The sequence below is a fragment of the Patagioenas fasciata genome, chromosome 8 (assembly GCF_037038585.1).
Source record: "Patagioenas fasciata isolate bPatFas1 chromosome 8, bPatFas1.hap1, whole genome shotgun sequence".
In the NCBI taxonomy this organism is placed as follows: domain Eukaryota; kingdom Metazoa; phylum Chordata; class Aves; order Columbiformes; family Columbidae; genus Patagioenas; species Patagioenas fasciata.
The window spans coordinates 37,602,362-37,746,540 of record NC_092527.1 but is presented as its reverse complement, the minus strand read 5'-3'; the positions used below and the strand labels follow the sequence as shown (position 1 = coordinate 37,746,540).

General features: G+C 38.7%; 1 protein-coding gene and 1 long non-coding RNA gene across 6 annotated transcripts; one reads left to right on the top strand and one right to left on the bottom strand.

Annotated features, from left to right (window-relative positions):
* The first annotated feature begins 31,911 nt into the window (after positions 1–31,911).
* Positions 31,912–51,806, top strand: LOC139828576 (uncharacterized). 2 transcript variants are annotated; one of them, XR_011740354.1, is made up of 2 exons: positions 31,912–31,991; positions 51,299–51,806. It is a non-coding gene; the product is annotated as an uncharacterized lncRNA (long non-coding RNA). The 2 variants fall into 2 exon arrangements; XR_011740355.1 differs by lacking the exon at positions 31,912–31,991 and adding an exon at positions 37,223–37,569.
* Positions 51,807–59,167: 7,361 nt separating this feature from the next.
* On the bottom strand, positions 59,168–103,510 carry WDR11 (WD repeat domain 11). 4 transcript variants are annotated; one of them, XM_065843576.2, is made up of 29 exons: positions 103,323–103,510; positions 101,602–101,713; positions 99,036–99,189; positions 95,566–95,739; positions 94,329–94,515; positions 92,283–92,448; positions 91,464–91,578; positions 90,319–90,514; positions 88,510–88,613; positions 87,706–87,885; positions 85,848–85,932; positions 80,315–80,421; positions 78,198–78,273; positions 76,626–76,734; positions 76,181–76,305; positions 75,631–75,778; positions 74,697–74,803; positions 74,086–74,200; positions 72,278–72,449; positions 69,990–70,098; positions 69,186–69,248; positions 67,891–67,956; positions 66,935–67,106; positions 66,574–66,669; positions 65,124–65,289; positions 64,470–64,567; positions 63,354–63,499; positions 62,333–62,412; positions 59,168–61,337 (listed from the first exon to the last, which is right to left on the bottom strand). In XM_065843576.2, exons 1-29 carry the CDS (start codon positions 103,406–103,408, stop codon positions 61,180–61,182), a joined length of 3,672 nt encoding a protein of 1,223 aa, XP_065699648.1. In that variant the 5' UTR covers positions 103,409–103,510; the 3' UTR covers positions 59,168–61,179. The 4 variants fall into 4 exon arrangements, with proteins under 4 accessions (XP_065699648.1, XP_065699649.1, XP_065699650.1 ...); XM_065843577.2 differs by having other exon boundaries at positions 87,706–87,882; XM_065843578.2 differs by having other exon boundaries at positions 88,510–88,610.
* Between the last annotated feature and the right edge of the window lie 40,669 nt (positions 103,511–144,179).

Genomic DNA, 144,179 nt, shown 5'->3' with positions numbered 1-144,179 from the left:
ACTGTCTACTCTAAATCGTAGTGAATAGCACATCATTGTGCCTGAAAATCAAGGCTCAATATAAAACTCATTTTTTTATTGTGCCGGTAGTAAGAGCTATGAACTGTTCAACATATACTACTCTTTATGAAAGACATGGTGCTTTATTTTTTTTATAACTTCTTTTAAATAGACCCGATTTTTGCTTGTACAAGGTGCCTTTTCAATCTACTTCTCTGTGATGCAATTCATTAAAATAATATTAAGAGGCAAATCTAAATGCTTTTTTCTTTGACTATAGAACCTGTAACCACAATGAGGGCATGCAGATAGGTTACTGGTGTGAAAACTGAGGTGTGAGTTTGTGCTATAAAAGTGGCAGGTGCTTTGCATGACTACAAAGTGAAACTGCTCTGTTTGGGAAGACTGCCATAAACACAACGGCCTAAGTGGCAAGGGTTACAGTGAGCTCATATTTATTTTAATATTGTTTGCCTCTTTGCTCAAACAGCTCCCTGGATTATTTTGACCTCAAGTGTTCATTCCAAAAAGGAGCTTATGTGTAAACACCACCTGCATGGTAGAGCACATCATGAGCTGCCACTGTATTGCTTTCTTATCATTCATAATGTGAAAATTTGATTGCCCGTACAGCCAGCCCGTGGGCGGCCAGGCCTACAGATGGCAGACACATGTGTGCACAACATTTGCATTTTATAGCCAATAAAATGAAGGGTTTTTTCTGCCTCTGTCACTATCTTGGTACAAATTGTGTCTTTTTAGTTGTTTTATCTCTGTCCCCGCAATTTCTAGATTATACCGGTTATAAATATCTGCACTTAATTTTGGCTTTGTTAAGCTGTTGGCCCACCCATTAGATTTTTCTTGAGCCAACATTTTCTTAGTGTTATCTAGTGTTTTAATTCATTAACTTCCCTCCCTAGTGAAGGATTAACTTTCATCTTGTCTTATCTGCTATTATCTTTGTAGCGAATAATTTCTCCAATGTGATTCCTTATCAGCTGGGCTTGTGTGGGTAGATGGTCGAGTCAGAGGTTAAAAATCAGTTACCTCACCCTTGTCAAGGCATTTGCACAGTGACAGTGATGTGCACCTTTGATGGTGGAGATATCACCCATCACAGTGAGAGCAGGAGCAAACCTGCATTTTGTACCATGCGACTCCATCTGCTTTGTCAACAACTTTGCGTTGCCATAGTAAACGCAACGCGATAGTTCTAGCATCCCCCAGAATAGCATCACATTTGCTGCTGACAGTCCGATCACTCATTTTTATGGGAGAAAACCAGGAACTTTTCCCTATGTCAAGTTCTTATTTTCCTAATCTCATTTGCTGGTTGGTACCAGACTTCACAAATTGGACATTTTTCTTTGCATGGATGTACATTCTGATTCTACCATCAAACTTAATGGAAAAAAAAAAAAATTGACCCTACCATGTCAGCACATTTTTATAAGTAAAACCCCAGAGCATCCTATTCAAACTCTTGGTAGCTCATAAGTTTATATGCAGCTTTGGTAAGGGCTTTTAAATAAGCGAATGTATTTTAAAAAGGCATTTGTCAGAATTCTATATTATTATATTTCTCCAATTCTGTTGATTTATATATAATCTCACTTCCTCCCCCTGGCCTGTAAAAAATGATCTTCACTGCTATTCTGCTCATATAGCAAAAACTGACTTTAGTTCAAATCAGCTATTTGACTGACTCTGTTCTGAGAGTGACCACATGCCAAAAATTCATTCGATAGTTATTTGTGTCTCCTAAATCTTCTTCCCCTCACTTTTCCACTCCATTGAAACCCTTTCTTGACATAAGTATTTGCCCCAATTTAGCAGTTTCCTTGTATACTGTACTTGCCTTCAACGTTGTATACATTTTCTCCTCTTCTCTATAACATGTGGACAGTGTATACACAGCACGCTAAGAAGGATCCTCCTGGCTTGTCTTCCTACAAAATAAGCACAGATTACAACACAAGCCCCTGCTTACCCTGTTTCCCCGAAAATAAGACAGAGTTTTATATTAATTTTTGCTCCAAACGATGCTTACTTTTTTTACATGTATAGCTGCCTGGACGCTATTTAAATTGACTCTTTTTATGAACTGTAATTAGGGCTTATTTTTGGAGTAGGGCTTATATTTCGAGCATCCTGAAAAATCATGTTAGGGCTTGGTTTTGGGGTAGGTCTTTTTTCGGGGGAAACAGGGTAAGTCCCATAGCAAAAAAAAGCCCTCAGGTATCATCTGGAGTTCTTTGCCTTGTGCTTTTCTAGGGGTGGATAAAGACTATAGCTCAAAGTGGAGCTCATCAGTGGTTAGCATCATCTCTCTGGCTCATAAATGCAGACTAACATCGTTCAAACACTTTTGGGCTTTGAGTAGTCTTCCCTAAAAGTGAAAATTTAAAAGAAAACGAAAAAGTAAGCCCTCTGAGAACTTGTAAGTAACAAATACAGAGAGTGGTTAAATTTGCTCAATTGCTAAGAACCCTCATTCAGTTTTTCTACTTCTCCCAGCCTGAGTCAAGCCCTATTAATATTATTTACAAATAGTAAAGTCAGAGTGGATACAGATTCTTTTTTATTGAAAAAACTCTAAAATACAGTTTTCTGATCCTTCAGCATCCTCAGTAGGAAAATTCGAATGGACATCTCAGTCCCCTAGGAAATACTTGCCTATCATATTTCCCTGTATTTATTGCATAGGTTGAACCTACGAAACCAAGTTACTGCAATAATTTAACAGCTTAAATGAACTTACATATGGTATACATGTTATTAATAATTTTTTTCATGTTCAGGTTAAAATGAAAAATTTGCAGATTTTTTAAACCCAGTGTTTCAAAGCTACTTTTGTTTCCAAAGTTTAGCCTGAAAAGTTACAAATTCTTTGGGTGATAAATATATTTATTTAAATTTATTTATTTATTTTTGTAAAGATTTTTAGTTTCATTGCATCTTCTAGTTTGTGTATTTCAAATACTCATTGAAGCAGTTCCCCAAAAAATAGTAGTGAGGTAGGTAACAAAACTCCTCTAAGCCTGTTAAAACATCAAGATGAATTTTTTAAAGTATTTTTTTTGTTTTTATGCAGCTTTGTTTATTACCATAAATTACATTTATTGTATCTTCGTACATTTCCAGTTTCCATATTTAGTTGGAAATGTTGCCTCTGTTTCTTTTCCAGGAGCAGATTCCTACAGTCCCCAGAGAGCATGTGGGCCCCATAAGTAATAAGTATTCACTATGTAAGTTCTTAGGTCACTGTGGCCCTTGCCCCAAAGTGCTCAAAGTGAATAATAGTACAATATTAAACAGTGGCAACCCAGTGCTGTAAATCTGTGTGCCTCGCAGGATCCTAAACGAGTGACCCCATGGCCTTAGGTGACTTCCATTAGCCAAGGGACATCTTCCAAGAAGCAGATGACTCCTTGTTCCCCAAACAGTAGCTTGGCAGCTCTACCTATGGACAATGTCTTCATATTTTCGTTTAGCTTCCTCTGGGTCCATGGAGAACACAGCTTTATTCACACAGCTGCAAGACTCTCTGACTTTCAATCTACTCCTGCAAGATAAGCTCTTCTTAACTGGGTGTGCTGTGGGCTTTTCTTCGGCTGATGACTCTGGTTATCACTTTGCAGCCTGTTTGAAAAGCGCCTAGAACCTCTTAATGAACACTTTGTCTAGGCTTCCTGTCTCCTCTGTCACTGAATGACTAATTACTGGTTTCCAGCTATGAATAATTTACATTACACCCTGATACTTAACCTCAAGGGTATTTCCTTAAATTTATGTGCTTTAGATTTCTGTAGACATCTTCATGCTCCTGCAAAGGCATCACTGAACACCTGCCTGCAGTAAGCAGCAATTTCCCAAACAAGTATTTTTAAATAATTGACATTCAGTTGTAGATGTTAAGAAATTTATCTCTGAGTGCTCTGCTAAATCTGATGTGTCAGATTTTTTTTTTCTTATATAGGTTTATTTCAAAATTTCTAGTTTCCCAAATATCTAAGTACCTGCACTTTCCCACACACCAGTTCTTCATTAATCCTCTGGTCTTCCCCCAAAATCTCTCTGCAGAGCTTAAATTGTGATTATTGCAATAAGTGTTCTTGCTGCTACCAACCAACCTGGCTATTCCATTATGCTTTTTATCACAATCATTTCTAGTGATCTGGGCTGACTATGAATGCCCAAGGGGATGTTTTTCCAAACATATAATTATTCTCAGTTTGCCACTTCAATTGCCAGGACTAAACCCCTGGCCGATCTCTTTATTAGTTAGAATTAAAGCCTGTAGATCTGTGCTGTTGATCTCTCTTGCCTGCCTGACCTAAATTCCAGTGTACACCTGCCATTATGTCTTTGCTTAAATCTGGAACAAATTCGGGTACTTGATGTACTGCCAGTCTCAGTTTTTAATTTGGGGAGCCGACTGGGTAAGGTAATTTGTCTTTGCATCAACTTGCGGACCCACCACAGAACTACCGTTCGCGTGTTTCTGAGCCAACAAAGCTCCCCAGGTTGGAGGGTGTTTTTTGGGGTGTTCAGCCTTTGCCCAGCACCCCTCACAACTGCAACAGCACATTGGATACGGCTGCTTGCGATGCTGCTCCTGCTCTTGGCTGCACTCTGTGTGCAGGAAAATCCGAACGCAAAAAAATGAGCACAATGTGGATTAAAAAAAACCCACCATGGAACAAACGCCTCTTATAGAAGTCATATTTAAAAAAGCCCAGTGTAATTCAAAGCAAGAAGAAGTTTCTTGGAGAAATATGCTCACCGGCTCTACATAATTGTGCTTAGCTAGAAGGGGTTTGTAGCCTCGTTATGATTTTTTTCTAATACATTCTATAATCAGTGTTTCAATCTTGCAAATAATAACAGAAATATTATCCAGCCAAAGCCTTGGAAGAAACTGTGCCTCAGAGGCAGGAGGCAGCTAATGCACTTTCAACAGCTCTGGGGCTATGAAATAGGGAGCCACAGTTCTTGCCACCTTCAAGTGAACCTGCAGACTTATTTTTTTCCTTCTGTAACTCAGACTGGTAGATCCTGAGGGCAGTTGGTCAGAAATCTGACATACGCAAAACTTGGTGAACACTAGAACATTTTATTCTGAAGAACTTGGTCAGAACCATAACTGGAGTTAGACTGGGAAAGTTCACAGCATAGACCAGTCCTATCCAGGACGGCGTTTGACAGTGCCGCCCCCTAAAACAGGATCTTTTGGGTTGTCCTTGTAGTTCTACCACAGCTGATCATGCATCTCTGCTCCCAGGCCGGGCAGAGATCTGCTCTTCATTTTCACAAAACAACAACAGGACCAAAATAATGGGCCAGTTGCCAGTGTGTGATTAATTCTGGACACCTGGTAGCCCATGCAAAAAGTAGAGAATTATATTATTGGAATTAGACACCTGAATTCTGCCAAAATCCCATCTGAGTGTCTGAATCCCTGAGTGGACCTCATCAAGGTGATATGACCATCTGAAATGTCTAGAATATAAGACAAGTACTATTCTTAGAATAACTAAAAAACATCAGGTTCTACCCTCCTGATAAGGAATGTCTCCAGTATGAGATTTTATTTCAATAAAATCTACTGAAATGTCCAAAGTGAAATAGTCTAATTAAAATCAGGACAATGGGAAGAGTTTCCAAGTAGCCAGAAATTTTCATGGCTCAAACTTTATTAAATACATATCAATTATCATTGCAACATATAATTTCAAAGAATGCTGCAACCAGAAAGAAAACTATTGAGAGCAAGGTTATTAGGACAGATAGTAATTATTTGTGTCAGTGCATCATCAGTAGTTTTTCATATAACTATAAATCTGTTTCCTTCTGTTTTATGGAGGTGGAATTATACTGAAAAGTAAAGTACATCTCGATATTGTAGGGAGCACGTGAGACTGAAATTAAACCTTCAGTATCTCTATTTGAAATGTTCACTGTTGTCAAAAATAAAGAGACAAGGAAATAAATTCTTTTCAGCTGTTTGCTCTTAGGGCAGGAAATTTGTCTTTCTATATGCATACACAGTGCAAAGCTCATTTTGGGTGTGACTGTGCTTTTAAAGCTACCATTAATAAGAGTGCAAATAAGCTGTTGGCTAAATTCTTTAGTAATTCTGCTTTAAATTCTAGTTTTGGTCTCTTTACACTTCAAAGGCAATACATTGGTAACACATTTTAAATGTTGTCTTCCTTTAGCTGTTTTCATCTGACCTATTAGGATGTGAAGAAAAGTGTCTGGGTCCCGTCTCTGCTGTGCTCAGTTTAAACTTTCCATGACGACACTATCATTGAGTTAATGTCCATCTGCAGGAACAGAGGAGCTTCTGGGATTAAACCAAGATGGTTGAATCATTGGAATTAGGAAATGGGGTGATGATTGCTCCATTGTTAGATTTACTCTTGTAAATAGTGTGGGTTTGAGTGCTTTGAGTACTATTTTGATACTCAGCCACTAGGTTGTTTGGACTGACACCTTCTTTTTGGATCTGTTCTACTTTCTGTAAGTAATTACTTACAAAATCTGGGTCCCTCTCCCAGTCTGGTTTCTTTTACCAACAGCAAAATCTCTACCCTGAACTGAACACCTTTTTCTCAGAAGAATGTTCTCAAAAATTTCTTTTTCATCTTCAAAATTTTGACGTAAACCTAGCAATGAGAGAATTTCAAAACAACTTGAAAATCCAGAAAGAATCACCGGCTTAATTGCTATAATATTTGTAAACTATGCCTATGGCACAAAGAGTCTAGACTGGATAAATGATCTGGCCCATTTATTTCGCTAATTCTAGTCTAATTTTAATAATAACAGTTCCTCCATTTAAGACTGCATTTCCCAGAGCAACACTGCACATTCCTGCTGGTGGTTGTTAGCAGAGATCATCAATGGCCAAGTGTCCCTGTTCCCAGAGCTCATGAGCACAGCAGGACCAGTGAGCTGCACCACATCTTACGAGAAAATCTCTAGCTCAAGCTGTCTTTTAAACCTTTACAATTTGTCATGAAATGCTTATGGTTAATCTACATGAGGTGAATGCATATGAAAGGATTAGAGACAGCTCGTAGGAAGCTGTCGCCTACAGCCCTGTAGTTTCCTTTGAAAATCACAGCAAAATGTATTTCTGCTAAGTCTGTAATGAAGAGGAGTAGGGCCTCCACATTGCTGGTGTCTTTCCAGTCAAGTACCCAACTCCTCTGTGGCCTTTTTGCATTGTAGCCTTGGAGACAACCGAAAAAATATTACTGAATCCATGCCAAGTGGGAAAACAGGACAAACAGCCTTCCAAGAGCACAGAAAACAAAGCTGGGACAGGAAAATAAACAAGGAGAACGACAGTCCTATTTCATTCTGAAGTGGGGCTTACATAAAATCAATGGTGATAAGATCGCTTTCCAAGTGGAACATGAGAGGGAGAGGAAGAGACTGCGAAAGAAAGAGCATTTATACATTAAATATCTGAATTTGGCTCTTACAGTTATGCTGGAAGCTCCGAAGTTTCCAAGGCATCTTGCAGTGGAGTATACAAATGCCTAAGAAAGAGTAAAGGTGTCTTGGATCAGGCAGCACCCAATATGTTTATACAGCCTTGATGCAAAGGGATGTGTTTATTCAAGCTGCTGGCCAAAATTATATGTGATAGAGTCTGTTAAGGAAAGCAAAGAATGTATTATTTGTAACAGTGGATGTTATATATATATGTATAGAAAAAAATAAGGGATGCTCCCATGGAGGTTGCATCGCAGCCTCACCCTCCCACTCTTCCCAGCACCACGGGTGCCTCCATCCTTGCACATCTGTGGTCATGCTGTGCAACAGGAATCAGAGAGTCAACCTAGCTAAATACCAAATATTTCTTCTTATGAGTTAGATTTCAGCCAGGTGAATTCCCTGAATCACTGGGTGGGAAATACTTTGGAAAATAATAGATTCTTCTAAGAATGTGGCATCTCATTAACTCAAAAAATATATAACTGAAAATTCCATGATCTTATGTGTTTTAAAAGTTGCAGAGTAATATTTCTGGATTCTACAGTGGCTGAGAAAGGCACATTTTTCTAGGCAGAGCCTTCTGGCTCTAAACATTGGAGCTACGTCCCCTTGCTAGATTGAGTTGCATTTCACTATTGAAGTGTAAGTCACGTAAGGGGCTCATTAATCTGCCTCAAGGAATTATTACTGTAATTAAAGTACATTGTTTTGCAGACATTATTCTGAGGTTTTTGTTTTGTAATAAATCTAGAGTTTCTTTGTCTTGCTTTATTTTGTTTCAGTGCATAACAACAACTCACTGTTTTTAATTCCCCAGATCTTTGACGACTTAACACTTTCAAAGCGAAAGTTTTTGTTTGCATAAGTATAAATATTATATGTATACATTTACATACCTCAGAACACACACAAAGAGATGAAAGAGAGTAAAAGGAGAAAATGAGGGGAGCAGAATAAAGGAGAAAAAAAATCAGAAAATACAAGCTTTCCCTGTTTGAGTCACTGCTGCTCTTTGACTCACATTTGTAATGTCTTTAAGGGAGCTTGAGATCGTGGTTCTCAAACAGTACTTGGGAAGATCCAGCTATCTGGCAGATGATTTTGTGGACATTGTGATCCAGTCCCACAGCCAGTGGCCAAGCACCATGGCAGGGTCTTGCAGAACATAGGTTGCCTGAGTCTGGCTCCAAAGGTTGTTTGATTTCTTTTACATTAAGTAAGTGTGGAAATTACCTTTCAACATAAAGGAAAAATAAGGTCTTTAACAAGAACATTTCTGTCACTTTCTTGTCAAACCAAAAAAGGAAGTAGGCGGTATGATTTTCTATTGCCATTTTTCTAGAAATTCTCTTGCAGGTTGGTCCTAAACTGTTTGCATAAATCCCAGGGACTGGATGGATCCTCACCAGCCCCATGGGAAAGAGTTTTGGTTGATCTCGATGGAAGCTATGGGTATAATAAGAAACTAAATGGCTACTCAGCAGATATCAACAATGTGAAGGAGAAAGGATTTTGATGCGGGCTGTATGTAGACATTCAGCTGTGGTGTGGGGAGAATGCTGCTTCACACAGCAGTTCATACTTTATCATGTGGAAACTGAATTATTTTCTTAGGCAAACAAAATCTTGCTGTACTGTCCCTAAGACAGCAGTTTCTCCCACTGGAAAAGTCCACATGCCTCAGCTTTCATTCTTGTGATCTGACCATTTGGCTTTCCTGCTCACGCAATTTGTTTGTTTGATGCTATAACTCAGTAAAAACAGAAATTTCAATAAAGATTCGCAGACTGTGGTCTTGGGAGCCTATTACCCTGCAGTTGCACCAAAGCACTTTGCATCTGAACAAATTTAAAAACAAATATATGAAATAATTTTGTTTTCCGTGATTTAAGCATAGTTTTAAAGAACACTTAGGACCTACTAGCTTTGTGGAAATGTATCAGCTGTTACCCATATTGTTTAGTCTCTATCTGTATTACCCTCTATTTACCATCTGTTCCTTGAATTGAACCTCTGTAATAGATTATGTTTAACATTAATTTAATGAAGAAAAATGGACCTGTAATCATGTTTTTCTAGTAAACTGTTGTCTCAGCTCTATCTTTAGTGTCATTTACAGCAGGTGGGAAATGGCAAGGGATTTTGTGATGGTGCCTCAGCAGCTAAAGTGGGTCATGGTTGGGCCCTCTGGAAGGTCATTTTCTGAACCTGTCAGGATTATCTAGTTCACTGCTGGAGTAACCTGGTCCAATTTGCAACCCAAGGAAAAAATCAGTAGACTACAGCATGTTGGAATTTCTGAATGATGCCATAAAATAATGAATTGCTTGTAGAATTAGTAAGTTAAAAAGGATACACTTATAATGAACGTATCTATAATTTGAAGGTTTCTCTTGGATAAATTCAAAGTTGCATATGAGCGAGTTTAAACGTGTTCACAGCCCAGTGAATATGCAGAAACTGAGTCTATGTTCATCAAGCCAGATCAGATGGTGAGCTGAGACTGATTTCACTCGTGTCTAACTCAACCGTGCTATTATACACACCTTAAAAAGCTGCTCAATCCTATTGACTTCACAGATAGCAATATCAGGGCAAACAGGAGGTCGCATTATACCTGGAACCAAATATCACAAACCAGAATGCTGTACCTGTGGTCCACCACGGTGATTTCGTCTTCCTAACCACCTGTAGACTCCAACAACACGCTCACTTCCATTCCTCTGGCACACACTTGCAGTCATCCTCTGTTCAGTGTCCTTTCCTCAGAGACCTCATTCTGATGTTTGTAGGACTTCAAGACTGGGGAGAGAAAAAAAGAATAACTAAAGCCAAGATGCCGCTGTTATATCGAAGCATCTTCTCCCATATTTCTACCTATTGGGTTCTGCTGTTTAACAGCTCTAGTTAAGCCCTTCAGAGACACCAACCATGGGAATGCTCCACAGCCAATTGCTTCTACTTACATCAGCATTAGGGATATACAGATATAGCAAAATGGTAGCACAATTAAGCTACTTCTACCCAGATTTCTCTTTTACTTTAGGCTTGTGTCCTTCCAGGATCCGTTTTCTTCAGTACCTTTCAGTGTACAGTACCATCCCATTTTACCACCTAAGAGTCACACCTAACAGGACATCAACACCCCATTTTTTCACAAACAATTTCTGGTTTCCATTGTCAGCTTAACACCTTTAATTGGCAGGTCAGTGTGGAATAAAATGGAACAGAAATCCCTGTTACACCACCGTAATGACATCGGTCCTAAATACAGCACTGGGCCACTGACTAAGACCAACCATTTTTCTAGACTGAATACAATTTTTCCTATTCTGTTGTTACTTCTGCGACAAATCCAGACTGAATTCAGTCTCTGAAACCTAGAAGAAGTTTTACTTTATACTCTGATTTCTGGCTGATAATATTTCCAAGAATTAATGAGACCCATCCATGCTCTGCAGTTGAGAAGTCTGCAGCAAGGTAATCCTCACACGAGACACGAAGCCTTAGACCCCAACTTAAAGGAGTTATCTGACTGGTATTTATGCATCAAAATCTCTGGCTCTGAGTTGCTAAATCACATCTCTTTGCATGGGGATACATGATGGGATACAAAGCTAGAGCCGGGTCTCCTGATATATATGCCAGTTTGCTCACAAATCAGGATTCATAATTGCTAGAACCTCCTTCCTCAGGCCCTGGAGGATCATCAGTCACACTAATGGATGATTCCATTACACACAGGCATAATGCTGGAAAAGCTGAATTTACTGTTATTTCATAAAAGCAGAATCCTGTTTCAAAAAATTAAACTGGGTTAAATGTCATGGATCTTAATAGGTTTCCAAAGTTTTAATATGTTACATTCTACTTAGTATGGCATATGTTATAACTTATAAGGATTAGCTCATGTAACTTCTGTCCAAAAAAATCTTCATTTTAAAAAAGAATTTTGTCCGTAGTCAAAGTTGAACTACTTCACCAAACCCTGCAGCGGTTTATGTGATAAAGGATCCCAATCCCTTCCATGTTGCTGTGATCATAGACTGAGCTGGGAGCCTCAGGAAGAACTTTCTTATCTCATGCATATCCCATGCACTGCTAGGAAATGCTGTATTTGTATCATCATCTTCAAGAGAAATAGAGCAATCACTAAGAACTTCCTTCCAGGCTTTTTTTCTGAATGTATAGGAAAGCTTCTGTTAGTTTTACACTGTAAGCCCTTGCCAGAGTACAAAAATACGGAACTGTCATGAGAATATGTCAAAACAACTAATGAATCATTCACTTTTGAGACAATATAGCATATTGCAGCTGCGAAAGATGGAACTATACTGGTCAATCAGTATTTTCAAGTGATGCGTTAAGATTATTCAATTTGAAATAGGTATCTTTGGGTTTTAGCAAAGCAAATGGCAACACATGGATAGTTAACCTATTTGTATCAAATGAAACACCCCAAAACATGGAAACCCTGAATCTATGACCACTTCTATAGAATTCCAGCAAAACACTGCAGCCCCAAGTGCACACACACAGGAGTCTTTTGGAGACTTGAGTGTCATTGAGCCTGGTTTGTACATTGTTTTGGAACAACTTCTGTGCCTCACAGAGAACATACAAACAAAAAAAAAGTAAAAATATACAAATGAATCTCCCAAGAAAATGTCACAATTAAAAATATGACAAAGAATTTCCTTTGTTTGGAAAAGTAAATACAAAGAAAATCTCTGCAAACAAACTTCTTTTAGTGATGATATGAGTTGAGTTAAGTTCACAGAGTCGGTCGTGAGATTCTGAACCATTGCTTCCATTTCAGGAGGAATTATTGGAAGAAATTGCTCATAAACCTGGTGAAGTCTGTTATATTTGACAGGACAACAAGGTCTACAGCTGACTATAGGGTTAAAACACACCACCACCATATCTGCTTATTGCAGTTTCTTCAAGAGAAAACAAGCGCAGCATAGAAAGCTGTAACTATTTACAGATAAATAGGAAGTTCCTGTTATTTCAGATATCGGTCATGCACCCATGGAAGCCACTCTTCCAGGTCACCAGTTAAACTATAACACAAGAGCATCAGCTGGATCTGATGGACGCTGTGAACTCAATTGAGTTCCTTAAGTGTCCAACTTAAGCAGGAGGTTCAGGACACAGCTGTGAAGGTCAAGTCCATCTGGAAGCTTGCTTTCTGCCCAGGGTATTTTTTTCCTATGCTTAATATCCTCTAGTTCCCTGATTTAATCTTGGTACTTTTTTCCAAGAGTACATAATTATTAAACACTGTACGCTTGAATATATCCTAGGAGGATCTAGCAAAAAAAAAAACTAGAGTTTTCTATCAACTTTTTATCTGTGACCAGTAAAGCTGATCTCTAGATGAGTGATGTATGTGGAAAGGAGCTCCTAGAAGATGCCAGTCGCTGCCGCAGTGCCAGCATTTGGGCTGCATGCTGTGCGAATGCAGAACATCTGTTAAAATGCAGAGGAGGTTTTTACCTTGAAATACCTGCAGGGAATGTCTTCACTTTTATTCTGTATTCCTTGCTTTAGCTGAAAAATTTAAAAAAAAAAAAAAAAGACATTTAAAACCTGAATGTAATATAAGGACAGGGGCTTTCCCTGTAAACCTCTGGACTTTTTATATACAAAGGTGTCTGAAAAATTATTTTTTCCTTCACATATTTAATTGGAAATGCTTTGCTTTTTCCAGCCATTTCTTCAAGTCACGTAGCTGTGACCACACTAATGTCCCATTTCTTCTGTATAGCTTGTATTTCAGTACAGCACTGTGAAACAGTAGACTGTAAATCCGGGGAGTACACAGCAAATGTCAAAAGAAGGGATTAAATTGTTAAAACGCACAGAACTGTCTCCTTTATTTTTCTTTCTCTTGGCTTCATTTGTTTGTTCATTTGTTTTTGTTGTTGCTGTTTGTTGTTTTGGTTTGTTTTTTTAATTTAGAGTCAATGAGGGAAGATCCAAAAAGTGGCCAGAGCTAGCAAGAAACCCCAACGCTATTAAAGGGAACATACATAAAGGGCCATTTAAACATGGAGCTTTTAAAATCCTCATGGTTTATATAATAAAATCGAAATGTTTGACTGTTTACTTTCTTACCTGTTTTTCTTTTTCTTCATTTAAAACCACAGCCACTGCGTTCTTTCCCTTGTCTTTCCCTTGATTTCCCATATGGGGGCCTGGTGCCACAGGTACTGTGAATCCTTGCTCCTGAAGACATGCAAATAATAAACTGCATTAAAAGTTGCTTTGGAAAGAGTTCCTAGCAGTTAGCTTCAAATTCTGGGCCTGCTAGCCAAGAACATGGATGCTTTTTGAGTACAGTGGAAATATTTAATTTTAACAGATGAAATAAATGGAACTAAGCATGTAATAAGGATACTATTCAGTACAAACACAGAAGAGATGGTCCAATAAAGATTACCTAATGAGCATTAGATTGCCTCCTCTAGTTACGAAGTGAAAACAAATAGCTCCTAGCAGTATGTGTTAGTAACAGGCCCTCAGGAAATGCCCAAACCCAAACCTTAAGACATCAATCTCCAGTGTAGAAAATTTAATCTTTTATTTACTAGCAATGATGCTACTAGGCACTCCTTGTATGAATATCAAGAAATCATACAGCCTAGTTTTTCACTGTCTTGAAAGAAGTGAAGACAGCCAGGAGAGTACTTCCAGATGTTAAATGAACCCGCCACATTTCACGGATTCAGGGTTTTCTTTTCAAGATCATTTATAGAACTTTGGAAAGAGCACTGGGTATCATGTTAATAAAAGGTAGGGAGGAGCGGTTTATTTTTACAACAAATTAAAGACATGACTTGGGTTTTTTCAATCACTATTAACATCTTTAGTCCAAAAAGGAAATAGCTCTAGGTACCTATAACTAAATAAGTTCCTACCACTATATTAATGGATTTGCACATGTCCTAAACTTGGATGTAGCAAGTTATAAGGCATCCAAACATGCAACTAGGTCTGATGTTATTGTGAAGTTCACAGAATTTATAACTATTTAGGCTACCATGTTCACTGCAATTAACTTTGTGATCCTTTAAGTATTAATTCCCAAACAATAAAAACAATTAGAAAATAGCTGATCAGAAGTATTGTACAAAAGGGATGCCTCTGTGCAGTTGCAGGGAAACACACTAAGGTCACACAACCAGTCTAGCACAAAGCAGGAGCACTAGCCACTGTGTTCTGTTATGATGCTTCATACAGCATTTATCATCTCAAGAAGAACGGAAGATTAAACACAAATGATTGATAATAAGAGAGAGAGGAAGACTAGGAATACCCACATATTAGAATAAGAATATCATAATTTAAGACAAAGTTGAATCAATTCCTTTACTCTGAAGTTGAATTTAGTTTAATGTGAATTGGAAAGAACTATCAACATATTTTATATTTAGCATGGTCTGCATTTTACATCAACAGGCTGTTAATAAGCCAAGTAATTTTGGTTGACTTGATCTTACCTAGTTCTGATTAACTTATATCTTTTATTCAAACATTAACTCACCCAAGGCATGTACTGTTCTTCAAAGATTAATCATGGCATAGATTAGATGAACATGGAATGGATTTAGGATATCAAGTTCTACTAAAGATTATAGGTGTACATTCAACAGCAATGCACCTGCCAAAGGGAACAAAACAGGGAAAATAATACAGAAAACAAACCCTTGCCTGCTTAGTTACACAGCACCATAGTTCTACTGGGTGACAAAGAACTTTTATGACAACTGGCAAGCGACCAGGAATTTTAATGATCACTCTGTGAGATGTCTCCATGGGACAACCATGGTGATTCAAAGCAGGTTCTGCTTCATGAAGTCGGTGGCTGTATAATAAAGTCATCTTCAGGTCCTAATATATAACTTATTCTTGTTAGATAGTGAAAGCAGCTGCATTGTTTATGCACATATTAGTTCTGCTGTACAGGAGCAAAAGTTAGTGCAGGTTCTCACAATGAGAACAGTGAATCATGCTTTTCAAAGCCTCATACACAGCAGGTCAAAGATGCATCTGAAGCTGAGCTTGAATTCTTTTCCTTTCTCCCCTTTTCCCCATGATAACTTTCTTAAAAAATAGCCATCTGGCATCCCATCTGGCTACAAGTCCAATGTCATAGTTTCTGGCCTTGCTTTTCTCTCCAGTACTGTGTTTGTGGAAGAGACAAGAGTCCCTCCTGAAACTTTGAATAACTAACTTGGGCTCTTTTGGAAGTGCTGAAAAAAAACCTAGAACACAAGGATACAAATCAACCTTTTTAGTTATTAATAACTCTGAAAAAAAAAAAAAATTGTGCTGAAGAAAAATGACACCACCTGTTCTTCCCTTCCAGGTGCTTGAACTAATGTAGTTGCTGAGCTTCAGGGATTAAGGGAAGATATGGTATTTGCCTGCTGCTGCTAAATACAGGGTCTTTAGGGATTCCAGAGACCACAAGAAAACATGGAGGAGAGAGGAAACAAATAATTTCTACAGAAAGAAAATCAGTCAGACCATCTTCATAGTTTTCCACTCAAGCAAGAGTGTAATACATGTAAGCCCAGTTGGCTTTTTTTACAAAGAATATTGTTAATATTTCAGCCAAATATTAAGCTTAGTTTAGGAGACAGAAATCAACATAATTTACAAGATAGAGCCCATGCACCTTTATTATATAGCTTCTGACATATAGAAGGGCAGCTGGTGCTGGGCAGGGCACTACAGGACTCCAAGAAATCTATCATTCCTTCTCAAAAGTCAAGCCATTCCTTACACATTGATTTTAATGAAAGGAATTTTATCACCCATTTTCACCTTCTTCACCTGTGAGAGCAGCACCTGATCATCAGCCATTGCCTGTAAATATGTTGATGGTCTCTGTACTGGAAAGATTTTAGCTGAGTGAAATCCTTCAGCTGAGATACAAGAACCCTGTTTGAATGAGACAGGTTATTTTCTCAGCAGTCTGGTGGGAATTTGGCATCCTGCTCTCTTAAACAATAAGAAAAAATCTCAACTCAGATATAAATCTAACAGCACCCAAATATATCACATGCTGGAAAGCCTTTAAGATCACAGCATGAACAGAAGCAGATGAACCAACAGCATCACCAGTCAGGGACACAGTTACAAAAGTCTTGCATTTATACAGCGCTTTAATCAAGAGAGGTTTTACACCACAAAGTGGTGCACAAAGAAAGGTTGTGTGCTTTTGTGAAAAGGGAAAATAGCTCTAGAACTAAATCGATGAGTTTAGGCTGGTTACCACAGTCAATCTCTCCTAAATCCTTTCACCCCACTCCAAGGGTGGGAGTGGGAGGCACAGGACACAGTAGGGTTAGCCAAGATTTCCATTTCTCCCAAGAGGACTGAGATTGCTTCAGCTACAATGACATGGTGTATAGATTTATGCAGCATGTTTGGAATAGCACTTGTGTTAAGTAATATATACTGCTTAATTTATTTTTTTTTTCCTAGCTATACCTATTTAGAGTAAGGAAAAAAAAAACAGCAACAACAAAAATCAAACAACAACCCACAGCACACACTTCAAGTTGTTTGAGATACATTTGCATGAAATTTCTGCATGGTATGTATTAGTCGTGTCTGAGGATCCTGGCTGATCTCTTGTTGTTTAACCTTTTTTAATGTTGCCGTGCACTTCCTAAAGTTACACTGCACCAAGTAAGGAATCAATGGAAATTTGCTGATTTACACCAGCTGTGGATTCATGCAGGCATGTAGTGGAAATATCTTGGTTTTCTTGCAGTGGAGAAAATAAACCCAGCATTTAAATTGATCTCTGTATTATTCATGTTGTCTGTGTGTCTATAGAGCAACATGATGTCCTGTTGCTCTTTCCAGCTTTAAGAAATCAAGAGGTGACTTCAAGGACAAAAAGTCCCTTCTGTCCCTCCAAGAAAAATCATGAGTAGTCAGCTAGTATGGTTTCCCCAGAAATGTTTTTAGAATAATGGATGAAGTGATACAGAATCTGTAGGTAAATTTAAGTTACAAAGTTATAGTTGTATTTATGTAAGTCGAGTTATTTATATCAAGTTTAATACAGCCACAGTTTCAATCACTGTTATTTTAACTTATATATTTAAAAATTAAAGAATTCCTTAGGTTGCCTGCCAGCTGTATCACAGCCACACAGGCTATCGTGCAAGAGATCAGTCATTTAAAATCAGTGCATGACAATGTGTAGGAAAAAGAAATATTCCCACAAATGCAAACATTATGAGGGAAGTGCTTTATATGTTGCAAGCCACATAGTCAGCTGGCTGTTTTAACTGAGACATTCACTTCTCTCTCCATGGTTATAAATAGCTTCATGAAGGGTGCTCTAAACTACCCTAAGAACATCATTTTAATATTCCACAATTCAAATGTTAATTTACACATGGTGAGAGAATATAATGCTAACATTCAGATTTGGAAGCCTCTAAAACCCATATTGTCCTGATGGAAATAATTATGATGAAAGCAAAGCGACAGCAAAACTGACTTCCAAAATCTTGGGTGACACCAGAGGTCACTTATCTCCACCATGCACCAAAGCACAAACTTTCACCTCATTTGCTTAACTTGTTCAGGAAGGCCTCTAGTGTAAAAAATGAACTCCTGCCTTGGTTTCTATGACAGGTCAATTTAGTCTTAGTTTAATACTGCTGAGGAGTTACCTTTCAGACTGATCAGAAGAGCCAGAAAACAGTAGTGAGAGAAAATGTCTGACACAATCCAATTAGTCAGGAGATGCTGTTAAAGGCAAATTTCAATTACGGCTCAATTATTAACTGTGGTCATGTTATCCTAAGATAAATACACTCAGTCTAACACTAGCTGTACTAATTTAGCCTTTACTGAAGAGTCACGATAACAAAGTGTTTAGGCACAAAATGCCCAGAGGAAGCAATGAGAGCCCTTCGCGGCGGCTGAGATGCTCATGGTGAAGACCACAGTGAAGCCAGCATGGTTGCGAACTCTTTCAGCAGCCCTGAGGGCATCACACCAGGGATGAGCCAGGAGTTGACCAGCCCCTTTGGCCCTGGCAATGGTCCCTGTGCATAAAACAGGGGAGAAGTGGACACAAGGCTGTGGTCTGCCTAGAAATATTGTTGTACCAAGATGACCAAGTCTGGGGACACCAGCTCAGTAGGAGTTTCTGGAGCCAACCAACAGAAGAGCCTTGCTTTTCAGGCCCTGATGGGATTTTTCCATCCCTAGGATAAATTTCTGCTCCAAAGCACAGGGACCTGTTCCTCTTGCAAAAGACAGCAGCACGGTGCCCAGGCAAGAGGTCCCAAGCTTTGAGCAAATTTAAGTGCAGAGGCAAGTTTACAGATGGGTTTGAGAAAACATTAATGAAGTGGGAAAGGTTTGAGAATGACAGCTCATTTTTAGTGTTAGGAGAGGAAAGAAGGTCCTACTGTGCTCTGACTGTTGAATATAAGAAAGCTGATAATGAGGAGGCAAAAGAAAAATCTACTGGGATCATAGAAAAGGGAAAACTCTTCCAGAACTACAAACCTGGGTTAACGGGCAGTGTGGCTTATACTACAGACCTGAGCTTTTGTCTTCCAAAGGAGTGACCAGAGAGCAAAGCCAGGCATGAGGAATTTAACATGTAAATAACTGAAAAATGTAGTGGATTTCAGAACAGCTGAGGATTTACATCTCCAAGTGAGTGAATGGGATCACAGATGCTCAGCACTTGGACAGCCAGGCGCTGTGTCTGCCGTGATCTGAGTAGCTCCAGCCGGGGAGGAATCTGGTACCGCTCTGAGAGGATCTAAAACAGGCTGATTACTGCTAATTGTTCCACTTCCCACCATATTATCTCCATATGTTTTTGACAGAAGGCTGCACAAGGCTTATTCCACTTGGGGTGTGTAATGGACCTGAAACAGCTGAATCACAGTCCTGGATTATTTAAATGTGACTTAGAACATAGGGAATTTTTAAATTATTTCCTTGGAAAGTTCAAGGTAACTGAGTATCCAAAGAAACTTCAGTATCTGCTCTCATGTGTAATCAGTCACACAAAAATACATGCAAAGTTTGGATCAGATAACTCCAGAATGCTGAAAACGCCGGCCAGCTAAACTGCACCGAGACAAACAATGGGCATCTCTTTTTCTATTTGCTCCTTGGAACTTATTTCTCCTCTATTTGACAAAATTACATAATCTCAGTAAATCATCATCAACCAAGCATCTAATTACTTTCTGAAGACCCCATGATTCTGCCTTTTTGCTGATCTCTAAGAATTCTATTTCTGTTGCAAAGGACTTGAACCTGGAAATCTCTAATTCTTGGTGTTTTCCAGAACTAATTATTACAAATAAGAATGGTTATTTGAGAAATACATAGCATTGGAGAAATGCTGAGTATTTGAGAGTTATCCTGCTACTGTTTTACAAAATCTAATCTAAAATGCATCTAATGCATTTACAAAACCAGCTTTGGTAAACTGGTGTTGAAAAGGACATTTGTGATGCTGAGATACACAAAACATTCTGACATCATTCAACTGAAATATGTCACTTACATTCTGTCTCAAACCTGAAAGGTTTGCTGGCATAATGTTATTGGTTAGGAAGACAGAAGAGAAATCCCTGCCTAACCAGCACAGCTCAGCTAACGAACAACCTAAAATCAATGTGTTCATTGCACTAAACCCCACACTTTTGGCAGTTTAATTTATTTCCTTTGAGGGTCATGTATACAGGGATATTATTTTGCCATTTTAAGTTCCATCTCGCTGAGCAATACTGCTGATAAGCTTAATTGATATACCCTTTGTCATTTATTGTGATGTGAAGGCACAACAGCAAAGAATGCTTCCAATCAAAAAAAACCCTCATGTGCTGTTAAATAACAACTCCTTAATCTGAACAGTTACAATAAATTTAGTTTAGTTTAGCCTGAGATTTTTAGCTATTCAAATGAGAAGCCCAGCTGAGAAATGGCAAATGATAAATCTTACCCACAGTTTCTCCACCAGACTGACTGTAAACTCAAAAAAACCCAAATAATGGTAAGTAGGTGACAAAATGGCTCCTTTGGTTTCATTAAATGACCAAAGGTGTATAAACAAACATTGATTTAGCAAAAAAAAAAAAAGAAAAATAAATTCAGGAGTGCAGACATATTCCTATATAATGACCACACAGGGATAGCAAGACCAACAACAACAATAGCAACCAACAAGAAATTCTACGTGGTAGAGAAGATAACTTGAATCAGAAGACTAAGATGGAAGTTCCTACACAGCAGCAGAAATCCATTTCATGGTCACGGTCAACCCTCTTACAGCATTTTCTTCCACTGTCGCTATTCTGTGACATTATACTTAAACTTGGTTCTAGAGAAGTCCTGTTGGGTCTGTCATAAATTTGGATTACAGTACCTGCTATGCAGACAAGTTTTCTAGTTCGATCAGCCATGGGAGTCAACGGGATCAATTGTTGTCAATGCACCTTCTGTCACCAGCTTCTCAGAAATGGATACGGCTCCACGTCCTAAAGTTCGTCAGGTAGCAAGAAAATTAAATTATTTTGAAGTGGCATCTTTAGTTCAGTTAAAGTTTTTATGGGTTGGAGAGTTAAAATTGATAGATGATTTTGTCTTGTGTGGTCAATTAATAATGCAGCATTTGCTTCTGAAAACACAGTATTTTTCATTTTAAAAATAATTAATTCTAATAGTACAGAGGTGTTCTAGATCATGTCATCCCTTTGTATGAAATCTGATGCGTTGTATTTGCGAAGTAATATCAAACAAAGATATCAAAAAATCGGTTCCTGGGTTCTATTTTCTGTTTAAAAAACAATCTAACACAAAGTAAAGACTTTCTTTGCACAGTTTCTCTTAATTAATGTGATCTCTTTAGAGGAGACAGAAATATTACTTTACAGTTCTTGTTAACAGAGGTTCTCTTTGTTTCAGTGATGTCTCCATTTTATTATTTATATATATTTTAGAGTTCTAAACAAGTATCAGCACATCACATAAATTAAGAAGATTAAATAGGGACAGCACTAAAAAAAAGTAAGCCAGGCTTAACCCTGGTGTAAAGGATGAATTAAACACAATGACATCAAACAGGAACAGGAAACTTTGAAAAAGCAGTAGGTGATTATTGTCTCTTAATTTATGAGAAGGATTAGAGAGTAAATGCTTGAAGAGAGCACACAGAATAGAATACGTGCTTTTCACTACAGAATAATTATGCCATGTAAGACAAGGACACCCTCTGCCTACTCATCTTAGCGCAAAGCACTCACCTCTGGCCACAGGAAGCCTAAAAACTTCTGATCATTACATAGTAATGAGAAATTCAGCACTCCCAATAAATCACTTCAACTTGCCTCTTTTGTTCAAAATTGTGTTCCCTTGTCCTTCTCTTTATTATTAACTTCAACTCCACGGTGCATTACCATATTTAACATCAAGGACTTACAACCTGTACTCCATCACCCTCAGAGCTGACAAAGGTGGGATGAAAGCTGCCCATTGCCCATGTTCTGCCTTGGTGATTTCCATCTATATGGTTAAAGCTGTAACTAGAGATTGATGTGATCCAGCCTGACCTCTTTCCAACCTGTCTCAGCAGCTCCTGTCTTCATATGGCCCCTTCTGACATTTCTTGACTTATATATGTAATGTACAGCTAGACTGTCTTCTTTTTCCACTTCCAAAAAGATTAAAATGAGAATGAGGCGAGCGTGATAGCTTAAAGACAATATCTGTGATATTTTGAAACACGTCAGAACATTAGAAAATCACCAGGAATTTGAGATTATCATTCTAGAACTTGCTATATTCAAGAATTTGAAAAGAACCCATCACAAGAAACAGCCACAGCTGTATCACTGGGAAGACACACATATATATTTTTTCATTTTTTAATAAATAAATAAGTTAAAATAATAATGATAATGATAATTAATTAATTATTATCCACCTTTGAGACACAAGCCATCTCCTGAAACAGCCCAAAAGATCTTGTAGATCCTGAACTAAGCTTTCTTGTAACTACTAGCAGAAAATTTTAATGGCAGAAGGTACCACGTCTTGGCATCTCTGTGGCTGTAGTTGGCTTCAAACTAAATATCTCATATAAGAAAATGAAAAGCATCACAGAAATTCCATGCCTTGATCAAAAATGAAGATGATAGCTGCTTTCTTTTATTCTGGCAATGTATTAGATAGTATTAAAAACACATTTCTATCTATTAATTGCAAAGTGACATTCTTGTTTTCTTTTTTCATTTTTTGATTAATTGAGGCTTCTGGGATTATTTCAAGAAACAAAGGAAAATTGATTTTTCCATTTATTTATATCATCCTTCAGTTTTCAACAACACATTCAGACCACTAACTGAAATGTTTTGCATGACCACATCAAATCCATGCATTTTCAAAAACTACTGCAAATATCTTACTCTTGTCTCAGCATGCCTGAAACAGTATATGTAAAAAATCTCCTTGAAAGAGGGGAAAATCACAGCAAGGAAAGAAAAAAAAAAAAAGGGAGAGATAGAAATGACATATTACCAATGAAAAATGCTACTAAGAAGAAATATGTTTTTGCTTGGCACAAATAAGAGGCTTCTTTTTCATTGCCAAAGTAAAGTCAGATTACTTTTCAGAGTTATGCAAACCTCAAAGTTTTGCCTGGAGGAGATCCTGAAAGAGAATTTGAGGAAGGTTCATTCCAACTCCTGCTGTTTGATCCACAAAGGAGAAATGCTGCTGGCATTAGCTCAGCACGCCCGGGGCTGCTCTTGGCCTGTCAGCCCTGAAAGAAGAGAAGTGTTGCTGGTAGGGAAAAAGGCAAGTGGTCTCCATGCGTGACTTCCAGTGAGCCCCAGACACAGGTTGTTAGAAAACTGAACCTCCACCAAACAGGATCCAAAATCCACTATGAAGTTAGTTGGCTATATCAATGCCACTGTCATCTTTACTATTGATTTTGTATTTCAGCTCCAGTTACAGATCAGAATCCTTTCGTGCATTTGATAAACGTAACAAAAACATCAGTTTCTGTGCAAAGAGATAGAAATTACCTTTCCTTTTACAGTTCCAGTTTTTATTACCAGCATGACATGCTTTTGAACAGCAACAGGACATGTTTTGTTTGCTTGGCATTCCAGTACTTCACTGTGTGACACCAGGCAAGGTGGAAAAGATGCTTCTGGCACTTGCAGAACTTGTACCGTGCTATAACTTGTCTGCAGGAAAGGAGCAGGACCTGAGCCTGCAGGGACGTCCTGTATTAATGGTCCATCAATCCAAAAAGAGCAATCACTTATCTGTCAGACAAGATGAATTTCAAAAACATTTTAAGTAGCTTCTCTGCTTACCGATAGCACAATGAGCACAAAGTCGCCATTTTCTGCAGTCTTCTAAACCAAAGTAAGTCCACTGCACTTAAAGGAGGAGAGCGGCCATTAAAGTTTCAGGATTATGTTAATACAACATTAGTGTTCCTTAAGCAAAACTACATTTTCCCAGAGCACTGTCTGCTGTAACTCTTTCTTCTCCCTGACAGAGTGGATCTCTATCTCATAACTGACTACAATTTGAGAACAATATCCTGAATGTAAGAAGACAAAGAAATTGTTTAATCCTCTTATTTCCTTTTCATCATGCTTTTAGAATTACTACTCTTTTCTGATTTGCCTTTGTTGTGGGGTATAGCACCAACTGTAACATCGCCTACAGTCACATCATCCCAGGAGTGAGGGTAAAAAGAGATCCATTACTGCTGGTGTATTTAATGCACCTCTGCCATCTGAGACATTAGTCTCTGGACTGAAAAATCAGTAGCATTTTACTGGACACAGATCCATAGCACTGCACACCTTTCTGCAATACAACAGAAGTGGGAACATAGAATAGAATATAACAATATTACAATATTGCAATATAACAGAAGTCTACCTGAGAGGGCAAGCTTTGAGAAGAAAAATTCTCTCTCTCCTGTAGGACAGTAAAATGATTTGAACAAATCATAATATGTGACTTGGACCCATGTCTTAGAATGGGAGACAGACACACACCCTGTCTTCTCTCTTCTTGCTTACAATAAAATATCCATGTAGAACCATATGTGAGTTTTCCCTATGAAAACAACCTGTGGAAGAAAACTTCAAATAGTTAGACATTTGATCTCTTTTCTTAAACCCCCCTAAAATCCCAGAGTTTGTAAATGTCCCCTTAGCCTCAGATGGTCTCATTAGGCTTTTCAATTTTGTAGTTTTCATATTATTCCAACAAAAGGAGATCTTTTGCTGAGGAAAAAGATGTAAAATAGCAGAAGCTTAATGATGTAACCGCGCTTTCGTGAAAAGCAAACCTGCAAAAATTGCATCCTGGGGTTCTCTATTTCTTACCTTACAGTTATTTCTAGATTAAACCTATCCAATTTAGCACTGAAAGGATGGGTTTGCTACTGCCTGTCACTGAGAGCTCAACAAAGGTAAAGCCTAATATTTTCTGGGTCACATTCTATGAAAAGATCTTAAATGAGAACATTGTAAAAGCTCGCTCACAGTATGTGAGTCAAAACCCCAGTTACCTTCCACTTGTACGAGACTGAGAAAATGCCCTAAGGAGTAGCAATAGATTAGTTCAAGACCAAAATAAATAGATCTAAGTAGATGCAGGAAACAGATCAGTGTCTTATGATGACAAAATCTGTACAGTAAGTTCTTGAGAAGCCCCCCAAGCTGTGTTTCAGCCAACAAGAGTCTTTTCACCAGGTGTTTGGTTAAGCCTAAAAAGATGCACATTAGCTTTAGCAATCACAGGGAAGTGATGTATTTTTATATATCCTAGAATCTTCTAGTTTTGCAGGGCCATGACTATATAGTCAATATAACTCAATTCCACCCCATCACAGTCTTTCTGCACTTATTTTTCCTGTTATAATCACTCAATATAACTCAATTCCACCCCTATCACAGTCTTTCTGCACTTATTTTTCCTGTTAGAATCACTCCCATACCAATCATGGCTATGTGACCTCCAGTTTGCTTGGATCAGGGAAAGAGAGAGAGGCCATGTATGCTAGAAAAATATGACACAAATACATGCTAGAACCTGCACCTAGAGTCCAGGAAAAGGCTTTTGACAAAACAAACACACTATGTGGTTCAAAACCTCTACAGCTCCAAGCTGTATTACTGTCATGACTTCAGACTGCTGCTGTGATGGGTTTTGTAGGGATGCAATGACATTAATTAGGGTTGTATGTAACCGTGGTACTTTCCTAAGCTGTTACAGATGTAGATAAGTCAAAACTTATAGCACTGGACACGCTTTGTCAGTCTCTGGAAAACTGCGAACAGTTTTAGAAGCTAGATCTATTTAAACTTCCAAAGGTGACCTGCCACTCTCCAGACCCTGATCTAGAGTGGAATGCTTAAAAATTTGGATATTAGAAGAAGTTTTTAAAACACATCAGACAAAGTCATACCAAGATTGACAGACTGGAAGCTGAAGCTGCATATATTCAAACTGGAAAATAGGTGATGACTTTTACTCAATACCAGTCCATCACTTCAAGAACTTCTCATGCGTGGTTTCTCCATCACTCAAACTTTTTTTTTTTTGTGGACTAACGCAGTCTGCCCTGCACTACATAGGAAGTCAAATATTCCCTTCTGACCTTACTCTACAAATGATTAGGAAGTTATTATATGCCATTACTTGTTCCTATAGAACAAGTTTGTCTCCTCCTCGCTCAAGGTGATGATATTTTCAAGACATCAAACTTAACTAGCCAAGTCGAGGTGTGTTTGACAAAAATGTGCTGTTAGCTTGACATCTGTGAATCCCAGCTGTATCTGTGGGGATGTTCCTAAGTAAATCTTGAGACTGAGATCTTAAAACACACTGTAGGTAAACAGTCAGTGCTGTGTCACAGAACTGGGTGCACATGTCCCATTCTGGGCTGCTCTGGAGGGGACAACCACCCCCTTTGGCCCTTTCTATACCATTCCCTCCCTCTGTAATAATAGGGAGGCAATTTGCATTCACATTTACAGTTAATATTGTGTGCACCCATGCTCAATTTCACACACAAAACGTGCCTGATCAATCGCTGTATTTTTTTTCCTAACTTGCACAGGTCGCAAGAGCTTTGCAGCGAAGTTCTTGGTGGGCTTTGCACTCCTACGGGGTCCCTCTGTAGAGAGCCCCCACACAACAAACACTCACAGGTGTTTCCCATATCTTTGTGGTTATTCCTTTCGAAACGCATTCGTTGAAATGCATCTTGCCTACTGCTTAAAAAAAATATTGCTTGGCAATGTGGGTTGTTTACCTTAGCTTTAACTGCCCACCCACACCGAACTGGAGTGAGTTTTATGTTATTTAGAAAGGCCATGGGTACAATGCAAGCCTTTGAACAACGAGGCTTCCCTCCGAGGGGAAAGGAGACCCAGAGACATGGTAACATTTTTCACCTCCACTTCACTTTCCAGAAGGGCAGCGCTGTAATAGTTGGCACCGACTTGCTTCACCACCTGCTGCCTCCTCAACGTCCCAGCAGAAAATTGCACAAAACCCGGCTTGTCTTTAGGTAATTGCACTTGTAAAGTAGAAGCAGGTCACTTCAGCATTACACATGGCATCTTATTAAGCACCTCATGATACATAAAATTAAGACAAATGAAAGAAAATTTCCTAAAACACTTCAGTGGTCACAGGCTGTATAGTTGACTTGACTCTGGTAAGGTTCCCTTTAGCTATGAGTCCATACTTCCTATAACCTTTTGGAAAAACTTTGATTTAATTTCATTTTGCTCCTGTAATAATTACTGATATCCTGTGAAGCAATCAAAACAACAGATCAAAGCAAGGCATAAGAAAACAGACCCAAAATACATCTAGCCTAATGTAGATGGAGACTCTACGCAATTTTCTTCTGAATTCTTAACATGAGCTAATAACTAAGTCAGACTTGCAAAGGGTTCTGGGAGAAAACTGGAACTCAGATGGCTATATCAGACAGTACTAATCTACTTTTCTCTATTAATTTTATTATGGAGCAGCAGAATATTGGTTTGGCTTGTTTTTTTTTTCTCAAGATATGGTTTAGAAACCACTCGGATTTATTTGGATACTGCCATCCAAATGCAATGCTTTTATTTCTTAATATCATCATTCATTGGATAGGCCATCACTTGCCAACTTCTAGCTAGTTCCTTTAGAAGCAGTGCCCAAAACAGGCAGGATCTCAGTAACACCTAATTTATTTTGGAAAATAAACATTTTACTTCATATTTCCAATTTTCTGCCTAACAACATGGTAGGTCCTCTGCTTCTCATGCGTGAAGAGAGATTAACGAGGACTTGAGTACTCACCCCCTCTTCAGCCAGCCATCTACGAATAGGTAAGAAGAGTTGCTACCTAGTGTCTACCCCTTTCCTTTCCCTAAATGAGACAGTTTGGCACAGGATCCTGACTTTTTAACAGTTAATGGTTAGTGCAATAAAACCTATCTCTACTGTGAAGTTTAAAAAGTTTTTGCACAGAAAACTTTTGCACAGAAAACAGCACTGGTGACTGTAGAAGTCTACCAGCATGCTCCTGACCTTGAAGAGCAATTCTCTGAAGTTTCCATAGGACAGTAATCTACTCTTCCTTTTTTTTTTCCTCCTTACCTGCTAAAAAAGGAATCTCTTTATATTGTTGGCACAATAGATTCCTTGAAGTGCACATCTTTGTAGCCAAATGCTCTGCAGAGCACATTCCTGTTATTCTGTGCAAAAATTATATCTCATTCACTACTTCTTTGGTTAATTCTAAGCAGCGGCGAGATCTAAGAATGGTGACTTTCAATGCACTGGTATGTTATGCATAGGAGTCCTAAATTTCCTACACCTTTTGTGATTTCTGGTATTGTAATGGTAATAGTTCTGAAATTCTTCCAATTGTGCTAAATTGGCGTAGGCAGCTACCAGAGACTAGTGGGTCTAGTCCATATTCCTGAAACCAGGCTACTAATTAAATTTATTTACTTAATTACATTATGTACCCAAAAGGTAAACTTTCTTATGTATTTCGGTATTTTTTTGTATCCTCAGATAATATCCTATATAATTTATTTCAAGAATTTCCAAAACGGTTTATGGTGATATATTAATGAATGACACCCTACTTTTCCAATCTGTCTTATTCATCTTTTCCCTTTAGGTACCTTGGTCTTCATACCACAGGTACCCAAGTAGTTTTCATCTTTCTTCTATATTTTTTACCTCAGGCATAACACGCATTTTAATGATAAGATACACTGTCATAGTCCCTTATTTATAAGCTTTTAAAAATATATTTTTACCCACAAAATACAGGTCAGCTGCATTTGAAATAGTTGCCCTTAAACAAATCCAGTATGTTCTACTTCCTTAACATGGTTATTCTTTGTCATTGTTAAAGACATTTTGGATGGGCAGAGAGAAATAATGTACTGCACAAAATTTTGGGCTACAGAACCATACACTTGACACGTTACCTCATTTCTAACAACTGGTGACACAAGGCTATACCAGAAGTTATGCAGGGCTGTGTGGTTACCTATTAAAGCAAATGAGAGGTAGTGTTCATAACCAAAGATTCTTGACCTGGTGATGACCCACTCGCTCACCTTCTTAAGAAACTTCTATAAGGAAAAAAGAAAACCACACTAGAGTGCTTGTTTGGGTTTTCTGACGAGAGGCAGGGGGAATCTCGTTAATCTTGAAAGACATTTTCCTGAATCTAAGAAAGGTGACTTTGTATTTTTCAGATTAATTTTATTGCTGTAGTTAAATTAACCAGAATATCTTTCAGATGCCTGTGCAGTCATTTATGAACAATACTGGTTATTCTGTCCTAAGATGCATTAAAAATGTGGAACGGCTCTTTCTATAGCATTAAAACTTGATGACTGGGGAGACGTGGAACCATATTAATATAACCTAGGTGTTACCTCAGTTACCCTGAATACTGCAAAATCTCCTTCAGCTGTCTGTAATTGGAAAACAAACAGAAGACAAAGAAACTGAAGATCTATCAGTGGGAAGGCTAATCCAGGTAAAAACAAATCTAATAAGAGAAGATGGAACTGACTTCATTCTAAAGCCCAGTGATTGAAATCTTCTGCTCTGAACTCCACAGATCTCACCGGCAGAACAACAAATGAAACACACAAAAAAAGCTGAATGGGAAATATGTAAGTTAATGCTGTTTGAATACAGAGGGAAATCAGGCATCCAAAGGCAATGATGTCATTGAAAAGGGCATTTTTACATGTGTCACCTCAGAGGAAATCCTGTTGTTATTTCCGAGTGAGGGAACCAGCACCTGTTTCACAGAAAGAGCATGTACCTTACAGAAACCCTTCTTAATGAAACGCAATGAGAACAGAGCAAAGCGCTCCACCGAAGAAGCACCGATGGACACCAACTGCGGTCCACCCTACACAAGGCAGCTTCAGCTCCAGGTTCCTGCCACCCAGCTCCATCTGCACCCAGGAGCCACCCACACTCATTATTTACAGTTTGATTGATGAGCACTAGGAACAGGAGTCCTGTATTAAGGAAAGTGTGAGAGAGAAAAGGAAGGAAACGAAAATGCAAGAACATTAGAGACTCACAATACAGATTTAGTAGATAAGGAGCGGGGGGGGGGGAATAACACATAAAGACAAAAACTTCCTTAAAATGTTAAAAGATATCAAAGGATCTATGTAAAAAATATATAGATCCATTAGATGGTTCATAAGTCAATACTTCTGTTCAAACTTTGGTAAAAATTGTATTAGTTAAATAATATAGAATAGAGAATATAGAAAATAGAATAGAATAGAATAGAATAGAATAGAATAGAATAGAATAGAATAGAATAGAATAGAATAGAATAGAATAGAATAGAATAGAATGGAATAATAGTAATATAGAATGTATAATAATAATATGTATAATAATATAGAAAATATATTGACTGAGGTTTTTTAAACCAGTCCAGCTGAAACTTCATGCTCAGGTTTGAGACACTGTGAATATAGATTTTGACAAGAAAGAACAACAAAACTAAGATTTGCATTCATGTTTATCACTACTAGAGAGTAATGTCATTTGGAGGTCATCAGCCTGAAACAAAAATATTCCACATAATGTCACCTCAAACAAACTTGAAATTTTTTAATTGGTTTAAATTACACCTAAGTCTTTGGCATTGACTTTTCTCTCCCCAAATTCCGAAAACATAAGTGGACTACCTTAAAAAAAAAAAAAAAAAATTAAAGAGTTGGCATGGAAAAAGGTGACCTGTAATCAGATAGCACAAAACCAAATAGAATTGTTTTCCCAGGTAGCATCACCTCCTTTTTCCCAAAGAGTTTTTAATTTGTGCTCACTATAGAATTACTGCCCAGTCACCCAACCAATGTCAGCCTTGAAAACCAAATAATTAATAAACCAAAGTCCATTGGCCTTTGAAAGCCCTTCAACTTTACGAAGAATACATTTCACATTAAGTCAGATGTTACACATTAAGTCAGAACGATATTACATTTATGTTGCATTGGAACTAGAGCAATAATTTGCATTTTCCCCATTTCTGACCTTTACGAAAATAATGGCTGCATCTGCAGCCTCTTTACCCTCCCACAAGCTCTGGCCTCTTCAGCAAATTCTTGTTACTGTCTTGTCTGCAGGGAAAGCCTTAGATGTACCAGCTTATCTTAGTGATTTAAACACAGCTACCTAAGGACATGATGGATTTGCTTTATTTGCAGTCTTCCAGTCAACACTAGATGGATATCTTAGAGACATGTTATAGCTCAAACAGAGAGAGAGGTGCCTGATGCAGAAATTACAGGGTCAGATTCAAAGGCCTGTTTTATGTGGGAGGTCAGGCAAGGTGAGCTTCTGCTTCAAACCTGCGCATCTACACTATAAATTTCAAAGATGTCTGTAAAAGTATGAAGTGCACAAGGAATTTAATGCAAAGCGTTTACCTTTTCTTTCTGTCTAAGCTGTGACCCAAGGCTTTGCCTTTCCACCGCGTCATTTTAGAAGGAAATTAATTTCCCTGCTCACTTGTTGTACTGAAATTATTTAAAGTAACTTCTCAGCTATCACTTACTTGAGCATAGAAACTTTCCTAACCCTAAAGCTCTCTCATTTCAACACTTCCCTCCAACAAGACCTCCACCTGAAACAAGAATAATTTTTCTCTCTAACCTTTCAACCCAGAACTCCCTACTCAGCTTTAAATGTAACCCTGGGGAAGAGGATTTCCCCTCTCCTTTTTCTTCATATTAGATAGTTACTCACCTGTTTTCACTTAGTCTTTCCTCAGACCCTGATCCTGAAGGGAGCTGGTTCACAGGACAGTCATGGAGCACCACTGAAAGCCAGGAGGCTCTACTTGCATGGAAACTCCTTGAAGGGTAGGTCTGCGTTTAGGAGATCTTCAAAGAAAGGACAGAGAGGATGCACATGTATATAACACACTGGAGTTATGGAGCTTCTGTCTGTCTAGTACCTCTTGGGTTAAATATAAAATTTAAAACTCATTACATGGTGTTCTCTATGTGGCTGTGGCGCAGAAGTCCTCAGTAACTGCTCAGGCTGCCCTTAACTTCCCAATTGTCTATAACTTTGTGGCTTTTTCTGCCTCTTTGGGGAGGGGTTGGAGGGAAGGGGACAATAGCAAGTGGCTCCACTCCTTTAGATTGGATATATTCAAAGGTGATAACCAATGACTGAATTAACTTGGCTGTTATTGTCCCAACCTAGAGCCAAAAGGTGCATTTGGTTCCTACTTACCTCACCTAGAACCAGACTTTGCTCTATAGGCAAGAGTGTCAGCTCAGGGGAAACACTGACAGTGTCCTCTTAGTACTTGAGTTTCTTAGGTCCTAACATGATAGAACAAGGGGTAATGGGTACAAACTGGAACACGAAAGGTTCCACTTAAATTTGAGAAGAAACTTCTTCACAGTGAGGGTGGCAGAGCCTGGCCCAGGCTGCCCAGGGAGGCTGTGGAGTCTCCTTCTCTGCAGACATTCAAACCCACCTGGACACCTTCCTGTGGAACCTCAGCTGGGTGTTCCTGCTCCATGGGGGATTGCACTGGATGAGCTTTCCAGGGCCCTTCCAACCCCTGACATTCTGGAATTCTGTGATCTTCTGAAGATCAGGCAAGAGGAGCAGGTGCCACTTGTAACTTCTGTACAGGTGTGGAGGAGGAGTGGGCAGGCAGCATGCTGGGTCTCATTGTAGGGTCGTTTCTGAAACCTGAGGAAACTCAAAAAAAGAAGGGAACAAGACTAAAAACTAAAAAACAAAAACCAAGTCTCCTACTTTGTAACAAAACAAGCCAAGGAAGTGCCACATTATCGTAGAAACGGAAGCAGCTGAAAAATAGTAAAAGAGCTGATACTCAGAGTATTTAAAAAAGAGCTCATTCAAAATGCAGTGTTTTGGGGAAACTGGAAACTGAAGTCATGTAACTCTGAACAGAAATGCAATCGTGTTGGCTACCTGCAAAAACTACGGCTGTAACGCAGATCTAGGAAAGCGAGAGCTGTGAGCTGAGCGAAGCTCAGCGGGGGTGGCAGCGCCTGCCCAGATTTCTGAGCGCTGGGCCTTTACGAGCTGAGCACTTCGCCGAGCATGTTTTCTTTAATATTTATTTTCACAGAATCATACTGATCTCATGTTCCAAGAATGAAACCCTGGCATGGAAGTGGCATATCTGCTAGTTAATGTCAACGTTTGATGTGCAATCAGAGAGCAAACAGGATTTTGTATTGTGGTAGAAACTGAATTACTATTTGCTTTAATTTCATTTTCTTTGTGTCAGATACATTAAAAGTCTCATAAAATAGTAAAAGAATTTCATTCTTACTCAGGAAATAATAAAAAAAGAAAAAATAGCTACTTCTACAAGTTCAAGAAAAATGCTGTAATATCTAGCTAGTAAGGAATAGTTTATAACATCATTTGCAGAAAATATCATAATGAAAGACCTCAGTGATTTGCACAATACTACACTATTAAGGAGAGAAAGGGCACACTCAAGTGTGAGTTAACTACCGTGCAGCAAAAGGAAATTCCTCCGTGACTTAAAGATGGGCAAGGCCAGCCTAAGCTATTATCCCGAGTGGGTACAGTTAGCTGTCTAAATCTCACCAGCTCTAGAAACTACACCCTGTGTGAATAACCCAGTTCATCCACGTGCTGGATTGGCCTCTACTCTCCTGGACCAAAGGAGATCCTGTTTCAAACTCTGATGTCCCAAGTCTGGGAGGAATGGAGCTGTTTAGACTCCCATAGGCTGGTGCTCAGAACCACCAGGATTTATTCTTAGGCTCACAAATACAGTAATTAATAACAACCAGCACCAGCACAGCACTCCTGTGAGTCTTAAGAGCAGAAACACCTGTGGCATATCCCACCCTGGCAGGGAAACGAGCTGGTGACCTAACCGTCTTTTCCACCTCTAACTCCTGGGTTTTTATGAATTGTCAGTCGCACCTAAGTGTGATATCGCTATAAAATCCCAGCCACGTAGGAAAGCTGGCAGAAGGCTTCGGCTGTGCAATTCTGTGGTTTTATGCTTAGCTGTGGCCAAAAGACTGAAAGGACTTTTAAGGATCAGTGTTGACAGTTGCCTTCAGATTATTCAAAGACACAAAATCCAGTTACATAAACAGCAAACTCACCTGAAGTTTGGGCTGCAGAACACATGCAGCTCTGAAAAACTGGTAGAGCTCTCTTCTCTGCGTTTTTCTGTATAGTATGCTGCAGTAGGAAGGTTTCCTTGTTTCAAGCACAATAACAGTTTAATTAAGCAATGAAAATATGTATGAAACAAAGAGCCAGAGTTGTTTTCTTCTCCCCCTCAAAAATCCTATAATGGGAAAAGAAAACTCTGGAAACCAAGTCTTCACATCGTACACCCATACTCTAAGCCTGGGACTGTTCTTTATCTCACTGCATGATCATCAGACAGATTTGGTTGTATATCGTATATATGTACATGGCATCTGTATTTTTCCAAGAATTTGCAAGTGGTTGTTGTGATTTAAATCATCGTGCTATAGAAAAGGGCCATTCAAAATGTAGACTTGGAAAGCAGAACTTCTGAACCATGTGAAGTATTTTAAATGAGATTTTGGTCCAGGTCCCTCTCCACCATGTCCTCATGTTGGGAAAGTCTATTCAGAGCTGACATGGCTTTCCCAGGTGTTTTCTACTGGGACAGGGTGCAGAGTGTGCAGTTAATCATGAGTGTGTTCAAGTGTCCTAAGGTCTTTGGGTGAAAGCTGTTACAGACATTGAAAAAGTATTTAATAATCTGAGCCCCATGCCCTGAGCACGGGCTGGGTTCATGAAAGTTCAGATGCCTCTTAAGAAGTTGAGGCCAAAATGGAAAGCAGGCCAGAGCCAAGCTGTGATTTCTAATGGCAGCAAGGACCGCACATTGCCGGAACTCCCTCCCAGGAAAATCATGGCAAAAAGGTCCAAACAGCCCTTTCGGGTGATTCATGCGATGCACTTGAGACACGAACGGATCTCAGAAGGTGCACAATTCCATCCACCCAGAGAAACACCCTTTCAAATCACCGCTAAGTGATCTCTACCCCCGGGCTTGAAATTTTTGATTTGTTTTGGCACAACAGTGCATACTGAATTTCCAGGATCATGGCTACATTGAAAGGTGTATGCTGAATGCCGCTGATACTGTAAACTGCAGGCACAAAGTTACTGCGTGCAGTTGCTTACAGTTGGCAAATAAAACTACTTTTTATCACAACTACCTCAATTTTAAATAATTTCAGTTGAAAATACATATGATAACCACCCTCATGAGAAATAAGAAGTCTTTCAGCTACCTGCAAATTCATTGGCAAGTCAAAACATCTTGTTTTAACTCATTTGCAGTATGCTCTTATAAAAAGAAACTGGACATACGAAGGTGTTTTTCCTTTGGAGGAGGAGCAGAGGGAATGAAGACTTTGCTGCTCTCTCTCTTTTAAGCCAATATTTGAACAGCTTCAGCAGGTTCTTCTCACAAATACAGGCAAATGCAGTGCCCTAGTCATTGGTATAGTAAAGAAATAGCCACTGTACTCCACACTATTACACTCTATGGACTATTATGGCATAGCAATCAAGCTGTGAAATTCACTGGAAAAATGAAAAAAAAAAAAAAAGGGAGAGAAAGCATTTGTGCCAAATAAAGGAAAATATTATTGCTATTTGTATTTTATGTAAATAGAGGCAATGGGAAAGCTGTCTTGTGTAAGCTTATTCTCAGAAGAAGAAAAAGAGATAATCACCATAAATGAAAGTCACACCCACTGTAACAAGGTCCTAGAGTTTTTTTCCCTAGTTTTGCCTGATGTACTTTAAGACTATATTTGCAAAATGTTGTGGGTTTTTTTGGTTTTTTTTGTTTGTTCTTTTTTTCATATGTAAAAACCCTGGACAGGATTTTTTTTCCTCTTATGAGATGGGAATTACCCAAACCCACCTTAGAAGGCTGAATATGGAATTATCTGCAACTTCTGCAGCAGTTAGAGAGAAAATAAATAAACTTTTCAATTCTCCAGGAAGTAGGTGTAGAAAGGAAAGAGGCTATTACCCTATATAAATCGGCATATGTGCAAGGATATATCTGCAATAAGGCTGGCTTAGAGAGTCATGCTAAAATAAGTATGAAATTCCCATTGTATTCTAAGTTCCCACACAGGCAGCACCTCATGCCACCACGGCAGGGGTAGAAGCAGTCCTTCTTCTCCCAAGCTACAAGGGATAGGATGACAGGAAATGTCCTCAAGTTCAACCAGGGGAGGTTCAGATCGGATATTAGGAAAAATTCCTTCACAGAAAGGGTTGTCAGACATCGGAACAGGCTGCCCGGGGAAGTGGTGGAGTCACCATCCCTGGAGGGGTTTAAAAGACACGTAGATATTGTTCTTAGGGACATGGGTTAGTGCCAATGTTGGGTAACGGTTGGAATCGATGATCTTGATGGTCCCTTCCAACCAAAATGATTCTACAATTCCATAGTTCTTTTCCTTTCACAGCCTGGTGGCAGCTGCCGGACTGTCCTACCCTGCTGAGCAGCAGCTCTCCCACCAGTCTGCAGGGAGACTGGGACAAGCGGGACGCTGGTCTTGGGACTGGGGGGCTGGGAAGGTGGCACGGCCTGGTGCAATCATCTTAGGTGCACAAGGACATTATGGTCCACATCCACTGCTCTCTCCTGCAGGGTGGAGCCTTGGTGTCACCCTCCTCATCCTCCTCTTTTAAATGCTTTTGAACATGGGTTGCACGTATTCTTTTGAAATTAATCATGTACTACTGTACACCAGCTGTATATGTTTTCTGTATCATTTTAGACAGTACAGCAAACTCCTTAACACAACACCGAACAGTTCCATAGCACTGTTGTTTCTCTTCCCTACCATAAACTGATTAAGTATTAGGAGAAGTTAATCATTAGACGGCTAGTTATACATTAAGACAGACTCCCTTCTTTGTCTTTCAGTGTTATTAAATGCCTTCTTCTTTGAAATGCCACATAAAAGTGATAGATGCCCTTTCTTTAAAAGTCAGGCATCCAGTCAAGTTATGTTTTATATTAGTTCAGCAACAAAGAGCCCTCCTTGTTTAAATATAGAAGCATAAAGCAGATAAGGTTAAGTAAGCTGGCTGCTGCAAACACGCCAGGTCTGCTCCAGGTTCCGATAAGCAGCTGGAGGGGCAGGGGAGTATTCGCTGTGCCAGATTGCACCGTATGAGTTACAGCCTGGAGACAAGGGTACGAGGTGAAAACAAATTAAGCCGAAGCCAAAGATGCAAATGGTCAAGTATATTTGTGATAGCGCGATGGAAACTGTTGGTATTTCCTAAGGACATTTAATGGAGTTTTGGAAGATTGTTCGGCATGGAAGCTACTTCTTAAAACAACTTCAGAAATGGAGCAAACGCTCCCTGTGTACACTGAAAAAGGTGTGTACGTGTGTGTACGTGTGCCTGAGCATGCTTGCTTGCATGTGCCGGGAGGTTTATCCTTCTCGTTAACATTTGTGTTTAGAGAGCTTCAGGAGCGCTTTCAGAAGTGATGCCATCTCCTCAGAAATACACACACAGTCCTACACAAGAGATGAGCAAACAGGGAGGCAGAAAAGCAGGACTGAGCGAGAGAACAAGCAATTCCCCCTCCCAAATCACTAGAAATGAAGTTCTTCCCTAGAGGAATGCTAAACTGTATTTTTGCTTACCCGCTTTTACAAGGCAAAACTCTTGCTCAGAATAATAAATGTCTACTTCGTGCGTCCCCTATGGAACCAGGAGGCAGCAAGTCAGGGCTCAGCTAATGCATAATCTATATTTACATGTCAAAAAAAACCACCCCTTATTTAGGTTCTTGATTTACAGGCCCTAGTTTTCATAAAAGTCACTCATTCCTGGTGAAAGAATGCAGAGTAGATTTATAGGATCTACATTATGCCTTAAATCTTAATAGCATTTTTAAAGCACTTTCATGAGTCACCCTAGGGAATATTTACCCCCCTCTATTTTCAAGATGTTACTGTGTAAAAACATCCAAATCTTTACCTTAAAAACAAGATCATCTTAACCAACCATGCTGGCATCAAATCTACTGCAACCCTAAAAATTGCCAGCAATGTCCTTATAAGCCTCTGTTTTCAAGGGTTCATAACTTGAATATAAAATGTGCTTTGTAATGAGGTTTGTCTGATAATACCTCAACCTGTATAAGCAGTGAATTTGCTTTCGCCATCACAGTTAAAATAGAATAAATCTCTGGAGGCTTCTACAAGTTAGGTGAAGGTAAAGGATCTGATTCTGTGCCTTTTCCACCACACCAGGCCCTTCTTTCCTGTCCAGTTAAGAGCAGAAATATCCTAAGTATATTGATCACATGCATACCTACAAAAATGCTGGCTGGGCACACGTTTTTTTTGTAACCGTGCATGGACACAACAATGCACTGCTGGTCGTTAAGTGGCTCTCTCAAGAACTGATGTGCTTTAGACAGAAATTTAAATATTATTGAAGAAGTAAATAGGTGAAGTGTTCTAAAATGGATTTGTAGATAATGACTTTCTTGAACTTTATGTAGGAAACCAACCAGCGAGTAAATCGTGCTAATAATCTACTAGAAAATATGTATACATATACTATAGTCACTAGTAAGATCTTTCAGTGGGACTACAGACAGCAAACGCAATATGAAGGAGATATATCTGCAGAAATCAGGTCCTTTGTTAATGATGGATTGCACAGCGCAAAGATCTCTGTATCTTATCTAAACCACGTTGCAAAATCGCATAACTCACAATGGTTGAAGCTTTTGGAAAATTCCTAAGAGAGCCAACTCCACCTGACAGAAACAACAGTGATGGGGTCCAAACAAGTAACCCCAAAACCTCCTTGGCACAAGCCCAACTGCCTCCGCCTTCCCCTTCGGCTCTCTGAGGCTTGTGTCCCTGGCTGCACAGTAATTCAGCTTTGACATGAGAGATGGACCATATCTGGGCATAAAATGTCAAAAGCCTGGAGTGATCTGCTCAGTTTTTGGAGAACTGGGAGCTGTGGAGGCAAGAAAGAGCAGCTCACCCACCTCTCAGCTGAGGTCACGAATCAGTCCTGGAAAAGGCGAGTGTTGGAGACACCGTCCATGGCTACAGCAGATCTGGTGCCATCTCAGAAGGAGGCAAGAGCTCCATGGGGACAGCCTGGCCAGGTGCCAGACACTGAATTTTCAAAGCCTGAGCAAAACACAAACTATCTGGATCACTTTCTTGGTATAGGTGTCTAAATTCCAGCCATATGCCATTTTAAGTATGTAGATTTTCCCCTAGATTTCACCATAAGGGTCTTCAAAATGACTTATTGGAAATAAAAACATAAACGTCAGAATCTATTTTGAGAGTCAGACTAAACCTCAGGTTTCTTATTTTTCATGTTCTACCTATGGTTATTTAACCTAAAAGGGTTCAAAACAAGTGGAAAATATCTGTTATAGACTGGGTTAGAATAAGTATATATCAAGTACTACAAATAGAAAAAGAAAAATAAGTTGGAAATAGCAAACATTTCCAGTAAATTATAAATATGCTTTAGACTATCCTGGATAACATTCAAAGTACTCAGAATAGTATTCCATTAAATCAAGTATTTACTCTCAATCCCGTCTTGCAACCTTCAGTTGTATGAGTAGTCTCATCCACAACAATAGGATTGCAAAGGTAAAGACCACTCACCTGGGTACATACTTTTGCAGCCTGCTCTAATTCCCTTACATGCTTTAAAATTAAAACTTTCCACTTGCAATAGCATTTTGATATGAAAAACAATTTTAAAACATCAATCGCCTTTCCAAGCTGGCCAAACTTTACCGATAAAAATCAATCATAAACACAACTATTACCTTGGTAGATATTTAGACTTTTCAGCAGTCTTTCTTCGAGTATCACAAAACAAATACACTAATTTAATTTTTATGTAAACAATAATAAAAATTGGTAGCTACTATGAATAGAAAAGAGCATCAAAATATACCATCCCATTGTGACATTTTATATTAAAAAGCCATTATTAATCAAGAGCCATAAAGCCTAATGCCTGCTAGTTGTTAAAAAGAAGATTGTATTTTGGGTGGATACGTGCTACACCTAAAGCCACAAAAGAGGTCAGTATAAACAAAAAATTAACTCAAAATTCCTACCTCCTACATTTCCAGTAACAAACATTGATATTTGGATACAATCTATTAAGCTAAATTCTAAAATAAGAATAAATAAATAAATAGAAAGAAAGGAAAAATAAAATCCTGGGGACATATCAACAGATCTCAAAGTATTTCCAGAAACCCAGTATCAATAATACATACATACTTTAACAAGCACCAACATGAGATGTGATTATACAATATTCAGAGTTCTTGGCTTTGGTCAGCCAAACAGTTAAACAGATGCTTCAGCTGGAATGTGTGAGGATCCTACTGAAACATCACCTCACTGTGTGCCAATGTTTAAGGTCTATAGACCACTGCTCAGGACCATGTTTTTGCTGCTCCTCAGCTATTTTCAGCCTTTGAAGTTGAAACTTGAGTGCAGTTTCTGTCCTTTGCTGCATCGTTGCAGCATGGGAGGTGAAACAAATAGCAGAACTCTCCTCTGGTGTCCTTTGTGCAGACCAGGCAGTGAGGTCCACGACCTAGCTGGTAGTCACAGAAAGGTCAGGCTTAAAGCCTCTGAAACCCTGATCAGCTGTTTTGCAATGGTGAAGGCACCTGAAGCCCCCAGGAAGGCTCTTTGAGTCTAGACAGGGACTAGACTGCACAAACTCAATCTGGCACTATGAATCCGCTTTTCTCTTTCTCTTACCCTACCTGATGGACTCCACTCCTGCCAGCTAAGACCCCACATGAAATACTGCAAAGCAAAACACCAGCAAGAATTCCTGTCTGATGTCATCCAACAAGGGTCTGACCAATAGAGTCCTGCTCATGTTACCTCTCAGAAAAATTTTCTATTATTTGGAATAGCTCCATCAGGACAGATTGGGTAAATACTCTCCTAATACAGATGGTGGTCTAGTGACAAAGCTCTGCCTCCCAATTGTGTACATCCCTGTCTTCTCACAGAAAATGTCTCAAAGGCCACGAGTGGTCACTTTCATCTCATGGTTTCAAATATCTGGAGTCGAGTGGCTTAACATGTTGCTAGACAATCTTTCCCCAGGTTGCCCAAAGAGGCTGTGAGGTCTCCACCATAAGAGGTTTCCAAGACCAGGCAGCAGGATGCCCCAAACAACCCTATGTGGTCCTAGAGCTGACTACTCAGAGCAGAAGGTTGGACTAGAGCTCTCCCCAGGTCCCTTCCAGCCTGAATTACCCTGGAGTGCTCAGAATTCTTTTTCTCTCCCCTCTTCGTCCTCCCTCTGTCTCAATATAAAGCTTTCTTTAGGAATATTTTCATTGGTGCCTTAACATTTTCTTCAGCAAGGCTGCTGAAACCAAATGGAAACTCAGTTTAATAAAGAATTACACCTTTATGAACCTCATACATGCACTGTTACTTTGCTGCTGTCAAAGCCACAACCATTTTTCCCCCAAAAGTGATAGCTGCCAGCTGCAGCTTCCAAATGACTGTTGTAATGAAATGCTTTATTTTTCAAACATGCTATTTATAGAAGCAGGAAATGTTGTTCACCTCCTGAACCTTCTGATAGCTCAGGAGCACACTTTTTCCCTTCTTAACAAAAGCTTTTAATAATTCAGATGTATAATCTGTGTGGAGGAGTTTATGGCTGAACACACTGGAATATCTGGATGCCAACTGGAACTCAAAAGGCAACACTTTTTAAGCTAAACTAGACAATGTATTTTATACAGACAGCAAAAATATTTTATATAGACAGGAAACTAGGGTGTAAGAGATCATGAGAAGCCAGTTGTTTAATCGTCTGGCCTTGGACAATTAACCTGTGCTGTTCCTAGCAAAGATGTACCTTGCTTTCCTTAAAAACAAACCTTCCTCGGTGTCGATTCCGAAACCTCCATTAGCAATTTTCACTTCAAGACACTATGTGTCAACAATACTATTACATGCTCTGATGATTTGGCTCTCATTGTTATTTGAAATGTGTCTTGTTTTCAATCCATTTTTTTAATATTTTCTGTCATGCCTATACCATCCACCTGGAGCTTGTACATCAACTGACCTTGTGCTAAACAGACATGTTCACATGCTACCTCACTAACCCACACATGTGAGGAAACTTATGGTCTGACAGCTTAGGAGGATTAATTGAAGTGCTGAATCTCTTGACCACTAAGAGCTGAACATTCATTTAGCAGGAGATAATTCGCATTGGCAAGTAGGGGCAAGTTATCAGCCACAGACACAAAAATGCACATAACCTGTTGAAGCATGAGTTGCTCTTGCTCTAGGATTGCATTAGCTCACACATTCCTCTCTTGAAAGCTTCCTTTTATTAAGTACACACTGTGTATGCCTCCAAGCTAGCTCTCCCCTTTTGGCTTCATCCCGTTTGAGTACGGATAAACCACTTCAGAGAAAGACATTTCTGGAGATGATGAGAATGGTATTGGCTAATGCCTTGTACTCCCTATCGTAACTTCATGGCCCAGTGCTGGCTCAGAGTCTCTTGGTCTGGTTATCTTATTGCATCATCATCTGCAGACATTGCAAAGGTCTCCTATGAGATGCTGAGTCAGGGAAGATGTAACAGGGTTGAAGCCTGAATCTCCATCCCAGCTACACAGGGGGTGTTGAATAAAACGGTAGCAGGAGAGAGAGGTCAGGGAGGGCATTTTGAATTAGGATAAGACACCAGGAATTCATTCTGCAATAGTCTGGAAAAAATCACACGGTTATATCTGGGGTTTTGCCCTAAAAAATGCTGTGGGAAAGCAAATACTTACAGAGATTTAAAGCTCTGTGGCCAACTACTTGTTTGGTATTCAGATGTTCACAGGTAGGTGTGACCTCTGGGCTGATGATGACTCTACTGTCCTCATTTGACCAAGTTCCATCCTGGCCATGACAATCTCAGCCATAAGCAATTTGCTGCCTCATAGAAGGGAAGCAGTGAAGATTGCCTGTTTCTGAACATCATGCTAGGAGAAATGAAGAGCAAAATTATAGACATGAATTAAGCTTGTGTTTTAACCACTGATCCCAAGAAAGAAAGAAAGAAAAGGAAGAGGAAGGAAGGAAGGAAGGAAGGAAGGAAGGAAGGAAGGAAGGAAGGAAGGAAGGAAGGAAGGAAGGAAGGAAGGAAGGAAGGAAGGAAGGAAGGAAGGAAGGAAGGAAGGAAGGAAGGAAGGAAGGAAGGAAGGAAGGAAGGAAGGAAGGAAGGAAGGAAGGAAGGAAGGAAGGAAGGAAGGAAGGTATTATTTATGCATAGAATTGTCACCAGAATGTGTCACTAAGGATGTACTAGAGCAACCACTTTCTGTCAGTTAGCAGCATGGGAAATACGTTTTGTGTATCCATGTCTGGATTTTTCTGCTTTGGGTTAATAACTTGCCTGATGTTACAAAAGACTGCTTGATGAAAGCCTTTGCTGAAGGAATCACTACTGCTGGGAGGTTCGGAACTGATTTTCAGAAACTGAAATCTGATCGCAATAAAATCTGCATTCAGCTCTCAGACAGACAGTGGTAAAATGACGCCTTCGTGAAAGTGCCTCTAAGTGGGAAGGAGCTCAGCAAGCCATTTGGCAAAACTCACATACAGTGTTTCAGCAGGGGTCTTAAAAAAAATAGAATAACTCCATTACACAAAGGCACCAGAAATGCTGCATTTCAGTGCATGCATTGTCTTAGAAAACAGCCCTTTGTGCTTTGAAAAGAACTGTAGAAGACAATGATTAAACTGTGTAACCAGGGGGAGAGAGCAGTGAAAACCCTGGGGTGCGTCTACATCCCGCTGTGCCCCAAAAAGCAGGTGGGGACCTGGGTGACCCCGATGGTCCAACCCCACGTCTGGAGCCAACAACCTTGCCAAGAGGGTCGGACCAGCTGCATCCAGGAACTCTGCAGCCTTGACATACAGAAACATTCTCTGTTTGGCTTCGTGATGAACAGTTAAAAGTTGAAACTGGACTAATTCAACCTGGAAATACAGTACACAGAAGTTTCAATTTTAAATGAGACATGAATCTAGAGTGGGCTTCTAAGATGACCTCCTGCCTAACCAGTGATGCAGATGCAGAATCACGGGGCATCTTGGGAAACAAGCTGGCTCTTCTACCTTAAGAAGTCATCTTTCTATTCATGCCTTTCAAATATGAACTTCATTTTTATCCTTTCCCACTGTCCAGAGATGTCAGAAATCAGTTTAATTGCATAAGCTGTCAAGACTCCCTGGGAATTATGTGCATTTTCTGTCTCTCTTTCTCTCATACAGAATACATCTTTGCTCTGAATAATTACTGCCAGAGCTGTATTGGAACCTGCCAAAGCTGCAGAAAAGCATCCAACCCTTTTCTACAAACTTTGAAAGCAAATATTCATTTGCTTTGCTCATATTTCTATTTTTTTTTCTTTACATTCACTGTTATTTCGTTCTCTTTGAATACTTTACCGTGAATGAATTTAGTGAAGATGTGGTACATCATAAGAAATCTTTGGGTAGATCCTCAGCTGATGTACAATTGGTTTCAGAAAAGCTACACTCAGTTACACTCTGAAGATGCATCACAGGGAATTTGAAAAGCTATCTTGGAGATTATTCACCTCATGTGAATACAACAGTTCCCATCATCTATCTCATTTTAAGGATTTTTAGCTATTGAGTCAGAGGGCAAACAATAGTATGGGACAGAGCCCAAGCAGTTAATTCTTCACCCAGTTTTATTACTGAATCCTGAACTGGACTCCCACAGAGAAACTGTAACACTGTTACTCAAAGAAAACAGAAAAAAAAATTTAATTATTAAAAGTTTGGAAGACAAAATTAAACAGCAGCCCATGATTTGCACATAGCAAATAAAAAACAAACAAACAAACAAACAAAAACCCATTAATTGAAACCTTTAATCCTAACAAAGTATCCATTCTGACATTGCTGTCATAAAATCCTCTGCCACAGAGACACTGACAAGAAAACTGTCTTCAAAAGTTACATATGTCAGCAGCATGGAACTCGAGGAAAGATTTGTTGAGGATGAAACCCTACAGAGACGTGAAAAGAAGGAAGGATTCTGAAGGGAATCGAGCCTTTCAGCTTATGTCATTTCTCTGTGAAAACATGTTATCATTTAGAAGAGTCTGCAGCAGGAGAAGGATGGTTAAGATTTACTAGCAGAAAGCCAGTTCCTCTTATAAATACAAAATCAGTGGCTTAAAAGAAAGAAAGGAAAAAAAGAAAAGAATAGTGAATAGCAATAAACTGGATCTTGAGAAACAGCTGAGTCAACAGTCAGCAAACTGAAATTATATCGTTGCTTGCTCATGGTGAAGTGCTATTATCTAAAAAAAGGAAAGGTCTTCTGCTATTGGGATTCCTCCATTCTTCCCAGCCACAATAGTTTCTGAGACGCACAGTGTTAAAGCTGTCACTGTCCTTTGCTCCAGTCGTGCTTATTTTGGCACGTACCCAAGGATGACAGCAACTCTTGGAGCAGAGTGATGTTCAGTCCCTGCCACAGTCGTGCTTCATAAATGTTGAGACTGGTTTGTATTAGTGGGAGAATGACACGTGCTTTTTAATATACACAAGGCTGGCCAAAATCTTAAGTCACTTGCTCAGTCTATATAGCGGCTAAGAAGCTTTAGACTGACCAATAAATACACTTGCAAAGTGCTTTTTTCCTCAACAGCAATATTGCTACATGCCTCTGGTACCCTATGTTGTGCCAACAGCTGCCCCAGGAAGATGCTCCAGTCCATTCCCTCTAGTTCTTTCCTACTGGTGACTTATTCCTATATAGATTCAGATAAAGATGGCTTTGAGATAAGTTTTTACTGAAAAGTCCATATGCCAAAGAGCTATACTCATCACGGATAATTTTGTCAACAATTTAGAAGATGTTTTTAACAGTTGCATATCTAGTCAAACATCTCTATAAACAAACGCCATTGATAAAATTCTCAAACAAAATAATTTTGGCTTTTTTCCCTTTCTTGTCTAATTTCATACTTTGGAAGACAAATATTTACTTGACAGACAGAGAGGTAACCCTCTAAAAGTTACTTTTAGTTACTGAGAAAAATATTCTTACTCTAGCAAGGCCAAAAATACATGCAATATATAAAATATTAGCAGATGATTATTTTTTGTTGTTGTTTGGTTGTTTTGTTTGTTTCTTTTCTCTCACTTTCTGTATTCTGAATACTCTGCCAGTTTAGGTGGGTGGGTCCAGAATTTGGTAGCCATTCCCATGAATTCAATGCAAAGCATCACATCATTGCACTGCTAAATATAGCAAAAAATTGCATGTATCTTACCTACACAGACCCTTTCAGAAGCCCACCGAGATGTTCAACTACCAGCATTGCTCTGAATACCCATCATGATCAGAGCTGGAGAACAAAGACAAAAGGTACTTCAAGCCCTAGAGAAAAATCGCTTCAGCCTCTTCTACCACAGGCTTAAAGATGCAGAGACCGAGCTGGTAAAATCAGGAAGCAAAACCATTCCCTAACTTGCATTTTTACCTCCTACTGATGCTGGGAACTGCCCTCATTCCCACTCATGGGCAGTTCTGCTCTTGCTCCCCACAGTCCCTCAAGTGTTTCACTGTCCGGGATGTTCTGCAGAGACAAAAGTCACAGCCCCATTCAACATGTGCGTGTATCAGACACGGTGTTCAAGCCATGTTCAAGTGTCCACGTATCAAGCACTAGATATGGCGTTCAAGTTTGGTTTAATTAGTTTTGTGGCAGTCTCAGCAAAGTGTTTTTTAAACAGGCTGTTTGTCTTCATCGGCCTTCTGGCCTTTCCAGCAGTCAAGGATGAATGGTGACATTTTACTTTTATACTGTGAATTAATCTGCTGAAAGGCCTCTTTGGAAGACCTCACCAACAGAGCAAGAAGCCATCAGAATTATATATTTTTAAGAGAAACAAATGTATATATTTAAGAGAAAATGAAACGGACTCTTTCAGAGCAGATATTCCTGATTCATATAAGGCTAAATGACAAAACCCCAGAAAGAACCAGGCCTGTACACACAGATCAGGGGAACTGATGTCACCCTGATGGCAGAGCCCCAACTTCGCTGCTGGGCTGAGAGAGGGAAATCCACTTCTCAGATCCCTATAAGCAGGAGAGCTGAGCACAGACTGCATCAGTGAACCCAGAAGTGCTTTTGGGAGGCAGTTCCCTTACATCGCCAGTGTTCACATCATCTTTATTAATGTGAGCAATTTATCACTTTCCTGGGGTGCAACTGCTGTCAGTCTGAGCTGGCTTCCAACTACACCTGCAAGACTTGGTAACACTCATTACTGAGAGCATCTTACTACCTCCTCAAGCTCCTGCGTGAGCACAGCTCCAAAGAGCCAAGGTGAAGCAGTCCCCAAACCCAGAGGACAAGGGGACATCTTTCCCCCCTCCCCACACTGCGATGGGGCAGCTCCAGCCCAGAAACCAGCCTCTCATTGACAATTGATGCTCTAATACGCTGCCAGCCCCTGCTCCCTTGAGCAGACACCAAACAGGACCCCAGAGTGAATTAAAAGCTGGGAGGAGGCCGATTCAATAATGACTATGAGCTCCGTGTATATAATCATGTCTTAAATCCCTCAGTTCAGGGTGTGAGTATGAGCAGGTCTGTGCTTTAAAATAGATTTGCAAAGAAAGCGTTAGCCAGTACTTACCTTCACGTTCATCACAAACCCTTCTTCTGTAAAGACATCACGCAGTTCATGTCTTCAGGTTTTTGGGTGCGTTTTCGTCCTGGTAAGTTATACTTTTTTTTCCCGAGAAATGGTGTGAATGACATGCAAGGTACAAATACACCTTCCTTGGTTCCCAACCCATATAATTCATGAGCCTGCAACACAACAAGTGCAAGGAAATGAAGAGGTTCTGGAGAGGACAGGGGATGGGACAAGCTCCTCAAAGATGCTGTCAGGCAAAGGTGAGAATCCTTTTAATACCAAATTCATCCCTACCCTTGCTTTCCCACCACTTGTGACTGTGTTAACTGAAAAACCATATCCAGCAAGTGAGATGCTTTGCTTGAAGCACAAGAGCAACCTCCCCATACCTGTGATCTGCCAAAAGCTCCACGGGGATACACACAGTTCAAAAGAGATCATGTCCTTTGTGGAGATGGGTCTCAATAATCAGCACCACCATGGACTCTCATCACTAGTTATGAATATTAGATACTTCTACCAAATAATAAAGCTGCTCCTGTGTTAGTTTCCAGCTGGAAATGCAGGGATTGCTTCCTGCTGAACTGAAACTGCTCTGGGCTCAGCATCATCTCATGCAGGGCTTTAAGCACCATAACAAGTCTGCAGGATGAAAGATAAATATTTCAGTTTGGTTTCCCTTCAACAGGGATGCCATGAAGCTGATAGGAGTGTTGGCTATGTGATGCAAGAGTTAATAATCTTTAATAACAATAATAAAAGATTATTTCAGCATATCTGTTGTCCAAAACACACTGGTGCCTCTGGTCAGTTATGCACCCAGTACATTCTAGTTTACTTAAAAATGGTAAAATCATACTAAAATTCATAGATAACAATTTGCTGCTCAGCCAAAACACCCATGTGAGCAAGTGCTGAGGTATATGTCTTTGAAAACCATCAGAAAGAACTTTTCCTGTCATAAATCATCTCTGCTCCTTTCTTCTTCCTATACGTACACACAAAAAATGAGCTATTGGGATCTCTGCTTGGTACACAGCAATGCTGCCAGCAATTTACGGTGGATTATTGGCACAAGCATCTTCTCATTCTCCAGGTGAACGCAGAAAGAGTTTCCTTTTGTCACTTGAGCACAGGATACACTTGCTGCAATTTCTGTGCGCATCAGATCTGCTCTCAGTATTTTCTAGAAAGCGAATCTCCCCTTTATTGTAAATAATGCAGAGGCAAGCCTTCAGCAGGGAAATAAACTGAACTAGACTTGGCCACAACTAAGTTTTAAAGCAAACCATGGCCTGCCTGCATTATAATGTTTTAAATTGTACTTATTAATGCATTTTCTTACTTGCCAAATCAAAACAGATTTCAAGTGAGGTCTGGCCTTGTGTTTAAAAACAACTCGAGCTCCTACTTCTTACCCCTTTATAAGAAAACAGGATACTCTTGATGTCCTTCTTTCCCTTCCAAACAGTCTGCAGTGATTTCTGAATGGCAATAAAACCCATAACTGAGATTGCTCCTCTTGGCTGGTGCCTTGGAGCTGCCACTCTTTAGGGACCGAACACAAGGAAAGGAAAATCCCAGCCCTTTGGGCCAGTTATTTCACTGTGTAATTGCTCCCCAGCCTCTTCATTTGCTGATCTCTGCTGCCCTCTCCTGCAGGAGCTGGAAACTCTCCTTGGAGGATTTTAATGAAATTACACGTTACTGAGTCTATTAATGATGGATGTTTAAAACTCGAGGGGCTGGGGCAGGAGTTTTAGGATTAGGGAAAACTGGAGGTGAAAAGGGAAAGTGCTCATGAGAACTTGTTGAATGGAGTACGAGGCAAAACAAAGAAAAAAAAACATAAAATAATAATAATAATACTAATAAATGAGCAAGTGCTCAGAAACAAAGCAGCCCAGCCTTCAGGTTGCCTTCAAGAAGTAAAAAGGAGCTCTGCCCATTTTATTCTGTATACAGAATCTGCATACAACTCTCTTCTCTCCCACAGCGTCTGATCTTTATTTCTCCCCCTCCCCCGTGTCTCAGCATTTCACCATACACTGACTTTTACTCTATGTACTGGATGTGGTTTCTTTTTTAATTCTATCTTTTCTGTTTGTTATTATTTAACACAATTTCTTTGAATAAAAGCTGAGGAATACTAAGAATTAGATTGCTTGGGATAGCAGTTTTTAAGCCCCTGATTTCACACGACTTCTTAGGTTTCAAAGCTGAAGTCGCGTAAGGTATCACAAAGCACCGGAATTCCACAGAAACACAAACATTTTTAAAAGTTCATCAAAACCAAAAATGCGGTGGAACGGGGAAAAGAATTATGTACTTTGCAAATAATTTTGCGGCTGAGGAATTTGCCTGCAAAGCAGTCAGAAAGGACAAACAGATGATTTCAGTTCAGTTCAAAGAACACGGCTTGGCTGTTTGATGATGGTTGTGGTATAAAATGATACTAAAATCCCTACACATTGGCTTAGTCCTACTGGGAGAAAAAGCTGCTACCAGAAAACATCATATCCAGGACCAGGCGACCACTGACAAATTACCTGCCCGCTCTCCTTTCATATTAGGGAGGCTGCTTTTTCTTGCAATGCATTAATCTGCTTTTCGGCTTGCTTTTAATCAAAAACAGCCTTAACTTTGGAGAGTGGAAAAAGAAAGCAGATGCTGAGCTAAACCACAGAATAGAACTGGAAGAAAGAGTCAGAAAGAAAAACCTCTTTGGCTTGATAAGTATTTAAGAATTATTTTACTCTATTTTGTTCCAGTTTGGAAAAAATTAGTTATGCCTGCCCTGCCTTCTTTTCGCAAATGTAGCAAGAATGAGCTGGTTTGTACTGTACTCTGCATGTGGCAACTGCTATTTAGTTGTGTAACATCCAACCAGCAAAAAAACAACGTGGATAATTTGCAAAACAGTCCTGTCAGGTTGTGGAAATAAAATTAACAATCAAGCAAACAAGTACTCCAAAATAATTAGTTGTTCTGTGTGCCAAAGAGGGATTGTATGCCAGCAAACCAAAGTCCAGACACAATACTTCAGTTACTGTAGATAGCAGTTAAAACTTTAGATTCAAGAAACGACTGAAATAACAACATGATGAGGTAAAAGAAGGTAAAAGAGACTCAAATATTTGTAGCTTCATACTTTTTTTTTCCCTTTGTTTGTTTGTTTTTCCTTTTAATGATTTCCAGCTGCTGATGGTACACACCGTAACATCTGATGTATGCTCTCTCCAGTGCAAGTGATTGTGGTGGTATCTTCAGATATAGATGTTGCAAGTCAAATTTTGTAATTCACAATTAAAAACCAACAAAACCTCTCTCACGTATTTCTCTCTCCCCAGAGGTTTCAATCAAGAGCGTGGTTTTATGTCTGCACAGGGAACCTGAAGCCCAACTACCCCAAACCCTCACATCTGCATTTGCCTCAGTGTTCTGTAAGCATCCGCTGAACCAGGCCAGGGAACTGACCCAGCAAAATGTTAATCTAAAATAAACCCACAAAGACCTTAAAACAACCAAACCCCCACAATTTTCCAGCCAGTTCATCCTCAAGGCATCTCTCGTGACTCTGCCACACAACATAAGCAAGAACACATGGAGTGTGGGTGCCAGGGATGTGAACACGGGCACGAGAGCTCAGCATCTGCTGACCCAGCTCACAGGGATTGACATGGTGGATGGACAGTCCATGCTCCTTTATTTCCGACAAAAAGACACTAGACACGGCCAAAGTGCTCTAAAGATATGTCAGATCACCCAAAGAATGAAGAGCAGAACAGAAAAACCATTTGGGGGAATTCTATCAGTCAAGGGGAAAGAGTAATTAATATTATTTATATTCAAGAGAACTGGCTTATCTCAGCTTGCTCAGGAGAAACTGCAGAGGAATGACAGGGTGTTCTTGGCTCAGCAGAGATGTGGATCCTCAGAGAAACCTTTCTTCAGCACGTGGCTCTGGCTTTAGGTTTCCAACGAGGATGATTCTGCCAAGTCTCCTCTGTCCAGCCAAACCCACGTGCTAACAGCAGAGCTCACAGCTCAGCACTGTTTGTCTTCAGTCCCAAACCAACCAGCAGAGCAACAGATACATAACAAGAGAGGTGCCAAAAGCCACTCACCTCTTTAATTAGAAAAAGCTTGACTCGTCGTCCTGAGAAGCCAAGGAAAGCCTTTCTGATTTCATCTTCCATCATCAAAGGCCAGAAAGTTGTAAGGGTGCTTCTCATCACAGGGAAAGATGATTCTTAAAATATGAACTTATGTTCATTTGACTCCCAACATACATAATTATCTGGTTTCAAAGATAATTCCCCTGGCAGGACAAGGAGTGGAAATCCTGTGCAAAAGGACATGTAAAGCTCCCCTATTGATGACTGCGTACCAGTGCCCAGGATGCCCTGATCACCCAAAAGGGAATTTGAAACGCCTTCCTCACAAGTATTTCCTCAGGCAAGTGGAATTCTGTTAAAGCCAACAAATAACTTATTATTTAATAAAACATACATTCCATCCCTAGTTCTCCAAATGTTATGACCATCACTTTGATGCATGTCCTGTCATTCCCAGGGCCATTTTCTTCTACAACAGATAGGTGGCTGGTCACCAAACCTGTAAGTAGAACACACGGAAAAAGTTCACCTAGGAGCCACACGGGAAGAAATTTGATCGAGGTTGTATAAAATCTGTTCTGACAAAATAAAAGGATGAAAATAGCTGGTTTTAGCCAAGATTATGAGTTTTAGAAAACTTGCAAACCTACAGCACAACGGACAGTGAGGAACTTACTGATGGAGTAAGTCAGTGTCTTTTGAGAAGCCTTATATTTTATAGCTGAAGTCCTGAGCCACCCCCAATTGGATGTACAAAATTAAACACTGTGATAACAGTGGAGCAGCTTCCTCAGCAGAAACAGCGTGTCGAGGTGGGGAGAACGACAAAGCAGCCAGTGGTGCTCCTGGGCACAGCCAGGTTTGTATCTCCTCCTCTTCTCCCTCATTGCCCAGCATAAGACTGGAGCTTTTATTGTCACAGCACTGTGCCAGAGATCCAACTTGACTGGTTTCATTTACTGCTGCCATCTCTGTGCATCTGTAGCAGGAAAGAAAGCAAAAATGGGAGGGTAGCATAGAAGTGGAGTTGAGACAGAACAGTCTGTTCACAGGGTCATCTCGCTGCCATTCATCTGTCCATAAATTCATACTCTGCGCTTCATCTGAAAAACAGATGCTTTGTAAAAAAAGGGGAGGAAACAAAAAGAAAGGAAACAAAAGAAAAAAAGAAGGAAAAAAAGCTTTCTCCCAAACATAAGAAAATAACATCAAACCCCACAAGAATCAAAACAAGTGTTCAGAGGTGGAGTCCTGAGAACTGAGGCTGGAAGGTAAGACCAACATTTGGACACGGTGAATAAGGACTACATGAGCTCGGTGATGTGATCAAAGATGTGGTGTTGGAAAACGACACCTGCAGCAGTTATCTGCAGAAAATGCTACAGAAAAGGAATTACACAGTAAATCCAGACAAGAGATACAGAGCCTGGAGAAGATTATGTGGAAACCACCAACAAAACTTTCTGACATAACTTGGATGTAAGGAGAAGATACTATTCCTGCAAGTAACATAAAATATCAGATGAATTTACTGCTTATATAAAGCATTACTAGAGACAGAAACCAAAAAGTGGCAGATGTAGAAACTCAGACAAAAGAACATGGGTACTTGACAATTGCTGTTATCTGGAATACAAGAAAAAAATCTGTCTCTGTAGTAGAATACGCTGAGTATTTGGAAATGTGCTGCAATGAGTTAATATTTCATTTGTATTTAAGAAGTATGCCTCCAAACCTGCATGTGTTGTACTGCACTTTGCAGTAAAAACATGTCTGAAAACTTAATAACTCAGCGTACTGGAACAACCATGAAGACAATAACAAAAATATAGTCGGAAAAGACGCGTATGTAGATATATGGTAAACTTTCTGTTAGTGAGCCTCTAGATCCTGCAGTCAGCAGTGATGTGAAAGCATCGCTGTGCAAATGCTGGCAGCTTCACCAAGAGGGGACTGTGAATATTATATATTATATTAACTGTGATCTATGAAGACATACGTTGTGCTTTTTTCTTCTTATTTTTTTGAGTGAAGATCTGTGACTGCTTGTTACAAGCTACTGTAAAATTTGATTCACAAGCAGTGCTGGAAAAATGCTTTCCAAGGGTCACCAAAATTCAGTATTCTTCAGTCTCTGGCTGGATTAAAAACGCAGGCTTTACAGCAACGAAAGATTGATTCACTAGGGCCATAACTATGAACAAGTGTTTGAAACGAAATGACCGCTCACCAAAAAAGCACAAAGACGACCTTCTTTTAGCAACTGAAATATGTTGCCTATAGCTTTTTATTAGTTGCAGCAGGTGAAATAGGAGCCAGAGACGTCTAATATAACTCCATTATCTCCTGCTACTGTAGGGTGAAAAGTAATGACAAAACACTGTCCTTTTTTTTAAGGCACCTGTTGGCATCTGGTTTGAACACTATATAATAGTGTCACTCACTAACCCACTGGAAAGCAGCCATTGAAACGGAGTTTGCCGGTGGGAACCGCACTGAATGACGGGCAGTATTTGCTAAATGAAATAGTGGTGACAATGACGTGGAAAAAGGTATTTTAAACTGATGGACCTGAATCCCAGGAAGAAAAGCACTAGGTTGGGCCAATAAAGTCGATCTGAAGAAGTGTTATTAATATTATAATTACTATTATATTCTTATTATATTCAATGTCAATAAATATATTAATATGGTGTTTGTTAATAAAATTGACATTATATTATTAATATTATAATTATTAGTAGTATCTACACACTCATGCTTTTGCCACCTGCTGAGTTCGGAGTCCCACAGCCAGCCCTCACTTCACCCCCAGCGTCTGACCATAAGCTGCTCCACAACATTGGCGATTGCAATTGGGGGAATTTTAACCCGTGAAAAGGGACCATTTCAACAAACACCGTGGAAATAAACCCAGTGTCATGCAATTGATTATCTCAGGTTTCCAAGTCTGAAATCAAACCCCAGCTTCCCTTCCTCTGGCAGGCATAAGGGGTCACCACTTACCTTCTGTAATTGCATTTGGAATATCTTAGTTGGTTCCCTTCTCTCCGTAAATATGTTTTTTCTTTTCTTCCAGAATTATTGCGTCCAAGCTGGAAAACCATCTAGCATAAACAAAGCAAATAATAACAAGTTAAACAGAAACAAATCTAGAATATGTAAAGAATTAAATATATAGAGAGATGCTCTAATTCTTATATACTTACAGGTTTTCTATTGTGATTCTGCCAGAGCAGATGAAATCAGGTGGATGAGCCATAATCCCTTACACGGTGTACCTACAACCTACACATGACATTTTACCCTTTTCAGTATTCCACATTCTGGCTGTCTGGTCATTCCATTCCCAACTCATTACAAGTTCATTTGTTCAGATGGAATGAGGAGACAGCAAAATAATAGAGAGCTCTGAAAAGGTCAGTGTTCTCTATTAGAGGAGCTTGGAAGATTTCTGGTAATTGATTCTTTAACACAGGCCGTATCTATGCAACTCCGGTCTCTCTTCGTTGTTTCTTATCATTAAAATTTACAGGAAGTAAATTAGTGTTTTCCATTTGAATTGTCAGTGTGCACTTTCACAGGATCACTTAATTCACTACACATAATAAATACTTGTCAGAAACAAGGTGTTTTGAAAAAGGTAGACCTTGTCTTTTGATCAAAGGACAAAAATACAATACTTTGCACATGGACAGCAAAGTTTAATTGTATGTATTGTCAACAGCTGCCCATCCTTTAGGGAAGGTTTCAGACTTGCAAAGAATGTTTGTAGACTGGTTCCATGGAAAATAAATTCAGTATGTCCAAATCCACCAGTGTTCAGGTCTTATAACGATCCCTCTTCTCCCATTGAATCAATACATGTGGACAACATACATCTTGCATGTGGGATAGCTTAAAACTTCGATGAGATCCCACGTACACCAAGCAACATAGGACATGCCAGCAACTCATGCACATAGGTATGAGTTTGGAAAAGGCTTTGAATTATTTTTGTAGCTTCTTTTTCGGAAATGAACACATACTGTCTTGGCTATTTAATTTTTATGACTACAGCCTTTGGAGAGGTGAGAACACAGTTCTGCTGAATCTCTTCATGAATATTAGATCTGTCACTTTCAAGCAAAATTCTTATGCTTTGAGTATCTCCAAATATATCAGCAGCATCCATCCCCCAAGCGTGTTTTGCCATTTTCCCACTCCTGCGTTTAACAGGAGCCTTTTAAAACCCTCTTTTCCCCAGCCATTAACAAAAAGGATTTTCAAAAAGATCTTACCTCTCCCATTCAATTTAAGAATTGCCAAGTTCTCTTCCCTTCCCAAATTCTGTTGGTTTTTCCTCATTTGTCTTGAAAACTTCTGTCGAGCTTTGATACCATCACCACCTGCCTTAACTGAACAAGAAGGAAGAGACTGTTCTTCCATCTCTGTGCAGTAAATTGCTGCGATATTCTCACAAACATAGACTACCCAGTTTAAGAAGGGTAAGGAATTACTGAAGGGAGTCCAGTGGCTCCAAAGATTAGAGGCCTGGAGCACATTTCTCACGAGAAGAGACAGAGAGCTGGGTCTGTTCAGCCTGGAGAAGAGAAGCTGAGAGGGATCTCATCAGTGTTTGTAAATATCTCAGGGTGGGTGTCAGAGGATGGACCAGACTCTGTTCAGTGGTGCCCAACGACAGGATGAGGGGCAGCGGGCACAGACTGAAGCACAGGAGGTTCCGTCTGAACATGAGGAGAAACTTCTTTCCTGTGAGGTGGCAGAGCCTGGCCCAGGCTGCCCAGAGAGGCTGTGGAGTCTCCTTCTCTGGAGACATTCGAACCCACCTGGACACGATCCTGTGTGATCTGCTCTGGTGACCCTGCGTGAGCAGGGGGGTTGGACTGGGTGATCTCCAGAAGTCCCTTCAACCCCAACCAGTCTGTGTGAAAAACTCTGATACGGCCTCAGCACAACCCATTCAAGACTATTTGTCTTCCTCCTCTCTGATTTTCCTGACTTAATACAGAAATTTTAGGAGCCAGTTTTCACTAGTCCTCAGACAGGGAAATGATGAAACACTAAAGCTTGGCTCATTCCTCTGCCTTCCAGCAGAACCAGATGAGACCCTCAGAAACCATCACAGCTGTGGCTCCAACCTTCAGCATTCAAGGAGAAACTAAACAACTATCAACAAGTCTCAGTTCAAAAATACTGATGGGTCAGTATCAGACTCAATAAAGAATTTATGTCACTACTTACATCAATGGATACAATTTTTTTACCCAGAGATCATTAACGAATTATCTTACCATGGTCACATTAATATCAGAGTTGTGCTGAATTCTTCTGAGAAAGTAGTAAATAAAATATTAAAATAAAAACCATGTTCTTTGCCAAGCTGTTATTACTGCTCAGCAGCAATTACATGTTTAGTTGAGCTTTTAGAATACAATTTTGGGCAGCAAGTGATCACCCAAACCAAACCTCTTTCCCATTAAAGAATCCCCGATCGTCCTTGTTTTGCGTCTCTAGGGCCAACTGCTGCAAAACATCGTCTCTTAGATTATTTACTCAGACACTGAACGCATCAACATTCTGGAGCAGCTTTCCTTGATGTATAATACACGCCTCTATCTGGCTGCAAAGGCTCTCAATTGGCAGACTGGTTGCATTTTAATGAAAGTAAATTACAAATAATTTGCAGTATAGTACTAATCATTTTTTACGCTGCAATAAAATAATTCATTTTGTCATTTTTCATAATTGTTCCCTGAATCAAATATATGTATATGAGTATATATATGTATCTACATGCACACACACAATATATAACAATTTTTGGAGTACTTCAGAAACTGACCCAAGTTAGATATTTGTGACACTTAATCAATATGATTAATTTACAGAGACTGCCTTTATTACGAGGCACACCATGCTCCAATTAAAACTCTAATTAGGGCCTGCTTATACTGAAACTAAGCTGCTAGACTATTTCCTAGACTTTTTAATTACAAGTAAATCCATTATCCTAAAATTGAAATTATTTGGAGTTCCTTTCTTTAAGAATCACACCAGGAACTGAAAAAAACCAGCCCTGTTTGTAAAATTAAGTACTACTGGTAGATTCCCATGATAACGTTTACCAGAAGCTGCTCTCAGGTTGCAGAACCACTCGTTGAGCGTGAACACACAGATCAAGAGAGAAAATTTCTACAGGACAGAATGAGCTTCATACATATAAATTTCAGAATATGTCACTGAGACGAAGACGACTTATGAATCCTTACAGACTCAATCGTATGCCTGGTTTTCTGCTGGTCATACAAGTACAAAATGAGTCATATAATACAATGAAAGGGGTCATCCTCATTAGTCATGCTGTAAGGTGTTCTCCACCTACAACCAAAATGGCCAAAAAAATCCTTATTTATGGGCAAAGGTCCTGACCTTTTGCAAGAGAATTTTAAAATAACTCCTGAATAATCTGCTCTGATAATCAAACAACACACAAACAACTCACTCAGTTAATACAAGACTGATGGTCAAATGCAAATGGATAATCTCTATAGATTGGCTCGCAAACCCAATTCCTCTGCTGTCTCTTCCTTGCCAGGAATGGTCAAGCGCAGGTTCCAGAATTTTGGCTGCATTAGAGACTTCGCTGTTGACAGAAGCTTCAAAGTGCAAAACCTGGAAAAGGCAGATTATGAACTTCAGCTGCTACTTGAATAGTTCGCAGTGGTTTGAGGAAGGAATTCTCAAATGTGTTTGAAGGAGTTAAAGTCATATTTATTGGAAACTTGAAAAAAAATCCTTCAGTTCACGTTCTTTGCGTGTTCCAAACTCTCGGAAAGTGCAGACAATGTCCTGCTCTAATTCAACCTGTACAAATTTCATCTTTGCTAGTAAAGTTTGTGAATTAATACTACTCAAAACCAACGTTTCATTAGTACTAATATGGAAAATATGACTAATACAGAGCATGAATAATCACCTCCTCTACTAAAACCAATCCTGAGCATTGTCCCAGTCCAGAAGGCAAAATGACGACGACACAATCTGCATTCAATCCCAGTACCACAGATTACTTTTTTGTATTAAACAAAGACACAAAGAGATTTTTAAAGTTTGTTTTTATTATTGTAGTGCAACCGCATTATTATCTAAATAAACTTTTCACTCACTCCTACACACTATTTTCATCATAAAGGTTTCAGTTGGGAATGCCGCGCCGTATTCCGTAACCTTCACACTTTGAAGTTTATAGAAACATTCAGAAGCTTATAGAAACATTCAGTATTTAAAGGCCTTTGCAATGTGTTGGTTTTTAAACATTATATTTATAAATCCAAGTGTATGCTAAAGCAGAGACCCAGAGACTCAGTGACAAACAATTCTTCATGATCTGTGAAAGAACAAGTTTGCGTGTGCTCACATTCACTCTGCAGTAGCCTTGGCCATGAGTACTGCTACCAAATCAAAGAGGAGGAACTGAAGAGTGATGTAGTAGTCAACGAAAGCCAGAAATTAGCTTTTTGTTAATTACAATTAATTATGCTCAACTCTGTTGCCCACCAACTGAAGGTAAATTTAATTGTGTCCTTACTTTCCCCAAGCTAAAGTAACTATATAAGCCTTGCCCACAATACCTTGAACAGAAAGTACATTGTAGCATATATAAGATGTCGAAAGAATAAGATACATTGCAGCTAAAACAGTTTTTGTTTAGAACAATGAAACTCACATTTTCAATTTGTATGAAAAACATCATTATTGAAAAGCCCAACCATCCCAACTGTATCAGAAACGCTATTTCAGATTTGAATTACAAGGTTTATGGAGTTAAAGAGATGTCCTGAAACTGGTGCCCGTCTAGGAAGCAATGTAAAATACTATCCACAAATACTCAAACATAAAGAGAATCCAATACACTATTACTTTAAGTAGACAAGCCATTAATTATATTCAAATGAGAGACCTTTTTACACAATATGATTCTTTTCACTGTTTTGTATTAAACTTCAGTATCTCCAGCGACCTGGTATGAAGAATAATCTTATTTTTAAGCCAAGACCACTTTTCACATGCCACAGTCTTCAGTTTGCAAGGGCAATTTAACATCAGCATCCACTGTAAGATTTCTCAGTCAATCAGTAATAAATAGAAAGGATACATCTGGCACAATAAACAATAATGAAAACGAGTACTTAAATACTGAAATACTGGCCAAAAATGAGAAAAGATGTTTTTGGTGGCATCCTTCAGTATCTGGACCATAAGATGTGTTACCACAAAAAGCATCTAATTAGACAGCCAACATTATGGATTTGCACAATGTGTTTTCTACCTGTTGTTAATTACACATTGAATAACAAACACAGCAATGACTGAATATTCTGCAGGAGTCTACCCGGCTGCTTTTGAGGTAGGATCTGCCCCCATCCTTCCATCCCAGGAACCAGCACAATTTAGTCCCTAAGGTGTGCAAGGAGTGCACACTTTAGAATAACATGGAATATAACAATACCTTAATTGAAAAACAGGACGTTTCACGGATTTTTGGAATGTTAGGAGACTTTCGTAAGTAAAACTGTTAAAGGTTCCATTCAAACAGTTATCAAAATGACAAGAGAGTGAAGCTATTTAAAACAAGAGGACTTTCGAACAGAAAATTCAAGTTGAGAAAACACTGTTCCAAGAAAGAATGGTGTGTTTTGTGATCTGTATTTATTCTTTAAATATATTTATATTTTTATAGTACAGATTGAATCATTTATACATACAACAGCAGTAAAGAACTATAAAGATTTGATTTTCAGGAGTAAATGGAATAGACTTTTACACAGGTATAGAACTCTTTCAGCAAATTTTTGCCTTCTGCTATAGTTGAAAAAGTTGGAAATACTATTGTTTAATTTTATCATAGGCTTCTTTCCCCTCTCATGAAAACGAAGACAATTTTAACAAAAAAATAAACATAAAACCGTTCTTAATCTTGCGTCCACACACATTTAACAACATTTGCTCAAATCACAGATATCAGCTATTACAGCGATTCAAGAAGAAGTATTTTCACGCAGTGGAATCTTAGTCCGAGAGAGAACCCACATCTCATCAGTAAGAAACTCTTACTCTTGTGTCACGTCCTCTTTAGGCTGTTTGAGCTCCATCAGTAACTCTTTCCCAGCTTCTCCTGCTTTTGAGGCAAAGTGAACAGCTGCCTGCTTAAAGCCCAGGAGCTTCATGCTTCTGGCATAATCTGCATATACAGCATGGATCAATTTATGTAAATGAAGCATTAAGGAAAACACAAATCCATAGAAAAATGAAAAAAATGAGAATTTTTTTCCTCCTCGCTGCTTAGCTCTCCCAAGCTAAAATTGCTGAACGTTGCTGCCAATTGTGCTAACCCAATATTTCTCAGCAAAAATAAAGGCAAAACTGTTGCTTTAAATTCTGCTACTGAATGCACATTAGCATTTACCAGGCAATATGCAGAGTGCTATAAATGAACCAGATACATTTCATATAAGTACCTACCATAATGCTACATCACAACTCGCAAAAGAAATTAAGAAATGGTAAGTATTTACACACTTATTACTGACTTTTGTACAAGTTGAAATCAGTGATGACTCCATAAAACACCATCAGGTATTATTTACATATGCATTATTATTTATTGAATATACCTAAACACCAAATTTGGAGCAACTGTTCAGAATTTCCAGAACACCAGGTTAGATGTACAGACTGTAGTAAGCAAAATTTTAGATACCTTTTAAAATACTTACTGCATTTTCAACTCATCTGATCTTGACCTTTAATTTTCTTTGTTTTCACTGTCTTGGAACTGACTCCTTCATAAAAGATTTCAATCACTAAAATGCTATGTTGGTGTACAGAGGGGTTCAATATGTGGGGATTTTTTTTTTCCTGAGGTACAGTGTTTGAAAGATAACTGAACCACTGATTTCACTACACAGGCGGGAATAATCATTTCCAAACTCTGTAAAGAACGTAGTAACGTATTTATTTTTTTCCACCTTTAGTTTGTTTTGCAGTGCCACAGGCCTCACAGAACACAGGAGGTAACATTATGGATTTATGCAAATGACACTTTTTCTCTTGTTTCCTTACACTTCCTTCAAACTAAACAACCAGGAAAATACAAACAGGAACTGCTGTTCCTGTGCAGCTTCGTTCATCTAACACTGGCTCATGTATACTCACTGTGTATGAGTACACAGATGCAAAAACAGGATTGCAGAAAAAGGATATTTGTATCATCATTAACTTCAAACGCCCCGTACTTCAGACAAGCTTCCACAAATAAAGCTGCTCTATCAAAGTACCTCATACTGTGAAATGGAAAAAGAAAGAGAATAATTTGTTAGGGCAGGTAAAGAAAAGTATTCCAGGACATTGCATCAAAACACTTGCACACAGGCTTCCTAAAATTTTACAGCGAGTACATGGCAGAGAACAGTGGTACCCTGCTCCTGGGCAGTATGTAGGAACAGGTCACACTGTCCCACGTCCCACTTTGTGCTCCCCTCGCACCTGTTCACCTGACATTGCCCTCTCCCCAAGTTTCTTACACCTCCCCAGCCTCCTTGCACGCAAGGAACTGACATTTGATGGAAAATTTTTGAAAGCTCAGATTACTCAGAAATACTCGTAGCTACTATAAGCTGTTACTGCTTTGTCAATAGGTGCTATCAATCTTAAAGCCTGTAGCAAATTAAATGCCAGCATATCTACTGAAACTGCAACAGAATCATCGGTTCCACCATACAGAAATGATGCACTGCTGAGGTTAAAGGTAGTTAAAGTAAAACATAAAATCCTAGAATTGTTTGGTTTGAAAAAACCTTTGAGATCACTGAGTCCAACCATTAACCCAGCACTGCCAAGTCCACCACTACCCCATGTCCCTAAGAACCTCATCTACGGGTCTTTTAAACCCCTCCAGGGATGGTGACTCCACCACTGCCCTGGGCAGCCTGTTCCAATGCCTGACAACCCTTTTTGGGAAGATTTTTTTCCTAATATCCAACCTAAACCTCCCCTGGTGCAACTTGAGGCCATTTCCTCTCATCCTATCACTAGTTACCTGGGAGAAGAGACCAACACCCTCCACACTCCAACATCTTTTCAGGCAGTTGTAGACAACAGTAATGATAAAACAGAAACAAACGTCAGAAATCAAACTGCAGAACCCTCCCTCCTCCTCAGCAACAAATGCTTAAATTACAATTTTAGACAAGACAAAATACAGATTGTGCTGTTTCATCTTTACCTGTGCAACATCTCTGCAACTTTCGTAAAGCACCCAAGTGACAAGAGGACCAGAATGGCTTTGGACTTCTGGTTGACTTGTGGAGAGCAAAGGTGATCTACCCAACGCTTCAACACATCAGCACACTCCTCCGAGTTCAAACGAACCTGTGAGAGATGGGAAAACCAGTTACGAATTCACAGCTGCTAACTAAAGACAGCACTCTACTTCTGGGTTTTTTTGTGTGTGTGTGTGTTTTGTCTTTTCAGTGAAATACTTGAAGCAGAAGTAAAAGCATTTGAAACTACCAGTTTTTTTATAAAAAGTACACATGCCTTGAGTGAATACAACACGAAGAAAAACTAGAAATATAAGGTATAAAAATATTCCCCTCAGATCACTCCACATTATATGTGATTAACATGATTTTTAACACAAGGCTTTTCTAAACCCTCAAATATCAAGAAATTAGAAATCTTTCTCCTTTAATGAACATCTTCATTTTTCTTAACACTTAGAAAATCTGAGTATGAATTTTTCTATACTTTTTGCAGGAAACATAAATTTTACTTAGAGACACTGAAAGACGATCCTTAATGAGTCCTGTCCATTATAATTTGGAGAATTAATTCTGTATCTAGGTACTTTTATTGCTATTGCATCTCCATAGCAAACCAGAAATCAATGTAAATCTATTAGGTTGGTGCTAACTTTAAAATCAGCACACATGCTACATGGAGTTCAGCACAAAGTCACTGCCTAATTACTTATCCACCTCAGGAATGGTTTTTTTTAGTTTATTATGAACTCAGTACTCTACAGGTACATGCAACGTCACGAACCACTGCTCAAATATTAGAAAATTGAGTATTCCAAACATTTTCAGGTCCCAATCTCGTTATTTGGATGGCAAGGGCAGACCTCTGCAGCCAAACGGCTGAAGAAGAATCCGTCAACACTGACTGAATACACGGGCTTGTTATAGCTTACCACATGGAAAGAACTCCTGATGATATTTCAAACTGATGCTCCAGTTTTTTAACTCCGGAGGACTTCAGCACCCTCATCAGCCTTCATAGCTACATACACTAAGCAGGTAATTTATGTTGGCAAACTGAAAATTGAGAAATTACATACCTTTGCAAGCCATGCCGCGCGATTCCATTCACCGTAAGTTTGCAAGTAGCGACAGGCATCAGCAGCCTTATCGATCAGACACAGCAACTGCACACCCTCTGGAAAATGAAAAGCACTCTGTATAATACAAGTGTTAATTGTCCACAGAGTAGAAAGTATTTTTTCCAGGCAAGTACAGACATTTGTAGTTTCTCCGCATGTCTTTGAATATTTCGGTCAATCATCATACGGTGAACATCTCTTGCATTAAGCAAAACTAACCTGCACATGTCAGAAAACACGTTTTGAAACAAGTTCAGAACTGGAAAGGAAACCAAGTCTGCATCTGTCTATAAGACACCAATTCTTAATTAATTCTTTAATTAGGGAAGTGGAAAATATGTAGCTTAATGTGCTCAGCCTCAGTAAACAAGCGCTAAGAGAATTACTGTAGAAATACATATTCCAATGAAAAGAAATAAAACCAAGCTGAATTTTATAACTGAGTTACTGATAATTTTTGTGTTAACTACTTTAGGTAGTGCACGCTATACCATATGCAAGACATAAGATCTATTACAATAGGACTTTCTCCTCTTCTGTCTCTATCAGCAGCCTTAATAAGATAAGAATTACTACTTGATAAGCAAACAGAAAATTCAAGCCCCATTTTACCTGCGAGCTTTCCATTGGCGATCATGTTGGTTGCTACCAGTTTAATGGTACTTTGAGATGGACCTGATGAGGTGACAGTTGTGACCAAGCAAGCTTTGAGTGAATCACAGTAATAATGTGCATTCTCTGAACTTGTTTCTAACAACAGTTGTACTGCTCTGTCAGTCTGGTATGAGAAAAAACATACATATAACTTTGACCACAACATAATGACTTTTATTTAAAAGTCTTTATATTTGTACCCTTTTTAAGACATAGAACAAGTAACAATGAAAGTTATTCTAAAAGAGGCTATAAAAATGTCTGCCAGCATAATGATAACTAAGATTCTATTTCAATAAGGCATCTGTAGCAAGGATAGCTTTTCTAGAAGAGGTCAAAGAAAAATTTAATTCAAAATATTTATTTCCTTGTTTGCATAAACTTTTGCAGAGCTATAAAAGGAACGGAAGCGTTTAAAATACACAGAGAGAAATGAAACTGTAAAGGTGCAGCAACTGCCCAGGATCTCAAGGAATGATTCAATACTTGATATTTTAAAACAGAGGTAGATTTCATCAATTTAAAATGTTAGCTACAGCTGAGCACCTAATCAGGGGGGTTCATTACACTGGCTGCAGACACCTGTCCCCAGGTGGAATGAATCACTGCAGGGACGATATCTCTGCCTATTACTAAAAGTGATGCGCCTAACTTCTAGAGAGGTCGATTTGGTGAGATCAGTCAAGCTGATGGCTTAGATAACTACAGAAATAACGAAAAGCCACATTAAATCCATATTAAAATCCAGCAGAGTGATTTAATAAGCTGGCATTTTAAAATTTCAAGAAACCGGCATTTTAAACAGAATATCTACAGACTGAATATTTCTGGCGTGTTTTACTGGTAACATTTGTTGACAGGCTTTAATGCACAGTGGCATAGAAATCATTAAAGTTCAAGCTAGTTGTTCCAAGGCTATTTTTTTGAAATGGATGCAGCACAACTGCATTAGCAGGGAAGGGCTCATGATCTAAACTGCAACAATACTCTTATCAGGGTCTCAGTGAGCAGCTCTGTACAGTGTCTCACTGCTCACTGCACATCTGCCAAAAGCTTAGTACATCCTTTGCTACCTAAAATGAGAGTACTAAGTGCAGGCTGAGTTATCCCAAAGATGTTAATTTTAGCTCTTTCTGGGAAACTCCAAATGTAATTTTTCTTTTCTAGTGACAAAATGGAAATAAAGTTTTTACAGGGTTCCCATGAAAATGAATTAGTCTGAAGAAGACAACACCCAATATTACCATATACAATGTCATTACAGAGAGTCTGCTGTGCAAAAACTATGTACTGGATGAATAAGGGTATGAAACAACACATATGAGTCAGACAAAACTTTACTTGAATAGGTTAAGTACATAAAATGGACAGGGAAGAAGAGTAAAAAATTCAAATATTACCCACAAACCTGGCCCAAGAGAAGAAGCTGATCAGCACATTTCCTGGTATGATCATAGGTTGATCTCTTCACTTCCTGGAGATTTACCCTTTCAAGTTGGAATTTCTGCACAAAGAAAGAGAAATACTTCAAATGTAAGACTACCACGAGAAATAAAAATGAGCATTTAAAAGGTACAGAAGTATTTTGAGAGTTTCTGGAACACCCCCTATTTTTAAATAACAGGGAGTGATTTAATCCAGAGTGGTATGTTCCTAATAAAAGTGAGATATGAGTAGTGAAAAGTTGTAAGGTAAGAAGGTTAAAATGCTGAGCGTTCGTTGTGCTGATGACATTCTTATTAATTATATTTTTGAACTCCTTGAAATACCTGGAAGTAATAATTTTCACACAGTATGTCATAGCAGATATCCAAGGGATTAACCAACTGCTCTGGAAGGACACCTGTGTCCGCTGGTTTTTCAGGCTTTTCCTGGGATAAGCTGTGCAAATAGTGGGCAGCAATGGTCCAGAAATGCAGCTCTGATTCATCCCCATACAGTCTGAGAAAACACAAATCAGGACGTGAAATATGTTTGTATTTCTTCATGTGACACATAAAAATATTAGACATTTAAAATATCTTCTTACAAAGACCATGCTTTCTTGTGGCCACCACAAGTACTTTGCATTGTGAATTGGACAAACTACATGAAAAGAAGCAGCAAGTACATTCAGCAAGTAGAGAAGTAGGAGATTGCGCAGAAAACTTAGAATAGCAATTAAGCCTAGTGAGTATTCAGCGTATAAATATGTGGATATTTATATTTTATTATCATTTTACTTATTTTATTTTTACACTTAATCACTACCATCTTCTTTCAACTACACAGAAGTTACTAAGTTTGAAAACATTTCTGAATATAGACAGACTAAAATTAGCTACAGTTTAGCCAGAAGAACAACACAGAACAAATCAATTTAAACTAAAAAACAGGCCTTCCCCTGTTTGCATATGAACCATTGTGCATTGTGAAGTTCTGACTCACATTTTTGGACATCGTACAACTCAATGTAATATAGTTATCAAACTGCATTTATGGAAGTACCACCAAGACTGAAGGAAGTTCTCTGCATCCAGCAAGCAAATAAAACTGTTTCTGTAGGGTAACATTTCAATTCTCTATCTTGAAACCACTCGAATATGTCAGTAACAAAGTACTTCAGGAATTGCACCCAGCTAAAGGAGAATTAGCTGAGTACTTAAACTTCAGCACATGCATGTGTGTTAACAGGATCAAGTTTGTATTAGGAAATAATCACTATAATTATCTGAATCTCTCCTACCTGGCAACCAGGAGACATCTCTGCAAGAGAGTAAAATCTGGATCAAGCAAAAGTTTCTTTATGTCACTGCAAAAGGAGAAAGCCAGAAATAAACTGTAAAATGCCGTCCAACTTGTTTTGTTTGGTTGGTTTTGAACACAAATGGGATATATCGCCTACAAACTGAAAAACAAAACCAAACCAAAAATACACAATCTCTTTTCTGAAATTAAAAAATGCATCTATCGAAACAATTACAACAGTAAGATGACATAATTTGAAATATAATTGATCTCAAGGTGCAAGTCAGTCTACCAGTTTAAATACAAACAGTGATGTTTGTCAGGAACACCTTATTCTTGTAGTAAAGGGAACCACCACAAGGGTGTACACAAAGCCATAAATTAGTGTGCAGTGATTCTACCAATTACAAGATTAATTCAATTACAAATAATTTTGCAGCTGTGTAGTGCCATAGCATGAGCTCCACATGCAGGAATTTAGGTTTTCTACATATGTTTCAGACTGGATAAAAATACGCTCAGTTATCTTTTCTATCCTACTAAATGAAAAGACAAAAGGAAAATGGAAAACCTCCAGCTGACTAGCTTTATATATAATTTTCATTGTTCAAATGGAATGACAAAATCTCTTCTCTTTGTAAGAAGAGCAACATGCACGAACATTACTATGGAAGTGTATCTTCAATACAAGATTCTTAGAATTGGTCGTCTTCATCAGAGCTTAAATATCTTAACAAAGCTTGGAGTATTTATGTATCGGTGTCCAATACGGTCTGGACCAACATCAAAGAACCAGACATCACTGTGAAGTACTGCCTAAAAATTTATGAATGCTCACTGGTCAGTTACAAATCACACACTAAGCCTAATCACAACTTTAACTGTTGTTGTCAGCTACTGCTATGATAAGTCAATGTTAAAAATTCAATACTGACTTCCATCAAGCTTTATACATCCAGAACAGGACATCTGGACTGTTTGGTCAATAATTAACAAACCACTTTGAGATAGTTTGCTCATTTGAAAAAAAATATATCTGAGATTGTATTGTGGCTTATTTTTAATTAGAAAAAATAGAAATGAAAATTTTAAAACTTTACTAAAGCACTACCTTTAAGATTAGATTAATAAAAATTAACTGTGTTTAAAATAAAAGCTGTTGTTACTCAAGCTTTTCTTCAGAGAGGCAATAAGCATCCTTTTTTCATTAAGCTGTGAATTGCCACAAATTTCAGGTTTTTGCCTTCTCTGAATTCCCTGGCTCATTCAAATATTAATAGGGAATATTCTTACTTGGACAATGAATTCAACTGCTCCTGAAGAAGGTTTTTAATATTTTCATTCTCTGGGTAATCACTGTATTAAAAAAAAACAAAAAAAGAAACAAAAACGTCAGAATTATCTGAAATGGAAAAGTGTTACCGGTAGGAGAAAAACAGAGGAACATATATGGAAAAATCTTTCACGTTCTTATGGTGAGCCATTCATGCAAGATTCTTTGTCTAGTTACTAGCTCCAAAATAGTAACGAGTGACTGGTTTTGCTTTCTCTCAACCTCAGAGTCAGTGCCATCAATCTTTCTCTTCCCACTTTCATTCATTAACCTTGAAATTAATGAAAATGACAACGCCTGGCCCAGTATTATGTGACGAACACAATAAAAGACATCAAGAGTTGCTCCTACTATGAGGTGAAGCGCAGCTAAGAGTAAAGACAGACCCATCAGTGAGACTTTCAATTATACTGCAGGAATCAACTCTGACTATTCTTACGTTAACTTCTTGAACAAAGAGAACACACAGTTGTTCTCTGAAGTAATATAACCTGTAAATGACATTAAAATATTGCCAGTACCTTAAAGGAGACCGCAGTTTTCAACAGCCAAGGGCTACTGAAAGTCAAAAGAAATAAAACACTTGCCCTTAAAGTCTTTTCTATTCATGACTTTTAGTAATAAATAGCGACGCTATTATTTTACTGTCCCAAAGAGTGAGGAAACTTATACATCTAACAGTTATTTGCACAGAAAGACTACTAAAAGATGTAGGATTTAAAACAATAATAATATTTTGTATAGAGACACATATTTCTTCTTACATGTTCATAATATCTAGAGAGTACTTCTCATTCCATGGCTGATGCAACAAGAATGCTTTTAAAGCTAATGAAGCCCTTGGAACAAGCAGATAGGGACACCATGCAGGTTCTGAAACAAAAGGAAAAAGATTCATTGTTGAGTGGCTAATGTGCAATAACACCCTGTTCTGTAACCATAAAATGTACCACCTTGTTTGCAAGCACCAGAAGAAAATCACAAATCACAGGCTTTTCATATACACAGCAGAGGTTACTAAATATAAAGGCTTATCTTGAAACGCAGGGAAAAACATTTCATGGAAGGTACAGCATTATCAACCACACTCAAATGAGAATTTCAGGACATTCCACATTGACTTTAACCATAGAGTCCTGGAATATATCATACTGGCATTAATTAGAGCTGTATACGATGATTATTGCTACTTCAAGGACATGCTGGAAAATAAGTACAGCTATACCAAAATGTAACATAATACATGTTTTAGTTTTGCTTTGCAACCACAGTTTCTACAGTATAATACAAGGATTAATACCCATTATCTGAAAAGGATGTGGTAAGGTTTAATACATATCTATATTAGCAAAGAAATAGGATGAAAATTACAGTTCAAGCTCTTGTCATGCAAATTCAGAAGTTAGTAAGTCTGTATTCAGTACAAGGTTTGGATGATATGCAGTAAATGTTACCCAGTGACTTAGGAGAAAAACAAGTACCAACCAGTTACATTATTAAATATTCAGTGATTCCCTGTACTTCATATGCACTGAATGATGTAGGAGTCATGTAAATGTGATTTTGTAATTAAAAGATTATCACAGTGCATAGGCAGGATACTTAAATCACAGGGAACCCTGGCATATCCTCATTTCAGTGTGCTTGGTTTTAGAACATCCATTTTTATAGCTTAATATTACAGAACATTCATTTGATGGTAAAAATAGCTGTGATAAATTATGTGTTGTCTCAAATATCCCGTATCACAGCTCCCCACATCCCAATTTTGTTTATTACATATGTCTTAGTCAGAATCTATGGGTTTTAAGGAAATATTATGAGTAAAGGCAGGATTGACCAAAGAGACCAAAACAAAAGCAGTTATTTGGAACACCAATAGCAAAAAATAGGAAAATGTAGCTTAGTTAACTATTTAAATAGTTAAATATTTTCATTCTGTTCTTAAACATGTGGCAAAAATGTCAAACAGCACTGTTTTTGCTATTCTAGAGTTCAGTGGGAATATCTATTCTGAAAAGCAATGAATCAGTCTACAAACTGCCTTTGATATCTCTGATTTTGCACTTTAACAAATGTTTCAAAAATCATGCAAAGAATATCAATGACATAGGTACTGATACCCAGTTGATGTACTGAGGCTTTTTAAGTCATCTTGCTAGACACCTGTACAAAACACTCTTATTTTGTTAATTTATGTTCCAATTAAGATATTTTAAAATGTAGTTTATTTAGGAGACTAAACGTGCACCAAAAAAACACCCATTCATCCCTAAGCCTACAAAATTTACCACTATAGGGACACCTAATCATCTACATATGACAATTCTGTGTTCTAACAGAAGCACTGAATGTTTTTATAGTCCACCTTCAAAATGAAATATCCAGCAGTCACAAAATCACAGAATCGACTGGGTTGGAAAAGACCTCAGAGATCATCAAGTCCAACTCTTGGTCCAACTCCAGTCCACTGACCAGATCATGGCACTGAGTGCCATGTCCAATCTCAGCTGAAAAACCTCCAGGGCCGGTGAGTCCAGCACCTCCCTGGGCAGCCATTCCAATGCTGACCACTCTCTCTGCAAAGAATTGCTTTCTAATCTCCAGCCTCAATTTCCCCTGGCAGAGTTTAAGCCCATGCCCCCTTGTCCTATTGCTGACTGCCTGGGAGAAGAGACCAATCCCCACCTGGCTAGAACTGCCCTTCAGGTAGTTCTAGAGAGTGCTGAGCTCACCTCTAAGCCTCCTCTGCTCCAGACTGAACAAGCCCAGCTCCCTCAGCCTCTCCCCATAGGGCTTGTGCTCAAGTCCCTTCACCAGTCTTGTTGCTCTTCTCTGGACCCGCTCCAGCACTTCAATCTCCTTCCTGAACTGAGAGGCCCAGAACTGAACACAATACTCCAGGTGTGGCCTCACCAATGCAGAGTACAGGGGAGGGATCACTGCCCTTGTCCTGCTGACCACGCTATTTTTGATACAGGACAGGATACCATTGGCCTTCTTGGCCACCTGGGCACACTGTCATCAATAGCAAAAAAGAAAATCAACATACCTATTAAGTCCTGCTCATCCATTCTAAAACACGACGTTTTCATGGACAAGTCTAGAACTCGGATGCACCCATCATCGGACGCCAGGACCACTTTGTCTGAAGTGCACCAGTCTACATCCAGGATTCGGAAATTCACGTTTCTTCCACTTCTCAAACTGCTCACCATTTGTACCTGGAAAAGTTATTTTTCATTTTTAGCAGGCTCTCTATCACACAGCGTAGAACTCTGTCACATGCCCACGAGGCAGAGCACCGAATTTGCAATAAAAGGTGAAGTTAGCCATAAATCACTTTAATGATGGTCTCTTCTGGAGAGTACGGAATTTAGAAACCTTGGAGCAGGGCACATGGTTGCCCTGAAACTGTATTTTTTCCCTACATGAGAGCTAAGAAAAGATCCTTTTGAGCACAGCTGTAGAGCTGCCTTTTTTGTCTTCTTTTCTGACAAAAAATCTCCACAATAAACAAGTGTAAATTTGCACCCCTCTTTAATTCCAGTCCCTGATCTAGCACACATGCATCAGGGTGGAAGTGAACTTCTTATTAATTAACCCATGTTCTTCATAAACATACCCTATCTTGATAAATACTGAACTTGTCTAGAAATTCATTTGAGCATACTACTAACATAATATTATGGGAATAGCATGATTTATTGTCCACAAAAGAGATAAATAAAACCTTCTAAACTTCACTTAAACTATGGGTCAGTAGTTTCCTTTTCCTTGTTCTATAGCAGAGCATGGAGTTAGAGAGATACAAGGTACAAGAGCCCCAGAGCACAATTACTCATAGAACAGAGGAAATTAGAGGAAAATGTGGAAATATGACATAACTGGTTGTCGGTTAAAGCGAAGTTCCAAGGAGAGGATTATACGGATAATAGCACTGAGACTGCAAAATATTTTTACAGATATTCTGAAAGATATATGGCTGAAAATGTGAATTAATTTTAAATATTTTAATGTAGGAAACTCTTTGCCTTGTCCCAGAAAAAGAGAGGGAACAGCTACACAAGGAGTATCCTGTGGCATCAAAACTATTTAAACATTATTCAAGGAGCGACTCATGGGTTAGTATTCTACTCTGCCTACATAATTCACAGTTGTTGGTCATATCTGCTGGCCAACTCTTATCATCAATGGAGGGTTACATGTTGTTCAAATTAAGTGTCTGAGTGAGCTGGTGATCACTACAAAGTGAACAGAAAAAAATTCCAATTCCCACTGCATACCCTCATACACTGCACTTACTCCAGGGTGCTAAGTTATGACAGCACAATTCTCTTTCCTTCCCCATGGTGCTATAATCCCCTGAATGACCTTTAGAGCAAACCCTGGAAGATGTGTGAACATTACTAAACAGAATTTTTTAATAAGATGAGAAACTAGACAATGTTAATTAACAAGTGTCTAACTATCAGGCATTCCCAAACAAATTAAACCCATACTCTCGAATATGCAAAGAAGTTAAGACACCTGCAGTTAAAAAATCCCTTGTCCACAGATTCAATTTTAAGATTGAGGACTCCCCCTTATATTTTCAATGGCTGCCTCAAAAACATTACAAAAGAATAACAAAGTGTATCTCAGAGACTTTGTCAGCTTTATGTATGAAAGGTACTTTCCATTGATGACACCTTAAAAATGCTTTATAGGAACTAAAAGTCTTCAGAGAAAAGCCATAAAACTTTATTATACAACTATCAGCAAGAAATCATGACCAAGTAAAACTTAATCCCCAACGTCCTGATTTTCAGAAGGAATATGTGTATTTTGCAAAGAAGTATTTATCAAAACAACAAACACCTCCTTTGAGTCCCAAATTTCTGCTCCATCGTTGTACATGGCAAGAAGTTTATGATTTCCTTTCCCTGGGGCAAATCGTATCTTTTTCACCCAGCTTCGGTGTGTAGGAATGCCCCTAGGAAAAGGACAAGAGTAGTATCAATAATTCTATACCTAATATTGTGGGTAGTTAAATGCCTCCACTAATGTTGCAGATCCTGACACTGTACAGACTGAGGAGGAGAACTATACATACATATATATATATATATATATACACACACACACATACATAAATGTCTATCCACATTATAATGAAACCTAAAAAGATTAAACACTTGAAATAAAAACTACACCGCTTAATGTTTTATCAGACACATTGCAGATTTAACATATGGATATTTAGCCGTTTGAAAAACTTGGATAAAATGTTACTCCATCTGAAAATACGGAAGATGAAATGTAGAGTATTGTAACAAAGTAGGCATTTTCTGAAATTTTATTTCGAAATACTCGCATTTTTCACTTCAAACAGCACAGGAGACCTCCTACAGTGAAGGACAAAAATGAAAGGGAAAAAAAATTCTAACACTCATTATCTCATGTTTATTAGACTTTATCTGTATTCATACCTGGATACTCTGGCTTTCAAATCCCAGAAGTTTAGGTTCCCATCAACATCTCCAAGAACCAGGATATCCCCTTTCCAGGCAATGCATGTGATGCTGCCCATGCTCCCCTGGAAATATTTAAGAAGTAGAATACAATCTTGTGATTAACATAGCTGAACACAGGAACAAACATTTCAACTTTAGGGGTTTTGTTCGTTTGTTTGTTTTTAGTATTATATGACATAACAGATCAAATTCCACTCAGTTAAAACAGAAACAATTTTATTGAATACAAAGATTCATCAAGTCAGTCGTATTTGCTTCAATCTGCTTTAAAAGACATTTTCTTGTAAGAAATATTGGGTTCTCTGTCTCTTGTTGCAAGGGAGCACCAACACCAAAAAGACCTCATTACACACAACACTAGCGTACACTAAAGTAGGAAACAAAAATAAAATCATTCCTATTTGTAAGTTAAATTTATCAAAGCCTTCAAGAACGACTGAAAGAAGAAAGATTGTGCTTCAGAATAACTGGAAAAAAACCCAAGTTTAAAACTCAGAAAAGAGCGCTCTGGTCTACTCTAGTCCTCCTATGACATAAGTTAAAATCTATTAACAGCACACAAACACATTTCATTAACATCCTCTTTGCTATTGAAGTTTTTTCTATATGCTTTACTATGTTTCTTAAAAACATGTCACGTAATTTATTCAGAAAACAAGTCAGGGCCTATGAAGATTCCAACTTGTAAACAAAATCATTTATTTCAACAGCAAAACTATAAGAATGTTAAAAGAGAATTGCTATAGTTTTTGATGTTAGAACTTTCATATTTCAAACTACTGCATTAATGACCACTTGCCATTACAATTCATATCCCTCATTTGTTTTTCTGGCAACTGTAATGAAGAAAAAAATTAAAGCATGAACGATACAGAAAACTGGAACTCACATCTGGAGGAATTCTTGCACTGTCTTTGACTGAGTTTCCTTCCACTGTGAGATGATAAACCTGCCCATCCGCAGCTGTAAACACAAAGTGCTCTCTGGCAGAAATGTTGTGGCTCAGCTCCGATTTGCTTTCAGCTTCCTGTAATAAGCTTTAAAGAGAACACAATGAGACACAAAGTATTTATTTATTGAAATTAGAACTGCAAGGCAAATCCTCCCTAACTAATGCAAAATAAATGAGTATTTCCTTCAAAACAATTCACCAAAAGCAACAGATAAATCATTTATACACTTGTGGAAATGTTTGGGGGCAAGTAAGAGTTGTGCTTCAAGAACCAGGTCACTAGACTGCTACAGACACACCTGAGCCAGGGACACTGCTGCTCTGATCCAGCAGTAAATCCAAGTTGCGCATCTAAAGGTTAAAGGGAGGCCCATAGAGTTTCTTTGCCTGATACGTACTCAAGAATCAGTTTCAAAAATATTCTGCCCTATAGAACAATGGCACACAGTGGAAAACAACAACTAATGGAGAAGAGAATGAGAAATACCTGATAACAGAAGATTCGACGCTGCTGACTTCAGCGTCTGACGCAACCGTCTGTCGGGCCATGGCCTCTCGAGCTGCCAACTGCTTCTTCCTCAGGCTCTTTAAGTTATGAGAAGGTGACCACTCCTGTGAAAAAGCGTCCAGGAAAAACAGAAAAGACAAAGTTTTACTCCCTGAATTCACTGGGGACTTTCCTGTTAATTCTAATGATTTCAATGAAGTTTGCTTTCTGTGGTATCTCCCCCACCATCCAAGGAGCAGACCAGATTTTTGTACCAGTACCTCCTTTCTTCTTGCCTCTATTTGATGCCAGATGAAAATGCAACAGTCCAAGCACTTATCTGTATGCTACAGATACAGTAACATTTTGCTGCAAAACTGTTTATGGATTTTTATACTACCTCAACATATTTAATAAACAGTAAGTAACATATTTTATTCCTTACCAAAGCTGTTGCTATAGGGAAGTTTTTAGACATTTCTCTGAGCAGAGTGCATGTTCTGACATCCCAGATCTCCAGTGGTTTGTCTTTAAATACTACAGCTAGGTACTGCCTAAAACAAATAAGAATTTACTACATCAAAATTAATCATTCCATTTTAATTTGAGCATTGTTCTTCACACATCTTGTTCACATCAGCACTCTGGAAACCCTCAAAAACTAAGAGAAGGCAGAGTAAATTAACCTGGCTCAAACCCCACTCTGAACCTTGTGATTTCCTTGAGCTACTGAAGTGCAATAGTGTCTGAAAAAGAATCCTCCTTCACAGCAACAAGAATTAGACATTTCTGTCAGGTGGTACTGCTCAATTACTGTAAAGGAGACAAAGGAAGGAATTCAGAGGAAGCAGCAGCACCTCTAATTCAGCCATATTCAGCCAGAATTGAGGATTGCACAACAGATCAGAAAGACATATCAACACTCCAGGCTGGATGGATTTTTTTCTTTACTCCAGGCACATGACACTTCCCTAATCCAGTGATAAATGAAAGTAAAATCCTCTTACACTAAACCACTTGTCAGTCATGTCTTCAGACCTTTTAGCTGTGGAGCCAGATGAGGAAAACACTTTCAGTCCACCGCTTTTGACACGCAACTTGAAAATACAGAGAGGCTCTGCAGATGTACGTATTGTCAGCTGCAATAATCTCTATTCAAATGAACTATCCTTCCTTGTTCTCCCTTCTAACCTCTTCATCTAAGCCCATGGCTATTCCTAATTTTTAATGTATTAATAAAACCATTATATGGTTGAACTCTTCCAAATTCTTTGGAACACATACATCTGAAAATATTCCTATGCAAGCTACAGAAAATAATTTTTTTCCTCTGCTGTAAAGAAAAAACCTTCTAAAATTTAGAGACAATAACTTATTAACTTCAACACTAATTTATTTTACACAGGCAAGTAATCTCAGAGAATACTAATGTTATTATTTTTGATGCTATAAAGACCAGGGCCTCCTGTCACGGGCCTGATCTCAAAATAAGCAGCATTTGATGGTAAATGGTGTGGTCATTCTCCAGCTGACCTCCAAAACAACTATACCTCACACCTGGTTTTCCACTAAACAATTACTATAAAGGTGTGAAGTACGTACATGGAAAAATTATTAACATGTGAAATATCATTCTACCTTTAATGCCAATCTTCTAGTTTTAAGTGAGTTATAGAAAAGGAAATTAACTTCTAACATAATCAAAGCTGACAAAAACTGTTCAGCACTTTTATTCTCCCTAATATTAGCAAAAATGTGAATTCAGTGAACATAATTCTTAAGAGAACTAAAATATTAACAATTTATCTTGCAATGTGATGGGATCTTGAAGTGACAAAGTCAACCACAGAAACATCAACAGCTTTTGCACTTTGAACTCATATTCTAAAATATTTTTCTCTTGATACTGCTGCACACTTTCCTATACTCCCTGGAGTTTCTATTATTCCTGTTAATTCATGACGGTCTTCATGTAATACAGTAAAATTTATAAACTTCACAAGTTTCATCTACTTACTTCAAATGAGACACCTTAATCATTTCAATAGCTGGTTCATCATTGCCTCGCTCCCCACGGAATGCGACGCTCCTGCCTGGATGGGGAAACCAGAAATAGTTATTAAACTAAATATAAATACAGAAATAGTTTATAAACCATTCTCTTGTAAACAAAAATAATTTATGAACCACACTAGAACATCTCCAAGTAACTTGCCATATCTAACGTTACTCTTGTAACTGTCAGTTTTACTGTGTTTCAAAGGACTAAGTATGATGTAAACTGTATTGTCTAATAAAATACCTGACTCACTTCCAGAGCACAGCCACTGAAATGGATGCATCAGCAGCATTACAGAGAGTTCAAGGAGTTATTATTTTCCACTCAGACAATGAGATAGAGACTCAGTTCCCCAAGGAGGAAATTCATGAGTAGATCACAAGTTTTGTAAGAGAAATTAACTCTGCCATAAACTAAGTCTGAAAGTATTTCCAAGTACTGAGTCATTCGACACTTAGCGGAACCACTCTCTCTTTCCAGCTAAAAGAATCAACCCTCAGAATTTACACTCCCATCCTTAACAAAATTTTCACCCACCTGTACAAAGTGCTGCAGAATTAAAGGTGTTACACATATCACTAAAATAAATAACGATCTACAAACACCGGAGTATTGCAGCATCTCCTGTGCAAGTTTCATCCCCTTAGCTTTCAAGGAAAATGCAAGTTTTCAAACTTCAGCCACTCTTGTTGCGACTCAGAGCTAAATTATTTATCTTATGCCAATTAGTGAATTAATCTAGTTATCAACAATACTAGGGAGAGCCCTCATGACAGAGGTGCCTCCAGGAAACCTTCCAGTTCTATTTTCTTCATGAGTGATCAAACACCTGAGGAATTTTCTTTCTTATTGTCGTTCAGAAACATAAAACATGGAACATTGGGCTAATTAGTGACAAAAGAACCAGCAATCAAACAGTTAAGTAGCTAAGCCTTCCTTCTAAGTGTTAAAAAACAAAATGTAACATTTTTTTAAGCAAACCATAAGCTAAGTTTTCAGATATTCAAACTTACTTGAAACTTGGTTGCCTGCAGAAATACTGAGCATTTTATCACTTGCATTCATAAATGTTTCAATACCCATTAACAAGCTGAGTGAAAAAAATCAAAATCCCATTTGACATTAAATGCGTTTTACAAAGTACATGCATTTTCTGGTTTGATTTTAAACAAATTCACAATCTGGAAAAAAACTACAGTATTGTCATGTGAAAAGAAAGGCTCTTTGTGCAGCTCCCTGGAAAATACAAAGACTGAGGCTTTTGCAGAAGCTTAAAAAAACATTAAAAAAAAAATCTCTTTATGGTATATAAAGCAATCCAGAGTTAGCCACGTGTAACAAGACTCAGGCTCTTCAGTTATGATAGAAATTAAATGGCTCTAGGTTTTCACGTTCAAAAAGAATTTAAAATTATTGGAGCGCTTTCTACTTTTGGCCGTCTAATCTCACAAATTGTATTGGACTCAATCGCAAATATACTTGTCATCCATTATAAGGCCGGAATAGTTGAAAACACACATAATCTGCTGTTAGTTTTGCTATCAATTTTATCTTTTAAAGAGCTTTTTAACTCTTCTGATTCTTTGTAAAAGCTCCTATTTTATTACTATTACATTCATAAACACAATCAAAATCTGGGCATGCACCTGGCCTACCTTGAAAAATTACCTGTTGTTGCTACAAACCGCAATAAATGGTTCAACACTATCTGAGCTGCACATAAAACAATGGGTGTAGACTGTGACAAAACACAGATGGAAATATATGCATTTTTCGAACAAGACACACCACTAACACCCATGCTGTGTGTCTGCGCCTGAGTCTCGTCTATATTCATTCTTTTAATAAGTTCAAGTCATTGATATCTTTGCAAAGGTGTTTCAAGACTGTCTGTAGAGCACCAGTCAGAAAACATTACGTGGCTTCATAAAGACAGAAGAGCAGAACGAGTTCAAAATTCGCTTTATTATTTTATTTTGTCATGACAAAATAATTTTTAAGTAGTAAGAACTTCTGTTTGTCACTTGACAGTAAATTTGTCTGTGTGCTGGACAGATTGTTCAGGAAATACTGACCTGTTGGCAGGTCCACCAGCTGCAGCTCATTCCTTACCAGCCCCAGATTGTTCGGTGTTGATGTGGCAAAGGAAATAAACCCAGTCAAGCTGATCCACTCAATTCCCCTGTCATCACAAGAGAGCACATGGAGCACGTTACCCTAAATATCCAATTGACTAGAAAATAACCTGGAGTGCAGCATTTTTTAATGCGTATTCTTCAATATGATAACAGCACAGAGGAAATTTTCTACATTTTATGGAAATGCTATATTTAAGCATAAAACTACCTATTTATGATGTAAATATAAAGTTACCAAATTAAAGATGTGTTTTATTTTCGTTTGACATTGCTTTTTGTGTCATGAAATAAAAATTTCAGTTGGAAACACTGTGAAAATCCCTCACTGGTATTTAGCACTCGAGTGGACTAAAAGCACTGCTCTTGTTAAATCAGCGATTTACCAGATGGGAAGAACTATCAAATAATTCAGATTTGCCAGCATATAGAAAGGAGAAAATATTCACATGGACAGCAGGGTGGAAGATGTGATTCCTTCAGCCCAGAGACAGGAGAAACAAAGATGAGAGAATAAGAGAGGCCCTGAGCAGATTTCACAGACTATCACAAAAGAACCGAAAACCTCATTTCTTATTTATATTTTTGTTCTCTTCTAGATCATGCAAAGGCAACCACAAACTAAATTACCTTGAAATCTTGCAAGGACATAAAGTTACACGATATATAACATATTGTCAGCACATATGGATTCTAAGCAAATTCTGGAGATAAACCACAGGCCACAAAAGGACACGAAGCGGCACTTGGGTGATTCTGTTCCAAACACGAGCCAGACTTCTCCGGCCCCATTTCCCACCCACATTTTGTGCCAGCACAAATAGTTAAGTACTTTATCTATAAATAAATTGAGGAACTAATCTAGAAGAAAATTGAGGCTGTTCTAACACATACATGTGCCCAAGTTCACTTTAACACCGATTAAAGGATTTAGGTTTTCCTCAAATCCTTCAAACACAGATTATTTCCAGGACTATTTCCAGGACAACTATATCTCCTGTTACAACAATTGTAAAACCATAGTCTGTCTTGCAAGAATATACATGAAATATGAGAAAAATACATAATATTTATAATTTACTGTCAGTAAATCCAACTCTCATTGTATCAAGTAGAAGTTTCTTAAATGCAATGGAGATGGGTGAAAACAAACACACTGCTGTAATATTTTGCACATACAAGTTAAAACCATATTTATTCTTATTTTATTATTATTTATTCAAGCTTTAAAAAAATGTGAACATTTATTGCTAGGTCTTCAAGTAAAGTCAAAAATTTAGGAACTGGTCCTTTTCCCACCAGGACCTACAAAAGTTCTACCAATAATTTCAATCAAAATGAGACGTATTCAACTATTAATTGAGCCATTACAGGAACGATTGAATAGAAATCTACAATTGCAATAATGTGTGACATCGCAAGTCTCTGAAGGGTTGTAAATATAGGGGGTTTTCTGAAATGGAAGAAATATGAATTCCAACACCTCCCTAATTTTTATGTACGATTCTACTGTGTTTTTAGGGAAAAGCACAGAATACTCATAATGTGTTGTTTTGTTTTTCACCAGACCTGAGGCATTTTCTAAACTTCTTTCATCAGCTCAGATTTAAGAGAAGCCCTTTTTCTTTGCCGCCATTTGTCAATACTGATAAAGATCTACAGAAACCCAAGGCACTCATAATCAAACAGAAACCTTAGCTTAGCTAACTGCTTGCACCTGAAACAATACGATTTTTGTTATTGTCGTACATATAAATCGAGAATCTGAAGACGGTGGTTCAAGTTTTAATGAAGGAAATAAATAATGACTTTGCTATGGAAATATTTTCATTGCAAAAGACATCTTTGCCTACTAGCATTAAGGGTTACATTCAGCTATCAAATATTTCTCAGCCTGGATCCACTCTCAATATATGAAATTCAGGGATTCTCTACATGCAAATTGTTTTCGTTACTTCAGTTACTGAAAGATTCAGTTGTTTTGATTAATGTTTCCAACACAAACAGAGTGTACTGAAGCGGCTAAAAACACAAATGACTTTTCTAGTTGGGAATGGACTGCTGTGATTTTATGACAATTATACAAAAAAGGTAAAATCGGAAGTAAACCCACATCTTAAAGAAAACTACTAAAATCTCAAGCACATTATCAGAAAATACTCTTAGACCCAAATTTTATTATTTATAAAGAATTTTCCTTGTACCTCCAGGGTATTTGCATGGTCTACATGTCCAAAAGTGAACATCAGCAATGGAAGAAGTTTTTGCATTTTAAGAAGAGGAAGGTTAAGAAATTCCCACTAAGTGCTGAACATTGTACATCTGAGATAATTGTTCATCTTGAAATGGAGACTTCAGAATTAAATTGTGAATACACAGGATTTCATTGCAACGCTGCTTACGCTTGCCAGGTAACGTGTATCTACTAACGCACAGCAATAAATCTAGCACAGCAACACCTGGATGACAGAAGCGGTAGCTGATTTTCATTCACCTTTCTCTATGTGAGGAAAGCTTTTTTTTAAGGAGGTGATGAATGTCTGCAAAGCAGTTTCCCAAAGGGGACTCAGCTTAACTTCAACTGCTAAAACTTGGATGTAATGCAGTCATTTTCAAGTTTTACCTTCAGGCCTTACACATTCTTGTTCCAGTGATAATTTAAAAAATTAAAGCTATTGAAACCTTGACCTTGTTGAACTTCAGCAGGCATTTTATTTCACTGTCTCAAATATATTCTCCTCTGAACTGAAGATGTATTATCATCTCTTATCTTACCACAATATTGTTCCACTTAGAAGACAGAACAGGTACCAGATTTAAGTTATTTCATGGTTCTCCTAATTCCAAATTATTTGCATTTCTTCCTGAAGGAAGGAAGACTGGCCTCCTGCTCACAGCTTCCTTCAGCGAAATTAAACTCGAAGGAAAAGTACTTACATAATTCAAACCAAATAGTGAAATAGCTAAGTAAGAATCATGGACAAAATATTCAATATTACGCATGAGCATCACAGAATCACAGAATGTCAGGGGTTGGAAGGGACCTGGAAAGCTCATCCAGTCCAACCCCACCGCCGGAGCAGGAACACCCAGCTGAGGTTCCACAGGAAGGTGTCCAGGCGGGTTTGAATGTCTGCAGAGAAGGAGACTCCACAACCCCCCTTGGCAGCCTGGGCCAGGCTCTGTCACCCGCACTGAGAAGAAGTTTCTTCTCGAATTTAAGTGGAACCTCTTGTGTTCCAGTTTGTACCCATTACCCCTTGTCCTGCCATTGGTTGTCACCAGGAAGAGCCTGGCTCCATCCTCCTGACACTCACTCTTTATATATCTGTAAACATTAATGAGGTCACCCCTCAGTCTCCTCTTCTCCAAGTTTCAGAGTCCGAGCTCCCTCATCCTTTCCTCACACGGGAGATGCTCCACTCCCTTCAGCATCTTTGTCGCCCTGTGCTGGACTCTCTCCAGCAGTTCCCTGTCCTTCTGGAACTGAGGGGCCCAGAACTGGACACAATATTCCAGGTGTGGTCTCACCAGGGCAGAGTACAAGGGAAGGAGAACCTCTCTCGATCTACTGACCACCCCCCTTTTAATACACCCCAGGATGTCATTGGTCTTCCTGTCCACAAGGGCCCAGTGCTGGCTCATGGTCATCCTGCTGTCCCCAGGACCCCCAGGTCCCTTTCCCTTGAAAAAAAAAATCATCATGTGACTACGACAAGTAGCTTCTATAAAAGAACAATTTAACATCAAAAAAATCAGTTGCTAGCACCTGGACAACTCAGTGGCCATTATTTTAGCACAGTTGACATGTAAAGGACGGTTGCTGGTTTATTACATAGTCTTCTTAAACTACAAGGCACTGAACACTCTGCTGGTCTTGAATTATAACTTCAGGGTGTTCTCAATTACATACTAAAATAATGATGTTCCCTGAAGGTGTATTTTCAGTTAAAACTGAAATAGAGTCATTAGCCAAACTATCTGCATTTTAGAGGTAAAATAAGAATTCCCACTGAGAGAAAAACTGTTGCACTCCATGAATATTAACTAAAAACAAAAAAATTACTGTGCCTTATTCTACATCGCTTAAAGCACTTCCTTGAACTTGTAAAAACTGTGTAGATCACTCAGATCATTCAGAGTGGGACTGAGGAAATTAAAACAAATATTTAAGAGACTTACCCAGGTAACAGCTTATGATTAAACAAAATTCACAATCATTTAAATTTTGTTCTAAAAATGCCATTTGTGCAAGAACAGTTCCTAGAGGCACAATGTATTCTGAAGTTGCAAAACCTCTGCAAAGTGACAAGCCCAAACTAATAATACTTCCAATAATACATGAAGCCTAAATAAAAGATAAAGAAATCTTTTTTACAAAGTTTATTTCCTCCTGTCTCCCCATCTTCATGTTTTTGTGGTTTCTTTAGTCTGTGAAATGTTAGTAGTGGTTTTAACTTTGAATTCTATAATCACCTTAATAAGAAAAAAGCAGTATCCTCTCATGCAGAGTAACACAAAAAATAAAATGAAAATAATTTTGAAAGTAGTTAATGGGATGAAACAAAAAATTAAAATTGTTTAGAACAGAAAGAGAAATTCTATTCTTATGGTGCCAACTAATAACACCACAAATGTAAATATATAATATTGGTGGTAGATTCAAAGTAGGTTTCCATAATGAACTCTTAGAGCTACCTGCTCTTGGTCATCTGTACCCTTCTTATCTGTTTGTAGAATGAACAGTAAAAAGACCTTAACCTCATGGTGGCTTCACGTCACAACTCTGACACAAAGTTTTACTAATATTCCTACTAAAGATAAACATTTTATTTTCCACACTTACATCTGTCTTGAAAAACGTATCCAGCAAGCCTCACCTTGAATATCTTTGCCGTTAGTTATCAAACAAGTTATGCCATTGTGTACACACAAACAGTACAACAGCTTGAAAACTTACTCTGTTCCTTACTTAGGATGGATAAATACTGAGTCCTGTCTTTGATCTTTAAAATCTTTTAAAGATAAAACTATTTTTACATCAGTTAGGGCAAGAAGTGTCTCAGTAGCAGCTTCAACCCCAAGAGAGCAAAGGAAATCAAACCATGGCATTACAAAACAGAATTATTTCAAAGGACACAACCTGTGAGTCATGACAGTTATATAAATAAGACACTGTAACAATGGTTCTTGTGCTAAAAAGACTTTTGTACCACAATATCATAGAAAAACTGGAAGCAGCCGATATGCATCCTTGATCAGCAAGCACAGATAGATACAGTTCAAATATTCAGTTGAAAGTAATTTTCACCCCAATTTCGTCAGTGTGTTACTGCTTATACATAGCAAAGACACTGTGAGGGTAGACTACTCAGCAGGCAGCTTGCTTAAGCATCATTAACAACGAAACAAGACACCGACATTGCTGGTACAACGTCTCCTAGAAGGATTATAGTAGGAATTAAAATCTTACTTGACTTCACAGGAATGGATGCTTAACTCTTTGTGTAAGAGTCCACTTGTCAGATGAAACACCAGGACAGAGCCATTACTTGTACCTATAAAAGTGATTTAAAAAATAATTATATATATAGACCTGTTTTAATCTTTTCTTACATACTTCAATGAAAATATGGGATTTACAGCTTTTTCTCTTTATTTTTTTTCCACCTGCAACTATTTTATTTGACAATTTTAGAAAAGGTATTTTAATTTCTAGTGCTTAAATCCCAAATACTAAATCTTCCAAAGTTTCACTGCAGTCAGTGAAATCCATTTGGATCAAGACATTTTCCTGAGCCTATCTGTAGGGCCTGCAGAGAATCCTTTCATTCTTTTTGCATTCCCACAAGACTCCCCATTGCAGGAGAAATTAATGTTTCATTTTGTTTTGATTATTCAAGATGAGTAAATGCCTCAAGGAAGAGCATTAATTGTCATCCACCAATAATCCCAGGGGAGAATCATGGGTAGACTTTACCAAATCATTAAAGCAATCCTGCTTTCTCATACCTGAAATAACAGCCTCTTGCAAATTACAAATCAATAACTTAGCAGCTATTAGCTTCAATTACATCAAAATCCTTCTGAAACACTCAAAGTTACTATTTTCTATAAGATACTGGGAAGACTTAATTGATTTTTTTTCTTTTTACTCATGTCAGCTTTATTAAATGCAATAGCAGATACCTAAGGAGCCACTCAGGTGTGTTAAGCCTAGAACACCGCAGACATTTCTGCACATCACTTTATAGCTACCTATTAATTTCCTAATCTTTATATTTCACTTGTTCTAGCAGCTACAGCTTATATAAACCAAAAAGCTACATTTTAGTAGTATCACATCATGTAATGATAGCTTGCCTAGGTTTTGCGGAACAAAGATTGATAGTACTTTTAGGTCAGTAATAACAGAAGTATTAGGAGAACTGCACAAAAGCATGCATCATTACTGGAGTGAAATGCTCTTTTTAAGCTCCTGCGTAAAATTCACCTTCGCAATGGCCATGCCCATCCAGAAACCTAGAAGGTTCTACAGCACAGGCAACCTTAAAAATAACAAAAATCTCCCAAGTCTGACAGGCACAGTCTCGAGTGGGCAGCCCAGAACCAAGGGATATCTTAAATATACCAAGAGGACATTTGAACAATTCAAATCTGGAGGTCTGATTTTACAACCTCCTACAATCTCTAAATTACAGCATCTCTGTGGGTACCATCCCAGTGCACTGACTGGAGAGAAAGACAGAAACCTGTACGGATACTCCGTGAAATCCCTGCTGTGGTCTGAAAGAGCAGGCCGGAAAAATCAGATTTAAAAAGGGAGAACTCAGAGTCAATAAATCAGGTGCTCAGAGGTAACTATTTCAATATCTAGATGAGTTTAATTATATTTGTAGTAAGACAGAATAGATTCATTCAGGAAAAATAAAGTGGTTCAAGTGTATTTTTAGGTACTTACAGCAGAACAAAGGTACAGTCATTTATATATTCTAGTAATGCAGTGCTGCTGAAGTCCATATTTATTTATAATTACATGAGAGCAGCATGTAAAACACTAAGTGTATCAACAGACCAATATCATAATAAATGAAACGATAAATACAAACTTGCCAATATATTTCAATTGTTCAGGTAGTATTACTTAAACCCAACGCAGGAAAAAGAGAATCCAAAGACTATCATGGATGCAAACGAAGACAAGGGTCACTATTTGTGATTAGTTACACCATATCAAAAAATACAACTTTTTCTGTATTAGTAACTATATTTGTATTTAATCTGGAATGCATTATTTTCAGAGCAACGAATAAACTATTCAAGACACTTACCAACAGCAAGGATGGGCTCATATTGTTTAATATTTTTTGTTGTAAGAGGTGGGCACATGCGGATGGCAAATGGAGGCAAAGGAAGGCCTGAAAGGAGCCCAGTCAGCAGAAATTTGAGGTGCACTTCTTGCAGAAAAGAACCTTTTAATTGTTCTTCTCCAGCAACTGTGCCTTGCCCTGCTTAAAAATTAAAGCTCTTGTTAGCATTCGGTTTTAATCTGAGGTGTTAGGGAGAGGTATCAGACACAGGAGTTTAAAAAAAACCAAAACACATAAATTAATACCATTTATATTAGCAATGTTTATTTAAAGAGGCACTGCCTCCAGTTGAACTCTGTATGTTAAAACTTTTTAGAAGACTGCACTTCAGGTAATTTCTCCAATACAAGTTTTCTTTACTAACACTAAAAAAGCAAAAAAAAAAAACCAATAAAGGAAGGAAGAAGAAGAAAAGAAAGTGCAACCATTTAATTATTCTTCCAGAATTCAGGGCTAGTTTAAATTGTGTTCATCTGTTCAAGATTACTTTTAGAAAATGAAGGCAATTCAGCCAAATTCCTTTTAAAATTATTTTTTTTTTCCTCAAAGACAATGAGCTTCTAACACTGGTCCTCAATATCAAATTAATCTTTGTAAGAATCTGATAATTTCTTTAGCAAACAGGAATTCTCTTTTTTCAGAATTACTACTTATGTTGCACAGAAAACAATTCTAACACATGTAGTTCCCAAGGAAGCTGAGATGTAGAATGATTCAAAAATTGTAGAAATGAGTAGCAGTAACACTAGTGGAAGAAATTCTTACCAATCATGTTGTCTAACGAGAGGTCTGGAAGTTTATTTTGGAATGTTCCTACAGGAATTCCACAGAATGAGACAGGGGAATACAGAGGTGATGCACTTGAACTGCTGTAAAAGAAATGAAAACAAGTTCCTAATACAAACTGGATCACCCGTTGACTTAGGTCCTTCCATTTGTATCTCCCCCAGGTTGTTCTTTCAGTATTCCTACCATTTATTACTTACGGAATATTTTGAGAAGATTATTCCCAACATCAACTTCATGAACAACTCAACCAGCAGAAAATGCACACAAAACCATACACAATTTAAAATAACTTCCATCCTCATTACAGAGGTATTTGTACGAAACAGACAGATGTAGTCCTTGTTCTGAAGTGTGCCTAAGCATTGGACGGAAGCTTTTAAATATATTGTGTCTTAATATGTAGAACTATGGTAATGTATAGGAGCTAAGGAACAAACATAGATATTTTGACATTTAAGAACAGATTTCCAAATTGGGGGAATGTTTTTTGTTCACCTATATATTTTTTATATAGGTGCCAGATAACAAAATCTGTAACTGAAGCAAAGCTTTTCACTAAACACATGGGACATGATTGTCTCTGCATATCCAAAACCACTATAGAAACTTTCAGTATTACCAGTGGTTACAGTCTTGTGAAATATCTATGCATTGGGTTTTTGTGTTGGTTTTTTGACATCTAAAAGTGACTAAAAGGGACTCGAACAGCTCCGCAGCCTTGGCAACCATGTCTCACTGGGCTGAGGATGAGGCTGTGCCATAAGCAAAGACCACAAATCCAGGAAGATCAAGAGCTAATGGAGGAAGACTCCTTCAAAATCCATTAAAGACTCTGTGCCAACTAGAAACAGGCTTTACTTTTCAGTACAATCCAACCGTATCCAGAATCCTCTAGGCTCAGTGCTTCTTATATTATTAGTTTTCCTGGTTATATAATCATGATAAAATTCAATGTTTTAGAAATGAACCTAAGAATCCAAGAAGTAAAACCCAGCAACATACGGATCATGAACAGCTCTCTTGGATACACATCACAAAGAATCCACCTAACAATATTTTGGAGAAGAATAAAAACATCATATCACTGATTAACACCAAAAGCATCTATGTTGAAAATCTGGTACTTCCGACATATCAAAGTGTACTAAGTATTCCGTACTTCTTTTCTGGCAGTAATTTATTTTATTCAATGGTACTTTAAAGGTTTATTGCAGCAGAATGGCCTTAACACACTATATTACTTTATACAGTGCTTTCAGAGACTGCTCAAAACCTAAAACTCTGAAGGCTTTATATATAAAAATATTGTTCATACCACCTGCTGTGCAGTTTTGTATTGCTGTGTCAAATTCACACAATCTAGCAGAAAACCTTTCCCCTACTAAAAGCAAAAAGCACAGTCCATTCCAGACTCATTTTGAAGTCCTTTCAGGCGACTGAAAGTGAATGATTCATTCCTGAGGAAAATGCTATAGCCTGAAGAAAGCCAAAAGAAAATCACATTTTCTCTCAAAGTAATGTAAATATTCATTCCTCTCTTGTGTTTCCTTATTCCAAGCATTTAGTATGGAATTATTTTTTAAATATAGTAAATACGGTTCCTTCACCTCCCCAAAGCAAGAGAACCAATCTATTTGGATGATATATTTTGTTCCTCTTTGATTCATACACGCATACAGCACATACACTACCATACACTGTTGCTTTTAGAATATAATAAAATACCACATGCCACCTGTAAATGTAACAGATGGAATTTTTGATAAGAAAAATAAATCCCATTACCTGTTACGCACATTTCTGGCAGAAACGCTGGATTTTAATTCCCAGATCATTACCCTGCCATCACTGACTATGAGAGCTGCAGAGTTCTCATTCACCGGGCAACACACCATGCTGAAGGGTCGAACGGTTTTTGTGACTCTGATGGCATCACACTGACTTCTTAAATCATAAATCAGCTCCTGAACTGGGTCTGGATCTGTAACATCAGTGTCCCACAGAGGAAAAATAATTATCATGGAAAACATACGATGTGATCTGTCAACAGAGGTAAATTTGCAGAATGGCTGAGCCCTTTGGCGGAAATCCATATCTTTCTGTGCAACAATTAGGAAAAGTAATGGGGAAAATATATACTGCTGAGTTTGCTGTACACAACGCAGCTTTGAAAAGTTCTTCAAAATGTAACTTTGCCTTTGAAATATCTTATTCTACATGAATCTTGCAAAATCTAAATAAAATACTGTGTCATTTCTGGGCAGAAAGTGCATCTGCTCCCTGCAATCCAGAACTCATTTGGTTTACTGATAAACTTGAAACATGGAGCTCACCAGACATTACCGAACCACCAAAACCAAAGTAAACAAAACAAACTCCAACAACAACAACAGAATTTATCTACATTTACAGAACAATGTTTTCCCTTCTTTTTTCTAGTTTCCACCATTATATTTAAAAGGCTGTTCTTAGTAACATTGCATTAAAAAGGTTTAATAATTTAGATTTTAATCTAAATTTAAACCCATGTCTTAGTTCTACCATCACTTCTTCTAACTGAACAAATTATTTCCAATACCTTGTGTTTCCTGAAAAAAGATGTTTCTTCTTGTATATAAAAAGAGCAAACTAAAAATCTTTTACCTAAAACTTTCTTGTATACGTGACTGTTTAGCACTTCATAATATAAGCATTATTTAGTGATGAAAGGATCTTCAGGATATTTTGGTTTGCACTAAATTTCAGGGAAGTTAAAAACAATTTGGGGAGAATTTAGCATATATTTAAATTTAAATATAACATAAAAGAAAAAACCACAGAAGGGCTGTAATTCACATTCCTGTATGAGGCATAATGGTTAATATTGGTACCAAAATATTAATTAAAATGCCTCAAAGTTCATTTTCGGACGTTTTTGACACAAAACTTACCTGGCTCTTCATTTGGAGTTCCAGTTATACTGCAGTTAGATCTGCGAACTCTTAAAGTTATACAACCGTTTTCATGGAGACAAAATAACCCATCACGCTGAAAACAAGGAATTACCTAGGGAAAGAGATACCATGTTATATTGTGTTATCAAAATGTTACCCTTTGCAAATGAACATATAATTTCTAATGTATAAGCAAGTCACTAAAAATGTTGCTATTTATGCAACACTTCAATGAATTTCTTTAGCTACAGTACTTGTGACTAAAGAAGTCCATCAGTTTGAGAAATTCATTGGAAGTTTTTAACTGATGGGTTTTTTTAAACATTGATGTATTCATAGATCTTTTTAGCTATTACTTTTAATTAAAAAAAACAAAACCAAAAATGAAGCGCACACACACAACACCACCACCACACTTTCTTTTTTGGTTTCAGAATTCACGGTTCCAAGAGAATAAAGTTGCTTCAATAAGACATCAGACTAGACTTAGGTATCTAATTAAGCAGAGGCAGATGCTCAGGGAACAAGTATTAAACTTGTGTGTAAGCAGCTTAAGCACCAGAGAACAAAATGTCCTTTTTCCACAGCACTTTTTCCACACCGGTAACTTTTGCAACATCACAAAATGAGGCAGGTTTCCTGCAGACTTCAGAAAACTGAATTAAACAGGGATTCAGGGGTCACTTTTCCCCCTGGTGAGCTAAATGTCTTTTCCTCCTCTAGAACTCATCAAAACACAACTATCAGTGGGTCAAGAACATACATACGATCTTCATAAACTGTGACAAGGATAGAAACCAATTGAATTTTCCTTACCTGTAGGAAAGGCACACCTGTTCTCTCAATTGCAATCACACCCACTGTCTGATTCACTTCCAAGTCAAGAATCAAGATTTCTCTGGGATACAATAACAGCATGTAGTTTCTTTTGGAAGGCAAATATGACAACTGAAGACAGTCGTTGAGTGTTACAGATTCAGCACTGTGAAAAGATATAAACTTTAATCAAGTTCGGTATCAACAAATACTTCAAGTTCAAAATAAAATTAACGGCATAAATTTTCCCACAGCTGCGTTTTTCGAGTATTCCCTATTTTCATCACTGGGGAACTGTAAATTTCCATTTAATCGCTACAGCAGCACAAAGCATCACTGACCTTTAAGAAACACGCAGACTGTTGACTACGATCTGAATCAGATTATAGAGTAATTTCTAAAATAATATGTAATTCAAATGGAACAAGGGTGATTCTTGCACATCTCAAATACAAAGCAATTCAATTATGAACAGTGCTAGCTGCCATGACATTTACTGGTATTCATGGGAGATTATCCTTGGTATTCATGGGAAATTACCCTTAAACGTACTGCTTACTTCACTATTTAGATTATTATGTATTATTACTTTACTTTGAAATGAATAGAACTAGCCTATCAAATATACCAGTCTATAAAATCAAAGAAAGTAGCAAGGACCAGGAATGTTCATCATTTTGTTGATTGTTAACAGAAGACTGGCTGCAATGTAACAAGGTTCATTAGGTATATGCAATTCAATTAACTGCATTTAAGCCACATTGAAGAAAATCAGCGTCATACTGTGTCCAGGAATCTCTGAACTGATTTAATGTATCATCCTTTCGGGGGGTTTTGTTTAGTTTGATCTACCACACAATAACCTTCCCTTACACTCATTCCTTGCTGCAGAATTATTCACCTTTTCCCTGCAATCACTCACCTGACAATCTCCTCTTTCCTCAAAATTTCCCTAAACTAACATAAACTAATAGAAAACCGCTATATTCTTTTTCTTCTCCTTTTCCCATTCTACTCTTTTTGGATGGAAAAGGAGGAAGAGAAAACTCTCATACTCTTAGCGATATTCATATACAACTTAAAATACAAACAGGAGAATGCAGAAAAATGGTATTTTTGCTGATCTGCTGTCACTACAGAGCATACACAAAGCTGCAGTAGCCTATGTACTATCTCAGTGTTCACAAATCCAGAATTCTGTCCAATGCAGCACAAATTAGGCATGATGGAACACAAAATTACAAGATCATGCCCTTTAACTTTATACAAAAATGACAATTTCTTAAATGATTACCAGAGGAAGTGTCTTCGAGTCTGCTCTCCAGATTGCTATTTAAACACCTTATTTAAACAGAATGTGAATCTCATATCTGCACTGAGTTTTGGTGTCAAGTGCTACCTGATAATACAGTCTGATTAGTTTATTCTCTAATTCGCCGGACACTCAAGAATATTTTTACTACTTAAACTGGAAATAGAAAACGAAAAAAAAATTACATCCATAAAAGAAAGTGCTCCAGAGAATTTCCAAAGGAAAAAAAAAAAAAATCTCAAAACGCAACAACTTTAGTTTTAAGAGGTCAGAAAATAGCCAAATGTATAAATTCTAATTTTATTTATACACTATTAAATTAAAGTATGCCTCCTACTGCAGTATCACGTCCAACATCAGAATGACAACTCTTCTCAGGTCTCAGTACTTCCAGAATTTCTATTCTCTTATTACATCCCTTCTCATTCCACAATTGAATTGAATGACCTTAGCTCTTTTTCTTTTTTGTTGTTGTTTCTGAATTAACACCTGCATGACAACACTGTGTCATTAACTTCTGTAAAACCTGTTGGAATGATAAGGCTGTTTTTATGAACGGAACAGGATGAATGACTGTTGCTGTTACATCCTTACACACTCTCCTCATACAGGACACCCAACCACCTGCTTACCACAATGAATTTTCTTTTTTAAAACTAATTATCTTACAGACTTTATCTATAAAATACACAGGTATACAAAACATTATCTGAGAATAAATATTTGCAACTTGCCTTGGTTTTTCATTGCTGATTAAGATTTTTACTTTATCAAGGGCCTTTTTGGCCCCTGTAGCAGCAGCCAACTTGTTGTGAGAAGGACTGGAATGGGGACTAGAGATGTAAACCTTCTTCCCTGAGCTGGCAGGAGCTTTGGAAGGAGAGAAGTCGGAGATGAACACTATTCCTTCACTGGTGAGCACTGCACCAAGAAAAACAACTTTCATTAGAGCAAAATACAGACTGAAATTTGATTGTGGGTGTTCCCTTTTAATGGAATTTTGGTGGGGAGAAAGGCTAATAACTTTATTAATACTTTACTAGGTAGAAAACTCATCATTCCAGACAACAGGCACCTTCTACTGAAAAAGCCACAGATGGTCCCTTACAATTGATTATATCCACAAAATGGAATTTTTCAAAATTAAGTCAATACTAAGAAAATACTGTGGGAATTACTGGCAGAAACCTCTTGTTTGTTCAGTATAGTTATTCTCTCTCGTCAACTATTTAAGCTTCACAACGCAAACAGAATGCAGGGTCACCCAGGTTGGCTATATCACCATTTTTTGTTATGCAGAGCATGGCTCAAAGAATCATTAACTCACATTATTTATGTTGCAGCATAAAGGTTCAGCTAAGCTGTAAAGATGTAGCAAAGACTTCACCACATGTTTATACCAAAAAAGTTATTTTCTTAGTTTGAATGATATGGAAACTGCACTGTCTCATTACAGATCAGGAGTAATCAAGCTAAATTAAAGAATAAAATGGTGACTCTCTTATTTCTCTCAATTTCTTTCTGGTAAGACGTCAATAAATCTGCACTAGATCCCCCTTGACATGTGAATTACTTCTGAAACTGACGCTCACACTCCATTCTTTTAAAAAAATCCTTTCTGTCAAAAACACCATTTATTCTTATTCTACTCATTTCACTGGATTCTCCCTCAGCATCCATCCTTTTATAGCTTTTTGTGTCAGTTTAACAGGGCTCTCTATGCTTGGTTTCCTCCAGCTCCCTATCTGCTGTCTCAAACATCTATTTTCAGATCTCTAACTTTGCTACTCATGTCTACTCTTCCACTCCCCTCACGCAATGGCATCTTATTTTAGAAAATTCCACATTGACCAAAGACTCTCTCGTATTTATGTTGAGACTTCCTGGCATTAATGACATCATTGTCTTCAATCCATTACTTTAATCTCAATTTCAACATTCATGCCACACAATTTATACATGCAAACTTACAAGCTAAGCGTGATGGATCAAAGGGGTCAAATGAAAAAGACAGAATATTTTCAGCGTAACTTTTCTTCCAAAGTTTGGTGCCTGTGTCTGCATTCCACAGGACAATATAGTTGGGCGGATGAACAGCAAGCAGTAAATCTCTAGAAGCATCTTGATTCCACAGCCACTGCATGTCTGTCAAAAGAAAGAGGGAAGAATAAACAGTGAAATTAATTTTCAGAAAAAATCTGATCTATTTTAAAGCTATTTTTCTTCTGTAATATGGCAACTTCTTGGGAACAAGATGTTTCTAAACAGTTCTAAAAAATCAGTTCCTTTTACAGCCTGAATTTATGTCTTGAACAAGCAGCAATACACTGGGTTACATGTGTCCACACAGGTGCACACAACCCACATCCAATCTGAACAAGCCAAATATTTTCATTCACTGAATTCCTACCCAAAACAACTGCCTGTTTTGTACAGAACAACTGCAGAGCCCAAAGGTAAAGAACTGTACAACATCCCAATCAGTATCTGAGATGACACCAATACAGAATCCCAAATTAAAATTTGAGATAGTATCCATATGGGACCTAGAAACTGATGTCTTCTCCACTTCAAACACTTTTTAACACGAGTCTGAAGTTTAAGAGTAAACTGAAACTGACTGTAACACACAATCAAGAAAACAATTTCAGTACTTTTATGGTCCAGCCAGTCTGAAGAGTTACGGCTGCTAACTGTAACAGCTGGGCATCATTTAAACATTCCAGATAAATGGACACAGAAGACTGTGTTTTCTGTCCATAGGAACAGAGAGACACCTTGGTCAGTAGGAAGGAGCTGGAGCCACCAATGTGCTCCATCCATGGAGCAGGCTGAAACAACAGAATGGGTCAGGCAATGGGTGAAATGTCCCCGGTCCAGCTGCTCGCTGCATGACCTCACCAAACCACAGCTTCTCCACAGCGTGTTTATATGTATCAAGATGTCAAAAAAAACTTCCTTCCTCAGCCATTCGTGTGTTTTACCCATTCAGCTTTTTCAGAGCTGATAAGTGCTACCCACTGGATTTCAGAGGGGAAAAAAAACACCAGCCATGTGTGTCCTAATTAGTTACACTGTAAGTTAACAAATGGTTAATTCCTTCCCAGGAGATTGCAGAGTTTAGATCCTAAACTGTTATCCCACAAAGGTCTTGCAGTAACACCCAGAGAACCAGCAGCACACTCTGTATTCGCACCAGTTTCTACAGGCTTGTAAAAAACACCCAGAGGCCTCAGGAACAGATGGAAAGGAAAAAAAAACTGCTTTTGTCAGAGGTTATCGCTGAATCAAATCAGGGACTGAGGACAGAACAGGATTTTAATTGTTGCTTATTGACTTTTTTTCTTGCCCAACAGACCGAAAAAACTTCATTAGGTCTGAAAACCCGGAGAAATCTTCATATGGCATGGTCAAAACCCCACCAAACATTCAGTGAATCAGTGTCAAGAGTAAATAAAACGCAATTTATAACACACACAAAAAAAGGAAATGAAACTAATGAAATTAACTGCAGTCAATAGAACAAATTTTCAGTGTCCCACTGTCAGACTTATAGTATCGTATCTACTTTTGCAGGCTTTGCAAAAAATAATAATAAAAACCAAACAACCCAATATCATACATGGCCTTTCATATAACAGAATTCAAAGTAAGAAACAGGTATAACACAAGCCACATCACAAGTTTTTTTTAAAATAGTACAAATAAACTATAAATTATTCGTAGACACTCATTATGGCAGTTTCTTGGCGTGGGGTTAAGGGGGAGCGATCTAAATTCTACTTCAGACATCGCTAGCGTGGACAGCAGTAGCAATTAACAGAAGTCCAGAACACGCAGCAGTAGATGTAGATGCTGCTGTACTTGCAGCGTTATCCCTCCCAGCTGATTCTGGAAGACCAGTTAGATGCTGGACGCAGCCCCCTGCCCCCATCAGCCCTGCAAGCAGAGCAGCCCCTGGTCAGCTCTGTCAGCAGGGGTTGCACCAGACACAAAAGTGTCTACCACATGTAATTAGAACCCAAAAAAAACCAAGTTTCACAATGGTAGGAGATACCACTATCAACCACAAACTGCACCAATCGAAGCAATAGTAAAAATGATACTGAGTGTGTGATACAACAAGGACAAGACTCCATCTTTTGATTCCCTGTTCTGAGTTGGAAGGACTATCTTAACCTTTTCATTGATGAAGTACAAGTTGCTAACTAATGAAAGGGAGCATTTGATAGATGACACCTTACTAACTGATGAGCATATAAAGAAGCGGAGAAAATGACATTTAATTATTTCTTTCCAATCTATTCTCTTAATTGTGTTATACCTGGCCAGTGGCTAGGTTTTCCATTCTCTATCCTTCATCAGACCAATTAGGACAGTACTTACCTCTGTGCCAGGCTTCTAGACATTTCTGCCTCCAGCACAAGCAAACATAAATCCTCTATAGCCTACAACACCATAAATGCACAGTTCATTTCTCCAGGCTTGCTTGTTTATTTGTTTGGTGGGGTGTTGGTTGGTTAGTTTTTCCTTTTGTTTTTTTTTTTGGTTGGTTAGTTTGTTTTAGGCACTTTTATTTGGTTTTGTATGTCTGTTTGGGTTTTGGTTTGTTCATTGGTTTTCTGTTGTTGTTTGTTTTGCTTGTTTTTATTTCCCCCAGAGGTTTGTGAAATGAATGAATGAGACCAAGATTTTTCTTTTTCTGGTAATGGGATAAAAAAATCTTCAAACATCCAGCTGCCCAGAACTGTTTGGGTAGTTTTAGGGGTATTTTTCAGACCTTCCGAGTGGCACTGGGCCACCACCCACAAAACAAAATCAAAAGCAGCAAACACCGCCACTAAACTATCTTCTCAAATGAAAGCTAAAAGCAGTTAGTTACACCATCTCAAAATCTCCTCTTTCTCTTGACTGTTAGTGTTAATCCTTGTCATTTACGTCTAATTAATGACACTAGAAACCTAAATCAAATGTGTCATACGCAGTTTCAAGACTTCATATTACTAACTCCAACTATATGCGAAACCTACTTAATTTACAGCTGTCTTTTACGCAAAAATTTCCACAAGCACTTTTCACATCTTAGTGGAAGTACTACACCACTACAGATGGCATTAGCACTCAAGTGCAAGGCAAACTGCACTACTCCACCAATTCAAAAGCAGGAGTATGTACTTGACACTGTAAATATTACTATTTCAATCAATCACATCAATAAAAATAGACTGTAACTTTTTGGCAGATTTGGAAAATACTATCATAATAAATTAAATCTCACAGCATCCACTGGGAGACAGCAAGTCATATTTACACAGAAAACGAGTAGATAAACACAGAGAAAGTTACTAAAATTCAACAGCGGAAATGAGTAGAGTTTGCAAAACCTAGATGATGGATTTGTAATGATGCTCCACACAGTAACTTCCATGCACTACTATTACCTTGAATTGGTTTTGCATGTTCTTGTATTTCACAACGAGCTGTTCCTGTTGCCACATCCCACACAATTATTTTTCCAGCAGCATCAGCAGAAGCTAAACGCAAAGAATACGGAGAGCCAATATTGTGATGGTAATTTTCTTTGGCCCATTTAACCTGAAAATACAGAAGGAAAGTGGTCAAAGGAGGCAAAAATACGGCACCATACTTCATATCTTTCAGAAGGATAAACAATCACTAACTCAAAAAAAGCATAGTAATAGTTAATAGGATCTGTGTAACCATACCTTCAAGCTACCGTCAGTTGTGCAAATTTAAGATATGTTGCAACTGTGCTGCATAACTGTATGGCTGATATTTTCAAATTACATAAATCAACAATCCCTGTTGCTAAAAGTAACTATAACAAACTATATATATATATGTTATATATATAAAACTTTTACTCAAATACTTAGAAGAAACTAAATGGCAATGTTTAAGCTTCTGTAGGCAACCACAAACCTATAACCACTGATTTCCAAACAAATGCAAGTTGAAAATTTACCATCCAACTTTCATATACATCCTAAACCATGTCACTTCCCTAATCTGTCAAATATATTGTGGTATTGGGAAGGAAGGTTAGTCTTTCACTTACATGTTGTCTCATATCAAGCTATTCCTGGCATTTGTTATCTTTTTCATCCTTTTCATGTTGCCACCACTGATTTCCACACTTTCTGGTTTGGGATTTCAAGTTGCAGAGTCTTGTAAATCAGCAATACTTAGAATAATTCTGTGTCGCGAAATTTGAAATATTCTGCTTACGTGTCTCCAAAGATTATAAAGAGATAATACAGACTCCTTATCTATTCAATATGGACTTGTTTTGCTATCTGCTTTACAGGTAAACTTCTCCTAAGAGAGATTAAAGACACCAACACGATAAAGAAACCTCAATGCTAAGCTAATGGGAATTTACCCACTACAAAAATGACGCTGTAGCTGTGCCTTGTCCTGCGACCTGGCAGAGAAGGGGTGAGGCCAAAGACACTTTTTGCAGATATTGAAAGCAAGACATTAAAAAATAGAAATACAATTAACATTAGGCACTACTAACTTTGCACCACCAATTAATTTATAGCAGCATTCAGAAGACTTTGTGCTGCCCCTCTCAGAGGTGTGACCAGATGCATCTCAAAAGCCTAGCTGAATAAATGAAACAAATATTACATGCACAGCAAGCAAGCTTCAAAGAGCTCTAGCTATAAAGCCAAAGTGTGTTTCTAACTGAATAACAAAGAATTCTTGGGAGACTCTCCTCTACCAGCAAATTTCAGTGTTGCAATTCCTGCTTCCCTGCTGTTCATAAAAAATTACCTAATAGGACACCTGCAGGTAGCTACATCGCTATTAAAAAAAAGTAATTATAGAAATCTGCAAAGCTGTTTCTTCCTCAGTTAAGTATGTATTGTTCTGAAGCGAATTCCAAGTCTGGAAAGCATCACTTCCAAAGGGAGGAGCTGTCACCAAGTTATGAACAACAGAAAGGTGACCTTTACACCATCACTCTCAACCAGAGCTCCTGAGGCTCTCCAACACCCACTGTAGTCACACTACTCCAACCAAGTCCCTACACACAAACTCATCCTCTGTTAAAATAATTCTTACCGTATTGGTTGCTGCTTCTCTATGAACAACAAGTGTAGATTGTGGGGTTTTTTGTTTGGTTGGTTTGTTTTTTTAATTTTCACAACCTATCATCTCACCTGATTAAAAGAGTTTTATTATCACTGTTTATTAACATACCAGAATAGACACAAATCTAACTTCAATCCTCTCATTCAAAGAATTGTTCCTGGAACTAGATTTTCTTTCATAAAAGTACTCTTTCTATTCCTCTTTGTAGAGGTAATCAGATATAATCCACTCCATGCAAAGTTATCAGACTCCCACAAACACCATATGAACATACGTACAGCTCCACACTCAAAGAAATGACGTATCAAAGAAATACATCTTGTTCCACACTTGACCCAAAGTCAAACTCTCTGCAATTTCAAGTCAATGACCTTCAAAGCAAAGTACAGGTACCTTACACTTAAGCTTAAATTTTAGCCATTTTTTACCACTAAAATAAAAGTTTGGTTTGGTATGCTGTTGCTCCTTTTCTATAGGTAAGAAAAGAAGGAAAAACTTCAAAGAAACTTCCTAGTCAAGTAGTGCACTGGTTACCACCACAACAGGAAATATCAGCAAGAGCATCAGCAAAAAGATTCATTTGATATTTTGCAATGTTCCTTTGAAATTATGTCATGCCAAGAGCCTTCTCAGAAACATTGTTGTGTGTTCTATAACACTACCAAATGTTTCTATACATCTAAAGGTATAACTATCAACCACAGCTCAAATTTCAGCATGTATAGTTTGACTTAGCTATAAAAGAGATCAAATAAATTATGGGTATTTTACAACAGATTTTACGTGAAAATCAAGTACAATATAATTTCAAGTATTTACAGTGAATTAGAAAAATAATATATACACCAGAATTGAATAATATACCTTAAAACACATACAACTCACCTTGACAACACTAGCCTTGTGTCTTTCCAAAACCTGTAAAGTCTGAGCAGTATTGGCATCAACTATCAGCACAAGAGAATGACATCCATATGCAATCAAACCTTGCCAGCCCCTAGAAAAGCATATATTTTCATTAAAAAAACCCACTTTACATCAAGAATTAGGCTTTTTTTTTTGTAAATTGAATGCACACTACGAGAGACAAAAACATCAAACAGCAAAAATAATTAAATAACATAAAATGCAAAAGCATTATAAAGTGCCATTGCTGTATTGTCTGCTGAACCATATGCTGATGGAACCCTAAGCCACCGCAAAGCACCTCTGTGTCTGTCTATAAAAATTGTCATCTCTAAGTTTAAGACATCTCATACGAATTTATGAAGAATATTCCCAAATTTTATACATAAGCATGCAGGCAAGCAATATATTTGAAATTATATAGCTAACTGCATTTTTTTTGATACAAAAAGGGAGGATGTGAAAAATCATTAGCATTGAAAATCTGCTGAGGCCTGTCTGACTTCAGGAGAGGTTAACATGGCCACCAATGCCAATTATAAAGTTATGGTGAACACCAAGTAAGTGAGAATAGTCAAAGGAGAAAAACTAAATTTCAAATTAAGAACTTGAGAGAACTTCAGTGTTCACTGCTTTGCAAGCTGACAAACCTAAATGCCATGGTTTTACAAAATTGCTTGCTTCAGTTCATTTATTTTGTCTCCCTAAGATTTAGCAGTATTAGGGTAACAGTTTATAGCACAGCTGGGCAAACTCATCGCTCAAAGCAATGAATACAAAACCAAATAAATGTACATCAAGTCTCAAAAATAACAAAAATAGAAGCCAGAAGAAGCTGCTCTGATCCCTACAGCTGGTTGTATCACCAAGATCTCTGCCCAGAGATCAAACCTCACTGCCAGGAGGGTCCAGTCCACGCTCATCTCTGGCCATGGCTCTGTTCTCACTGGAGAGCAACAACCACAGCAGGTCCCTGCTGTCGGGACATTTAAAACCCGCCTGGACATGACCCTGCATGATCTGCTCTGGTGACCCTGCATTAGCAGTTGGGTTGGACCGGGTGATCTCCAGAGGTCACTTCAACCCCAACCGATCTGTGGTTCTATTAAGAAAGGGGAGAGGACGAGGGGTCTAGCAGCCTGCACGCTGCCCAGCAGAGGAGGGTTTGTTTGCCTCAGACACACCACCACAGCGTGTCCATGTGCAGGAACCCCAAGAGGTGCAGGTGCCAAACTCTTCTCTTCAGTGACCAACGACAGAACCCGAGGGAACGGCAGAAAGATGTGCCAGGGGAAATTCAGGTTGGACACGAGGAAAAGCTTCTTCACCCAGAGGCTGCTGGACACTGGAACAGGCTCCCTAGGGAGGTGTCACGGCCCCACCATGACAGTGTTCAAGAACAGACTAGACAACATCCTCAGACACATGGCGTGAATTTTGGGGTTGTCTGTGCAGGGACAGGAGTTGGACTCGATGATCCTTGTGGGTCCCCTCCAACCCAGGACATTCTGCGATTCCATGAAAAACACAAGAGCCCGGAGTGGGAGGAGCCAGACCCGGGGAGAGAAGCCTCAACCGCGGCGAAGGAGCCGCGGGACAGCCCGGGGGACGCCGCGGGGAGAAGCCCGGGACCCCTCAGCCGCCCCCTTCCCTCCCGAACCCGGCAGCCGCCCCCGCTGTCCCACCGCCCGGCCCCTCACCAGTCCGCCGCCCCCTTGTTCGGCGCGCTCAGGGCGCCCGTCAGGGTCCGCGCCGGCAGCTTGATGTTCACGGTGAAGCGCTGCATGGCGAGGCCGGGGAGCGCCGGGCCCGGCGGGGGGACCCGAGCAGCCGCTGCCCGATCGCGTCCCGGCCCTGCCCAGCGCCGCCGCGCAGGAAATGCCGCCTCGGCGGTGCCGCCGGTCCGTCCCGCCGGGCTCCGCCGGGGCCCCGCGGCTCGGTGAACGGCAGTTCCGGGGGCGGCCACGCCCGCCGCCGCCCTAGGGGCTGCGCTGAGCCGGGGCAGCCGCACTGCCCCGGGCTGGGGCTGTCAGTGCTGTGTCTGCCCGCTCCCAACACCTCAGGCACCGGGCCGGGTGTCTGGTGTCCACCCGAGCCCACGGTCTTTCCGCCAACCCCAGAAGAGGCACCCGGGCCTGGGGACACGGGTTGTGCCTCACTGGCGTGGACTCACACAGCGTGGAAGGGAAATGTGCTGTGGGGATGCCAGAGTCTCCCCTGCCTTGGGGGTCAGATCTAAGGAAACGTGTCTGTCACCAGTGAATGGGGTACCTGAAGTCACCTCAGCACACAAATGGCTCCCTGGCAGATCGCCAGGTGTGTGAATCGTAGAATCAGAGAATCAAAGAATCATAGAATCATTTTGGTTGGAAGAAACCCTCAGGATCATCGAGTCCAAGCATAACCTAGCTCTGGCACTAAACCATGTCCCTAAGAACCTCATATAAATGCCTTTTAAACCCCTGCAGGGATGGTGACTGCACCACTGCCCTGAGCAGCCTGTTCCAATGCCCAACAACCCTTTTCCTAATGTCCAGACTAAACCTCCCCTGGCACAACTTGAGGCTGCAGCACCCACCGCCAGATCCTGCAGATTCCTTTCACCACAGTCATTTCTACTCCAAAGTTACCTCATAAATGGCAAAATGCAAGTGACAGCCCTCTAGCCATAACCACCATGCTGCTGCTCAATCATGAGGCACTTGCCTTGCACCACAAGACACCAAGTTCTACCTAACACAACCTGTCCTCCCTCCTGTCCCCAAGCTGTTTGTCACTCATGCTTGGCAAAGCCACCCAGGCTGACACACATTGAGCATTGGCACTAGATCAGACCAGGCTGCAGAGCTTTGAAACACCCAGAGTGTTTTTCTGTGCCACAGCATCAATAAGATGGCCAGAATCATGTCGCTCTAGGCACGTTACTTGACATACGTGCACTATCCGGGGGTTTGTTTCCCTTCAAAGTAGACGGCTAGTAATTATTTGTTAATTTTTATAGTGAAAAATATGTGACTAGATGGCCAAAGTTGGCAGGATCATAATGACAACCACATTTTTGCAATGCCTTGGTTGTCACTTTGTCACAGAAGATGCAATAATACTGTTCCTCTTTTTTTTTTTTTAATTGTTTTTCTCCTGCTTTTAGTCACAATTGAATTTGTGCAAGTGGGAACTCAAGAAATAACCTGCAGCTGACATCTTTTCCAACTCTCTTCTGAAGGAATCTGCTTGTGAATCATAGCACAATACTCAATACCATTTTCAGGTCACTTTCATATTGAAACTTATTTCTCAAATCCTCCTTCTTCCAAAAGATGTCTCTTTACCCTTAAAAGCTAAAAAATCAATTTTTTCAAGAAGTGGAGGAACTTTTCTGTTCGTTTTTATTTGCTGCCTTTTGAAGACAACATGATCTACAACTCTAGAGATCAATTTTGTAGGAGCCTGAGCAGCCACTAACCTCATTAATTTTAGTTATTTTTTTGCTAATTCTGCTTGGTTTGGGTTTATTTTTTGTCTTTCTCTGTGTCCTTGGGCATCCTGCTGCTAGTCATTTTTTTCAAGAGTTTTTGTTGTTTGCTTGGTTTGTTAGATTCGGGTTTTGTGGAACTTTTCTTTGCAAAACAGTGACAGAGGCTCTTCTTGACAATTTTCCATCCGTTTTCTTGACATCAGAAAACCAAGTGATAAATGAAATACTTAAAAGAAATAGATACTTCAAGGTAGTTGAAGATAAGAACACAGGTACCAGAAGAAGGGAAAAAAAGGAGGAAGCGGGGGCTGTGTCACCAAGTGGTTGAACAAATAAGAATCTAAGAGTGGTTTTCAGGGGCAGATAGTGGGGTGAAAATCGGGGTGCATCAGCCAGATGAACATGTACTGAAGTTTTGTCAGAGGAATAGAGGAGGAAGAGGTTTGTGAACAGTGATAAGGATCATTGGATGAGCTGAAAGGAATAGGAATGTTCTGAGGGGAAGAAAAACTGCACTGGATTAACTATTAAATGTAACTCCTGGGGTCCATCCGTAGCTACCAGCATAGAGACTGGTGCACAGAAAATGAATGTGAACTAAAACCAGAGGTGCTATGTTTGTCCTTGAGGTGGCTAACAGTATACACTCTTTTAAATCTTGTTTTTCATTTAAATCATTGCTAAGCAAGAATGCAAAGTATTTACATAAAGGGACTTAGTTCTCTCATTCATCTGTAAATACAATGGTACACTTTTGAATGCTATACAAACAATAAATATCAAACTTTAAGCTGTTTAACTGCATAGTCAATAATTCTATTAGACCTACTAAAACCTCTGGGACTAGCACATGTCCAAGATATGATACGCAGTGGGAGAAACTTCATTCTGGATTGTTTGTGCTCCCGTCGTCCTCAACAAAGTACATACAGAGAATGAGGTTGTAGGTGATCATAAAAACAATAAAGCAAATAAAAAATCTGCTTAAATATATAATGAGCACTATGGTTTTACATCATTTTCAGCTCATGATTCTGAACAATTTTTCTGTGCATTTGAACATGAAAAGGTAGGACCAAGGTAGAGATTTGTGCAGAGTCTCCATCTTTTAGGTTTCTCTTTTATATAATAATTACTGCAGGAATAATCCTGTGAAAGCTTCTGAGACTTCTTTCATTTCCACAGCCTGAAGGTAGCGCTCCAGGAGCTCCTGGGATTCTCCAGTGCACCACCACAACTCAAGAATGTGCACTGTTGTGTTCTGTTATATAAAACCCAGTTTGAAATCAGGATATTTAAACTAATTCACACATGCTATCAGGCAGAGTTATATTTACCTTATAAATTATGTTGCTATTGCCTTAATCATTCTACTCCATGCATTTAAGGGCTCTTAAGTTCTTTCTTAGTTAAGTGTCCCTTGTTGAAGGAGGACCAACAGTGAAACCTGTGCACAGAACTGATGCTGTTCTCGCTCTCAGGACTCCAGCACAGGGCATGAGACTTGCACAGTTTGTCCTTTGCCTTCTACAGCCTCACACTGTGTGTACCCTTACACATTGCTACCTCCGTGTCGTGTCCTCTGAAACAAGCTGTCCCTCTGCACCTGCGGCTTGAGATCATTGCATGTAAAGGCAGATCTGGTGCAGCCGTGTCACGTCATAGGCTCTGTCTACCAGGAAGGGAGTTCCCTGGAGAAGACGTGTTCCCCATCACTTGTCCTGACATGACATTGTCTTTTTCAAAAAGATAGCTGAGAGGTCTGTGTTCAGAATCTGCAGAGAATTAGGTCCTCTTGCAGCAAAGCACTCCCTGCCAGCAAAGGAGTGTGAGCAATCGCATCCTTATTCAGCAGAGCATGCCGTGCAATGAAACACTTCAGGTATTTCTAAAGCTGTGCTAAAGAAAGGAGATGGAAACATCTCGACATTCCAGAATACCAGTGGAATTCAGTATGCCCTCCCTTGCTTTGAGTGTCAGGGTGGATAACTTTGTTATTAAAAATCAAGCTTTTTTTTTTTTTTCTCTTTTCCAGAGGGAATGCATCTGAAGTCAAGATCACAGCCTAGCTCTCTAACCTTAACAGGGCTCTTTGTGTTTCATTTTGTATTTATTTTCAGAAAAAAAAAAAAAAAAGGTATTGCTGAAATCATTTCTACTTCTGGGACTTCAGAGTTCTGCTAAAATTAACATTAAAATAAAACAATACCTGGATTCCAGAGTGTGAAATATCTGGCACCTAGGACCCTATAAGTTTTATGCAAAACTCGATGTTTTCGACCAAAGGCTCGTATTATTGTGTCCCTTCTCAAACGCTTTCAGCTCGTAAATTATCCAGAAACTGTCCTCCGAGTGAGCATGTGTGGTCTAATCCAGTTTCACTGAACTTGCTGGACATAAAAACTCCCAAAACTATGAAGAGAGCTCTAATGAGTGCCTGCAGTCCCACCGTGTTTTGACTAAGTGTCATCAAAGGAAAACCTTATCAAGTAGTCCACTGTTTTTCCCAAAATTATTTTCCTTAGCCTTAAGCATTTCTCCTTTTTTTTTTTTTCATGGTGATGATGAAATATAGAACAAATGATTATTTTATTCACAAATTAAACTTGATTCCTATGGTGCCAGTTTTGTTCTGTTCCTTTCTGATTTCATCCTAGCCTCAAGCACCTGTGACTGCTCTAACACTCTGGTGTTATGAGGACTCTGGTCCTTACGTTTCCTTTTGTGTCCTTTCTTTGAATACTTCTGCTGATGAACATTCACTCGCCTCTCTACAATATATTGCCATAACTGAGTTCACAGCTCAGGTAGATTTGCAGTCTGCCATTGTTAAAGAGAATATTCATTAAATTTAGCTGTTTGGGTTTCAGGTGTGATTTGAGGAAATCTCATTTAGGGACAATGACAATCCTCTGATCAGCGATGCTTTTGTGTCTGGTAAGAGTGATGCAACCTAATGTGCAACAGCAACAAAATGTGTCCTTTATCTTTTTTAAATGTGGACACGTGTATTTTCCTCTTCTATATGGTTTTGGTAGACTTTGTGAAGGGAAAATCAAAAACTATTTAGGAGTTGGAACCATTCAGTGTAATGGCGCTGAACCACAATATTGGGGTGGCTTAATCCTCTGAGTGAGGGATGAAACAAATAGTAAAATATTTAAAGCTTTTATAAAAAGAAGAGAGGATTATTCTGTTACCCAGGCAACATCTTTGCCACATATTGGTGCCATGAAACAATTAACTGGAACAATCTTGAATAGGTAAATTGATCAGCATCAGTGCCTTTTGCTCTAAGATGCAGGATAAGAATAACAGTGCCAGTGATGTGAAGCTGGGATTTGAAAGCCATGTGAAACAATGCAGTATACACAAGACTGATAAATCAGTCGGTGTTTCTGACAACCCGATGTTCCATTACATCAATATTTTAAAAAGAAGAAATCTCTAAGACCTACTGCATGAAAAAATCATTAAAAATAAAGACTGATTTTAAGAGCCATTTACCACTCCATGACTACAGCTAATGCAAAAGTAGTAATTTATGGAATTTGATAAAGTGTGTATTGAGAAATAAGTGTCCTCATGTATATTGCATATTAAAATGGGTGGAAGAAAGTTTTAATCCATGTTATTAATGTTTTGGGTTGTGCAAGTTTTTTTAAACTAAATTCAGAAATTCAAATATCCGGAAACCACAATAATCAAGTATATCCAGTAAAGTGTTATTAATTGCTGCATGTAATATATCCTACACATCAATATTTAAGCTGGATAGAGCCTGTAAATAATTCTGATCAGAGCATAAACCTTCAGTTATTCCATCATGTATAACATTTTTGTTAAACGGTTTTAACATTCTCTGAAAAATTGTATATTAGGACTTCAAATAATTTTAATAGTGTTACACAATGTTTTGCTATGAGATTAGAGTTCTTTGGTGAACCTTGCTGCTCTATTTTGAAAAGCATCCTGGAAAATGCTCTGATCTCTTTGATATATATTTGCTAGAGGACCAAAGCCTTGATACAAGTGCACCAGAGTCCCTGGCCATTTCGATTTGGGATTTGTCACCTTTCCAGTTTAAATAAAGAATGCTCACCTAGGAACCAGTCTAAGAATCAGAAAATCATGCAGCAGATTGGCAGAATTATAAACTATGCAACCTGTATGTTGGCAGCAGAACAAAATATGCAGATTAGTGACAGCCAGAGGGACAGTAATGCTACACAGCTGCCGGAATCCAAATATTAAATAAAAATGTTTCAAAAAATCAATTTCTGAAGTTGTTTCACTGACGGTGTTTTACAGCTGCTTCACAGGTCATGAATCTTGGGCATGCAAGGGAAGGACATGGGTGCATCCTGGAGAAAGGAACACCAAATGGCCTTTGAGGATGCTTAAGGGATGAATGAAAACTCTGGGAGAAGCTCTGAAATCAAACCACTGTGGTGACCAGAGCAGAAGCGTGGGGGGCTGGCGAGGGGCAGCTGTGGGGTTTGGGTGGCCACCCCGTCAGAAGGAACCACATCTGTCTGGGACGGACTGATCAGAGAAGGCAGCTCTGCAGAAACCTCACACGTGAGAAGCGGAAAGACGTGGAAGTCAGTAGGAATTGGTTTAGAGTCTGGGAAGCACAGGAAAAGGAAAAAATACATGGTCAGTGGAGTGAAGGCAGGTCTTGAGGGCTTTTTCTTCAGTAAGGCTGACTTTTCTTCAGGCTGACTCCTGCCCTTGTTGTTTTTCACACTTTAAGCTGCTTTCTCACATGGTATTAAGTAGCTGAAAGACATCAAGTGATTCTTAGTACTTTTTCATGGTGCTGTGTTGCTGTTCAGATTTCAGATTTTAAAGAGCTTATGTAAATGTTTCCCGTAAGTACAGTAATTATTTGATCTGACTTGGAAATAGTGCTGAAAAAGCAAGTTTTATGATCACTGATAAGGGTAATGTAGAGGTAAAAATCCTCACAAGACCCATCACGTTTGACATATAAAGTGTCCTGTTCTTATAAATGGCTGCAGGGCAGGAAATGACTTGGCTGAAATATCCTATCTATTAATAGACAAATATCATGTCTCCATATATATGAAAATCAGCCTCTGAAGAGTCCATTTAAAAAAAATACTGGCATCGTGGTAGAGATCAGACCCCTGGCTCACCAGCTATGAATAAGAAATATATTCCTTCACAATCCTGCTTAAGCTGAATGTGTTGGTTTATATTCTGTGGCATCAGCAGTATTCATCTGTTTTCCCCTTCAGTGAAAGTAGGAGAGGAAGTTGTGTCTTTGCTTTATTGCTGATTTTCTAAAATGTTCACATCCTCTTCTTTAAAGAGAGTTCTTGGAAATGTAGAATTTTTCTCCCGAAATGCAGTGAATGCCAGAGAAATAATACTACTGGTTGATTTAGATCATTCTCATATATGCAAGGGGCAGTTTGGCTTCAGCCATGTGATAAATCAACTTTAAGGCCCTTCACACTGCAGCAATATTCCCGTGCTTGCTTTTATTTACCTTTCCATTTCTAACTTTTGTCTGTTTGGCACAGAAGAAAAACAAAGGCAGATTTAGAAAAAGAAAATACCACACAAAACCCCAGGCCTTCAGGCATGAAATTCTTTGTAGGGTTTTATCAGTTAAAGGCATCTCATGCCTCAGAAGTATGATCTCTGGTCAAGTGGGAATTAGGATGAAATGCAGGACTAAGAAACCTCTGAAATCTAGGACTTCTATGAGAATAACACAGTGCTCTATGCCTCATTAAGCTTGCCTGAAATGACCCAATCAGTGTTGAAAAAGTTCAGAAAATATAAACTACTTCAGAATTTTATGTGTTTTTTAACTTCACTCGTTGTAGCGTCATAGAGCTGAGCCATAAGAAATGCATGTGGGAACTTAAATTTACAGACCAATTTATACAGGTAGTGTGTTTTTTCCACACAAGTAATATTTGGAAGCGTCTAACAACTGCTGTTTCAGGACAAATTTATGTGGAAATAACCTTTAAAAGCAACACTTCATAAGGTAACTTCAGAAGTCAGATTTTTCTAGAGTGAAATGTGGCTGGGCAATCTAAAATCTATGGCATTAAGTGGGATTTTGTTACTCATGAAAATGTACTTCTGTCTCTTTCTTGCAAAATATTTTCAGATTGGTGCCTTGAAACTCTGCTATGAAGGAGTCACTGTGTTCCTGTACTGCAAATACTGGGGGTGACTTCACATTTCCATTGTTTCTGCTCTCCAAAGTAGGACTCCCGTGAGATCAGGAAGGAAGGAAGGAATATATTCAGTTTCAAGCAATTTCTTTTAGGCCATATTTACAATAATATAATTGATGACTGACATTCTTAGTGGAACATCAATTGGGAGAATAAGAAACCTTTATCTCCAAATCTTATTATAGGTAATAATTTCTCTTCAAAGTCAATAGCCACATTTCTCTCTGGATGTACTCCTGGCCACACAAATGGCATCAACCCTGTTTTAAGCAAAGATCAGTTGGATGATTTTTTTTTTTGACAAAGTAAAAACCAGATTATTGCAGCATCAAGGTAAGGATATGATTCCCTAGTTCATGCTCTTCCTCTGCCAAGGAAGCTATAATTCTTATTTCAATAGGGAGCTAGTTCCCTATAGCCTAACATTTCTCTTCAATCATCATTTTGTGACCAAAAGAGACTGATGTCACGGGCCACGGTTAGAACTTTGCACTTGGAGCTCAACAAGCCAAGCTCCGCAACCCAGGCTCCTAAGAAGTTACTGATGTACAGGGTGTTTCAAAAAGATGGACCCAATTTCAAAGATATAGTGATTTCAAATCACTTTTTGAAACACCTTCTATTAGACAAGAGACAGCGGGGAAGCTCAAAACACAGAAGACTACGAGAAGACAATGAAGCAAATCTGATAAACATGACTAAGATTTCAGCTGCTTCCAAAACAGGGGAAACACACGGTAAACATAATTTTACCAGCTAAGTCTTCAGCTGCTTTCAAAGGCTTCCTTAATTTTATTTCCTATTCCCCTGCAAACTGTTTCTTCCAGCAATTTTGGAATTTATGCTATGAGAAGATCTGATATTCAGTTGTAATATAAATTAAACAGCCACTTTTTCACTTTCGAGACCAACAAATCTCAAACTGTGAGCCCAAAGCACCCTTTCCCTGCTTATCAATTCTGTTCCATCTCCATCCTTGCATTTTCGTGTGCCTTCTTTTTGTCTCTTATCCCTACATTTTGCACATACTGGGGAATACAGATGTTTTTCATATAGTGGATTACTTCAGATGAGATTTCCATGATAAAACAGTTCTGTAGCTCCCTATTCTCCGCAGAAGTTTAAATAAAATATGCCTGATTTGAAGACAGAATTTTCAATCTGAATCACATCCCAGACACACAAGCTTCAGAGCTGGATATATAGGAAAAATATGTCAATATTTAGCACGAGTTATACCACATTGAAACCCAAGGAGATTTGAAGTCAGAGTGGCAATATTTACCAAGCATTAGAAAGAAATTTCTGTGCATACCATACATGCAATTTGTTGAGTATGCAAGGTGTGCTGTAGAAATTAGGCAGACATAAATCCACGAGGTTTTGTATGTGTCAAAATTGTTTTAAGCATGAAGCCTTAAATTCCAGAAGATTTTAAGTCCCCTGACTTTCCAGGGTGTAGAAATGCTGATTGACATGTAAAAGTCAACAAATTGGATAGATGGAGATGATTTACATGGCCAACAGTCATGTTTTCTTACACAACTTTAAGGAAAAAAGCCAGTTTTGAAACATCATCTATTTTTTGTAGCCCTTTGTAAAGTAATTTAAAGACAAGTAATCTCAAGGGCTTGATTTTCACATGGTATCACAAGCATGTCTAATCCATTGTGTTACAATTTATTGAGGGATAATTGCTCATGTACAGAGAAAAAAAAAAGCCTTTTTTTCCCTTCTAAATGACGTCACATCTCTTCAATTTTGGCTTTATTTTCCATGTTTTTTAAAATGGGAAAGACTAGTTATATAACTCAAGAAAGTATTTTTGCAACACATGAGACAAATTATGCTGGCACTGAATAGTTACACTGTTCTAGCCCTCCCCATATCCTTATTTATGCATTAAATGCTGCACAGTAATTCAACAATTATTTTAACAAGACTAGAAATTACACAGGGATGGTGGTAGGGAGGAATAAGACAACAAGCAAATAGAAATCTGATTATTAATATTTCAGATATCATTAGGATCGTATAATTAAGCACATTCCTTATTTCATTACAAAGTTCAATGTAAGGAACTGCATTATTCTTAACCCTCAGCAGCCATTTCTTTAAAATTATCAGGTTGATCTCAGTCCTCAGAAGGGCTATTGGCAAAATGAGTTCTTGCATCTTTGGTTGGGTTGAAGACGATCTGGTTTGCAATTTTCAATCTCTCTTCTATTCGGTTGAGTCACTGAGATGACTTCGTGTACAACAAGATTTAGTAACAGGTGACACTGTCAGATTGCAGATAGGTCACAAAATACTGTGAAATATATGAGGGATGAAAATGATGGGTTGGATGTAAGTAGCTCTGAAGCAGGATTAGAAAAATTCTGCTACACACACACTGTGTTTTCCAGTTACATGAATGAAGCCTTTACTGGTCAAAACTCAGCAGAACGCCAGATAACAAAAAGTTGGCCTTTGGTTAATTGCGATTCCTCATTCAATATGAAGTGGTAACCATGGTGGCAATTAGTCCTGTTAAGTGTTTGCTGCCGATGCCCATCGGTGTCAGTGGCCTGGCAGAGCCATCCACAGGAAGGGATCAACAATGGACATCTGCTTTAAAAAACAAATAAACAAACAAAACAACAAACAAAACAGGTTTGTCTTCTTATAATTGAAATAACAATACTTCTGTTCCCCACCACACACCTTCTAAAGGAAAGAAGCACCATGATGCTTGTTTTGCTGTAGGAAAAACTGTCTCATGGGAAGATGAAAAGGCTCATCCAGGTCATCCAACAAACTGGTGGCACAGCGAGGAAAAACGTGAGTCTCTCATGTCCCAGTTTGATGGCCCATGTTCCCTCGAATAAAAGGATTCACAAACAGCAGGAGGCTGCGTAGCAAGAACTCCTCATTAATTGCTGCATTGTGGATTTTGTGTCAACTCGTCTTTGAAAATCACTGTTTAGCTGTAAGTAACCCAGGCATTTCCCATAAAAGTACTCGCAACGCTGAAACCACTTGCAGCTACTCAGATACAAAGCACATCTGTCAAAAGAAAATCCTCATTAATAAAGGATGAGAATTCTGGCTCTTTAACAAAGCCTCAACGTGACACAAAACCCCTTCTCACTGCTTGTGATAATTTTGCCTTTGAAAAAGAATGAAGTTTTCTAATGTGAGCTCACATCAGTGGATTTAAAGCCAGGATGAATTTGATCGCTTCGTTTCTCTCTTAACAACAACGAAGAGCGCAGGTGCAATGAGAAGCAATAGTTGCAAAAGACATGTGAAAGCAAATGAGTTGTTCTGGTTGTTTGCACCAACCGTGGCAGTGGAGCTGATGCCGTGCACAGGCTGGGATGTGAACCCTCTTGCAATGCACATCTCACAGCAAAGGGGCTGCTGCCTGGAAACAGTGTTCAGTTCATTTGCTCGTGGCCCCCTGAAATGCAGCCTCCGTGTTAATATTTCCCATATTAAGTAACCTTGGTATTCTGCTGAAAAGGCACAACAGCAGCAAATTAGTTGTTTCAGTGAAAAATTTTGCCTTCTCAACAAAGCTTCCAAATTTCCACAACAGCAACTAGCATGAAACTCGAGGCATTTACATTTGTAATTTCCCCTTGCCATGACTGGTTTTAATTAACAAAAATTACAGTGGCAGTGACTGGCACAGATAGAGGCTAAATCTAATTACTAAGATGCCATAAGTTAAGATTTAAAACGCAGGTTTAATTTTGGAAAAGAACACTATATATGTATGTATATATTAAAAAAATCACCCCTAGAGCCTTTATAAAGATAAGGGATTGCACCAGAGAGATGACCTGTCTCTTCAACTCACTTACAGGAAAGTGGATTTTGTCAGCTATTTGCATGCAATACTCTGCACATATTTATTGTAGCCTTTCCCAAAGGCAATTGCTCATACATTTGCAATTCCTATCCATCTCTCTGATTAAACAATTGAATCCCCTTCCAGCTTTTCTATTTTCACGTATTTTGATCCATTTCGTCACTTCAGGGATACATTTTCAAAGCTGTCTAGGAGTATGCGAAGGCTTTTGGAATTTGGATTGTACCACCTCGAGTCTTCAAAGGCAATGACATCTTCTAATTAAAAAATGACTCTGATTATATTAAAAATGTATCCCCACAAGTTCATGGTTGAGGAAAAAAAATGTTTAGAAATGAGCTTGACTTGGTTTTTGTTATGCTTTATTGCTCTCATGTTTTTATACAGTATGTCTTTTCCAAAAGTGAAAGAATAGGGAAAGAATGACCAGAAATTGGAAGCAGAGTAGAAATAGAAATTAAAAGAACAGAGAAAGGACTAGAGAATGAGATTTCAGTCACATCTAGCAGTGATAAATCAAAGATTCCCAAAAAGCTGGGTCAAATATGTCTGTTGTTTTCCCCTGCTGTATTTTCCCCATCAAGTCAGCAAGTGGCTGAGTATTTTTCTATGTAATCAGTGTAAGTCATTTGAGTAAAAGTCCTGTTCTGTGGACTGACCATCTGTTACTGTTTCTTAGTACCTCAGAGCTAAAAGTTTGGATATTATAAGTCTCTTCTTTTTGTTGAGTTTAAATATATATTCTGCTTGCACATTTCACAACACATGCTGCAAAATGCTAATTTGATAGTCATGACTTTTAATGTATTTTCTGTGTTCCATAGATAACTTTCTTGGTAATATCCCTTTTACCTCAGTCTGTGAAATAGTTGCTTTTTAAATGGGCAAGAAGCAGATTCCCCAGGTTTGCCCTGTTCCTAAGCTCAGGTGTAAGGTCATGTTTAAGAATGAGCAGATCTGCTTTGTCACACTCTCAAGCCATGAGACTTCTTAGCCCTAAGTCTTTGAAGACTGGATAGTCACAAGTCAGAACATAGAGACTCTAGATATTGTTATGAATGCAAAATAAACATCTCTCTTCTTAGCACCTTGGAACAGTTTTCTTTAAAAGGATGGAAAAGTAGCCAGGAGACTCTTCAGGGCACAGAGGAGTTTAGAAAATCTCATTCGAATATTGCCCAAGGCACTAACGATAAAGGCTTCTGTCTGAATTAAAGTACATCTTTAATTAAGTTTAACCAATTTCTACATTACACTGAAAAATATAACTTTCAGATTAATGCCCATCATTATCGTGTTTACCCAAAATCAGAAATTATGCCAGTTAATTCTAACTTGTGACAATTAACTTTATACCCAAGATATATGCAAAAGCACTAGTTTTAATAACAAATTGTAGTCTAGCTGCAAAAGAATGATGCAAGCAGCCTGATGCATGACTTATATTCTTTTACCTTAGGATGATTTCATGTATTTATTTGGCTGCATGAAAGATAATGAACAAAACATAACCTACTAATTTCTAATGGAATGGAATCAATGACCTAATGGTACCTCTCTGGCACTCCGAGTGTCTCTATGGACTTCAGGGACAGAAGAGCTCAGGATCCATGGTGCAGCAAAAATGCGTTAATTTCTTGACCCATTTGTATGTATCTGCTATTCCCTAATACTGAGATAATATTCCCATAAGCAGCTCATGAGAAGGAATGACTCAATTATACTGCACATGCATCTAAACCAATCAACAGTATAAAGCTATAATTCATAGGATTAAGCAATCAAAAGGCAATAAATCTTTCAGATTATATACAGGACATATGGTAATGTATTCCAAATTCCAGAGGTTTTCCAAGTAGTTTGGTTCTCTGGGAGTTTGGACTAATAATACTTATTCTTACTATCAGTGAAAGAAAATGCCATAAAGGGTGCAAGAAATGAAATAGTATGAAGAAATTACTGTCTTCTCACCAAAATGATCAGGCAGAGGAAACAACCTGCAGCTCACTGTAGCAGTACGCTGCAATTTCTTTATTAATATTACTGTTGCAATAATAACATGTGATAAATCTTATCAACCAGAGAGAATTTGATGAACTGATGCTTGCATAGCGTAAAATGATGCTCCTGTACTGAAATGAATGCAGCTCTGCTGAGTCTTATGTGAAGTGTAAATTAGCTTGTTATTGTGGAAGTGGAAAAGAGAAGTGACGGTGGTGTTTTGGGCAGACAGAAACTGCTCAGATTTGAGGGATGCTAAGTTTAAGATTCCAGCACGTACAAAAAGTGAAAAACAATCTTACCTACACAGCCCCCCGTGGCCTTGACTGGTGCCTAAACCAATGAAGACACTTGATAAATCACACTAACTCATTCCCTCAGAGTAGGAAGGACAGTGAAGGTGCTGCCCCAGACTGGACCCCAATATTAATTACAGTATATTTCCCCACAAGTCACAAAATGTATTTTCACTTCAGAAAGTGGCTGCAAAAACCTCACTTTGCCAGGCAAATACCACATTTGGGGTTGAGAGGATCTTTAAGTAGGAGTGTTTATAGCCTCCTCCATTAGGGACCACTAGGCACTGCTGGAGCGCTGTAAGAAATACAGACTTAGGAAGCTCAGAATATCTTGAAAAACACTTCTTTTTGCCTAGAAAGCAAATCTCTTTCAAGGACATTTGCTCAGTGAGACATCCTCTCTGCTTGCTTCCTCTCCTCTGCAGCCAGAGCTCATGGTGCTAATAAGGGCTACAGCCAAACCTCTAACCCCCTTTAGGTAAAAACCTGATTTTCCTGCTGTTGTGAGATACAGCAGAAACTTGTACCATTCACCCCTTGACCGCAACACAGTGGAAATTTTCCTTCTCCTTTCCAAGTGTTTTCCAACTTCCTTATTTGCCTAAAAGCATCCCCTGTGAAGTGGCAGTCAGTACACTCGTGTTTGTATTTGTCATTTAACACCTGTTAAAGGTGTGGGGGGGTCAAGCGCATCCACCACAAATGAGGATAGACATCAATTGGATTTTATTTTTAGATAAGCCTTACTTAATCCTGACATTTACACTAAGTTAAAAATTAGTTTATGAAAATGTCCTTCCTTGCTGGCTCTCTGAAGGTGTGCAGGTCTGCTCCCCAGTGCAAACATTACCATTAGCTTAATTTAGGTTGTGCAAAATATTTTCAATTTTGCCACAGAGAGGAAAAACAACTCAACATGTCTGTCTGGCAAATTCAGTTGAAACATCCCGGTTTCCTTCCAAGAACCCAGTTCTCTCCTCAAAACGCTGAAATTGGATTACATTGAGGAATAAATGATAGAAGGTGCTAAGAACTGCCAACAGCCACTACTAAAACCTTGCAAGCCCCTTCTCTTACAGATCAAGATCTGAAACTCTTCCAGAAGAGTAAGTAAAAACAAGAGTCCTGCTGCAGATTTTAATCATCTCAGAAAACTAATTCCACAGTTCTTGGAGATGTTTTGTGGTGTATTTGCATTTATCACTATTCCTGAGTAGTTGCTCCCCAGTTGTAATCCACCAAGAGACATTGTTGGTAGAATAGAGAATTTTGGTTAAGAAAATAAGTGGACCTAAATCAAAACACGTTGCTATAGCTCAGCGAGTTTGTTTTAATATGCTAATAAAAATTCAGCTGGTGCGCAATCCTTTTTTGTTGTTGTGATTTTCAAACAAAATCAAGCATAAATAAGAGCATATGAGTCCTTAGTCCGTGCAATTTGCTGAAGTTAAAATTTGAGAGAAGGAACTGTATTCAGAACTGCTGTTTTTCATTTCAAAGGGCTCCAGCAAGACCTTCATAATTTTGTACAGCTCAGGACCCTCAGCCCCCAACACTGATTACAGCATGAGCAAACGTTGCAAAGGAGGATGACCATGTTCCCACTGACCCCTGTGCTGCTCCAGTGTGCACCTGGATGATCTTGTTCCCATTTTATCTTTTCCCTTTTCTACCAGCTGAAACAGTGGCTATTTGGGCTGGCTTGCCTACTTAAGCACTCAAATCCCCACCCGATTCCAGAGTTTAAATGACCTGATTTTCCCACACATTAAAAGATACAGAGTTTGCTTAGTGTCTTTGGAAAACAGAGCATCCTGACACAGTGTGTATTTATAGGTCTTTAGTCTGAAAAATGTTGGCTTCCTTCTTTGGCTGAAAACTAGGTTAATTATGAGAAGCATCTGCCAATCTTGAGAGTATAATTCTGTAGCCATGGCCACGTGGTACACACGGCATTAAAGACATAACATCCAACAATTTAAAATTAGCAAGAACATTAGAAAAAAATAAGAGTTATTTAATTATAACAAGGATTGAGAGAAATCTTTTTTTCTTTCCAAGACAAGCTGCTGAAGGTCTCAGGACATTATTTGTGAGATACAGAGTGTAATCCAGGTGAGCTGGCTAAGATTCCCTCTGTCGCTACCAGAGCACAGATTCCCAGCCAGTAGGTAGGATGGACAATCACCACTCTAGGCTGGCTGCCTCTGCAGTTTGTCTCCTGCTGTTTCCCATGATCAAAACAGTTGGTGGCCTCACTCTCCAGGGCAGGAAAACACAAGGCAGCAGTGGCACAGGTGACAGCAACAGCCTACACTTTCCTTTTGTCTGTGCAAACAAGAAAATCAGAAGAGATGATGCTGATAAATCACCTGTGCGAAGTAACACACACTGTACATGGGGGTGGGCATAGGGAGCCCCCATCTCTCTCTGTTGCCATTCTTTGTTCAATGATCAGCTCTCTAAATTGACAACTCCAAAACCCCAACATGTTTTATAATAGAGCAGCAACGTGAAAATAAAACAACGTAAAAAACAAATCTCTTCCTTCTGAAAGATACTGCATTGATAATCTGGCCAGTGACCTTGTGAGCTTCCCTGCTCTGTCTTGTCTCAGCTTTGTGCTGGAAGCACTGGCAAAGATGGAAGCAGTCTTGTGTTTAATCTCTACAAGCTGAAGACAACACAAACTCAGAGTGTACAGTGCTAGTACATCAAGGATTCTGTTTTTAAATGGTGACTCTGAGTAATTTACATATAAAGAACATGAATTTAAAACTTCTAATTTCATTCCATAATGTCCAGTGAGTCCTTAATGGCCTCCAGGAACTTATTTTCTGAAAACATTTGCGAATGCCTTTAAAAGGTAGAATGGCCTATTTGTAGGACATCACCCATAGACCTTAATGCAAATCACAAACTTCTTTGCAGAAGGGACAACACCAGGAAAAGTATGAACAGGTGAAAATATAATTCAAAATATTGCCTAAAACCCAGGGGTGATGCACATATATCTTGAATTTATATCATTGTAATTTCATCTCAATTTGAATTTTCAAGAGAAGCCCATTTGAAAAACCAAACAGCAGATTTACACTCTGAAACAATTCAGATTCAAACTGAGTTGCAGCTTTATGATTAGGCTTTTTTTTTTTTAATTATTCTGCTGACTAGGCAGCAGTTCATGATGCAGGTGGGGAGGCAAGAGGGATTTACTACAGCTGGTATTTCTTTATACAATCTGCCTCAGGGGGCTTCATGGTGCCCGGAATGACATGTAGAAGCTGCATCTAATGTACAGTATTTTCCAGGTACGCTGTCGTAGTGCTACACTGTGCTATTAACAAGTAGAGTAAATGTTAACCAGTTCATTAGGATTATCCTTTTTTGTAAATAATGAAAGGAGCTCTTTTATATCTACTGAAGCAGTCCGAATGAGTGAATACAGACAGTACCACTTAACTAGTTAATATCTTTTCCACTATGAGTCTTAACCTCCCCATAACAAAATGTAATAAGATTAAACTATACCTTGTTAAAACTTAGTATTGATAGAAAGATGCTAAATCTTTAGCAGAAGTGGGTACCATATTTTGAAATCTGATACAGCTGGTGTTGAAATATCATTGTAGTCCCAAGAAGTTACAAACTAAAAACCAAAAACATTAACATGATAATTTTGCTAGAGGGCTATCATCATTTAGATACTTATTCATTTCATTTCCTCCTTATCAGTGGCATATGTTAAACACCTTCCTGGAATGTGGTAGGAGGAGGGGGTGGTGTTACAAGAACAGTAAATAATTTATGACAGAAAGCTTCCTATCTTGATGCTATGGGCAAAATTAAGCTTAATGGGAAACAAACATCCATATATGTAAAATTAAAACAATTTCCCACCACCAAAAAACCATGCTGTGTGAGTACTGATAGACACTTAAAAAGCTTTGTTGCAAAGATGATGACCTTGGCAGCATTATAATTGCATCTGTTTTCCATGGGTGTGTGTATAACAAATTGTATATGGTTGCTGCATGAATGTGTCTTTAAAGTCTTCATTAACTGATGACATTAAGTTAATGACAGAATAATGATCTATGCCAGATTAATGTTTTGTCTGTAATTTAATAACCCAAGAAGAGTATATTTTGGATCACTTTGTTATTTTCTTTATATAATTTCTAAAGCTGTTTGATTTTTGCTAAGTTTTCCTCTCCCAGAATGTTCAGTGAAAGCCCATAGTGTAGCATGTTGCCTTTCCAGTGTGCAATGCACTGTGCTTTAATAAACAGCTGGTTCTGATGACATTTATGCTAGTAAACCTCATCCATTTTTTCAGAAGCCTGAGGCTTGAAGGGACCTTCCCACACCAGCTACATGTGGTCTTTTTAAGCTGTGGTGGAACTGGACCCTGTGAGATGCTGAGGGTCAGCAATTTCCTGAGTGTTTAGAGACAAGCACCAGAGTGACACTGAGATTTAGAGCATCCTGGGACCACAGATAGATATGGAAAAATCCTGGTGCACTCCAGAAAGATGAGAAATTCGCCCTACTGTAATCCTTAGCTTTCCTCAGCCCTTCCACAGGCTGTATGTGCCCCACTGATGCTAAGCCTCAGTCTTGCCTGACTCCCTCAGAAGCGAAGGAAGCTGCAAGGACTGAGACAGGGCAAATTCCCCAAATCTCCACCACACCTATCCCTGGGCAAGGATTAACTGACCTCATCCTGTGTGTCTGCAAGTCTCCCAGCTACCAGCCTTGTCATACTCTCTGCCAAAGAAAGCTTCCTCTAAGCTTCTCTGATCTTCCAACAGCATCCCTTCCTTATCAAGCTAGACAAAATGTTAGACAGACAGTGTCATTATAGCTCCCTTCCAGCATTTTCTCATCCCACTAGTGACCCACTTAACACAACAGCCTGGTCCAGGCTGAATCTTTTCACATATCAAAGTCTGACTTGTTGCAGGCTCGGCTTGTTTTAGGGCAGTTTTCTATAAAATGCATCATCCATGGATTTACTAACACTCCTTGCCTTGGAGATGTAGATAACAGTTTGTTATTAAAGCTAGATCAAATAAAACCAGTAAAATATTTTCCATTGTACAAGGCATATGCAACAATTACTCATGTACCCTTCACAAAGGTCACAGGGCACGGAACAAACCAAATAACCAAGAACACAAAAAGAGCAGCTGCAAGTTTTTTTTTAGGTAGACTGAGTACTGAATGCATTCACTGTTTGAAAAGAGTCCTTAACTGCACAAACTGACTTTTAAAAGTAACTTTTAAAAGTAACCCCAGATATGAAAATTCTGGGGTGGTTCAAGGAAAGAATGAACATAAATATAAATGGTTTAAGACAGTGTCACTCATGCAATATAAGCCAATTTTAGCTCATAGTTTTTATTGACTCAGTGTGTTCAGTGAGGCAAAGGATGCACAGGTTATTGCCATTGACTCCTGTGGGCAGTTTCTCTAATTATATGTCAGGGAAAGATGCAATAATGACCTACAATTTGGTAGCACAAATTTATTCCTCTTCTTCCCTAGCCTGCACAAAAGCTAACTAAATTCAGCAGGAAGAATTTCCGTTAAGTAATAGGCTCCATATTAGGATTTGCATATGCTCATTATCTAAATGTACTGTTTGGAAAGATGATTTCTTGCAGGTCAGCATTTGCTTATTCTTATGTATTTGCAGCATGATTCATTACTTCCATACTTCAGTGAGACATACGATCAGGCAACTCTACCGATATCTTACGGAAACATTAACTTTTCTTAGCACAGCCTGAACGTATTGGAAAAGGAAGCCCAGTCCCTATGCTTCAAATCACAGGAGTGAATGAAGAACGTGAACTATTTTACATTTTGTCTCAAGAGTTATAAATAATAAATCCTCCAACACAGGCTCACTGCTATTTCTCCTTTTCACTCTAGGATGATGGCAAAAACAATTTTTCTGCCTATGTGTTCTCTCTCTCACACACCACCATTAGAAATTTAGCTTTTGCCTAAAGAAGAGCAGTCATCCTTCCTTATATAATTCTGCTTTTTTCACAGAGAATATTTTTCTCCACAGTTTGGTGGTGACTGACTGGATCTTTGGTGCCTTTTCCTCAAGACTCCTTGTTAATCCCTAAAGGCATTCTCCAGTTTTCTTTCATCTGCTACCACCTCTTTGATCTTGAAGACTCTTTACTTTATCTGTCTTGAAGCTTATAAGCCAAATTTTCAGAATTAAAGCTGAAACTGCAAAGGACAGCAGGGAATAAAATATGTGTATTGTTAGGTCAGACCATGCTGGAATGTAAAATAAAGTATCTCAGCCAAACAAAAGTAGACTGCAAACAGGACAACAGAAAATAACCCAGAGTAGCTGAAATCACATGTTACTGGGTTTTCTCTTGCTGTGAGTCACATTAAACATGAGCCCTCACTGCCTGGATGGTTTTTCTAAATAGCCCCTCTTTGATTGTATCCAGCTATAGCAGGAAGCCTCATCCTTAAAACTCTCTTGGTGAAAATGCATCTTACAGATTAATATCTGTATAGTAAATAAAAGGTGCTAAGAACTTTGCTTGCTGAGGAGTTTTTAAAGCTAGTTGAGGTTTGCCATATGATTCGAAGTCTACCCTGGGAGCTGGTGACTTTAACACTAGAAATGCAGATGCTCTTGGAAGTGTGATCCACTTAATGGAAAGTTGCACAGTTCTTCCTATTGATCAGGAGACAATCAATCACTATTCATCCATGGTTTTTTGCTCTTAATTTCTACATATGACAAATGACAAAGTCAAGAGAAGGGTTGTTGAGGAAATGAAGTACCACAGGTAAAAGATACATGGAATAGTTGCACAAAGACATGGAGGAGAAGGATGCCCTGGAGCAACAGCAGCTTCAGGAGAAGAGTTGGAGGCTGGCAAAGTGCAGAAGACTCACACATCTGTGAGGTGAAGAGGCAGTATTGTCTTTCGTGTTCTAGCCCAGAAAAAGCCAGAACACAGATCTATTCGTTTGCCATTGCAAGGACTCATGGCATGGGCTATACCCAAGCTCTCCAAATTGCTAATGACGTTTCTGATTATCCAGCCTGAGTCAGTTAAAGAGACTGATTTTCAGAGGATCTATTTTCTGTGTCTTCAGGCCCCTCTGATGCCACTCTGTGTGCAAAAAACTGAGGCATCCAAATCATCTGATATACTCATGGTCAGTTGTTTTCCTTGCTGCTTAGGACAGAAAACTCTGAATAGGTGACAGGACAAATGACAGGAGATCCAGCAGCTGGAGAGAGCAGAGACCTAAACCCCAAGGAGATAAGGAAGGTGGAGCTCAGCCCTAATCTATCCCAAGAGATGGCAAGGTGGTTTGGCAAAGGTGCAGCTCTAAACCAGCCAGGCAAGTTTGTCTCAGAAAAGGAAGCATATTGGGGATAGGAGGGAGCAGGGAGAGGTATTTGGAGATGTAGTAAGAAGGTGGAAGCTTTCCTGCAGTATGATTGGGAAAGGACAGTGAATACCATGAAGGAAAACTGAGGCAGCTTTTGGAAAGAGGAACCTGGTGAGCTTTGTTCACTATTTTACTGAAAAACCCATATGCATATCTGTACGCTTTATTAGTCTGTCCCCATTTACAGAAACACCAGGCTGGGTGTCTCCTTTCCTGCCTCTGTGCAGAAGGAAAGTCCTACACACAGAGAGAAATCCACTGCAGAACAGCTCAGCAAAGCTGAACCAGATGCCTACATGACCTCCTGGGCACCTCTTGATGTGAACCCTTCACTCCCCAGGGTTTTTTAATGCTTCCAAACTGTCTTTTTACATAGTCTGAAAACCTATATTTATAGCTGACACAGAGAAGTTGGTTACTTCTTGCACTCCATAATAAATTGCCTTAGTTGATAACTTTTTTCACAAGAATTATAGCCTCCAATTTAATAGTTATAAAAGCATATCTTGAACTCTGTTGATTTCATTGTAAAGCAGAGAGATTTGGAAAGATTTAATAATTGATAAAGCTTTTTGGACCGTGATAAACAACATTTTTTTAATGCTTGGCAGATAGAAAGAATATGAGTGTTCTTCATACGTGTATTTCTAAGTATGCATGGATTGCAAAACAGTAGTATAAAAACATTAAAAATAATGAGAAACTAGACAAAGACCATGAAAAACAGAGGTGAAGGGATTCTGATAAGCATAGTATTACATTTTGTAATATGATGAACATTCTAAAATGAGATGTTATGGCAAAATCAATGCTTACCACTCAGTATGCACATGTTTGATATGGAGAAGTAAAACCTGTGAATATCCTAACCAGTTCTTAGCAATATACTGCTATAATAAACTACACAAAGTCATTGATGCAGGAAATTACTCAGAGATTGTTACAGATCTCAGTTCTCCAGAATGTCTCTTGTATTAACAATTAACTACACAGGTGTATCACTAATAAAAGGCATTGGACTGCAAGTTTGTAAGTGAGAATTTGCTAGCCATGAGGCAGGTAGAGAACAGCTATTAATAGCAAAACCCATCCCCTTTTTCCTCAGATACACCTCAGCTGTCACGTAGAGGGTCTACATACAATAAGTGATTCTACTTCCAGTCCTGGGTTTTCTGTGGTGATTGTTCCAAAGCACTGCTGATTTATTTTATCTATGTCTGTGAATGTATAATAACGAGGGGTCAGAACATAAGCGTTCATTAGCTAGCACAGCTATTTGTATTTAAAAACTTCACTGGTGTTACAGCCACAGCTAATGAAAGAAAAGGAATAGATCATCCAAGGCAGTGTTGGGATTTCCTAATGTTACTCCCTAACCTGTCTGGACAAAAATCTGAAATTTAAAACTAAAATTATCAGAATATTCCAAAGAATTTTTATGTTTCAAGCAGATACATTTTCTGTTACCAAGGAACCTTCCCCACAATCTTCCTAGGTCAGACTTTTTCTGAAATATTTGCTTTATTCGCTGTCATTTTTACAGGGCTAGCACCAGCACAACTCTCTGTGTATCAACACTGATCTTTCTGTTCCTCTCTCAAGCCAATTATTCAAATCGTTAACTGTTAGTACTTAATGAAATTTCTTGCTTCCAACCACATGAGAGGTCAATACCATTTGTCAGCCAGGTCAACATTTGATGCATTTTCTAATTAACACAGCTCATGCCAATAATATCTGTGGTGGAATTCTGCTTAGCAGAATATTGAATATATATTCACTGCAGAGATAAACACTGACCAACACATTTCCCCAAGAGAGGGAAGAAATTCTGACATTTGCAACACAATCGAACTTTAAAGACATTGACATAGAAATGTTTGTGTTCAGGATTGCTACAGACAGCAAGGGCTGAACAAATAACAACTGAGAATTGGCAGAAATTGCATATTGAGTTAGATAGCAGAAAGAGAGAAAACACATACATTTCTACCTCACTCTTCTGTAATATCTATTAGCATGGTGCTTAACTGAGACAATTAACATTGTTAATAGCTTGCAAAATAAGCCCCACTAAGAATCGAAACCAAAAAGTATTAGACTTTCAGCCTCAAAAGATACCAGCTTACAACCCACCTCAAGTGAGCCTCATCTAATGCCTACTGGATGCTTCCATTGACTGTAGAACACTTTAGATTAGTTCGTAAATATACATAAAAGAGCTGAGAAATCCTTATTTGGTAAACAGAAAGAAAAAAACAAACATCTGCATCCAGAAATCAGGACCCACACAACAGAATGCTACAAGCATCCTTGCTCCATAGATCTCAAACTAGATACAAACTTTATGATTGTTGCAATATTTTAATATGCTTCAGCTCTCTTACATACAAGATTTATTATAAATGCCACCAGTTATTCATAAATGATGCATTTTTGTCATTTTCTCCAGGGCAATTTGCTTAAAACAATGTATTCTTTCAATCTTAAAACATTGCCTTGCTCCGCAGGCTGATGTATTACCTTGTAATTTCAGACCCACATGACCTTTACTACTATAGTTTCCTTTAATCCCTATTATTGTCATTATTTATGCAGTTCCCAATAGCACACAAGATATTTGTTAGTATTCCGTGCTTTGAAGTACTGAATGTAAAACAGGTTACCCGTAGGAATTTATTACTTAAGCTTCCTATTTCATCATGTCTTTATGAAATCCAGTATTTTTATAATATGATTGCCTGAATTGCAGATTCTTGAGGGATTTTGTGGCCATAAAGCAGTTTCCAGATAGAATGGCTTTTTCAGGTAATAACTCTTAAAAGTCCAGAACAACTGTGATGAGAACTTAAAGGTACCAACCCATCCACAACATCAGTGCCCTGTATGTGTGGTCGTTTTGGTCAGGACTGCAGAGCTCTGGCTGATTCCCATTGACCAGACATCATTCCTGGCTCCAAGGATCAGGTAAAGAAGGGGATCAGTGGGGAGGCTGGTTGTAGTTTGCTGTGGAAGGGCAAGCAGATGACCCCACTGGTCCTTCTCACCCAACTCCTGTAGATAGGTTAGTTTTTCAAAGATATACCCCAAGGATGAATACTGATTTATAGAAGTGTCAAAATCATGCTTGCAGGCTTCTCTATTTTTGCTTTCTTTCAATCAAATTATTTATTGCATTCCAGCTTTAGTTAGTGACTTCATGGAGAGTGTTTAATAAGACTATGTTTGTAATCATTTAAATGGAAGTTTGGGCCCTTTCCTGAACCAAACCCACCACAGATGCAGTAAAAGTACAGAGAACAGACTGCTCAAACCTTTACTCGAAGTCTCTTGTGGCAGCTCCACACCTTTTCATCCAATCTGGACAGGCCAGATGAAGAACAGGCATGAAGTCTTTTTCCTGACAGATATCCTGAGCTGATTTAGCACAGGATTGAGACTTCAAGCCCAACCTATGAGTGTTTTCAGCCACCATTTTGTACAGAAAGTTGTGTTGCTCAGTAGATAACTTCAGCTGATGACTCCTCTTTGCAAGACTGTCCATGCAGCCCAAGAAACTATTTATACATTGATTGTGTTCAAATTCAGATCAGACCAAATTAGGAAGACTGAGGAACACCATTCCCTTGTAAACTCAATGTCTGGTTTGGGTTGGGTGCTTTCTTTTTGTACAGCCTGTGTTTTCATTATCAAGTAGTATCATGGAGTGGAAGATGGTCACCAGAGCAGAACATTTGGTCTGGGGATCTGATGTACTGACTCTACATACTTCGCTATGTGCTTTGGACTGCTCTGGTCCAATGGGCTGGACACCCGTTAGTGGTGGGAATGCATCTTCTGATTTAGCTTCTTCAAAAAGAACCCAGCTGTGAACTCCAAGACCACTCCACAAGACTAACTTACACATGGTGAGGGGGGATAAGTCTGAGTTGCTCCAAAAACTCACTCTTGACCTGAACTAAAATGAGAATATTGACCTGCCTATAAAAAAAATTGCACAGGAACTATAGGAAGTTTGCCTTTTGCTGGTGGAGATTCTTGCACTAATTTTCTGGACTATTTACTCTACATCATCCTCTCTGAAATGGGAAATGTTGATGCATTACAATCAGAGTCAGGGAAAATTGGTTTAACAAAAGGTCAGCCTCAAAGGGCAGCTGTCAGCTTTCAGTGAGTGATATCATTAGTGGCCTTTTTCATAGCGGCTGAATGGCATGAGCAATGCTGCAGATTCATAATTTTAACAGGACAATCTAACTTTTAAATCTGTTGAGTACTTCCCCATCCGTCCATATGCTCACTTTCTCCCTGACTTTGGAGAAATCAGCACTGACTGTATCTTTATTTTCTCTCCTTTTAAGAAAGTCGTAATAATACTTGTCTTACTACAACCTTATATTTCTACTTGATGAGCAGGTATCATAGGGATATGACTATTAAAGGAGAATCACAAGGTAATATAAAAGCTGCTCTTCCTTACCGTATTAATTACATATATTAAAGAGAAAGAATGAGCTGGAGTGGCTTTTCTCATCACATAGGAATATGCACACAGGGTAACTAGGGAAAACTGATCACCATAGATGTCTCATAGCCTACGGTGACATTTATAAAGCAGGTAGAGCACTCTAAAGAAAGAATCTGATCATTACATTTTCAGGGGAGAAAAAAAAAAATCGTTGATATGAACCCTGGCAGCTATCAGATGCCATATATTTACATCACTGACTCATGTCCTACCATGAGGAATCAATGCTGAGCTGTTCCATCTCAGCTCAGAGGCATTGTTTCCAATAGAGCTGAGGTCAGAACTTGGGTCAGTTGTTGGCACACTCAATGAAAAATAAAATAATCATATAATCGTTTAAGAGATAAGACCAAAACTGTCACTTTTGGGGCATCAAAGCTGCATCTGGATCCTTAAGCTCCCTTTGTTACGTATTAAACCACCCTTTTCCATCAGCCCAATTTCACAGCAGCCAGGAGAAACCTGGATTTAGATCTAAGTAAGACACACTGTTCTTTTTACCATTAAGGCTAACAATATTGAATGCAATAGATTTCATCTCCCACACTCTGCACCTGCAACATTATGCTTTAGGCTCTTGGCTGACAGATACTTACTGGCTTACAAAAAACAAGACAACTATCATTTGTCTACAATTTCCACTGTTTTGTTTTGGTTGGGATTTTTTTCCCCTCTTTTCTCCTTCCTCCAGGGTAATTTAGAGTCTTAATCTCACAAGTGACCTACACTAGGTGCTCCTAAAGTCCTACAAGTGCCTCTCCTTGCTTAGCTTTGAGGCTGAGACAGAGGTGAAGTATGTTTTAGTTTTTGAGGATAACAAAGTATCCTTTAATTAGAAAATCATTATCTTCCTTGTTAATTATAGCATAGGATAAACATAAGGACAGAGAGAATAAAAAGGAGGTGGAATTCAAACTATTTTTTAGGTTCTTGAATGCAATTTCCATGTAGGATAGCTACGATGCATAATGAAAGAATATGGGAGTTATCTGAGTGCAGTGAAAGGAGATAAATCAGGCGTGGACAAAACAAAATTAATCACATTATGTGGGTGGGAGGAAGAAGAAAAGTACAAAAGGGAGACGCTACAGGGTGAGAGAACGAAAAGTTACGCAGACAAAACAAGCTTAGTAGCGTGAAGAGAGGAAATGGGAGTGGATTTAGACTGGAAGCCTGAAAATGACCATTAAGAAAAAACAATCTCATTAAGATTGGAAGAGGAAATACTTGAAAGGAAAAGGAGATGAAAATCACAAGAGAAATCATAGGTACTTGAAAGATCGTCAAAAGAGATGATAAAATAACAGAATGTATGTAAGACCAAAAGTAGCCCAAGGGGGAAATGAGACTGAAAAAGAGAATTGGAAAGCAAAACAACAGAAAGTGTTCAAACAGATTAAAAAAGATCAAAAACCTGGGTGGGGAGAACAGAGTGTGTTGTACTATATTTAGGAAAGGACAGAGCATAATTACACTTACAAGGTTTCCCGCTTTCTTAGTCTGAAAAGATTTAAACTTAACTCCATACAAGCAGTTTCCTGCTTATTTCAGACATTGCCCCTTTCCATTACCTTAAAAACATTTCACTGAATCCCAAAGCAGCTGAGTTCTTAACATCAGCTCCTGTTCACAGCATCTCTGTGGGCAGCAGCAAAGAGAATATGACCCAAATAGTGCTGGGAGAAAAACATCCCTTCCTTGCCTGACTCCACCACCTCTCGCTGCAAATCTCACTTGACTACCTTCAGTTAGGTTTCTACCCTTTAAGCAATAAAGTGTATGCATGATTTTATTTTCAAATTAATTTGTGGAGTCACTGGAATTAAGCAATAAATAAAATAATTCTTAAAAACAGAGTTTCTGCCTTCACTGATGCTAATAAGAATCAGGCATAGGGATGGCGGAGTTATTCCAATATCAGACACTAATTGAAAGCCAAAATCACATGCAGCTGGTTCCTGACTACCACACACAGCACCAAGGATGTATGAAAGCAATTTGCCTTCAGATTTAAAAAGGTACTTAGTTTTTAAAGGAATATTTTTATTTACCTTCAGATTTAGAAAGGTACTTTATTTATTTATTTTAAGGGAGTATCTTATATTATTTTAAATATCCTTTTTCACTGTTTACTCCTCTTCTTCAAGAAAATAAAACCAGCAATCTATTCTTTTACAGAGATATTAAATCTGAGGTAATCAAACAGTAGAAGAGTCATAGAAGTACCAAGACAAGGAAGAAGCTGTATTTTTATTAGCAATCAATTACCAGATTAACAATGGTATTTCCTGAAACAGAGCGGATTTTTATCATATCTTGAATTTGACACAAGCAGGTATAGAAGTGGTCTCTTGGGGGATTTTGTAATCTGGTGTACGTAGCTTCAGAACTGTAAATTTCATTATTTCATAACTCATTTCCTGTTAAAATTGATAACAAAAGAATGCGTGAGTTGCTTTATAGCTTCAACATGCAATGAATCCAACAAGTTATATAAATCAGAGTCATATTTTATGTTCATTCTTGCATAACATCCTGTCGGAAAGAAGTTGTTTGCCACCTTTACAGTCCTCAGACACACACAGACACCTCTGCAAGGATATATTTTGGACTGCTAGATAAATGAAATCATTAACAACACACAAAGAAATAACCAACAGATGGTTGTGGGCTCAGGATTTCTGGATTTTGTTCATTTCTTTTTTTTTCCACCCTCAGTTTAAATCCATTGAAGCCAATAAATTGATGGATGTGTCTAAAGCATAGTTCATAGGAAATAATTTACTTGATTATTGATCAGGAAAAAAATTAAGCAACAGAGGGGCAATCATAATAGGGTTTAATGGCAGAGTTAAAGCTTTTAGCCTCTCCTGAATCTCCTGCAAGCATCCGCTTTTAAAAATAATCTTCTGAAATGTGCGATTAGAGCTTGGGTTTATTTATTCTCTAGGTATCACAGATGTTCCTGTGATGGCTCATTTACTCTAGGAGAATTAACTTCTGAACTTCAGAGACACCAACCCAATATTCACAGCTCAGGGCAGGGGGGACGTGGGAAGGCGTTCAATGGTAAAGTGGTTTTAGCAGTGGTTCTGTAATCTTATCTGCTTCTACAATTTAAAATGGATCAGAAGGAGCCTGTTCTCTGTACTATAACCCCACCCCTCCAAGGAGACAGAATGGAGTAGTAAGTATCCCCTCCCTGATTTTGGGCATCAAGGCACCATGGAAGTTTTGAGGGTGGGAGCACAAGGGTTACATTACATCTTTGCTTCACTCTCAGGTAGCCCCATAGAAAGAAAACCAGCACATTTTTCAAAGTTCATGTAAAACTACTTTCTCCGATTTAGCTACCTGTGTATTACTAGCCTGCCATCTTCATCACCCTCCTCTGCTTCAACCAGCCTCAGGCCCCCAATTCAGATGCAATAGAGCAGAGTTTAGTCCATCCCTGCTGTCCCCTGTTACTTGGCTCTGGAAAGCTGTAACCTCACCCAAAGTAACCCTGATGTTTTAATTGCATTTGGAAGATTTCCTTTCCAATGCACTCTGGTGGTGGCAGTGAAGCCATTCCAATCAATGGCTAATTAATGCATTTACTTGTCCCTTGCCATTATGCAGTAAAATATGCTTTTCAGAAAAAGGCACATTTGTCTGGATTACTGGGAATCACCAACAAAGAACTTTTCCCTTTTTGAACAAGCCAAATTCAGTTTTTCATACACAGCATTCATAACCACCTTGGAGATTTTCAGAGTATTGTTTGATTGATCCTCATCAGAATATGTATTTGTATGGCTCATTTTCTCTGAGATGTAGCTTTTCTTAATGATGATGGGCTTTCACTTCAAACAAAGTGAGGGCGTCAGTTCTTCGGTACCAGTGCAATTCATTACACCCTGCCTGTCACAGAAAGCAAATGCTGAGGATGTGCATGGATGAAATCCAAGAGCAGACACCTACCTATGGCAAAAAGAAAAAATGCTGGAGACAAAAAGCCCCATCTCATTGTATGACTCTGAGTTTATTTGAATAGCCATTCGCATATCACTGCCTGAAGCTCTCAAACCATCTTTTTCTAACCCCGTGACGAAGGCCATTTGGATTTTTAATGTCCTCCCCACAGAAAGTAATTAAGGCGGATGAAAATCTTTCTGCTGCAGCAGTTTGGGGCTTTTCTTTCACTACTAACTAATTATTTTGATTGAAAAGGAAACCTTTGTTGCAGCTCTTGGTACAGTCAGGTATTTTATAGCTTTTCTCTATAGCTGCTCTGAACATTCCTATTTGCTGCACTCACTCACACAGCTCACAACTGCTGTTTTACTGCAAGAAAAGAGCTTCAGCAGTGGAGGAAACCTGCCCTGATGTTCCCTTCCTTTGTCTTGCCTGCCTGTATCTCCTACCAAAGCTCATGGCTATCTTAGGCGATGTTATTGGAAAAGTTAATAAGAAAACTTTTGGCCAGCCAAAGATATAAAACAACAGAATAGGAAATAATCTTGCTTTTAGCTTATTTTTATATATCACATTGCACTTTTCATTCACCTGGTTGTCCTTAATATATTGATATCTAGATATTAGATTTTCTAATCAGAGTCTTTCTGTACAGATATCAGGATGTTGTTTCCATCCAGCAGCCCATTAGAATTAGTTGTTTTGTCAGGAAAAAAAAACAAATATATATATATGTAATATCTATCTATATATATATTTCCAGAAGGTACTGGAAGGAAGAAATTAACAGATGATCTTCCATGTCTGCTCTTGACAACAGTATACATTTCATTATTGTTTGTCATCTCGTCTTCAGTACATAAGCAGACAAACATTCTCCCAGGGGTACATCTATGTCAATATGTGGTGCTCTACTGACAGGTTCAAATTAGTGGTTGACATGAATTACCATAGAATTTGACATCTTTCCTCTTCATCACTGAAATTTAGTTGAAGAAAGCAGCAGCAGATGGAATTAAAGCTTGTCTGTTTAGAGCTCCAGTGATAAATACTGGAGATTTGAAAAATTAATACCGAGTCCAGAGAAGAGCTGGTATGGAAGAAGAAGAGACCAGAACAGCAGCTGGAGAACTTGGATAATAGATGAGTCCAGTGGTTTAACTGGAGAGATGGGTATGAGACAACAGCAGACAAAGCGTTTGGCTGAAAGCTAAGGAAGAGTTTTTGGCATGGTGAAAAAGGATGGTACAAAGATTTGACATTAAATTGGAGACAAATAAGATAAAGTAAAATGGTTTTGATAAAAAATAGCTTGTGAAAGACATTGACCAAAACTTGGGGTGTGAATAGTCTGGATAGAAACCGTTCATTTTTCTTTCAGGAGGGGAAGGATTCTCTATCCTGAAAGCAGGAGGCAAAGTGCTTGGCAATCTGGGCTCATTTCCCTCCTCTGCCATGAGCTTTTCACATGCCCTTGAGCCAGCCGCTTCTGCCAACATTTTGAAATGCAGTTGTCCAAACTAGACCGTGACTCTTACATGGTCTACTGAGCAACCCCATCTACAGCAACAGAAAGACACTTGTAACAAGGAAAAGAAAGCTCATTAAACCCAGAAAACCACTGAAGAAGTCTACTTTTCTGAGCTGTCTGTTAATTAAGAAGATTAGATGTAGGGCTGTAAGCAAACTCGGCATCTTTCTTAGGATTGTTTTAGTTTGTGTGGATGTTAAAAGTGAAGTTTTCCTGAATTTATGCATGTGAATTGAACAAAAAGACTTCAAAAGAAGTTCAAATAGGATTACCCAGGCTAAATCTTATTCTTTAATACTCAGTTCTTTTTTGATACATGTAGAACACTGCCTGTTGATAGTGGCTGGGCAGATGATACACAAACCCTTAGTCTCCAAAAAATCATGTTAGCACAGCTTCATTTAAGAGGCTAGAAGTGTTTGGTCTGCATTTTCATACCCAAATCTCTTTAAACATGGCTAGAAGAACAATATCTTCCCCTCTGCATTCAGAGTAACTTTCCATGACAAACACCACGAAAAAGATTTAAATAAGTAATGAAGAACTGTGGTTTTCTTTTTTCCCCTATGCGTTCCATTTTCATATTCCACCTCTGCTACACAGTTCCCAGGTTAAGGTTGGCAAATCATACACACAATCTCACTGTCCACTCCTCACTTTGTTGGTTCTCAGCTTGGGAGCAAGGTTTGCAGAGATGCCATCACAAAGATTCTTGGAGGATTTGGCAGAATCAGAATCTAACATGAGCCAAAGCCAGTGCTACTTAAACCCACACTACTGACAAGCAATAGCTGCTGCAAAGGGAAAATGTAACACTAAAGCTTTCCTGTTTATTTCTTGTAAAGGTATAAAGTTTAGCATGAAGTAACTGTACTTATTCTCTTGCGCACTTAATATTACCACTTAGACATCCCGGTCACTCTCCTCATGTGTGCTTCAGACAGCGGCACTGAGCTGTAACGTCGCGTTTCTCTGATCCTTCAGTTTGGCTGAGGATTTCTTTAGCAAATTCTTTCTCACCATTTTCATGGGAGGACTGAAACACTGTCAGATCTTTCTCCTTAACATAACATCAGCCTATCTGTCAGATCTTTCTCCTTAATATAAAACACAAGCCACTTTGCTTTGCCCTTACATTCATTTTGTATTAAGAAAAAGGAACTGAGGCCATTATTTATGAACATAAAGCACAACCTAGGTTCTCATGGGTTTTCAGTTCATTCTGCTTAGAACTTACATAACAAATTCCTTCATATCACTTACATTTTTAACCCATCACAGTATCAGTATTCAGCACAAGCAGCAAGTCACTGAGACGCCATGGCATCCCAGTGCCAGAGCAAAGATTCAGACCTGCAGTTCCTATATTGCGTTACCAGGTCTCTCCAATGGGCCCAAAAGACACTGTCAGGACAGTCAAGTGAGTCCATCCCATGTCACACAGACACACAATCTTCCCGCTCCTTGGACTCAGGTGGCCCTTGGGTTCTAGCATCATTACATTAGACGATCCTCAACAGAAAAGACAAACAGGTTGAACTTTCCACGCAAAGCAGCGCAAGAATTGCATCCACATGCTGTCCGTGACAACTGGAGCAAAGCAAACTGTGTAATTCCCTTGTATTGCATCCAAAATCTCCTCTTTCAATATTGATGTCCTGTATACCCATCTCAGAGGTGACTGATGAGAATTAGGTGGCTGCCAGTGGTGGCTCTGTTGATGAATTTGTTCCCATCTGAGGCACTACACCATGAGATCAGGTGGCCTCAGACTGGCATTGCACTCCTCTTAATTAGCTTGGCAGATTGCTGGATTAGGTAGTCAGTGTGTACAGAAGAGAATGTTCCAGTGAGAGAGGAAATGGAAGTGTCTCGTAAGATAATACTCAAAATCAGCACGAGAATGAAACTGGTGAGGATGCCTGCTGAATCAGTGGGCAGGCGCAAAAGTAGACCACAAGAAGCAGATACAGGAGGGCACAGAGCATTGATTTTACATCCATCATTCCAGTAATCTACCTAAACTGGTCTACTTGCCAATACAAATATTTCACATGCTTCTGTTGATAAAAAAAGCTCTGCAAGTTACAACGAAATGTTTGGTGCAACAGTCCGTGCTATGTTTATATTTGTTAAGTACCTTCTAAAAAGTAATATATATTTTTCTTTAAGTCAAACCCAGGATATCAATGTGATGAGTTTTACCCTTCCAAAAGGGTATGAAAACTGAAGGAACCTGAAAACTGAAGGAACCTTTTTGTAGCTCGGTTGTGTTATTTAATTTTCCATCCAAGTAATGCCTAATCCAGCCATCATCCGCTGCCTTTCAGGTGTGGAGCTCCCAGCTCTCCTGTGCCAGTGACTCCAGCCAGACCATTAACAGCAGAGCTGATTGTATGTTCCTCTAACTGATACTTGGCTTTACACCAGAGAAATCCTTATGTCAGATCGTGAGTATCATACATAATATTGGAGAGCTTTAACTTTATTTTGCTTCTAATAAAATGTTAGCCGTTAAGTCCAATGATAAAAGCCAACTGTGTCCTCTCAGCCCACCATTTTTCCTTCAGTTTTTCAGTTCAGCTGTTATCTGTACTAATATTTTGATTAGAATCAAACCAACTATGTAATAGCTATTATTAAATTTTCTACTATAATTATTCCTGACTGCCACAGCCAGAATTCAGGATTTTGGTGTCCACAACACTGTGAGCTGTACTCAGATGGTATAATTTCTGAACAAGCCCCTGAGCCTACAGTTTTATATAAGAGACACAGGGGCTGGCCAGTAGGATGAGAAATCATAGGGTCCATTTTAAGGGTCCTAGAGGACAAATCTAGAAAGGGTAGAGAGAAAAGGCACAAGAAAAGGAAGCCATTAAACATTAAATCCTTTCTGACTGATCTGGCTGATGGCTTTGCAAGAAGCTGGGACCTCTGCCTGTTCCCCCTGCCATTCTACTATTCAGCTGCATACTGATTTGTCATATCCAACTCAATGACAGCTATGTATTTCCAGGTGAATACAACAAACCTTTAGACCTGGCCAGTTTCTTGGCTCAATTACTTTGCCTACACTCAAGGTAAATACACTCACTGCTACCAAAAAGCATATGCAATAAAGAATAACAGTGCTTGGCGTGTTTTTAATCAAATAAGGCCATCCTCATTAGGCTGAATTGTTTGTATTTCACTATAATGGTTTCATTATACTTTAAGATTTTCCCTGTTTAAGATATTTTTACGTATCTAGTTTTCCATTTGTCTTCAGTTCCTTAATATTTTTCTTTGCCTAGTGATAGGGAATTATCTCAGCATCCTGTAATGTCTGTGTTCTTCCAGCAATGCTCATTTAGAGGGTACACAAACACTCCCACATGTTGATATTTTGATATCAGGAGTTAATTACAGTAATTTCTATTCAAATAGGCATATCAAGAAGAAGGCAAGAGAAGTCTGAATTTCTTGGTGTAGTGCCTGAAGATGTGCGTTAATTAAAGACATAAGGAGCCTATTTTTTTAATTATAATTATTTTCCTCTTCAGATGTCCTTAGAATACTAAAGCAAAGCACAGTTCATATGAAAATGCAACAACTTTTGTTACAGCAACTGATACATCCAAAGGAAACACACGCACTCATGGGCACATAACACTGAGCATGGCAGCTGAATACCAGGTATTTGTTTGGCTACCTAAGGTCAAATGGCCTCTGTCAGGAACACTATAGATATCCTTGGATAGCATCCCAGACACTTATGTCCTTCCTAACAGTGAGGGGTCCCACAAGGGACAGCAGCAGAGGATAAATGTCAATGGTCCTCTGCCTCCCTGTAAGAAAAGTGATGAAGCTCTGCCCACACTGCATCCAGCTATGGGTATGTCCATTAGCATCATAAAATATTTTGGGTTGGAAGGGACCTTTCGAGGTCATCTAGACCAATAGCTCTGCAACGAGCAGGGACATCTACAACCAGATCCCTGTTCCAGCATTTTACCACCATAATTGTAAAAACATTTTTGCTTCTATGAGCCTTGTAGTGAGTTTTGGTCCTTTTATAAGTTACAGAAGGCCCAGAGTGAGTGAAGGTTGACAAATAAAAGAGCTATGACCATTTCTCTCCATCCTTATGCAGTAAAAAAAGCAATGGCAATGCAATTGCAGAAAGCGTATATTCAGGAGTAAAAACCCTCCAAAAACAAAACCCCCCCAAACCACACAAGCACAACAGCAAAAGCCAGAAAACCAACCACCACAGGGTGGACTTTTACACCTAATTCCCCACTGAGCTCTGGGGCATTAGGGAGATGTCTAGTACCAACAAACAGAGTATTTTACTGCTCAGGATTATTCCCTGAGGTGACCTGGTGTCTTATAGGGTTTGACACCAGAAATAAGAGATCTGAGGAAACTGATTGCATAGGTGCCACTCTATTTTCACCAGGCGCTCACTAACATTTTCATTGTACATAAACTTGTTCAGGCTTCAGCAGCTCTCAGTTATCAAATAAAAATTTAAAAAATATTTTAAAAATATTTACTTTGCTTTTCAGTCTCTTATTTAACACATCCCAGCAGACCTCAGCTGTATTCAATACTCTCACCAGCCATTGCCAGCAAACATTGATTAAAGGAAAATGGTTTATCACACAGAAACAAGCTTCAGGCTCCGATCTCTGCTGTGTGCAGATGTCACTGTGCATTCTGCTCAAGAATGCTCAACCACCGAGGCGCTGGAGCAGATGAACTTTCAGAAAGAGGATGCAGCATCACAGAACAAGCACTGGGAACCACCCAACTCCTTCTGAGCATTCAAGGAATACAGAACAAGCAGGGACATTCTCTTAACCTCCCCATTTGTAGTAGAGAAGGGTAGTGAGACATGTAGAAGAAGTAGCTCAGGACACAACACACTGTGGTGAGATCTTACGCACCCAACACAGAAGCCACAGAATAAGACACAAATCTGCTGTCTGTATGTTGATGGAGGGAATTCCACAACATCTTATGGGAAAAGATGGGCTGTGAAATCACACCTGACACTAAAAACACTCCTGTGACCTTCAAGGGTGGCTATGCACAGGCAATCCATCCAAATGCAATGATAAATTGCTTGACATAACGTGTATTTCAGAAATAATTTCTTTATTGGTACAATACCAATACAACCAAAAGTTTGGGATTGCCAGTGGTTTCTTTTCTAACATTGTTTTTTCCATTTTATATCCACAATGTATATTCTCCAATCACACCATACACCTCTTTGCCTGTTTCTAAAAGAGATTGCCAAGCCCAGCCATAAAATGTGCAACCCAGCACAGTATTTCCCAGTCATACTAAATCGCAGACAAACTTGTCACCAATCTGAGCTCACGAGTTTCTACTATTCCCACCATACTGAGTAGAAACTAAGATTTCAAGCACACATTAGACAGCAACAATTACACAGATATTACATCTCAAGAACGTAAAATGTCCACATAGACACAGAACGGTTAAGGTTAAATTTCCTCAAACCCTTAAAGCCCTGCAAACGTGAAGCATCTGCAACCAAACGTTAGCTCCAAGAAAATAAATATGCAGAGAAACAAAACTTTTCTAAAAATACGTTTAACTAGGGCTAGGTTTCCAAGTAGAAAATTGAATTCTCTGCTACTTTGCATTCCTTAGGATTCTTAGAAGAGCTTCATTCATCACTGAGCAAGCTCAGGTTTTCACTTTAGCTCTTCCACATTTTGCTCCACAGCTTCTGATCTTATCAGTTGCAAGTGCTGCAGATTTAAATCACATTCAGTATCTGCTGACACCGGTGCACATAAAGAGCAAGTTACAAGATAAGTCAGAATTCCCTGATTTGAAGAAAATAGAAAGTCAGTGGGTTTGAGGATAAAAGTGTAGAAATGAAGAGTATGGGAAAACCAGCATGAACTTATTTCTTCACAAGTCTGTAGAATTTATATAAAGAAAAAGAGAAAAGAAAATATTTCTTTTTTTCCCTTCAATTCTTACACAAGGCACAAGTATAGCATTTAAAATTTAATAACAAGCTTATAAAATTTAATTACCCCTCACAGAACTTTTCTTTCCCCCAGAAAATTCACAATTTTCTGTTAAAGGAGTTGCAGAAAGGCAGTATTTTTAAGCTAGCATTAACGTGCATGATATTAATACCACTGAGATAACTTTTTTCTTAAATTACAAAAGAAAACAATATTTTTTAACAGATCTCAGTAGAAAAACAAATACCATTGCTGTTGCTTCCAGGTTGTGTATATATGAAATTAAAATGAACTCACATTTTTCCTACTATGGCATCAAAGTTGTGTTGTTAGACACAGTCTTCAAGGAAGCAGGAGGATGTACTACTGTGTTGGTTTCAAAATCAGCAAGAATAGTAGTAAGGCTATTCAAAATAACATTTTTAAGAAATACTAATAATTTTAAGAACCCTCTAAAATATTCTAATTAAAATAGAAGTATTCTATACATAATGAAATTTTAAAAGACAATGAAATATAGCCAAGAACTTTTTCTGTGTAAACGATGTTGTGCAAATGAGAGTAATACCTGCTGAAGGGCACTTTATGTCCCCGTTCTGCATGCTCTTTGGCACAGATGGGCTCCTATTGACTTCAGCTGCTGATTTTTATAGCAGCTGTGTGAGATCAGCTGTGGAAGGTGGTATAAGTCAAATATCTACTCTAAGGTGTTGGGTTGGTAGTGAGGAAAGGGGTGAGGTGACCAGAACATGATACAGGAACACTCTATAGCAAAGCATTAACAGTAACTCCCTGCAGATGGGATTTAAATCAGACATCGACCTCAAGCACCGCACAGCCTGTGGTCTGCAGTGGGTTTGTGGCTGTAATTCTGCTTTTCCTGCATCAGGGAGCAAGTTCCTTTTGGTCTGGTCCTCAAAACAGCAGAATGAAAACCCCTGCCAAAGCCTGAAAAGGGCATCTTATTCCAGGATTAGGTACTTTAGTGAGAAAATGTTTGTTTATGGTAAATATAGAGACCTTGGTGAGAAATTCAGAGGGAAAATAAAGACGAAATCCTAAATGTAGCTCTCTATGCACACGTTGCGCTGCCTAGCCAGAACACAAAAGCTCTTCCTCTAATACAGAAAACTTTCCAGCTTGCGTAAAAATGGGTTTAAATTATCCCTGTGCTTCCTGCTTTCCAAAAGAACCAGGAGCGCTCAATGTGGATGTATTAGGAGAACAAGAAACGCTATTACAAATTTTCGAAGAATAATACTGGCAAATCCATAGAGCTTTAGATGTCAATTAGTAGTTTATCTGGAGTTCTCTGGTGTGTGTCTGTGTCACACAAAGTTCAATTTTTACTTAGACTGGATTTGGTTTAGTAAATATTTGTTATCAAGGGCAGCACATAGATGTAGTGCTCTTACAATATATTTGTGATTATTTATTTAATGACACACAAAGATCAGTAGGTATTTACTTATGGAAGTATGTGGGTCAATGCACCAATTTGTCTAGAAAGAACCAAGTCTGTGTTTAACTAAAATTGATCTTGAAGCTGATCAACTAGAGGACCTTGTACTGAACACAGTAAAATTTTCATCTCCATATGTGTAATGTCACATGTATAGCTCACGTGCTTAGCACACGTATGGCTACTCCTCCAGGGCACAGCCAGTGACTCTGGAAGGCTTTTGTATTTAACAAATACCTCCACTCAGCCACTGCTATTGGGTTCAATTTTCTCCTGACTGTCTGCCTCTGGGACTTTTTAATTTTCCAGGATGTGGCTTTTGCCTTTCAGCACATTACGACTCATCATGGAGAGCTACAGTCCATACCTTTGTGTGCAATAAACCTTAAGGGCTGAGGAGGAAAGCCATACAGCACTCTGTGACATTTCCTTCTGTCAGCTCTGCTAGATCTTTAAATATCCAGAGTAAGTAGCTCATATTCATATTCCAGTTCACTAAGGGTCTGCAGTTCTCTCATAACCCAGCAGAAGGAATATGTGCTTTAAAAGATCCGCTTCTCTCAGTTCTCTGCCAGATAAAAACAGTTTGCAACAGCTTTCTCTGCTTTTCATGCAATTTCCCAGCTTTATTAGAGTCAAATCTTGCTGCGAGCTGTAGTTCTAGGCTAAAAGCGCTTCCACTCATTTCTACCATACACAGAGATATTTTTGTATCAGTAGCAGTTTGACGAAGATTAATTAGGTGGGGAAAGATGGCTTCTGAAAGGATTGTGTTTCCATCATATTTATTTGCTTCAAGTCTCTTTTGTAGCCTGCCTGAAATGAAAGTTACCCGCTGGCAGCACTATTTTGCTGTTAATGCCGGTTTTGTCAATGGCTCTGTCAACACTTTCAGAACGTTCAGGTTTTTCCCCCAATGGAGGGCTCTGGTCCCCACTGGTGCAGACTGATCTCCATCAGCCAGCTCACCAGATGATCTGAAGCCATGCCAGCAATTCTTCAATATCTATTATTTATTCCTGCTTGTGCTCACAGCAGATACCTCCAAAGTTGCACTATTTCATTTGGTTTATGTTAACTGGTTCTCCTAAGCTCCTGTGGTGTATTCAAGAAAATAGTGCGCCGCATTTCCCTCTGACTTGCAGGAGAGAGGGAATTAAACAACTTGTTCTCATGGAATTTCTTTATTCTTACAGCAGTGACAAATTAACTCAACTTGCTCTGGTACAACCCCCTTTTGATCTCTTAGGGTCTGAAGGCGGTGAAATCTCCCTTTCTTCTGAAATAAATACAGTTGCATGGGGGATATACTCAGGGCTATTATCTTTGGCTTTCAGCAATGATAAATCTTCGGTAGATGATCCTGTGGAAGCCACTTTTCCACCAGCTCCACAGGACTCCTTGAGGTGAAATTTGGCCTCCCAGATGTCTCCACCCATGATGGTTTGGAACATCGCATCTTCTGTTCTGCTGCTTCAGACATCAGAAATCTTTTTCACTGATATGGGTAGTGAATGGTTTCTATTTGGAAAAGCAAAGCAGTAAGAACTAGTCTTTTATTTTTAGCACATTTTGCACTGGAGCTGGCAGAACTTTTTTTGTAGACATTAAACCAATTTTGATGAAACGTTTTTCATTAAGGTTTTCCGGTTCCAGGATTGAGTTTATAGGAAAGATGAAAGAAAAAAGTAGAATAATCTGACCCCAGAAAAGCCAAGACTATTAATGCCTGGTCAAACAAGATCTAACTGTTAACACAGAGAAAATCTAAAT

Bases quoted from the DNA above. Each gene is read 5' to 3' on its own strand.
- WDR11 (XM_065843576.2), bottom strand. From the start codon at position 103,408: ATGCAGCGCTTCACCGTGAACATCAAGCTGCCGGCGCGGACCCTGACG. The intron at 95,740-99,035 runs GTAATAGTAGTG...TTCTTTTGACAG, and splicing joins ACATGCAAAACCAATTCAAG to ACATGCAGTGGCTGTGGAAT. The intron at 76,306-76,625 runs GTAAGGAATAAA...GCTTTTTCACAG, and splicing joins TCCCTATAGCAACAGCTTTG to GAGTGGTCACCTTCTCATAA.